We start from the raw sequence: 144,179 nt of genomic DNA, 5'->3' as shown, positions 1-144,179 counted from the left end.
TTCTTACAGAAGTTCACACATATACATGAAATGCTTTGTCTTAGAACCAAGGGGGCGTGGCTTTGTTCTGACGTGTTTTGTGTGAACTGTCTCTCAATAAAAGGTAGCAGGAGGAGGTCAGATCTGGGGGTCATTTTCGTGGTGGACACAGACGAGGCCTCCCTTGCGCAAATAATCGATCGATCGACTGTCTTGTTTTCTTCATGATGAATAAGTCTCTAGAATTAGCGGGGCTTGTGGAAACACAGACCCAACACCGCCGAGTTCATTTTAGTTTTTCTTGGACATAAATGTTAGGAAGAGATAAAAAATAATTTTTTTTCCCGCTTGTACAATGGATGAAAAGTGCACACACAAGTGGATACCCCCCCCCCCCCCACTTATATAGCCGCAATGAGCCGCTCTGCGAGCGGGCAACAGCGACGAAATAACACATTGTGTTTTTCCCCCAGAGGTGGGACCAAGTCATTGTTTTGCAAGTCTCAAGTAAGTCTCAAGTCTTTATCCTCAAGTCTCAAGTCAAGTCTCAAGTAATGTCAGGCAAGTCAGAGTCGAGTCTCAAGTCACTGGTGTAAAAGTCCAAGTAAAGTCACAAGTCTGAAATTTTGAATTTCAAGTCCTTTCGAGTCTTTAAAAAAAAAACGAAAAAAAGCATGTTGCAGTTATATGCTAAATGTAAATATTAGACCATGTAATTTTTAAATCTGTGTTTTTCTCAACACATGACAAAATAGTGAACTTAGAAAATATACACAAATTGTGAAATTGCACCTCTTTAAAATGCAGCTCAATTAAACCTAGCTCCAAGAATAATTTTCACCGACAGTTCTGAGATAAGCTGCATGTTATTCTTGGATGCGCTTGTAGGACCGGCTTTAAAATCGCATGACAAAAATATCATACATAAATAAATGATATTTTAAAAAATATATAATTTTAAAAAAAACTGCATCACCAACGTAGCCTGGAAAACATTTGCTAGTTAGATGAAGTCAGCTATCTCATCGTAGCATATTTATATGCATATTTATAATTATACACTTCTTGGAGTGAGTGCATACACTCATGAAGTTTAGTAACTTCCGGTCACTGCAACAAGCCCAGGTACAGTTTACCGACGGATGGGTGCAGGACCTTGAAATGCACCGTATAGAAAGTAAAGACCATCGTACGTATCATAAGTTTACCAGTCTCACAAATCGTCGTCATAAATACACATTCGTTAACCGTTTATTAATAGGACCTTTGAGCTCAACGGTAATTAATTAGCAGTGGAAATAATTTCTGGTAGCATCACAGAAATGTAGCAGTGACAATAATACTGTATGCTGTAATCGCACTGGACAATTAGTGATACAAAAAACCTGTTTTATCCTGTGAATAAAAGTATATGTTTTTGTCAATGTACCATAATAACAGAAGCGAAACACAATATTCTGTCAGGACAATTCACTATTTATGCACAATAAACAAAGGAGCATAGCGCGACAATTTCTGTTCAGCGCCAGACTTGCTTGTAACCTATATCACCAATTATGTTAAGAAAAATGACGCATTAACTACAACAGCAGACTGACCTTTGTGTAAATGCTTGGAGCAGACTAACCTGTGAGCTGGAGGGTTCTGGGACGTTATAATTGGTCTTTGAATGGCTGCAATCCAGTCGCATCTTTGTTACTTCGGAAACATGGCTCGAACAATTTCTCTTCAACGACGTAATCCGATAACAACCGATCTCTTTACCCGTCGGCTTCCCGTGGCTGTCATGCGACCAGCTATTGCAGTTAATAACACAACAGCTTCTTGACATTTTTGTGTTTCTTTTTATCGCTGTATAACTGATTTCAATTGAAAGCCTGCGTGCGCTAGTACCGCTTGCCACGAGTTCCCAGAATCCTTTGCGGTTCTACCCGTGAATGACGTCACATTTTCAATCTCTATATAATATGCATGTTAAATTTTATATTTGGGGTAAAATATCAAGTCTTTTCAAGTAAACCGGTTCAAGTCCAATTCAAGTCCCAAGTCATTGGTGTAAAAGTCCAAGTCAAGTCACAAGTCTTAGAACATTATTTCAAGTCAAGTCTAAAGTCATAAAATTAATGACTCGAGTCTGACTCGAGTCCAAGTCATGTGACTCGAGTCCACACCTCTGTTTTCCCCCACGGAGGACTCGTCACCACCCTCCGCCCAGGGTACACCGGGGACTGGATTACTCAGGTTCTTTTTAATCCAGTCGGGTACGTGGAAGCTACTGTTCTTAATGTTCTTTGTTTGTTTAGTTCTAAATGTTTTTGTTTATCTTAGCCTGAGACCAATTGTGGACCACTATTTCATTGAGTATAATAATTTAGTTTTGTCTGTATAGGATATCAGTCTAAGATATGAAAGATCTAATTTGTGTTTCGTATAACGTAAAGGGTTTGAATAGTCCAATTAAAAGGAAAAAGGTACTGAACCAACTGAAAAACTTTGGGTGCTCCATAGCAATGCTCCAGGAGACTCACCTCTCTGAAAAGGAACATGGGAAGTTGAGGAGGGAGTGGGTTGAACAACAATATAGCTCTACTTATCAGGATGGGAGAAAAAGAGGAGTTGAAAGAGCAGAGGCAAAAGTTGGATGATTTACTAACGTATAAGGCGGAGGGACAACTACGCTTTGTTAATCAAAAATACTACCAATACGGCAATCGGGCAAGCCAACTGCTGGCATTTCAGCTGTGTAAAGAGCAATCAAGTAGGGTTGTTCATAAAATTAAATGTCCAAACCCTGGAAAAATTGTGTGTCAACCTAAGGAAGTTGCGAAAGCATTTTCTTTGTATTATCAGGAATTGTATAAAGAAGAAAATGTCCCAAATAAATTTGAAAAGATTGAACAATTTCTTAACCCGATTAATCTTAGTCAACTGTCTCAGGAAGAAGCTGAACTAATAACAAATCCAATCACCCTTGAAGAAATAAAAAAAACAGTATTGGAAAACTGAAAAACAACAAGTCCCCCGGAGTGGATGGCCTGCCTGGGGAGTATTACAAATTTTTTGAAAAAGAGCTAACACCATTGTTATGCAAAGTTTATAATTATGCATTATTTAAAAGTGATCCCCCCCAGTCATGGTCTGAAGCTATTATTAGTGTCATTCATAAAGAAAGTAAGGACCCGACTTTATGCATGTCTTATCGCCCTATCAGCCTGCTTTGTGTTGATTTAAAAATTCTTACAGCCATTATTGCAAATAGAATTCAAAAACATATAAGAAAACTAGTGAAACCTGACCAAACAGGTTTTATTTCCCATAGGCAAGGTTCAGATAATGTTAGAAGGGCCCTCAATCTTCAGATTATGGCACAGGAAAGGGATACCTCTTCAATGTTCTTGAGCCTGGATGCGGAAAAGGCCTTTGACCGGGTAGATTGGGACTTCCTGCAACAGACTCTCAGGCATATGGGCTTTAATGAGACTTTTATCTCATGGGTCCAAACAGTATATAAAAACCCCAGGTCTCGGGTAAGGGTTAATGGTCACTGCTCTGACTTTTTCTCCCTAGGCCGTGGCACTAGACAGGGTGAAGTGTTATCACCGTCCTTATTTGCTCTTAGTATTGAACCGTTAGCTGAACTGATCAGATCCAACCCTCTCATACAAGGAATTAGAGATGAAACCAATACACAACATAAGCTGTCACTTTTCGCAGATGATATTCTGCTATTTTTAGAGAATCCGGTCACCTCTGTCCCGGCCCTTCTGAGCAACCTTAAAGATTATGGTACAGTGTCAGGTTATAAAATAAAGACAAATAAATCTGAGGCGTTAATGATTGTTGGCAACTGGCCCACACAGCTAGATCGTCTTGTATCTTTTAGACACTCCAAACAGGGCTTCAGATACTTGGGGGTAATTATTACTCCTAAAACCAATCAGCTACTTGCACTCAATTATGATCGGTTGTTCAAGGAGATTAAGGGGGACTTGGACAGATGGAACCTACTCCCACTCACTTTTATGGGGAGGACTGAATGTATAAGGATGAATATTCTTCCACGCCTATTATTCCTATTTCAGCACCTACCCATTTTGATCCCACAGTCTGCATTTAAATTATTAGCGCGCATTACATCCAAATTTATCTGGCAGAATAAACGACCAAGGGTCAGACTCAAAATGTTAATGTCTGGAAAGGAAAAAGGGGGCCTCAAGTTGCCTAACTTCAGAATGTACTACTGGGCAGCTCAATTAAAATCAATGGCTGCCTGGATTATTCGTGATTCAGAAATGCAGTGGGTATCTATGGAAGAGTATTCATTACCAGGTATCTCCCTTCGGAGTCTCCCATTTCTCAACCCCCAATCACGGAAAAAGATTAAAATAACTAACCCATGGGTCAAGCATACCGTAAAGATTTGGAACCAAGTGTTAAAAATGTTAAAAGGGAATTTGACCATGTCTCGAGCGGTTCCCATAAATGGAAATGTTGAGTTCCTTCCATCGTTGTCAGACCGGAGTTTTGAAAGGTGGGCGGAGAAAGGATTGATTACAGTCAATCAGCTGTTTGAAAAGAATACTCTTAAAAGTTTTTCCCAGCTGAGGGCTAAATATGCTTTATCCCCAGGGGACCACTATAGATACTTACAGTTGAGGGACTACATTACAAAGCATAAAGACTGGGACAATATTAGAGGAGAACCAATCGGGTTGGAAAACCATTTTATAAAACTGCTTGAAAAGTCAGGTACATTGAAAAACCAAGTGTCTTTAATCTACCAGAAGCTGCTGATTGACATGTCTGTTAATGCCTATCATATAAAACAACAATGGGAAATGGAGCTCAATATAATGTTGGATGATGTCACATGGGAGAGTGTCTGTTGTGGCTGCCATAGAGGGGTGGGTAGTCAAATGTGGAAGGAATTTGACTGGAAGGTTAAATTAAGATTTTTTAGAACTCCACTGAAAACCTTTCCATCCAAAAGTAGTGTCAGTGATAAGTGTTGGAGAGGGTGTGGGTTTGTGGGGGACCAGACGCATATTTTTTGGGACTGTGTTTACATACAACAGTACTGGATGGATGTCAAGAACATTATACAAAACATATTGTCAGTCAACCTCCCAATGGATCCCCTGATCTTTTTGTTGGATATCTTTCCTGATGGTTTCTCCTATGAGCAGCACTTTCTCCTGCATCTCCTCCTTATGACTGCAAGAAAAAAAGGTTACAATTCGCTGGCTCAAACCAGAAACACCCACGGTTGCCCAGTGGCTTCTGAAAACTAGACATGTCTATATGATGGAACGGATAACAGCTCAACTACAACTAAAAGTGCCAACCTTTGAGAGAAAATGGAGACTAATTATAAAATATCTTGAAAGGACACTCAAGCCTTAACATTGTTAACCCTTGTGTGGTGTTCGTATTTTTGTTACTCAGCCAGTGTTCATGGGTCTGGTGGACCCGCTAGAGTTTTGGCTTTCCAAATTAACACTATCAAACAATTTTATGTTAAATTACTCAACAGATGTTTACTTCATCCCAATTACAAGACATATGAACAGCAAACATGGTTAATTTTTTCCCTTTACCTTTGTTAGATCACATTTATAAATTAATGTGCTTCTCGTTTTTCTTTTATATAAAATGTTATAAATAAATCAGTTATAATCAAGTGGAGTGAGTGGAAAGACACAACACATTTACACATGAAAAAATAATTAATTGTTTAATTTTTCTTTTGAAAAAAACTGAACACGGGTCTCACAGACCCGAACACCATACAAGGGTTAAATCTGTGCTTAGGTATTGGTATGTATGTATATGTATATGTATATATATGTTTTTTCTTTTAAATTAAGTTTTCGAATAACCCCCACCATTATATGTAGCAGATTTGGTCTCAGGTCATGTTGTTGATGTGAATTGCCTTGTTATTTTTTGGCAATAAAAGTTCAAAAAAAAAAAGTGACTGCATACAAAACGACAATGAGACCCACTCAAAGAGACCACGTCTGGCCTGCACACACAAAATAGACACCAACAAGAGCTCTGACCTCCTTTCAGTGGAGAAACCAACACTCAACGCCCTCAGCGGCGGAGAAAAACCCTTTTTAACCTCCTTTGGAGAAAACTTCTTAACCCTCCTTTAAAAAAAAACAAAAAACACCTCCTTGAAAAAAAAAATAAGAAAAACTGGTGGAGAAACCAGGTAGCTTGCATCTACACGCACAGCATGTGCACTGACGTACCTGCGTTTAACCGCACGGTCACGTCAGTGCGCTCCCTAAGGCCATCTGTACTCACTGTGTTCATGTTGTTTCGTTCACGGGAAGTCTCTGGATCCCGTCAATCGCCATCCAACCTGAGGGGAGTTCAGAAGCAATCTCTCCGGCCTGGCGACAAATTTAAGCACCAGGGCTTTCATCAGGCGTCCCAGACGCTGGCTGCTAGCAGACTGCGGCAGCGTCATCTCGCTCCCCCTCGGTGGACATTGTGTTGGGCTCCGGCTTGAAGGACCAAATAAATGTTGAGTCTGTGTTTCCACAGGCCCCGCTAGTTTAGAGACTTATTCCTCATGAAGAACGAAAACAAGACAGAACATCTTCAACCGATCTTTTACTTGCTAACGAGGGAGAGCTTGGTCAGAACCAGGCGGTGGAGTTACAGTTTACACAATACAACACAAGCACCTCCCACCGTAAAACCCCCCAATGGTTCTAAGACAAGGCACTATGTGTCATGATCCTGGGTCTGTTGACCCAGCGTTTTGAGTTTTAGTTTATGTTTAATTCAGGTTTTCTAGGTTCATTTGTTACCATGACTAGGTGGTTCTAGTTCTAATTAATTCCCCCTCGCGTTTCCAACCCTTGTTAAAGTCTCCCCTGCTCTTCATGTGTTTCATGTCTGTGTCTTACGTTGTCAAGTTCTGGTTGTCATGTCTGCGTCTCATTATGTTTCCTGTTTTATTGTGAAGAGGTCTGGTGTTTCTGGGTTCATCGTGTTCAGTTTTACTCTTCCGCTGTGACGTCGTTATGTTCATGTGTCAGCTGTTTCTCCATGTGTTGCCACTTTCCTCATTATCCTCCTGTGTCTATTTAGTCCGTGTGCTTTCAGTCATTCTTTGTCAGGTCGTCTGCTCATCCATGTCTCATCTCCAGGTATCTCTGTCCGTTCACTATGCTTAAGGTTTTTCATGTTTAGTTTTAGTTCACCCAGTATAGGTTAGTGTTTAGTGTTCGCCTATGCCCTATTGTTTGTACCCTCGTTGCTAGCCTCAATAAACGGCTTGTTTTTGTTAATCCACGCCACGTTTTTGGTCTGCGTTTGAGTCCTCTTTTGCAACACATACAGTCTGCCCCAGCCAGACTGTGACACTATGTGTGTGTGTGTGTGTGTGTGTGCGTGACTTCCTGATCACAACATCCTTGGTCATAAGGGGGTAATCTCCCCCACACCTAATATATGGTTCATTTCCTGTATTGGTTCGCCATACACAACACAGTGAAGCCATAAAAGGGCAGGAAGCTGACCAAACATCAAACAGAATCTTCACATGGGATGTGTCTGTGATAAAACACTACAGCCTCCCCCACCATGGACAGGCTGGGGAGGGGAACAAAGGAATGTCTTTGATCACACAGTTTGAAACAATGTAGAAATGGTAAGCATAAAAATGACAACATATGCATACTGCATAAACATCTTTATTAATTTAAATTCTGCAGTTTTAAGACACAAAAACCTAAATCTAGACATAAGCCCCTTTCTAAAACTCAGCAACCGTGCTACATACTTCTCTGGCTTTACCTGGACAGTGCTTTCCTGCACCACCAAAGGGCTCCACAACCAATGGCTGTTTCACCCTAGCAGCACCAGTTCCTGTCCTCCTCTTCAGTTCACCTCATCATAAACTCCTCATCATGTTCTGTGTCATCATTTACTTTTGTTTGTGTTTGACATGGTTTGTGGTCTTACCACATGTGTCACAAACTGCGTCTTGGCTCCGTTAATCATTGTCATTGAGTGAGCACATGTGAGCTGTGTCACATTTATACAGCTGTATTTTGCAAATCATCCAGCAATTATTTCCCAATAATATAATTACATTCACGGTGCTCCTGTTAAACTACAAATTTACCCCAAATTACTGAAATATTCATATTTCAATGTGAGAATCAATTTTAGAACATAAATATCTGATATTGGAGGAATCGATATATCAGTATCAATGCACACACCACTATTCCTGCAGCTTACAAGGCTCCATGCACTCCGTGACCCTGATAAGGATAAGCGAAAGAGAATGGAAGGATGGATGGGTACAAGATGAGCTTACTGCACTAGGGGACCATGTGCCATAATTTAAAATGTTTAGATTAAGACGTGTTTACCTATTCTTCAGCCTCCTTTAGTAACCATATTGTAAGAAATGTAGCCTATTTGCAGATCTGAAAGCCATGGTGTCACCTGGAGGCGACTGTTGTTGTGATTTGACGCTATATAAATAAAATCAAATTGAATAAAAAACGTTTTGAGCTACATCGTGGACCTCAACATCAACGTGGCGCTCTCCATGTCACACAAGCTGGTGGCAACCTCTCCTCGAGACCTGTAAACACCAGCCAAGATCAGCAGGCCCAAGTAGGTGAGAAGCTCTGTCTCACCCATCCCTCTCATGCTCCCATCGGTTGTCGTATCAGTCGTCACTTTCATCAATATTTCTTGTCCTCGTCCTAGTCGTCCTCCACTTTCTCAGTGTTCCCATCCATATCTGCGGAGGCCCTCTGTGTTTGTGTGCTTGAGAATTACGTCTAGGATATCCCGAGAGAGGAACAGGCGGAACGTAGACTCAATGTCCGTGATCTGCGCCGCTGCGTATTTTGTGGGGCTTCCCCTTAGTGACTGACTTTGAGTTTGAAATTAGGTTTGGGACTGGGATGGGCTGGGACAGTGAACAACAATGGGATGCCATTATTGTTGCTATTGCTGCTGCTGCTACGGGGCCCTCTTGTCTTCTGTAGATGATTGAAGACCAACATATGGCCCTGTTCTTGGACATGACCACCTGTCGTAGTCTCACATTTCCTGTTGTTGTTGTGGTCTTGTATTCTTTGTCGAGGCGTCGAACAGGTGTTTGCAGTTCATTGCGTGCTTGCAGAGTGGAACACATTGCTGGTAGTGAAGTTTGTTGCAGCGTTGAACGAGTTGTTATTGGAGTTCATCACTGAGTTGACCGCGTTGCACTTGGTCTTGTTGTCAACTGCTGGCATCTTTATAGTGAAAACAGCTCTCCTTTTGTCCAGTAAGTCCTGAAGGAAACACAACAGCTCCACTACTGAACACTAAAATTACCTGCTTTTCATGGCAACACTCTTCAAAAACCGCGTGGAGGAGGCTCCAGCATTCTGAATGGCTTCAATAACCTTCGAAGGCATGCCTGCCGCATTTAAATTCCACCTTTCAGGGGCCAGGCCCAGAGAGCGACCTGGTCAGGGTGGGGATAGTGTATCTCCCCACATGCCTGAGAAGGTCCCTGCGGATAGCTCGTCCACCAGAAGCTGGCTGATTTCTGCTATTCTGTGTTTGGATGGAGCTATTAAAATCAGTGACAGCCCTGATCTCTCACTCTGATTACTCCACACATTCGCTGAACACCCTCGGAGCTAAGGATAGCCCCAATGGGATAGTTTGAAACTCGTTCGCTACGCTCTGATAATGAGATATTTCCTGTGTGGAGGATAAATGAAAATATGCGTCTGAGAGGTCAGTTGTGACAAACCAATCGCCTGAGTAAATTGAGCGGCAGAGCATTTTGTGTGTGAGCATTCTGAACGTGTACTTTCTTAAATGCTTGTTTAACACACACAGATCCAGAATAGGACGGCGCGATGTTCCGTCCTTTTTCGGGATGAGGAAATAGCGGGAGTAAAAGCCCCGCTGAGCGTCTTCGCTTGGGACCGCTCTGATTGCCTGTTTGTGTAACAGGGAGGATATTTTGTCCTCCAGGACGTTTGCTGAATCGCCACTGGCCACTGAAGTTAACACTCCGCTGAATCTCGATCGTTTTACCGCAAACTGTAGTCTAACATGGGAAACGGTTGACAAGACCGAGGGATGAACTGCGCATGTGCACCACCGCTCCAGCCGAGCTACGAGAGGGTCCCTGAAGACGGGGTAGTATGACATCACGCCTGTCTCCCGGAAGGAGTTGGGGCTGTCCCCCTCGGGAAGAGTGTGAGCTCCCCCCACTGGGGACAAAGAGAATTGCCAGTGATTTTCTTTTGTTTTTTATTATGAAACTGGGGAGACATTCTGCCCTTGGCGAACTGCCTGACTGCAGAAATGCACATTTTATTTCTTTTGTTACCCCAAAGCACAGTGAAGTGCCTGGTGACTCTGGCCAGTGCTCAGTGACACTGACAGAGTGCTTAGGGATTAGATTAGATTATTTTGTCAACCTTTGGAAAGGTTGACTTTAACCCGTTTCATCTTTAAAACTTAGGCCTGGTTTCTTCGCCCCCCTTTAGCGCATATCTTTTATGCTCACATTTAACCTGTGTCACATTTTCTGGAACAATGGTTCTCTGTGCTCTGTGCTTCTTTTTCGGGTTCTCCTTTCTCGGTTGGTTCCATTCGGTCTGGGGCCTCCAGGATTCTCGCCACCCCTGTGGTTGCTATGGTCCTGGAATCTTCTCCTGTAAAGGATAGAAAACAAAACGCCTCAATAATCTACTGTGTTCATCTATTGTTCTCTTAATTATTCAAAGTTGGTTCAAAATATCATGTTCTGGGCTCTGTCCTTTATATTAACTTTACTTAATCTTAATGTTCTTTATGTGTGTGAGCAACAGTTTTAATTTTTTAAACACACCCAGGGTAAGATATACACCATCCCCATATCAGCATAAATCTCCGCTAGAAAGCACACTCCAAAATTTTCGTCTATCAGGGTTTACGCCTCTTTTTGCTTCAAGCAGCTACATAACATGCAAAAGTTACAGTTAATGACAATTAGACAAGTTTCCGTTATCTGCAACATTTTTGTTTCAGCCGTCTCACCCCCACACGTTTCCTGTTGACTTATGGCATACTTATCTTTAACACCTTCTGCATCACTAGTTGCTAAGCAAAGACAAAACAAGATGTTTTCCACCTTTACCCTAGAAAATAGATCTATGTGATGTTTGTGTATGTAAGCCTGTTATGCATTCATTCCCTACACTTCACGCCATCCCTGCAATATATCAGTCCAGACAGTCACACTGAACCAAGCTTATGACCTTCTTAAGGCTGAGTGCTTAACAACTCTTTATGAGCACAAAGCAATGTGTGTATGGAAAATGATTATAAACGCTTATTCTACTAAAATACATCCAACCCAAGTAAGATGTTCAATCAGTTAAGCTTAAACATATAAGCAATCACTTATGCACAAGTTTTACCGTACCTACATTATCAAACACCCAACAAGTCATAAAATGATCATAAAGACCATTATTTCAAATTAAACCTAAAATCCCCCCTTTTGACACCTCTTATGTGTCACAAACTGAAAATGCTTCACCAGAGCTTAGGAAATTAAAAGAAAAAGGTTAGTCATATTATTTCTCAAAACACCTCAGTGAGGTAACATGAGTTATATCAAAAAATGTTTCCCCTTTAGCATTTGGCATTCTCCCACCCATATACTATAATACCATAATCTAACCCCAGTCAATAAAACAGAAATTTTCTCAACGCAAACATCAGCAACCCAAAATCAGCATCCCCAGAATTAAGTCTTCCACTCCTCCTGCTCATGGCAAAAGCAAATCAAAGCAAAGCATCCCCTTTCTCTTGCTGGCATGGTAAATTGTTTGTCCACATTTATTCATCCCAACCTTGGTCCAATCACATGCATTCACACGAGATATTGCTGATAGTGGAGATTCCCGTGCGAATAATCCGATTCTCCACCCTCAGCAACATGAGCTCATTCATTTGTTTTATTTTGGGTTTTTTTTTAGGAAAATAGTTCTTTATGCTTTTGGACAGGATTGGCTAGCGGCAATCCTTTTAGACAGGGACTTTCAATCTGATCAGGTCCCCACAGGTAGCCCTTTCCTCCGCCCATTGTAATCTGGAAAAGCTCACCTTATGTTTGTTCTCCCGGAAATTTTTACAGCGCTGTTCATTCACTCTTGCAGGCCTGCTTAGAACAAAAATGAGAAAAAACAGAGCTGATTATTAGCTCATCAAAGTACAAAACAAAATCACCTGCCTGGTTTTCTCTAAGTGCACTGTTACAAAAATAATGGGCCCCCTTAGACATGTCCATGTTCAATAAAACTCCCTCTATTAAAATAAGAAGAACACCCAAAGCAAACTGACCGAATCAACCCATCACTACAACAACCTCAAAAATCTTAAAAACAGAAAACTTTGCTTATTAATCTATCCATATGTTGTTGGGATTAGAACTTCAGGGCCACAAAAGTTTTTCCCTACTTTTGGCTTAACTAATACTTACATAGTCTGAAATCAGACTTAAATCACACCCTCTGTTCATTTTCCCCACATCATATTTCAATGGCCTCAGGTTCTTCAGCATCCTGACAGTCTGAGGTCAACTGACATAATTTCACCTGTCAATACACAGAAAATCTTGTCAAAAGCCGCACAACTTGCACACCATCATCACTAAATTCTAAATTTTCTTTTCTAAAAGCTACTACACACTAAGCGATTTGGACAAGATGATAAACAGACTCACATGCTCAACATGCTGTCTACTCGTCATGAGCTCTCTTGTATTTCTAAGGTTAATGCATTTTCTGTTTGTGTGTGAATTTTTGCAGTGTTTCAGACTCCTTCACAATTTTCCCACTTAACAGTCAGTTTTCTCTTTCCCAGGTTTGCTAACCCAAATTTTGATTTCCCACATTAAATAACAGTATTCCTCTGTGTTCTCACCTCCTGCTCCGTTGTCCTCTCTCACTTCAACAGTTCAGTATCGGGCAGTTCTCTCTCCGAGACAGAATCCACTCTTGGGTTCTGTCTCCTCTGTGTACACATGGCTGCCGTTAATGCACAGGTTGTTCAGGTCGCTGTTGCTCTGCTTGGAGCGGCCCATCAGTGAGAAAGGACCCAAAGACACCTTGCTGTCAGAGCTGCCGGTTTGTTTGTGTCCCAATTCGAATTTCTTCTTAACATCAGGAGAGTTGACATTGACAGTGTTAGCGGCGCTAACGGCTGCAGACAGGAAGATACTGCCAGCACCGGAAACGTGCTCGTCATCTCCGAGCATGAAGTAAGGAGAGCCTTCAAGAGAGTGAACACCAGGAAAGCAGCAGGACCAGACGGCATCCCAGGTCGTATCCTAAGAGACTGCGCATACCAGCTAGCTCCTGTGTTCACTGAGATATTCAACATCTCTTTATCTCAGTCGGTGATCCCCACATGCTTCAAAGAGTCCATGGTAAATGGTAAATGGCCTGTATTTATATAGCGCTTTACTAGTCCCTAAGAACCCCAAAGCGCTTTACATATCCAGTCATCCACCCATTCACACACTGGTGATGGCAAGCTACATTGTAGCCACAGCCACCCTGGGGCGCACTGACAGAGGCGAGGCTGCCGGACACTGGCGCCACCGGGCCCTCTGACCACCACCAGTAGGCAACGGGTGAAGTGTCTTGCCCAAGGACACAACGACCGAGACTGTCCAAGCCGGGGCTCGAACCGGCAACCTTCCGATTACGAGGCGAACTCCCAACTCTTGAGCCACGAGTCCATCATTGTTCCTGTCCCGAAGAAACCCCACCCTGCTTCTCTCAATGACTATCGCCCTGTAGCCCTCACCTCAGTAGTGATGAAGTGCTTTGAACGCCTGGTCAGAGACTTCATCATTTCTTCACTACCAGACACACTGGACCCACTACAGTTCGCTTACCGTCCAAATCGTTCCACAGACGATGCCATCTCTCATCTCCTCCACACATCACTCACTCACTTGGACACTAGAAGGGGGAATTATGTTAAAATGCTCTTCATAGACTACAGCTCTGCATTTAACACCATAATTCCCTCCACACTCACCACCAAGCTGGAGCATCTGGGACTCAGCTCATCTATGTGTCAGTGGATCTCCAACTTCCTAACTGGCAGACCACAGGCAGTAAGGATGGGCGGACATGTCCCAGCCTCCACCACTCTCAGCACTGGAGCCCCCCAGGGGTGTGTTCTGAGCCCCCTGCTGTACTCTTTGTACACATATGACTGTGTGGCCACTACCAGCTCCACCACCATCATCAAGTTTGCTGACGACACCGTCGTGGTGGGCCTGATCTCTGATAACAACGAGACGGCCTACCTGAAGGAGATTAGGAATCTGGAGAACTGGTGCCAGAGGAACAACCTCCTTCTAAACGTCAGTAAGACAAAGGAGCTGATAGTGGACTTCAGCACTAAGCAGGAGAGGAACTACCAGACCCCCGTCATCAACGAGTGCCCAGTGGAGAGAGTGGACAGCTTCAAATACCTCGGAGTTCACATCACGCAGGACCTGTCATGGTCCTGTCACATCAACACTGTGGTGAAAAAGGCCCGACAGCGTCTCTACCACCTCAGACGCTTGAGAGACTTCCAACTGCCCTCCAAGGTGCTCAGGAACTTTTACTCGTGCACCATAGAGAGCATCCTGGCGGGAAACATCTTAACCTGGTTCGGGAACAGCACCATGCAGGACAGACGAGCTCTACAGAGGGTTGTGCGGTCAGCTGAGCGCACCATCCGCTCCGAGCTCCCTGACCTGCACTCAATCTACAGCAGGCGGTGCTGGACCAAGGCCAGGAAGATCGTGAAGGACTTCAGCCATCCCAACAACAGACTGTTCTCTCTGCTGAGGTCAGGAAAGCGATTCCGCTCCCTGAAGACCAACACAGAGAGACTGAGGAGGAGCTTCTTCCCGCAGGCGATACGGTCTCTCAATCACACCACCACACAGTACTGACCCACACATATGGTTCTTACACACACACTGGACTTTCTGGACTTTGGTTTTGCACAACACTGGTCACTATATTCTTCATTTCCGGTTAATACAGTACAGTTGCTGTTATTGTGTATATATTTATTTATATTTAGATTTCTTCATACATTCTTATATAGTTCTATATTGTGTATTTTGTTGTACAGTTATTTTATTTTCAACTTTAATTTATATATTTTATCTTATTCTTCCCAGTTAAATTTACCCTTCATTCTAATTTGTGTTGTACAGTTATTTCATTTTTAACCTTAATTTATATTTTATTCCTTCCTAGTTAAATTTACCCTTTTTAATTTTTCATATTTATTTCCTATCTTATTCATAGCCTTTTCCTTTTTTGTTTTCTTTAGGTCACGAGCAGTTGTCCAAGCATTTCACTACATATCGTATTGTGTATGACTGTGTACGTGACAAATAAAAATTTGAATTTGAATTTGAATTTGAATTTGAGACCAGATGAGCGGCTGCCACTCAGAGATGAATTCTTCTCAGGTCGAGTCCTCAGTGTGGACATGGACTGTGAGATGTTACGCTGAAAGTTTGATCTTTGGGCAAAGAGCCTTTTGAGCTTAGATTTCTTTTCTCATCCAGGTTATTGCTCTTTGGAACTGCATTCCTTGTCTTCAGCCAGGAGTGAGAGCTCGCTGGTGAGGTTTAGTGACACATGGCGCTGTGAACAGTTCAGCCAGAAACTTGGCCTGAACGTTTCCAGTAATGTTAACCTATAACTTTCTTCTGACTGCTGCATGTGGAAAATTGATCCAGGTCTGCTTCCACCTACAGAAACTGAGACATTTTCATTATTATCATCAGTGCTTTTTTTTTTTTTTTTTTTTTTTTCCTTTTGCCTGTCCCATTTGGTTCTTTAGCCATCAGAATTGTTGTCTGAAGACCAACAAGGATACCCAATGGATTTACTTTGCCAAATGGATCATCGTGGCATTGCCGTATTGGTCCATTTGGTCGATCTTTGTTTTTATTATTTATTATATTTTATTTTCAGACGGGACAGACATGAGTGAGGGATAGGAAAGGGAGAAAGAAAGAGGAAGGAAAGGAAAAACAGAAGGGGAGAGGGACAGTGAGAAAGGGGGGGAGAAAAAAAATAAAAATCTCCTGGATCACCTGTTGAGAGAAGAATAGAAAACAAGCAAAAAAACAAAAAAAACAAAGCAACATACTAAACACAACACCATCGCATTAATCTAGCTAAGTGTAAACAGCAGTAAATACTAAATATTCAATGTTGTTGTGCAGCACGCAGGACAGATGTGCTTCGAAGTAGTAGCCAAGAAAGGTGTAATTTAAGTCTACGAGCAGTGAACACCCATGTGCATACCTGTGTGGATCAGCGTGCTTGTATTCCAAAGGTTTCTCCATGTAACGATCTGCTAGGGAGTGTGGGGGGGCCACAGCCCCGTCCTCCAGGGTATGAAGCATGTATGGAGGAGATCAAAACTCCAGACATCCAGAGGCCCCCAGAACACAAGAGACCATGGAAGACCAACAGAGGGGCAGCCGCGCCACTGTCCCAGTAAGAGCTGAGGAGAGTCCCAGATGAGGGCTCACTCAGCAGCCGCGGAGCAGAAGCCAGGGGGAGTTGCAGTGACGCACCCGTGTGCTCCGCCGGCCCCCAGCTGTGCCTGAGTGACCGAGCCCCAGGCCGAGAGGCCGGGGGCACCCCACCTCCGAAGTGGCCCGAGCAAGCCCCAGGCTCCAGGCCCCGATAAGCGGCCGCCAAGGAGTGAGCCGGTGTGTACCTGGACGCCCACCCCCAGACACAAAGAACCACCAACGCACCGACACCTGAGGGAGTCCGCCACCGGCAGGGGAAGTGGTGGTGGGTGGAGATAGGCCTCCAAACCTTGGAGGGCCTGAGGTGTCCCCAGAGAGGTGGTGTCTGATACCCAACCTGACATATAGACACAGACATACAGGCACACACAGACACAAACATCCATTCCCCCCCTCATGCTCTCATATGCACTCACTCCACACTCAACCAACGTGGAGACAGACATAAAGAGACGCTGTACACACGATCACACTCCCCAAGCGTACTCTACAAACCGGGTCTAGGTGCCCTTGCCCCTGGAGGGGGTAACTGCACCCAGACCCAGGTGGTGTTACCCTTTTCCCTGCGGTGGGGAGAGGCAGACCACCCCGACTCCGTAGCAGCAGGGAGGCCCCACACTCCAGACCGCAGTCGGATGGCCAACTCCTCCTAGCCCCCCCGCTCCAGCAGGCCGCAGAGAATGGGGGTGGGAGAAGACTCCAAACCTCCCTCCACCCGCTCATTGTATTGTTGATGCGTGTGTTCTAAGGTGCAATTAAAACCCAGGAGGGCATGGAGCTACCTGCCAAGGAGCAGCAGGTAAGCGCATGGTCCCTCCTGATAGCCCTCAATGTCTAAGTGTATTTAAAATTGAGAGGTGGGCAACGACGCCAGGGGTGGGGTGTACACCCTGATGGTAATATGGACTCCGTGATTGTGCCCACCCCCAAGATCCTATATGTATGTGTAATGAGAGTGTGAGTAATGTGAATGTCTAAGTTGTGGGATAAAATTGAGGCAGAGGCAGCCGGAAGGGGACAGAGGGGGGGGGGGGGGGGGGGGGGGTAGCCTCCTCTGCACCCTGGTGACATACCCCTACTCCAAGGCCCTGCATGTGTGGGTGGTTGTGGTGGAGCGGGAAGAGGGAGGCAGCTGGAGATGGGGAGGGAAGGAAGGGAGGGGCAGGTAACCCTTCCCTGGGGCCAGCTCCCCCGCTGACCCCAGTAGGCACTCCCACACTCCGCGACCCGCCAGGGAAAGGGGGCCCAGGCCCATCCAGACCGGGGCCCAGTGCAGCAGCGCCTCCCGGCCCCACAGAGCCCGGTCATCAGTGCTTAACCGACCCGCTTCTCTCTCTCCGGTCAGAAATATCAATTTATGTCATGTATGTAAGTGTAAGCGTGTCTTCATTGCATAGGTATTTTTGTAATCAGGTGTAATTCATGCCTCTTTGCACTGAGTTGTGGATTCAAACCAAGGGCGTAGATTTGGCATGGACGGAAGGGACACGTCCCCACCAATATTCAGCGATTATTGAATTTGAATTGTCCTCTACTGGAGTCCTACCTCATGTGAGTCCTACCTCAGGTTCTCCTGACCCCATTAAATCTGCCATATTGATTCCTTCATGTGTGAATGTCAAATTTGGCACATCTAAAATTTTGCTCAACCTCTGTTGCGTCAATGGGGTCATTGTGAATGCCTGTGAGTTCACATACGCAACTACACTGTGTGTGGTAAGCACTTTCAGTGGGTGTTCCCTCACTATGTGTGCTGTTTTCTGAATTATTTTTGCTACTCCTGCTGCATGTTGTGTGCATGTGGGATGCCTTGCTTCTGTTGAATTTAATCTTATGCTGACATACATAAGCACATCTCCACCGCCCCCTTTTTTCTGAAACAATACACCATTTACAACTCCATTTGTTTCTGAAACATCAAGGTAAAATGACTCATCGTAGTTAGCTGTGGCCAGATCTGTGGCTCTTGACAAATCCTGTTTTAGTGAAATGAACGCTGTCTCTGTGTCCGGCGTCCAAGGCAATTCAGCCTTAAGATTTCGAACGCCGACTTTCTTGATCAGGTCCCTTAAAGGGGCGGTTTTGCCAGCATAGTTCGGGATGAACTGCCTGCTGTAACCTGTCAAGCCAAGAAAAGAAAGCAACTCCTTCACAGTTCTTGGTTTTGGATGCGTCAGAATTTGGTCTCTGTGTGTGTTCATTAATCCCACTGATTTGTGTGCGATCACCCGGCCCAGAAATGTTACCTCTGGTCGGACCAACTGCAGTTTTTCTTTAGTTACTTTGAAGCCACACTCCGCCAATCTGTTCAACACCACGAGCGATGCTGCTGTACAGGCCGCTGCTGACGGGGCTGCAATAAGAAGATCGTCAACATACTGTGTCAGTGTACAACCCTCCGGCAGTTGACATGGCGACAGTGCATCTTTCAGCACCTGATTGAAAATGCCTGGTGAGAGTGCAAAGCCTTGTGGCAAGCGTGTGTACCTAAATTTCCGGCCTCTGTATGTGAATGAGAAAATGTCTCTGAGTGACTTGTGCACCTTCTATTAGAAGGTTTCTATATTGGCTAGAATTAAGATTATTTTTATTTTTCCAGTTCATGAGGACCGTTTTCTTGGCGATGCATAGGGCAGTAAAAACCATGTGGACTGTATTAGTTTCTGTAGTGACCTCATCCAATTTTCCCAACAAACACACTAAAGGGGAGGTTGGAATTTTACATTTCAGACACTTTGATAAGTCTTCACATATCCCGTGCCAAAACTTCTGCACTGGTGGACAGAACCAAAGAGCGTGGATGTAATTGTCTGGTGTATTGCCTTGACAGTGTGAGCAGTTGTTGGAAGATGTAAAGCCCATCTTGAACATCCGATGAGCTGTATAGTGCACTCTATGTAGTATTTTGTATTGTATTAATTGCTGTTGAAATCACCCAATTCTTTGAATCTTTGGGCTGAAGGAAGGACAATACTCGGTGTATAAATGCTCAATCATCAATCATTTATTTCCATATGTAACCCCTGGTCAGCTTCTCTTTCCAGCGCTGTGTGAATAAAACTCTCTGGACTCGAAGTGGGTAGAGCTCAGGCGTGATTTATTCCCCTGCAATAACATGGGACATGAATAACCATGGGTTTCAGCAACAGGATTCCGCCCAAACACAGCGAAAGCTTCATTGCTACTAACTATAGGCTTATGATCGTATAGTGGAACTCTTAGTTTTCCCAAATAAATAAAAACAAATATTGATTGAAAAATAAAATGGCAACAATACTTATCACGGAAAATAAAATAGAAACATTACTGCGTTGTGGTTTAGATAACAAAAGAAAAGTTAATTCACTTAAATGCACATTCATGTAAATATAAATAAACCAAAGCCAAAATTCCCTTTTACGTACAATAGTAAATGGAACAATGCTGCCATCTACTGGGCAAACTTAATAAGCAATATGTCTTAAACAGAATTAGCCTGCAGCTCAACCATATACATGTTTCAAAGTACACATACCTGCAATAACATGGGACATGAATAACCATGGGTTTCAGCAACAGGATTCCGCCCAAACTATTGAGAGAAGTTTCAAAATTATTAGACACGACAGCCTCCTCTAGCTGTTAGCCGCTAGCTCCACGTGTCCATTTTTCTTACCGTCTAATCTATTAACTGCAAAACACGGTCATAAACCTGAAATCTACTCAAATACTACCGTATGGGCAGTTCATGCAGTTAGTGCACTGTCATATTAGCTTCAATGAGGATTTTCAAATATGTTTTAAACTCATGCTCTGTGAGAGCGGACGGAGAGGAACTTACCACAGCGAAAGCTTCATTGCTACTAACGATAGGCTTAGGGGGTAGCCCGTTTACCAGTAGCAGACTTCCGCTGCGGATTTTCAAAATAAAAGTTCCAAAATAAACCCATGGTTGCGATCCCAAGTTTAACAGGAATTTAACAACAACAAAACCATATCCATTCTTTTACATCGTTACATACACCCCCCTTAAATTCTGTTAAACTCCAAACCAGTTCAAGGGAGTATCAAGGGCCAGAAACAAAAGAACTATGAATAGGGAGGTGAAGAGGGAGGTAATTTACCCCACACAAGGTGTTCCTGAAGGGGTTCCAGCGTAACACGCTGTCTCAACTTCACTGTGCCAATCTTATCAGGCACCGCCCCTCCTCGCCAACGCTCAACATTGGAAAGCATGGATAAAAACTGTCCACAGTCATCATTGGTGACATCACCTGAAATAGATACAAGCCTCCAATACTCATCCGTATTCTTCATTACATGAATCAACGACTTAATAGCGTTACTGCCAATAATCATGTCGTCACTTTGGCCTGGAATAACCAGCGTGGGGATGAGCAGCTTGAAACCATAAAGAGTCACTTCCAAATCACAAACTGCTTTAGGTTGGAACTGGTGGCCCCCAGCACCAACAACAACAATGTCATTAGCTGGTTCGAGCTTCAGATCAGGGCAGGACTGTAAAAGCCGCGTAGCAGTAGCCTCACTAATAGAGCACGACATAGAGCCACTGTCGATCATGGCTCTCAGTGAAACTCCGCCCACAGTCCCCACAGTCGTATAAAACAAACTGTCAGATTTCTTAATTCTTAATTCTTCCAAATTCTTCATTTGGAAGACAACCGTCGTACCAGGTGGCGAAGTGGAGCACAGAGATTCATACATGGATCCCAGGTCATCGCTGTCGCAAGTGGGAGAGTCACTCAGATGATCCACACTTTCCTCCCTCAAATGTGGATCAACTAGTTTTCCGACCGTCGAGGGGCAGAAGACGACAAGGATCCAGGACAGGCACGCCTGGTGTGGTCAGGTGAGTGGCACAGAAAACAGAGTTTGTGATCTCGGCAGTGCATGAAAGCTGTGTGCGACATATCATGACAGACGGAGCAGGGCTTATCATGTAGGCCCTCAATCCTGGAACGTCTGGAGTTAGGCCGTGTGGTCAAACCAGGCTGAAAGGATCTTTGCAGAAGAACCTTCTCAAGCATGCCTATGAGCCGCTCCAAAGCAGCTGAATCTGTCGACTGTGGCTGAATGTGCTTCTCTGTTGGCTGGACAGGCAACGCTGTTGATATCTGCTGCGCATTCACTGCAACTCTCTCGGCCGTCGTGCTGCTTGAGTTCAACGTTCCTCCAGAGTGGGACTCACACAGGATTTCCTGGACCTCATTGGCTGTCCATTTATCAATTGTCTTTGATCTCAAGATCATGGCAAGCTCAGGGGAGGGACAGTTTTTGATGAACATTCGGGTGACCTCAGTGCTGGGGCTACCCAATGCCTGTCCTCGTTCCTTCAGGCGCTCAACAGCAAGATCAACAGCACGGTGCAGCCTAAGCCAGTAATCGAATGCACTTTCGCCTTTCTCTGGGAGAGTGGTGTAGAAGTCTGCCAGTGGAAGAGGTGAGCACTGAGCAGAGTCAAAGTGTCTCCTCAGGATTCCAAAAATAGCCTCAGGATCACGTGTGACATCTACGACACTGTTTCTAATGCCAACCTGGACCACATCCTTAGCCTTGCCTCTCAAATGAACAAGAATCTCCTCAGCCTGTTCTTCGGGTCTCAGACTCCCCAGCTTTATAAAGGCTCTCATCAGATCCTCCCACTCTCTCACAGAAATGAGATCAGAACCATCCCCTCTGAAGCATGGTGGGTCCTTAAGCTTCCTGTGGGACACAAATTGCACCGGCGCAGCATCAACAGCAGATGTAGATGACACAGCATGGAAAGGTGTGGCCGTAGGTGCAGGTAAGGGGGTACTAGCAGACGGGCTGAGCTGGGTTAAGATACTCTGCGCTACTCTCTGACCAACCAGTTGGATCACATCCCCCATCTGACTCACAATCTCCGTGGCAATAGTATCTGGGTTAGGAGAAGGTGAACTGTTGTTCTGAGACGTGTGTGACACATGGCTAGGGGGAGGGACAACAACCCCTTCACTGGACTGGGGCCCTGGGATCCCCTGACTATCCCCCCTAACAAAACCACGCCCACTAACGTGAGTGTCATAACGCAAACGCAAAGGGGAACATAACAACCCCCTACCCCTACCAACAACATTAGGAGTACTCGATCCCTCCTCTGTGATGTCCATCACAACAACTAGAATAAAACAAAAATGCTATATATGCTCCTTTTAAAAAAAAATGTGTCAGAAAGAACAACAATGAATCACAAACGTGCAGCGCTGAAACTGGCCCACGTTGCTGAGAGGAGTCCACCGTCCAAACACTCGATTGACGGCTCACGGCACCAATGTAACCCCTGGTCAGCTTCTCTTTCCAGCGCTGTGTGAATAAAACTCTCTGGACTCGAAGTGGGTAGAGCTCAGGCGTGATTTATTCCCCTGCAATAACATGGGACATGAATAACCATGGGTTTCAGCAACAGGATTCCGCCCAAACACAGCGAAAGCTTCATTGCTACTAACTATAGGCTTATGATCGTATAGTGGAACTCTTAGTTTTCCCAAATAAATAAAAACAAATATTGATTGAAAAATAAAATGGCAACAATACTTATCACGGAAAATAAAATAGAAACATTACTGCGTTGTGGTTTAGATAACAAAAGAAAAGTTAATTCACTTAAATGCACATTCATGTAAATATAAATAAACCAAAGCCAAAATTCCCTTTTACGTACAATAGTAAATGGAACAATGCTGCCATCTACTGGGCAAACTTAATAAGCAATATGTCTTAAACAGAATTAGCCTGCAGCTCAACCATATACATGTTTCAAAGTACACATACCTGCAATAACATGGGACATGAATAACCATGGGTTTCAGCAACAGGATTCCGCCCAAACTATTGAGAGAAGTTTCAAAATTATTAGACACGACAGCCTCCTCTAGCTGTTAGCCGCTAGCTCCACGTGTCCATTTTTCTTACCGTCTAATCTATTAACTGCAAAACACGGTCATAAACCTGAAATCTACTCAAATACTACCGTATGGGCAGTTCATGCAGTTAGTGCACTGTCATATTAGCTTCAATGAGGATTTTCAAATATGTTTTAAACTCATGCTCTGTGAGAGCGGACGGAGAGGAACTTACCACAGCGAAAGCTTCATTGCTACTAACGATAGGCTTAGGGGGTAGCCCGTTTACCAGTAGCAGACTTCCGCTGCGGATTTTCAAAATAAAAGTTCCAAAATAAACCCATGGTTGCGATCCCAAGTTTAACAGGAATTTAACAACAACAAAACCATATCCATTCTTTTACATCGTTACACATACAATTCAACAGTCAGAGCATTACAACGTCCGGACGGGAGAGATGCTACCAGAGGGTCAGGCACATGTCTCAAAATGGTGACGGGTTGCTCAGCTTTTTATAGTCTCTAGTGGCCCCCAGCTAGTCGTAAAAGCCAAAACATCACATTCTTTCTCTGTTACAGCGCCTAAGTTATGACCTCGGCAGTTATTTCTCTGCTTTCTGTAAGGTGGGGGTGTGGAATGTGGTCTGTCTATCTCCCCTGTCTTAGACACAGAGTCTCCTGCTTACAACCTTCTCTTCATGATTCAACAATTAAGCATGTCAAGAATACAGTGTAACACATTCCCAGCAGATCAAGGATACAGAGTGATGCACATTTATCTAATGAACTAATATGTGAATATGTTCTGTTAACTCAAAAGTATAATGAGAACTAAACTACATACAGCTCACACACTCTATATTAAAGGGTATAATGTGATCTACAGCAGTATTCTAATTCAACTACTTTGATTACATATATAAGGTAACATATAATAACAGAATAATATCACAATTCCCCCTTTGATCTCTTTTCTTCAAAGAGATCACTTACAACATACACTCCAGCATTGCAAGGTCCAGGTCTTCTTGGTCCTGAGGCCCTCTGTCCCCCTTTAACGGGTGGACCATCTGTGGGATGACCTCTGTGTTCACGCAGTTCAGATGCAAGCAAAGTTAGATTTAAGATAAGATAGAACTTTATTAATCCCTCGGGTGGGTTCCTCTTACAACCATAACAGCAGTTACAGATGACACTCCCATCACTCCCCAATTCTCCCACAGCTTTATTTTGGTGCTCCAGTTTTCCACTCCCATTTTAATGCCCCCTTATACCTTTCAAATGTACTTAGACTAGAACCTCTGTCTAAGGAGCTTTTAACCTTTATTTTTATTGCTGCAGCTACCAGTGTCTTCCAGTTGGGTGATTCTCAGCTTCTTTCTTCGACCTCCGGGGTTAGACCACCCTTTAGTCATTGCACAGTTCTGGGGATTATTCTGCCCCGATTTCAAACAAAGATCTGTGTGTTTTGGGGTCACCGGCATGTCCCCCTTTTTGCCAAGAGCCTCTTGAACCTCGTTGGTCTGGTGTTCCTGGTTCTCGCCAACCCCTTCATGGTTATTGCTGTGTTTGTGGGATCCATCTTCTCCAGGAGCTCAAACGCCATGACACTTGACCCCAGTTGCTGTCTCGGCAGTCCCTACATCTGTCTCTGCTGTGAAGGGTCCTCACATCTCCGTGTCCCCGTCTGGTGTCTGTTCCTTTCTCTGCAAGAGAGAGAAAACCAAAACACCTCTCTCCCTAGCCTTGATAATCTAATATTGTTATCCATTGTTGTTCTAATGATTCAAATTTGGTTCAAAATATTATGTTCAGGACTTATTCTAATCATAATCTATGTGTGTGTAAAAGAAATCAAAAATTAATGAACCCTTTCTAAGTCTAACACATTATAAGCTTAAGTTTTACCATAGCTACATTATTAAACACAAAAATAAACTCATAGAAATTTTCATATCACCATTGTTTGATGTTCAAACTCAACTTCCACTTCCCCCTTTTTTGACACACTCCCATGTGTCAATTCACCGGAGCTAGACACTTAAAAGAGAAGGTTAGTGACATATCTCAGAAAGTATCTTCAATCCCGGACATTTCCCTTCTCCTTATGTAATAAAGTCTGTCATCCTTCCATGCCCTGGTAACTGGTCCATCCAGAGCTGTAACATTTTGAAATGTACATACAACAAGCCAAACCACACCTTGGTCACACCAACCCTTTTTCTGCCCCGAAGATGTCCAATGCCATCCTAGTATGGACTGTCAAAAGTGGCTTTAACGCTGACTATCCTGACAATCCATTTTATAACGTTTCCTGGTCAGATTTGCCAATCTCTGCACCAGGGTTTTAAACTTTTCGCCATTTCCATTAGTTGTTATTTTTATTTAGTTTCGACTCCAGATTTTCAATTTTTACCAGTTGTAATTAGTTTTTACCAATTCTTTGCTAGTTTAGTGTAGTTTTTATTTTCTGAAAATCCTTAGTTTCAATTTAGTTTTATTTGTGTTTTGCAAAAATTAAGTGTAACAAAATCCCAGTTCCATCATATCAGTCATGCTCTTCTGGTTATCCTTGGGTGTTGAGACTAATAACTATTAACTCTTGCCGCACCGAGTGGTCCTAATTTTGGTTGAAGTGAATTGATAACCTTTTGAAGGCGATTGTTTCACACCTTTATTTAGATGTCCCAGTCCTGTTGTCTCGGGATACATCACGCTGCCTTATCTGGGGTTAGCTGTTTTCTGGGGATGCGGGTTGAGTGGGTGAGCTCTTCAAGGAGGGGGAGTGTGCTCCCCCTGATGAGGTCTTCTAGGTAAGCTAGGTTAACCTTCTTGTGTGAGCTTTTCAAGTGCACTTTAAGGTTAGTGGGACTTTTAGTTTTATAAATGTCCCTCATGACCCCCTGATGACCCAGTATTTCATTTTTGCACACTGTAGTACACATTTTAGTTTTTGCTTGTAGCTCGCATACTCTACTTGCCACTCCTCTAAGTCCTGATGTTTCTTAGAGAGGGCAACAGTACCTTTAAAATTATATCACATGTGTGGGGGTGTGGCCTTGCCAATTGTTTTGCCCACCTTTTCAAAATGGCTGGCGTGCCCACTAGCACATTTCATGGAAAAAGGTAAGCTTGATATTTACATTTAAAATGTTTTGTTAAACTCAGATTTTTATTTTATTCTTTTTGCAAGTACCCCTCCTCGGTGGCGAGAAACTGTTGGTGTGGTCAAGTGGGTGCTCTAGAAACAAACGCTCAGGACAGAACAGTTATCAGTCATGTACTTCCTACAAATTTTGCATATGTTTTATTCCATATTGATCCTCTGAGTGTAATGGTACATTTTAATTTGAATTTATCCAAACTAAACACAATAGGTTTTCTTTCTTTACTTTGCTCTTGTTCTTTTGCAGTACCACATCCTATCAAATGTCCCTGTCAATTATATTCTAGATCTAATAACTTACTATTTCAAATGAGAACCTAAATCACGTGGACCAATGTTTATTATTCCATATCTCTATTCTGAACGTGGCAAGCCATTCATAGGTATTATTAAGGTTTTGGCGATTTTCCTCTATAAAATTTACTTGACTTTTTACAGTGGCCTGCTATGGTTAATAATAACCTATTCCAGTCATGAGTGGTATCAAAAGTCTTCTCCACTGTAGCATTTGGCATTCCCAATAATATAACATGATACCTTAATCAAAACACAGCTAATATAGCACAGTTTTCTTAATGCAAACATCAGTAACTCAAAATCAGCAACCACAGTGTTAAGTCTGCAGTTCATACTTATGTGAAGCTACAGTCTCCTCCTCCAGTCTCTCTTATCCTCCTGCTCCTGAAAAAACAAAACAAAACAAAGCGAAGCATCCACCCTTCTCTTGTCGGCTGGGTGAATTGTTTATTGGCATTTACTAATCCTAAAGTGGGTGCAGTCATTGTCTCAGTATCAAGTCAGTCAAAACTTTTAGTCGTCAGTCCATCACAGTCCATTCACATGCATACCTCCATACACATTCATACCAGATGTTGCTGATAATGGAGTCTCACGCGTAACCTATTCGAGCATCCATCACCAGCAAGATGACGTCATCATTTTAAAGGAAAACAATTCCTTGTTGTTTTTTTGGGGCCGGATTGACTCGGTGCAATCCTTTTAGACTCAGAACTTCTCAGTGTTCCCTATAAGTGAATTTCTCCCAAGCCAATTACAATCATGGAGAAACACACTTTGCAACTGTTTTTGTAAGAATATTTCATAGCGCTTTAAATCTCAATCTTTCAGGCCTGGTTTAAAGAGCTGATTGTTAAATCATAAACTCAGAAAATATCAACATATCACCATATCACCATCGGTGGATCACACCTCTCAGATTTTCTTATCTCAGTGCACTGTAACAAAAACGAAAACAGACATAACCAACAAAATACTACTAAAATAACACAAACTAGGGCCCGTTGCAGACATGTCCAAGCATAAAACTATCCCTCTCTCGCTTACGAGAAAGAACACAAGCCAAAGCTCACTGATAAAATCAAGCTAGCGCTAAGCAAAACCAAAAAATCAACCAGAAATTCACAGGAACGTTTTGCTTCCTGCCTGGACAAAATTGTGTGGGAATGAGAACCTCAGGTGCCGTAACACCTTTCGTTCCTCCTTGAATCAAATCTCAATCACAAAAAATGCCGTACTCCGACCTAAAACTTACACTATTAATTCATCATTTTCACTCTGTGCCACTGTTCCTCATCAGGGCTGTGTGAAGCACAGCAAAGAATTCAGTCAAGGCCTTGAGCCATAAACAGACATCATGCACAGACATTGTTTTCATAACCAAACCTGTTTTAGACCTTATTCCTAAAATCTACATAAATGCCCTCTGAGTGACATATAACACATTCTAAGTAATCAATGGCTCCTCATAAAAATTATACATTGGGATGTTTGTGTGCAGCATTTTGCATATCAGCATAAGCAAAGCATTCTTCATTGCATCAGCGTGTATGTGTGTGTGCATGTGGATCACTCTTCATTGCACAAGCGTGTGCATGTGTATGTGTGTGCATCACTTCTCAGTGAATCAGCATTCCAGTGTGTGTGTGTGTCATTTCTCACTCACTCAACGAGTGCACGTGTTCATGTGTGTATTTCACTTCATTCTGAATCTGTGTGTTTGGAGACGTGTGTGTGTGTGTGTGTGTGTGTGTGTGTGTGTGTTTGTTTCTCTTCATTCTGAGTCAGTGCATGTAGATGTGTGTGTTTGTGTGGGTGTTTGTGTTCATCACTTTCCTGTTCTGGTGTTCTGGGTAAACCACGGCCTGAAGCATGCCCTGGGGTCCTGCCCCCCTCCTTTTTCAGTTTGTTTGCGACCATTGCTGCTGCTCAAAATTCAGTCCGTCCTGGTTCTGACCCCAATTGGGGCAGTCCTTTCTCCAGTGTCGATGTTCACCGCAGGTGAAACCTGCATCTTCTTCTGTGTTTTTGTCCATTCTGAGGTGCCTTCTGACCTCAGTTACTCCTCCTGTCTCGGTCACGCCCTTTTTGCCGCCCGATCATCCGTGTTGGTCCATCACTGTCCTGCACAGTGTGAATGCAAAGTTATCAAGGTCAGCATTCTTTCGCTCGGCCTTACTTTTCATTCGGGCTTGGCGGGCGTCTCGTCACAGCTGAGCTCTGTCAGCTGACGCAGTCTGGGAATTTTCCCCCGTGTAGTGAAACGGGCCTTAGGTTTAGTGCTCTCCGTCTCGGCTGCATGAGATCACATTCCTGCAGGTCTGTTGACATTCTCAGGTCGTTGTTGTGGGTCCAGCTGTTGCAGCATTTGGTCAGTGTCACGTATGGGGGAGAGCAGGAGTCCAGTCAGCCTCGGCTTTCAGGGCCGGCAAAGCAGCCTGTAATTAAATATGTATAGAAAAAAACAAAAACAAAACAAAAACAAACAAAAAACAAAAACAAACGAACAGGAAAATGATGTTGTGTTGGCTGTGTTATTCAGAGGGGAGACAACGGGGCCAGGCCCTGTGTCAGCCTTCTCTCCCCCTTTTTTGTTTTTTGTCTCCCGATATAATCAACTCCTAACCCACCAAGTTGACAGGACAACACAGGTACATGTTAAAATTCTTAAGATCATGTTTAAAAGCCCAAAAAAGGAACTTTCTTTCATTCAGTAATCACTTTTATTAATCAATCAACAGAAAACATGTCACAATTTGAATCTTTTAACCACTAAATTTGTTGTGTCTTGCCTGGTTGGTTAGACCAGTGTCTTTTTTTTTAAGTTAAATTGTTGTCCTGCAACCCAGAGAGTTTATTTGTCAGTAATGTATTTATCCTTTAACAACAGATGTATGTTAAGTTTCGCTGCTGTAGCCTTGCTGGAAAATCTTCACATGTTCGTGAGTGTAAGCTGTTTCTTCATTGCGTGTGTGTGCATTTGTAGGCAGGCAGGTTAATTTTATCTTTTCTCAAACTAGGCGTTACCTTAAAAGGAGCCTTTCTCTCAGATTTCTCTGCTTGTGTGTTTTTGTTTCACGTTTTTGTTGTGATGCTCCGGACGCCTTCCCAACCTCCACAAGTCCGTTGGCCCCAATTTTATGTGTTAAAACTTCTCTTAATTTCTCCTCTAATTCTCTCCTCGCTGCTGTCTTTTTCACAGCTGCTGATTCGTGCTGGGTGTGGTTCCCATTACCTATAATTTTGCTTCGGCCGCTGTGCTTGTGGGGGCAGTTGGTCCGGGTCCGCAGCTTCCTGTATTAACACACTAAGAGATTTATTTAATTTCATTTTCATCACTGTTAAACAGATAAGCAGGCCACACGCCTACCTTGACAGCGTAAACTGTACGCCAGTCTCCCAACACATTCTTATCTCTACTCCTCAATAATTCTCCACTGCACACCTCTTACTATCTCTCCTTTTTATTTTTATTACACCACAGAGTAATACACCCAATTATGCCCGTCTATCTCTATGTGGCTCCAAATTCCCTCTTTATTTTAATTCACACTCGTCAGGGGACAGGCACACAACAATTTCAACCACTGAAACGAGGAATTCAACCTTTTTATTTCTTTACTAATCTAGACTCAACCTTTGTTCGCAAAATGTGTCTTGTTCTAGTCCGGAATAAATGTGAACCCGCGATTACGCTGCGGTCCCAGTGTTATTCCGTAGCTATGCGGGGGCCCTCACCTCCCCAAGTCACCACCTCGGCATCCGGACGCCGCCGGTCCTGGCCGCGCGTCCACGAACAGGAGGGTCGCCACTCCTAGGGCAAAATTATTTCCACAGGTACACTAGGCATCAACCTTTGATCCTAAAATGTGTCTTTGCTCTAATGTCCTCCTATTCAAACACATCAACCGTCACTGTCACTGTGTTCAGACTTCACACACACAAAAAGCACACTCAGCGCGTGCCTCACACACAGCCAGAGCGCGCCTTACACACACAGCGCGTTACACCATCAGTGAGACACACAGAGAGCGCCTCTCATCAGCAGAAATTTGCACAGAAACCTCTGAGCTCAACTATTAGATCTTCTTAAAGCACACTGCACCATAGACCAAAATACCCCTTTCTCTGCGCTTATGACCGCCACAACGGGGCAAAGTCGCATCATAAAAGTGATGCTTGCATCCCCGAAGTTATACCCGACATCATAAACCAGGTTTTGCTCTATGTACTTCTTGGCAAGTAAAATTTTACTTTGTTTTATGACCGCAGCCCTTAAAAAAAAAACTCGACTGACGCCACAAACCACCGTCAAACCTCTGTTCAATGTACTAAAACTAGCACCCACCACTACTGCACTTCACGGCCGCACCACCGGAACACGCCGTATCATAAACCAAACCTACGGACGTGTTTCGCTCTCGCGTTGCCAGCGTTCAACCGCACCGTGAAGCCAGCATCTGCTTTTCCTTAAATCAACTTCTATTTCATAGCCGGCAAGAGCCAGGACGTAACCGACACCATAAACAAACTTCAAACCTCGACTTCAATGTACTGAACTAATGGCCGCGTCTTCAGAAGAAATTCTAATGTATTATTGCTACAGAAGCCAGTATTAGACCAAATTAAATGTGGAAGGTAAAGTGGCTGCAACTAGTCCAACGTAGTATGTTATTAGTATCTCGGTAGAAGCAGTTTACTGCAACTAGTCCAACGTAGTATGTTATTAGTATCTCGGTAGAAGCAGTTTACTGCAACTAGTCCAACGTAGTATGTTATTAGTATCTCGGTAGAAGCAGTTTATTTAACACACTGGAATTCAGCCTCAACTTATGTTGTTAGTATCTTGCGCCAAAAACCAGACACCGACAAATTTACTGTGAAAATACATGTGACTCAGCGAACAGATTAATTTGGAAAGCCCAATATGCACATTTGGTATTTATAATACAACAGGCTGTGCTTACCTTTCTGTTTTAGGCCGGCCTTCTGTTCACTTTGCCCCACGATCTCACCAAAGGCCAAATCTACACCTCCTCAGCACACCAAAGATCCGGGTCACACGGCACCAAGTTGTTGAAATCACCCAATTCTTTGAATCTTTGGGCTGAAGGAAGGACAATACTCGGTGTATAAATGCTCAATCAACAATCATTTATTTCCATACAATTCAACAGTCAGAGCATTACAACGTCCGGACGGGAGAGATGCTACCAGAGGGTCAGGCACATGTCTCAAAATGGTGACGGGTTGCTCAGCTTTTTATAGTCTCCAGCTAGTCGTAAAAGCCAAAACATCACATTCTTTCTCTGTTACAGCGCCTAAGTTATGACCTCGGCAGTTGTTTCTCTGCTTTCTGTAAGGTGGGGGTGTGGAATGTGGTCTGTCTATCTCCCCTGTCTTAGACACAGAGTCTCCTGCTTACAACCTTCTCTTCATGATTCAACAATTAAGCATGTCAAGAAAACAGTGTAACACATTCCCAGCAGATCAAGGATACAGAGTGATGCACATTTATCTAATGAACTAATATGTGAATATGTTCTGTTAACTCAAAAGTATAACGAGAACTAAACTACATACAGCTCACACACTCTATATTAAAGGGTATAATATGGTCTACAGCAGTATTCTAATTCAACTACTTTGATTACATATATAAGGTAACATATAATAACAGAATAATATCACATTGCAGACTGGGATTTTTAATCAATTTAAAGGTTTTTAAGCATATCTGAGACCAGGATGATCCGTTCTTTCCCTGCCATGTTCAAGGTTCAAGGTTCAAGGTTCTTTATTTGTCACATGCATAGTTATACAAGTATAACACACAGTGAAATGTGGCCTGACACGCTCCTCGACATGTGCAAAAATTTGGGGGGGGGGGGGGTGTAGAGGAAGAACATTATAAATATATATATATAGTATATACACTGGGTGAATGTGCAGTAGTAGCAGCAAGCAGGTGAATTCTGTACATTAATATGAATAGACATCTGACTATTTTACAGGATAGACAATATAAACATATTTAAAATTAAAGGAATTGAAATGTACATTGTGCCTTGGTTTAGTGTCTGGAAGAGAGTCCTGTCTCAGTCAATTATAGATGATGTGAGAGGGCGGGTGTGTGTGTTTAGGGCACGGATGGCTTGGGGATAGAAGCTCCTCTTGAGTCTCTCTGTCCTTGCCCGGAAGATGCGGAACCTTCTACCAGATTGCAGAAGTTGGAACAGTTTGTTGCCAGGATGGGACGGGTCCTTCAGTATCTGCGCTGCTCTAGTCCGGCATCTCCTGGTGTAGGTGTCCTGAAGCGGGGGGAGAGCAATCTTGCAGCAGCGTTCTGCTGTACGGATCACTCTCTGGAGAGCTTTTTGGTCCTTCACACAGCTGTTCCCGAACCACGATGTCATGTTCTGTGTGAGGATGCTCTCCACAGCGCCTGTATAGAAAATCCTGAGGATCTTTGGAGAAACCCTGAACTTCCTCAGTTGTCATAGGTGATACAGGCGCTGCCTAGCCTTTTTGGTCTGGACCTGAATGTGGGCAGCCCATGTCAGGTCTGAGGAGATGTGGACACCAAGATACTTGAAGGACTGCACCCTCTCCACTGGAGCTCCATTGATGATAATGGGCTTGTAGTCTCTGTGCTGACCCCTTCTGAAGTCCACCACCAGCTCCTTGGTCTTGCTGACGTTCAGCTGGAGGTGGTTGTCCTGGCACCACGATGCCAGATTCTTCACTTCATCCATGTAGGCCGCCTCATCGTTGTTGGAGATGGCACCCAACACCACTGTGTCGTCAGCAAACTTCACAATGGTGTTGGAGCCGTGGGTGGCCACACAGTCTGAAGTGTAGAGGGAGTAGAGCAGTGGCAAGAGGACACATCCCTGAGGTGCTCCTGTGTTGATGGTGATGCTGTTGGAGAAGCACCTGCCCACCCTCACCACCTGAGTTCTGCCAGTGAGGAAGTCCAACACCCATGCACACAGACGGCTGTTAAGTCCCAGATCCCTGAGCTTTGTGAACAGTCTGCAGGGCACTATTGTGTTAAACGCTGAACTGTAATCAACAAACAGCATTCGCACATAGTTACCCTGTTTCTTGTCCACGTGGCTGAGTGTGGTGTGTAGGACGTGGGCGATGGCATCCTCTGTGGATCTGTTGGATCTGTAGGCGAACTGCAGCGGATCTATGTTACAGTGGTGAGTGAACGGTCTCGCCAGAACCATCAGCAGACATTAGGATGTGGTGGCTGGGTCCTCCCGGACCCCCAGCTGACGATTCAAGAGGCTGGACGGGCCCATCGGACCCTCCAGCGGAGACAGGAGGCTGAACGGGCCCCTTGGACCCTTCAGCGGAGACAGGAGGCAGAACGGGCCCCTCGGACCCTCCAGCGGAGACAGGAGGCTGAACGGGCCCCTCGGACCCTCCAGCAGAGACAGGTGGCTGAACGGGCCCCTCGGACCCTCCAGTGGAGACAGGAGGCAAAGGCCGGAGCGGTCCCTCGGACCCTCCAGCGGAGGCCAAAACAAAGCCAACAGGCATGAAGTCCTTTGGCTGACATGAGGACAAGTAGCGCTGCACCGAGCACTGACTCTGCCCAGGCAATGCTAACATGGTGCAGTTCTTAGGGGGCTGCTTAAACTTCAGGGGTCCAGAATCAGCTGGGGACTGAGACCTAGCCTCTGGGGAAGCCCTGGAGTGGCAATCTTTGCCAACGGCGGCTAAACCATGAAAAGTACCCTGAGTAGAAATTAAGTTACCTCCCTGCATGGAGTGAATGACCAAAACTGGCGACACAGGAGACTAAGCAGAGATTGGCTGCTGGGCAGCTAACTGAGCAGAGAGTGGCTACTGGGCAGCTAGCTGAGCTACTGGAGACACGGGTGAGAGTGGGAGCTGAGCTACTGGAGACACGGGTGAGAGTGGGAGCTGAGCTACTGGTGGTGGTGAAGTAGATGACTGCACGGGAGACTGAACTGAGAGCGTCTGCACTGCCACAGGGAACTGACCTGATGTCTGTAGTAACGATGGTGGTGAGAGTGGAGTTGGTGGTGGAGTTGATGACTTCACAGGGGAATGAACTAGAGGTGACTGCACAGGAGACTGAGCTAGAGGTGGTAGTGATGGTTGGGGGGAAAGTGGAGCTGGTGGTTGAGTGGATGACTGTGCTAGGGGAGACTGAACAGGAGACACTGAAGACTGAACAGGAGACACTGAAGACTGCACTGGGGACAGCAGTGACGGTTGTGGTGAGAGTGGAGTTGGTGGTTGAGTAGACGACTGAGCTAAGGTCAACTGAGGGGGAAACTGAGTGGCAGACTGAACTGAGGGAGACTGAAGTAATGGTAGGGGTGAAAATGGAGCTTGTGGAGGAGTTAACGACTGTGCTAGCGGGGACACAGGAGACGGAGCTAGTGCTTCTGGCTGGGCAGCTAAGTGAGCTTCTGGCTGGGCAGCTAAGTGAAAAAACACAGCCCCGGAATAAACAGTCCCAAAGTCAGGAAACTCTTGATTGTCCCTTTCACTCACCACAGCTGGCAACTCAGAAGTCTCGGGGTCCGGCTGTGGCGGTGGGTGTCGGTGGCGTGAACGCCGTTTTCTTCGGGAAGCTAGTGGTGCGGGGATGGAGGAAACTGGCAACGACGGAGAGGTCACGGCCCGAAAATCCTGAGAGCTCGCGAAGATGGGGATTCCCCTTGAGGATTGCCTCGATGGCGTTTATCCCAATGGACATTGTTGTAGTGTCCGAGGCGTGGGAAACTCGCTCCCACAGACTGAAGATGCGGGCCAAATCGCTTTCCCGGGAGGAGCCTGCTGAGTCCATGTATGGTTGCGTCGTACTGTCATGAACCGCTGTGTGCCAGGCAGGAGTTGGACCCAAACTGAGCACACTCACATAAGACACAGACCTTCACGATAAAACAGGAAACTCAGACACAGGGAACCAGACAAGACGCTGAACTGAACAGACAGATTCACAAACAGACGGGGTGACACCATAGACAGACAGAGATACAGACGCAGACTCAGAGGCAGACCGAAGAGAACTCAAACAATAATAATCATCATAATAATAAACTAGAAAATGATAATAATAAACTTAAAGCGCTGGGTCACAGACCCAGGACCATGACAAGCTTATTGTCCAAGAAAATGAATTTGCAGAAATTGGATCTGAAGTAGATGTTGATTTGCAGTCAGAAGATACTCACAATGATGGCCATGTGCCACTTCAAGATAATTGTGGCAGTGAAGTAGAACACCATGATACCACTGACAAAATTCAGGAAAAGCTTGCATTTTTACTTCTGCGCATGCAAGCAATATTGCATGTTTCCAATTTTAGCTACCCAGGAAATAATCAATGAGTTTTATGAAATTGGCATTTTGATGGGTGATCTAAACAGGAATACAGTGAAAAAGGTTGTAAGGGAGCACAGTGGTAACATTGATGATGACACTATAACTTTGGTAACTGATTCCTTGAACAGCCTCAGTCCACTTTGCTCCATTTCAGAGAGTGGGTGTTTAGGATCAGAACAAAAAAGGTTGTCCTATTTCAGAGAAAAAATTGGCGTAATAGACCCAATTGAATATATCTTAGATTTAGCATCAAAGAAAACCTTTGTTTATGTTCCGGTTCTAAAAACTCTGCAGGGGTTGTTAAATAAGGGGGATATTATTGACAAAGTTTTAGAAAAAGACAATACAGGATCAAAACCTGGCCAGTACAACAGCTCGTTTGATGGCTAATATTTCAAGGAGAACCCACTTCTGTCTGGGGAAGAGCAAAGCATTTCATTAGCTCTGGACATTGATGATTTTGAGGTCTGTAATCCTTTAGGAACCTCAAGAAAAAAACAAAATGAAAAGAAAGAATGAAAGAGCATGAAAGAACTTTCTGCAGCCATTAACAAACACCAGAATAAACACCCCGAGGCTGCTTTTATTGTTGCTGGCGACTTCAACCACACCAACTTAAAGACAGTCCTCCCCAGATTCCACCAACATGTCTCCTGCCACACCAGAGGAGACAAGACTTTAGACCATGTGTATTCCAACCTGGCTGGAGCCTACAAAGCCACACCCCTCCCCCACATTGGACAATCGGACCATCTCTCCCTGTTCCTCACACCTCGGTATTCACCACTCATCCAACGTGTGAAACCTGCTGTGAGGACAATTAAAGTGTGGCCAGAGGGGACAGACGCAGTGCTCCAGGACAGATTTAAAAACACAGACTGGAATATGTTCACCCACACAGACCTGGACCAGTACGCCTCATCTGTACTGGATTACATCTCCGAAACCACAGACAGTGTCACCACCCAGAAACGGATCACCATGTACCCCAACCAGAAGCCTTGGATGAACCGGGATGTTCGTCTCCTCCTGAAGGCCCGCAACACCGTCTTTAGGTCAGGAGATGCACACGCCTACAGTACAGCCAGGGCTAATCTAAAGAAGGGCATCAAAAAAGCCAAACACCATTACAAAAAGAAGGTAGAAGAACACTTCTCCAACTCCAACCCCCGACGCATGTGGCAAGGACTCCAGACCATCACAGACTACAGGACCACCAAACCCTCCCCCGCATCCTCTGATGTCTCCTTTCTCAACGAGCTCAATAACTTTTATGCTCGTTTTGAGCGAGGGAACCCCACAACCACAACCAAAGCAGACATGACGCCGGACCACCAACCTCTGACTCTCTCCCACACCGATGTAGGAGCGGTGCTGAGCAGGATCAATGTCCACAAGACCGCAGGTCCTGATGGCATCCCCGGGCGTGTTCTCAGAGCGTGTTCTGGGGAGCTTGCAGGAGTGCTCACAGACATATTCAATCTGTCCTTGGCCCACGCTGTGGTACCGGCCTGCTTCAAATCCACCTCCATCGTCCCGATACCCAAAAACTCCAACCCATCTTGCCTCAATGATTACCGCCCAGTAGCACTCACCCCCATCATCACTAAGTGCTTAGAGCGACTGGTCCTAGCACACTTCAAATCCTGTCTCCCCCCCACCCTGGACCCCCACCAATTCGCATACCGCCAGAACAGGAGCACAGAGGATGCAGTCTCCATCGCACTGCACTCTGTCCTCTCACACCTGGACAACAACAACACCTACGCCAGAATGCTGTTTATAGACTTCAGTTCAGCATTCAATACAATCCTCCCCTCACAACTCATCAGGAAACTAACAGACCTGGGCATCAGTTCCCTCATCTGCAAATGGTTACTGGACTTCCTGACCAACCGCCCCCAAAATGTCCGGCTGGATAACGACTGTTCATCTACAATCACAATGAACAACGGTGTACCACAAGGCTGTGTGATGAGCCCTTTCCTCTACTCCCTCTTCACCCACGACTGCAGACCTGCTGATGGTTCCAACACCATCATTAAGTTTGCAGATGACACCACGGTGATTAGCCTCATCAGTGACAACGATGAGGCCACCTACAGGGAGGAGGTGGATCGTCTGGCTGAGTGGTGCGACAGAAACAACCTGCTGCTTAACACCGAGAAGACCAAGGAGCTCATCATGGACTACAGGAGGAATGCTGACCCACATCCACCCATCCACATTAAGGGGACGGCTGTGGAGCGTGTGAGCAGCTTCAAGTTCCTGGGAGTCCACATCTCCGAGGATCACACCTGGACGACCAACTGCTCCAAGCTGGTCAAGAAGGCTCACCAGCGCCTCTTCTTCTTGAGGACTCTGAGGAAGAACCACCTGTCCTCAGACATCCTGGTGAACTTCTATCGTTGCACCATCGAGAGCATCCTGACCAACTGTATAACAGTCTGGTACGGGAACTGCTCTGCCTCGGACCGGAAGGCGTTGCAGAGGGTCGTGAAAACTGCCCAGCGCATCGCCGGAGCACCACTTCCTGCCATAAAAGACATCTACAGGAAGCGGTGTCTGAAAAGGGCTGGGAAAATCATCAAAGACCCCAGTCACCCATCACATGGACTCTTCACCCTCCTGCCCTCTGGGAGGCGCTACAGGAGCCTCCGGACTAAGACCACCAGGTACCGGAACAGCTTCTTCCCCACAGCTGTCAAACTCCTGAACTCTGCCTCCTGACATCTGACCCACGTTAACACATGGACTGAACATACACACACCCACAATGGACAACTGTACCCTCAAACACACAATAATAACATGGACTGAACCACCACTCACAACCACTAGCACTTTATGTAGCCTCTGTAGGAATTATATCTCACTTATCTTAACTGCACTACTGTATAGCTCTGTGAAAATAATCATTCTGTACATTTGATAATTTTTAACCCTACAACTATTTACAACTGGCATAGTTCCCATTTCTGTATAGCTGTATATCCCAGATTTCTGTAAAGTTATGTATTTCATATTCTGTATAGTTTTTCATATTTATATCCTGTTCATAGCTTGTACTCACTGCAGCCTGTACATACTTATAGTTATAGAATATTCACAACATACTTCATACCATGTACATTATAACATACCATAATAGATCCATTTCTGTAATATACTCACATATCTATATTATTGCTAATATATATTGTAATATATCTATATCACTAAAGCACTTCTGGATGGATGCAAACTGCATTTCGTTGCCCTGTACCTGTGCATGTGCAATGACAATAAAGTTGAATTCTATTCCATTCTATTCTATAAATTGTGTGCAATATACTGGGTGATAGTAAATGTACCAGTAAAATACAGGTCATCACTGTCTAGCATTTACCTTGCTCTCTTGTATAAAAGTGTAGATGTTAAGACATTTGGATATAAAAGGATTGTAGAGCCACTTCTGAGAGATCTCCAACTGCTTGAAAACCAAGGGGTTTACATCAGTAGGCTGGGAACCAGTGTTAGGGGTACAGTGTTGTATGTGTCATCTGATAATTTAGGAGCACATTCCTTTGCTGGTTTTCAGGAGTCATTTAATGTTGATAAATTTTGCCGGATTTGCTTAGCCAGTCGTAGTGATATTCAGCGTGTTCCTGTATGAAGTGGGTCATTTTAATTGAGAACAAAAGAGTCATACAATGCTAATGTTTCAAAGCTCAAAGAAAATGTGAAATTGCAAAGTGCTGATGGAGTAAAAAATGAATGTGTATTAAACAAGTTGTCTTACTTTCATTGCATTACTGGGTTTCCCCCTGACTTTTTACATGATATTTTAGAAGGTATTGTACGTTGGGAGCTCTGCTTGTGTTTGAAAACTTTGATTAGAAAGAAATACTTTACATTACATTATTTGAATACTGCCATTCAACGCTTCCCATATAAATCTTCTGACAAAACTAACAGTCCACAGAAAATTACAGAAAAAATACTTGTCTGTGGACCTATTGGGGGTAATAGCCACGAGAACTGGACTCTGTTGAGGTTGCTACCTCTGCTCATTGGTGACGTTGTACCTGAAAATAATGATGCTTGGTGTGTAATTCTGGAACTGAAAGACATTGTGGAACTTTTAGCATCCTCCACTTTTTCTGAGGAAAGCCTGTGTTACTGTATCTTGATGCTAAAATAAGTGAACACAGGAGACTTTTACAGAGCGTGTTTCCAGAACAGAAACTTAAACCTAAACACCATTTCCTGGAACAGTACCCTCATTTGATCCGCTGCTTTGGGCCACTGGTTGACTTTTGGACAATTCGTTTTGAAGCTAAACATAGCTTTTTCAAGAAAGTGGTTCGTGATGTCAATAATTTCAAAGACATTCTACTGACTTTGTCGCTTAGACACCAGCTAATGCTGGCATACCACTTGGACATGACTACCCTGTTTAAACCAAGAGTAGAAGTTAAGAGAGCATCAAATGTTTCTGTGGACATGCTAGCTTCCTCTGTCAAGCAAGTGATGGAGAAGAAATTTACAACTCTGAGAAGTGTGTCAATGGCTACAACAGCCTACATACATGGGACACAATACACCAAAGGAATGTTTGTCTCATTTGGAAGCACAAGTGGACTGACCCTAACCCCTAACCCTAAAAACTCTAATCAGAGATACGTCAAACCTAAATTTAAAAACCACACAGAAAACGAATTGGTATTGAAAACACTTTATTGAAAGCAAGCCAAAGTAACGGACACGCAAAATGACAACCTGCAAAATAGAAATACTTACCTTTCAAAATTTAAACTAAAAATCCTACTTACCTGAAAATAACAGACACGGGAAAAGAAAAACCTGTAAAAGAAATACTTACCTTGAAAATCAAAAACACTTATGGAGGTAGAGGAATGTGAGGCTGTGGACCATCGGGGTTTATGGCCCATGCATGCTCTGTTCCTCCTTCGGGAGGGACAGGTTCTTTTTCCACAACCCTAACCAGCCAGTGCCTCGCTGGTCATTGAGTCTCACTCCTAGCTAAGCTAAATCTAGCACCCATGCCCTACCCAAATCATATTCCTAACCTTCACTGTAAGAGGCATATGATATGCAACTTAAAATTAAGGCCTCTTTATTCTAAAGCTAATTGGTGGAGATATAAGGCATGATAACCGAAATTGGATAATAAAGCCCTTAATCTTACCCTTAATAAGGACCCTTGATATAAAGCTGGCCTCAAAAGCCTTTTAACCCTTTAAGACCTACCATAGAACCAAGTCCGCCAGAGCTTACTTTATATGTTTACATGCTGTAGTGTCATTTTTGGGAGCATTTCAAGTTGCTATACATCAATATAACTGTTATAGCCCATATTTTAATAATATGTATGCATTAAGTCCATAATAACTACATTAATTGCAAAAAAGTGCAATAAACTACAAAAAAATTGAAAATCGTTTTTGGTTTTTTTACATATATTTCTACTTGGAGAAATTTAAGAGGCTTATCCCTCAAAACTTTAAATACAAAAAAGTTGCAAAAAATAGTTTACAACAACAGGAAATTTATTTTGAGTGTCTTCATAGTTTTATTTTTGGAGATACACCATTTTTTATATACTGCAGGAAAAACGAAAAACAATCCTATGATGCAAATTTGCAAAGAAAACAGCATGTGCATCAAAATAAACTATTTCCAGCAGTGCAATTCGAGTTCTAAGCATCCCAGCAATTTTTCAGAAAAGCATAAAGTCAAACATGACTCATAAAAACACCAGTATAGGCTCTTAAGGCCTACAAGTAAAAAACTACATTTTCTGCGAAAATGACGTCACTTCCGGTTTCGGCAGGAAATGGTGGACATGCAATCGTTCGCGCTGACGTCTGTTTCAATGTGGGAAGTGTTATGAACAGCTGATCAGATCGGCAAAGCGTGTTTCTGGATTATTATGTTTTTGTTCCTGAAAGGGCTTTTTATGCAATTTTTGCAAAGCTTTATGTGGAAGGAAACCATGACCTAGGACAAGCTGATGGCATAAGATGTAAGTACAACTCCTCCGGTTTCATATGCAAAAAATATTATTGCGCTAGCTTATGCGGTTGCAATGCTACCGGGATTTAAAAATAGTTAGGCAAATTGGAGCGTGCCCGCTCCGACCGGCTTCAAAGGGTTAATAGCCCTGTCAGTCTGCCCCAGGGCAGCTGTGGTTACAAGTGTAGCTTGCCTTCACAGGGCTCTAGACTAACTTTTTGACATGGGCGCACCGGTACGCCTAACTTTAAAAATTTAGGCGTACCGGCACAAAAGTTAGGCGCACTCAAATTTTTCAACCGCATCGCTTAACACCGCAGTTTTACATGTGCACTTTCTTTGGGGGGGAAGTCCACACAGACAATATTAATTTCTAAATTATTAACTAACAAACTTGTGCTTAAAGTGCTTTGTCAATATTGTAGAAAATGTTAAACTTAATCGTCATCTTGGCCTCCTCTGACGACCTGTTTGCTGCTGTCTGCTGCTGAAAGGCCGTGGGGAGAGGGGACACTTGGGCAGTGCATTTACTGCAGCATATAATGTGTTTTCTGGATACACTGTGCTTTTTCAGCATTCAAATATTGATGGCACCGTGTCAGAGCACTGGCTATGAATTTCAGACAGATCAGGCCTTAACTTAACAAAAAAGTTATCAATAGTTCTTTTCATCTTTTCTTATTACCCACAGCTACATCCACTTCTCTCAGGCCTAGGCTGCTCACTAGGGCTGAGTATCATCACTGATTTCTATAATCCATTCAATTCCGGTTCTCAAAGTCCTGATTTGATTCAATTTAGCCTCAGACAGTCAGAAATATTATAATTCTGATCATTTATCAGTACTGATACACATGAGACTTCATCAGAATTGTGAAAATCACAGCAGATGCCTTTGTGTGAAAGTAACTGAGAATAAAACACAGGAAAACATGAAGGAGATTTTCCTGGTCTGGCTTTTTATAGCAGATAACCTTAAAAATATTCTGCAATTTTGCATAATTTTAAGAAATTTAAATTTCTTCAGTATTGAACAGCAGAAATTAGGCTTTCTTGTCCGAGGTCATTTAAGTGAAAAAAGAAAAAGCGCTGTAAACAACGGTAGACTGGTGGGTAATAAGCGAATGAATAATGCAGAAAACAGATTTGAGACGGGAAACTGTTCCTGAAGTACAGAGAGAGAGAGAGCTGTGCAGGAAGTGTGATTTTTATCGTGGTGGAAGCAAAACAGCAAAAGTCAGAGGGAATTCATGACGACATTGATCAAATGTGAAGCGCAGTTTGCTGCGTCTTTTGCTGCTGGCTCGGCGAATTTTGGTTGGAGAGAGACAAAACCTGCAGCTCAGAATCAGCGCAAAAAGACGTAAACATAGCGCGGACCCGAAGAATCGCTAAGCTCCGACAGCGTGTCCGTGTTCAGGCCGTCGGGTGAGAAAGCCGAGAAAGACGAAGCTGATTCTGATGTGTCAGGTCCGCTCCGTGTTTAGGTCTTTGTGTGGAATCCGTTAATGAATTGATATCGCTTTATTCAAGCGCATTTGCGACCAAATTGGTCGCACTCTAGAGCCCTGCTTCACCAGTGTATGAATGTGAAAGTGAATGAATAGTGGTATTGTAAAGCGCTTTGAGGTTCTCGAAAAGCGCTATATAAATGCAATCCATTAATATTATTATTATTATTATTAATAGCCCCTGCAGGAAATCGTAAGTAGCCTGAATGGCCGATTCCTGAGGGTGCGGGCATTCTACCTGATGGGTTATGTTGAAATGTAAAGGAAGTTCAATAATGAATACCCATAATCATGTTTAGCTCCTCACTGACTGCCAGGCAGGTCCTCAGAAGAGGGTGGGGATCCTTCCCTCCTTGTCCCTTTTCCCCTTTTTTTTAGGACCATTTTAATAAAGTTTTGATTAGAGGATTGGTTGTTTTAAAATGGCTTTTATATTTGAGAATCTACATGTTCTTTTCTCATGTGTTGTGAAATGTGTTTTTTAGCCTGTGGGGAGACAGAATGTACATGATTAACCCTTTAAAGCCGGTCGGAGCGTTCACGCTCCAATTTGCATAACAATTTTTAAATCCTGGTAGCACTGCAACCACGTAAGCTAGCGCAATAATTTTCTTTGCATATGAAACCGGAGGAGTTGTACTTACATCTTATGCCATCAGCTTGTCCTAGGTCACAGTTTCCTTCCACATATAGCTTTGCAAAAACTGCATAAAAAGCACTTGCAGCAACAAAAACATAATATTCCAGAAACACGCTTTGACGATCCGATCAGCTGTTTGTAACACTTCCTATGTCCATCAGCGCGAACTATGGCATTTCCGCCATGACCTGCCCGAAACCAGAAGTGACGTCATTTTGCTGAAATGTAGTTTTTTACCATCAGGGCCCTCTGATGTGGACATCGGGTCAGTTGGAGGTGCAGTCGAAAGATTGCAGCGGTCCCAGATCAGATGTACACACTAGAACTCTTTCCCATGTTGCTGTCTGTGTTTATTGTGCTATGGTGTGTTGATATCTGTGCATTCCTGTATTATCCTTCTATGTTACACATTTCAGTGTTTTTTTCCTCTCGCTACCTAGCCTGACCTGTCTCCCCAATGTGATGTTTGTGTATTGTATGTACGGTCAGCAAGGTCTGTCATCTCAGTTGTGGGCAAAAGACCTGCAACTGACAAATAAAGGCTATCTCATCTCATCATCTCATGAGCCTATACTTGTGTTTTTAAAAGTTGTGTTTGACTTTATGACTTTCTGTGTCGTTTCTGGGATACTTAGGACTCATAATGCACTGCTATAAATAGTTTATTTTGATGCACATGCTGTTTTTTTGTAAATTTGCAGTATAATATTTATTTTCGTTTTTCCTGCAATATATAAAAATTGGTGTATTTCAAAAATAAAACTATTAAGACACTCAAAATAAATTTCCTGTGGTAGGAAACTATTTTGTGCAACTTTTTGTATTTATAGCTTTGCGGGATAAGCCTCTTAATTTTCTCTAACTAGAAATATATGTTAAAAAAGCAAAAACGATTTTTGTAGTTTATTGCACTTTTTTTGCAATTTATGTAATTACTATGCACTTAATGCATACATATTATTAAAATCTGGGCTATAATGGTTGTATTGATGTATAGCAACTTGAAATGCTCCCAAAAATGGCACTACAGCATGTAAAAATATAATATAAGTTCTGGCAACTTGGTTCTATGGTAGGTCTTAAAGGGTTAATAAAGAAAATGGAGTGATGATCTGCTGTTTTGATGTTAAGGCACAGAGATGATGGGAAAAAGTTGGGAAAATACTTTTGTGTCGGGGAACAGATCTTATTTCCTTCACTGCATAAATTGTTCCCCCCCCCAAAAAAAATAAAGTAAAATTTAAAGATTAAAGGTCAAGGTTAAGTGATATATAAAAGGTGTTTCCCTGAATGCTATAAGCTCCCATATCAGAATTGCATGAAAATTGGTGTGGACAGAGTAAAATACCAACGGTATGCTGTCGTTTTGTGATTACTAATTGCATGTGGGTGGATATTATCATTTGATATGAAAAAGAAAATCACATTTTTCTTTTGGAGGCTGAATCTCCTCCAGAGAGTGATGGGAGACTTGTAGCATTGGGACTATTAGTATGTAGAAATACGAGTGACATTGCAGTGTGTATTTTGACCATACTTCTTTGGAGATCACAGGGGATTGTGGGGATTAAAGTAATTGGGGTGATGGACTAAAATTAACAATGCATAAGAAAGGATGTACAAGAGGAGCCAAAAGGGGAAATAGGATGGTACAGCCGATACCTAGGACCGTGCAACAAAGTTTGACATGAAATAAGTTAAGTTAAAACTCTAAATACCTAACCCCCTAACCCTACAATAAATGACCGTAAAAATAAAAACAAAGAAACAAGTTATAACTTGAAAATCTATGTTAGGCATAAAAACAAAATTAAAATTTGAAAAATGGGAAATAAACCACTAAAAAACTTCTAGAGTAATAACGAGGATAGGAGTACAATAGATGGACAATTTAATACGTATAACACTTAAAATGCCAGAAATAAAAGACTAAATATAGGCATTTATGCAAGGGGGATGAACCTAGGTTGCTGTCTCAGGGTCTCTTGGGGGCTACACAGCCATCCTGTAGCGACAATGACAGACAACAGATAATAGATGAACGTAAAACCACAAAAAGCTGAAAAACTAAATGTTTATGCAAGGGGGAGGGACCTAGGTTGCTGTCTCAGGGTCTCCTGGGGGCTACATGGCCATCCTCCAGTGACAACGAAAAAAACAGATAAGATAAATGTTTTCCAATTCTAAAACAAAACGTAAGTCACTAAATATAGGGTCCCATATGATGGGGAGTTACCAAAGAGGCTGTCTAAGGGTCTCCTGGGGGCTATACGGTTGCTTCCCAGGGAAAGAAGGAGGGGGACTGAGACGAGGAAGGGGAATGGGGGACTACGCATGACGTGTGGTGGACCGTGCATTTCCAGTGACCCTCTATCCAACCACCCAGTCGTCGGATGAGGTGGGGAGGGTTCATTGCGTTCTCTTTCACGAACTCTAACCTCCAAAGAAATGCGACTATTTGTAAAGTATATTGATTTGAAATATAATAAAAGCATATATTTTTTTTAAAAACTTAGCAATATTTTAAAAAACAACCCTAACTATAGGAAGAGCGTAAAAGCTGAAAAAGGTTGAAATTCCCTTAAAACTACTTATATTTTAACTATGATTTACCAGAAAAAGGATGACATAGCAGAAATACTACGATATGGCACAAATACTATGATTTAACAGAAATACTATGCTTTTGCACTATACAATGATTTGGCAGAAATACTATGATTTGGCACAAATACTATAATTGAGCAGAAATACTAAGATTTAGCACAAATAATAGAACATAGCACAAATACGATTATTGGGTACAAGTACTATAACATAGCAGAAATAGTATAATCTTGCAGAAATACTATGTTTTAGCAGAAATACTATAACAAAGCAGAAATACTACAACTTAGTAGTAATACTATAACATGACAGAAATACTATGATTTGACAGAAATAATATAACAGAAATACTATGATTTGGCACAAAAACTATAATTCAGCAGAAATACTAAGATTTAGCACATATACCAGAACATAGAAGAAATAATATAATTAGGTACAAGTACTATAACATAGCAGAAATACTATGAACTTGCAGAAATACTATGTTTTAGCAGAAATAATATAACAAAGCAGAAATACTATGACTTAGTAGTAATACTATAACATAACAGAAATGCTATGATTTGGCACAAATATTATGTTTTGGCACAAATTGAATTGGCTCAAATACTATGACTTAGCTTTAATACTATGCTTTGGCACAAACACTATCATTTGACATAACTCTGTTTTTTCACAAACCCTATTATTTGATACAAATACTTTAATTTGGCACAAATACTATGATTTAACTGAAATACTGTGACTTAGCAGAAATACTATGATTTGGCTCAAATACTATCTCTGTGGCAGTGGTCTTTCTGGTTCATCTTCCTTGAGAGCAGGGAGTGTGGAGCCATTTTCCTCTTTTTTTTATTTTCCTTATGTTGCACGCCGGTTTTGCCTGGGCTGGGGTGTAACATAATTGGGGGGCTCATCCATCCCTTTTTTTCGTCTCGTTTGGGTTGGCTTGGAGCGTGGGCTCGTTTGTTCTTTGTTTGTTGCCATTGTCGTCGTCGCCGGTGAGTTACTAGTGTCCTTTGTTGGCTCTGTTTTTCTGGTTGGCAGTTTTTTTTTCTTGTGTGGGGGGAAGGGTGTTTGTAGTGGGTGTGTTAGAATGGAGTTTAAATTAGAGGAGTTCACCATGAGTCCAACTAAGGGGAAGTTGGACAGGTGTAAAAAGGATGATTTGGTGCTCATTGCAAACTTTTTTGATGTGCCTGTGGCATTGAATGTGAAGAAGAAAGAGCTGAAAGAGCTCCTGTGTGTTAAACTGCATGAAAGGGGGTTGTTTGGTGAGCCAGCTCCTGCAGAGGGAGTTGAGACGGGAGCTGTTGCTGGCATTCCTGCCCCACTGAAAGATCTCCCTCCTCAAACTGGCCCTTCTGTGGAAGAGCTGCAGTTAACACTGCGCATAAAGGAGGTTGAGTTACAGAAGCACCAGTTGGAGGTGGATGCCATGCACTTAAAGTTTAGGGCTCTGGAGATAGAGAGAGGAGCCGCTTTATCTGCCAGTCCTCCTACCCCTCGGTCATCCCAGCAGTCACCATCCCCGCAGTCAGAGGACAGCTTTGATGTAAGTAGGGACATCAAATTAGTCCCAGCTTTTAGAGAGACTGAGGTAGATTCATATTTCACCGTGTTTGAGCGCATTGCAGGTGCACTACACTGGCCAAAGACTGTATGGTCTTTTTTACTCCAGTGCAAATTGGTGGGGAAAGCTCAGGATGTGTGTACAGCTCTTTCATTGGAGGACAGTTTGGATTATGAAATGGTGAAGGCTGCTGTCCTACGTGCATACGAGCTTGTCCCAGAAGTTTACAGGCAAAAATTTAGAGGTCTTAGAAAAACTGCCACCCAGACTTATGTAGAGTTTACAAGGGAAAAGAAAACTCAGTTTGATAAATGGTGTTACGCTACCAAGGTAAAAACCTTGGATGATTTGCGTGAGCTGGTGTTGTTGGAAGAGTTCAAAAGTCAACTCCCAGAAAAAATAATAACCTACTTAAATGAACAAAAGGTTACAACTCTTGCTGCTGCTGTACAGGCTGATGAGTTTGCATTGACACACAAAGGTGTGTTTTCATCTCCTGTTCACAGCACACCAAACTCAGTCAGTCCAAAAATATGGTCTCCAAAGAACACCCGCAGTATCACATCTGCAACCACTGAAAATATAGAGTGCTACTATTGACATGAGCAAGGACACCTCATTGCTGCCTGTCCCGTTCTTAAGAGAAAGGAACAGTCCAGGAAGGCTAAATCTTCCCCAATCAGCTTTCTGCAAACCAAACCTTATGCTTTAGAAGGGGTGACTGTACTTAAAACTGAAAAGGACAGGATAGATGATGAGTTCAAACCGTTCGTCTCAAAAGGTTTTGCTTCTTTGGTGGGAGGAGAGAAGAAAGTTGCTGTTAACATTCTGCGTGACACTGGGGCAAAACAGTAACTCATTTGTGAGGGTGTTTTACCTTTTTCAGCCCAATTGTATTATGGTGCCGACGTGTTAGCGTGGGGAGTTGAAATGGGGGTTATGCATGTGCCATTGCACTCTGTGTAGCTGTCGTCACAGTTTATATCAGGGGAAGTTAAACTTGGGGTGCGACCTCAGTTGCCAGTTGAGGGCATTGACATCATTCTCGGTTTAGCTGGATGCAAAGTTTTTCCTTTGCCGAAGGTAGTCGAAACACAAATAGCAGACACAAGTGCCTCTGATGTCACCGCAGCAAACTGTGATTCTTTGTTTCCTGTGTGTGCTGTGACGTGGGCACTGGCACGCAAATATGGAGAGTTTGTGGATCTTAGCGGCTCTTTCCTAAGTGATTCAGAGCCAACAAGCTTGCCACCCGACTGTGAAAGTACCCCTCTTTCAGTAGAGCCTCAGCCTGATGAGAAAGCTATGACACTCTCAGTAGATAAAAACAAGCTTATAGAAGCCCAGAAAAATAATGAAAGCTTGTCATCTTGTTGGGCTTATGTGACAGAGCCTAAGTGTGGGAAATCTGCGTCTTACCTCATTGAGGATGGGGTGCTCCACACATGAGGGAGTGTAGCAAATTGTTGTTCCACAGTCATTCTTTTCCCAGGTCTTAAGCTTAGCACATGACCACATCATGTCCGGTCACTTGGGAATCGCAAAAACATACAACTGTGTCCTCCGTTACTTCTTCTGGCCTGGTCTCAAATCTGATGTAGTAAAATTCTGCTGCTCGTGCCATACATGTCAGCTTGCCGGTAAACCAAATCAGGTGATTCCGGCAGCTCCGTTAAAACCCATCCCAGTCGTTGGGAAACCATTTGAGCATTTGATTGTGTTGGTCCTCTTCCAAAAACAAAGTCCGGAAACCAATACCTCCTCACCATGATGTGTACTGCCACCCGTTATCCTGAGGCCATTCCGTTGCGCTCATTAAAAACCAGTGGGATTGTGAAAGCACTTGTTAAGTTCTTTTCTACCTTTGGACTGCCTAAATGCATCCAGAAAGATCAGGGCACAAATTTTATGTCTAGAATTTTTGCCCAGGTCATGACAGAGCTCAGTGTTACCCATTACACTTCCAGTGCGTATCACCCGGAGAGTCAGGGTGCATTAAAAAGGTTCCACCAAACTTTGAAAAACATGCTTCACAAATTTTGCACTGAGTCAAGCCGTGAGTGGGATGAGGGGTTGTCACTACTGTTGTTCGATGTCAGGGAGACATGCCAGGAGTCTTTGGGGTTCAGTCCAGCTGATTTCGTTTTTGGCCTCTTCGCATAGGCACACTTAATTACACAAGAAGTACAAAAAAGAGGTAGTAATGAATAAATAGAACTTTATTGCACAGATTTTCACAGGATGTCATTCATTGCACAGTATTTGTCAGGTTGAATTGTTGGTGATTACTTGCAATTCAAAGCACTAACAGCTACAGTCTGATTGTCTTTGTTCTGATGCTTCTGTATCTTTGGACTGATGACAGCAGCTGGAACAGATAATGAGTGGGTTAGGGAGTTTTTTTATGATATTTCCTGCTTTACTCACACAGAGTTGTGCATCCAGAATGAGCTGCATTAGAATAAAGAGAAAAGAAATAATTATTTTTTTTACTATGAATGGCATAAAGTTACTTCAGTCACTAAATTCACAATAAATAATAAGTAAATTATAATCTCTGATACAAAAGAAACAGTAAACAGTACTAGAAGTAAATAAGGCCTCTTCTGCTCAACTACAGCTGACAGCCAGTGAGAATGAGTCGATTTTCAATTATTGACAGATTAGGCAGCTTTTATGTGATAGAACAGGTTAAATATTATGAGCTATGAATGGAAAAGACTCTTTCGCTTCTGCTTTTGAGCCCAGGTCTAGAAAATTACTTACTCCTAAGAGTAATTAAGTAATGTTCTGCTTTACTTTTAAGAAAAGGAACCAGTAATGTGTAATACTTTGGTTTTGAGTAACCAACCTGACATATTATGTGAACTTTACTCTGACTCAGTCTGAGCAGTCAGACGGCATATTTCTGGAGTGAACATATGAAGGTGTGACACACACACACACACTGATGAACCCAAGAACCTGCAGTTTAAGCAGTCGGGGATGACAGACTGTGAAGTATTTATTTATGATTGATTGCTGCAGAACAGCATTCGGGACAGATCATCTCCTTGGTAAATACCACAATTGATAGTGACCTATTACTTAGAGCTATCTTAAGTCTTTTTTTTCAAACTTTTCACTAACTACAGTCTCATATTTCAGATCGTGGCTGCTTCCCTGTAGGCCAACCTACAGGGAAACTACAAGAAGGTTTTATGTCTTCACATGTCAGCTTGTGAACTTTACTCTGACTTAGACTCAGTCTGACCAGTCAGATGGCATATTTTTGGAGTGAACACATGAAGGTGTGGCCCTGTCACACTCCCGCCTCCTTCCAGGAAGCAACTCACCTGTGTGTCCGTGTTTAGTGTCCAGGTGTGGAGTGGAGCTTGTTGTTGGTGTGTGTGTTTGAAGAAACTGTAAGTTTGCTTTGTTTCCTTCTTTAACAGTTTGTCTTTAGGAACTTTTCTGTTTGTTCAGCTCATGTTTGATTTCTTCAGACAACAAACAATGTTTTTATTTCCGGTCTCTCCATTAAAGTCAGTGTGTTATGATTAAAGACTTTACAGATAAACAACAGCAGCCGCCCTCTGGCTAGACTCTAACCCGTGAGTTTCCTGTGATTAAAATCACAAGCTGACATTTTCCTTCTGACAGCAGCGACCAGATAAATGGATGTTTGAGTTTACCTGCATACATGGTGCTAACCCGTGCACCTGTGTAAAACCTGCCTGCTCAGTAATATGGTCTCACACAGAGAAACAAAGACCAGGTTTATTTGTGAGGTGGCTGTTATGGAGTAGGCAGTTTATTTCTGTATCACTAAAAGATTTTATTTTTCTCAGTCTTCTCATTTATTGAGTTAAATGGGTTAGGGCCAGGACTCTCCTCTTCGGGTCCTTGGGGTCTCCGGGTCTGATAACAGGCACCACACCCGTAGTAGATGTGCTCAGTGTGAGGTCTTGCAGCAAGCTATCAAATACGGTGCGTTTCTCGGCTTTTAAAAAAATGCTATGCGTCACCAGGTGTTTCTTCAGATTTGAGGTGTTACCTCCTTTGCACAGTATCATCTTAAAGCACTTGTTGCAGGCTGCTGAGTTTGCATCTTTTGCTGTGAAGTACAGCCAAACTTTTGACCGCTTCGCCTTGGGCATTTTTAATCTGTAGCTCTGCTCTAAAACAACGTACATACCTGGGCCTGCCTACTATCCTTGGAAAGCTAAAATGATTGGCTAGAATGCAAAGTATATGATATCTCACGAAAAAAAAAAAAAGCACTGAAATAAAGCACTGAAATGTGCAGTGCTTTTCAGTCTGGTTACTACTGTTTATGTCAGAACCGGTTATCGGTACCCATCCCTAAACACCTGATATTGACTATTGAATGATGTGATTGTCCACAGCCTCTTTTGAGCATAAACCATCCGGAGGGGAGATGAGCGCGGGATGGTGTCCGCCTGATCTCGATTTCTCACATTCTTATAGCTTCAGGCCCCCTCCACCTAGTCATAAAACCTAAACATTCACATTCTTTCTCTCTTACGGCGCCTAAGTGACGGCCTTGGCTCCCTGTTTTATCTCCTCCTGATGAGATGGGGCAGAAAACCTCTCCGGTATGCTCTGTTCTCTTCTAACCAGACAAATAAGGCCACGACTCTCTGAAAACAGTATTTCTTATAACTCAGCAGTATAATGCTTCATAAAATAATATCATTTATTCACAATTAATCAGCAGTCTAATGTAATACAAATCAGTTTAATAACTGTAATAGTTATCACCTCTTCAGGAGAATAATGCAAACTAAAACTAAATAATGATTTCACAATCTTTAATTAGGGGTATGACGTGGCATAAGACAATATAATAATCTCAGGGTAGGTAGGCCTGGGGAGAGGGTTAGTAGTATTTTTTAATTTTGTTTAGCTCTGTGGCTATATACCTATTTTTCACTTGTTTTTTGATTTGTTCCCCTTTTATTGTTATTGTAAGCCCTAGGGTAGCTAGCCCATGTATTATTGGTTTTCTTTTTCTCTTTTTTTTTTTCCGGGGGGGGCTACCTTTGAGATTGCTTTGTTTATGGCGAGCCAATCGCTCATCTAGCCAGACGACTGTAGGAAGAAGGATTTGCATGAGGTGGTGTCATTTTAGGGGATTGGTGTCTCCACAGTCCTGCGAAAAGCTGTGCTTGAAGCCGCTCTTGTGTCTGGCTTGGTGGAGAAGGGGACTTAGACTTGCAAATATCTGCCAGCTCACCTCGGTTGCCTTAGCAAGCTCTACCATACAACAAAAACACTTTATCAATACCTTTCTTGTGTCTGATCACCAGAGAAAAAAATTACCAATAATCATCCCACAGATGTAATATTATCTACAGCTACTCTTAGTACCATTGATGTTAAGCTAGACTCTTTTTCGCCAATTGCTCTTTCTTAGTTAACTTCAATAATTACTTCCTCCAAACCATCAACGTGTCTTTTAGACCACATTCCTACAAAACTGCTCAAAGAAGATCTGCCATTAATTAATTCTTCGATATTAAATATGATCAACCTATCTCTAATAATCGGCTATGTACCACAGGCCTTCAAGGTGGCTGTAGTTAAACCTTTACTCAAAAAGCCATTTCTAGACCCAGCAGTCTTAGCTAATTATAGGCCAATCTCCAACCTTATTTTCATATCAAAAATCCTTGAAAGAGTAGTTGTCAAACAGCTAACTGATCATCTGCTAGACCTTAGTGCAGCGTTCGATATTGTTGACCATAATATCCCTAGAGCGATTAGAACATGCTGTAGGTATTACAGGTACTGTACTGCAGTGGTTTGTATCATATCTAATAGACTCCAATTTTTACATGTAAATGGAGAATCCTCTTCACACACTAAGGTCAACTATGGGTTCAGTGCTAGGACAAATTCTGTTTACATTATACATGCTTTCCTTGGGCAGCATCATTAGAAGACATAGCATACATTTACACTGCTATGCAGACAACACCCAGCTCTATCTATCCATGAAGCCAGATAACACACACCAATTAGTTAAACTGCAGGAATGTCTTAAAGACATAAAGACCTAGATGGCTGCTAACTTTCTTCTTCTTAATTCAGATAAAACTGAGGTTATTGTACTCGGCCCTGAAAATCTTAGAAATATGGTATCTAACCAGATTCTTACTCTGGATGGCATTACCTTGGCCTCCAGTAACGCTGTGAGGAACCTTGGAGTCATTTTTGACCAGGACATGTCCTTCAACGCACATATTAAACAAATATGTAAGACTGCTTTCTTCCATTTGCGCAACATCTCTAAAATTAGAAATATCCTGTCTCAGAGTGACGCTGAAAAACTAGTTCATGCATTTATTACTTCCAGGCTGGACTACTGTAATTCATTATTATCAGGAGGTCCTAAAATCCTGCTGAAAAGCCTATAGCTAATCCAAAATGCTGCAGCAAGAGTCCTTACAGGGACTAGAAAGAGAGAGCATGTTTCTCCTGTTTTGGTTTCCCTTCATTGGCTTCCTGTTAAATCCAGAATTGAATTCAAAATCCTGGGCCCTGTTTCAGGAAGCCGGTTTAGAAAACTCAGAGTGAAAAACGATACTCAGGGTTGAGTAACCCCGAACTGTCCAACTCGGAATATTCGGTTTCAGAAAGGCTGATAACAAGTAGTTCAATCAACGCGGAGTTGCTTTAACCCCAAGTGAAGCGCCCGGACGAGGATACATAAAGCCCTGATAAGCGGAGCACAGATTAAGCGAGTCACCATGGAGACGGAGGGAAAGAAGGCGCGGTCAATGTATTTTACAGCGCTTGAGGCCGAAATTCTGATGGCAGCATATGCCGATAACATGCAAATTCCGTGGAAAAAAGTAACACAGCCACAGCTGCAAAAGAAAGGAAGCATGCATGGCAAAACATAGCCGACAGAGTCAATGCGTGAGTGTTAATATAAACATTGATCTAGGGATTTCCACCCATTCAACACGTTATTTTATCATATGTTATTTTATTTGTTATTTTATACATTTTATTTTGTGATGTGATGTGAGCACAGGTGCAACCCAACAGGCCCCAAACGTTCCTGGCAGCAAGTAAAAATGAAATATAAAAATATAGTCCAAACAGGTAAAGTGTAATTGTATTATGAGCCATAGTGCTTGGTCTGTTTGTCCGATGTAAATCAATTGCAGTTAGAGGCTACATTAATTTCCTTTCTGTGAGCACTTATTGAAATTATCTGAGCACATTACAAGTACATATTTGCTTACTCTGTATGCTCAAATGTGACCCGTTATAGCCAACAGATAAAAAGCGGAGGCCCGACAAGTGGGGGTCCTCCACCACCACCACTCACAGAGGCTGAGCAGTTGGCCCTCAGCCAAAACAGTGGGCGCCCTGTGGCCGAAGGCATCTCTGCGGGGACATCCTCTGAGTCAATAACCCCGCAAGACACAAGTGCCTACATAGGGGGTAAATTCAAAATAATACATGATGTGCATACATCCTTTCTTCACAGTCACCTTTGCAGTGCGACTCATTCATTTGATAAACTCCTTACCATAATGGATTATTTTGTAGTGAAGTTATTTTCCTACTGATTTTGCCTTCCCTCAGTCTTGGTTGTCTTTGAGAGCATAATGACAATGAAGTGTAAGGTGATTGGTATGTTTGTTAATTGCCATTTGGTCCCTTGTAAGTTATAAGTGACCTGTATGAACCTCATATTCTATCAGTTGATGGTGGTGGTGTACTGCATCTGGTGCAGCCTCCTGTTGAGCCAGACCAACATGCAGTTGTGAGTAATACTCCACAGATTATATGAGTGTACAGTAGAACAGCAATGTTGTTTATTTCTTTACTGCAGGAAAATAATGAAGAAACATTGACAGCTGTTACAGAGGAGGAAGCAACAGAGACACTTTGAGGTTTACATCTTTTAATACTTTGTGTACAGGAAATACAGGCGACCAATAAAGCCAGTTGAACAAAAAATCAGTTTATTCTTCTTTCAACATGTTGAGGTGATGGGTCAAAAGAAATGATTGTGACATATGGTGTCTCTGACTGCGCTTCCATCTTGTATGTCCGTGGGAGGGTCAGGATGTTCATGGTTTGGATCACTGCTGTTTGGTTCAGAAGGACAGTGTTCTCCCCTAATTGTGGCAATGTTGTGAAGAATCACACATGCCACAATAATGTCACATGCCCTTTCTGGGGTGACCCTGAGTCTTTGCAGGCACTGGAATAGTGCCTTCCGATAGTCATTTCAATTCTGGCTCTTGTCCTGCAATTAGCCAGATTATATCGCTGCTGTGGGCCCGGTTCAGGGTCAGGGTAAGGGGTAAGCAAATAGGGTAAACATGGATACCCCCTATCACCAAGCAAGTAGCCAGTGAACTCTCCTAAGACAGAAGGATACACTTCAGTTCAAATGTCCCTGAAGCAATTGGTCTTTATATATTTTAAAGTATTTTCAACTCACCATGTCCAAATTTTGTGCTCAGTGTACATTCACGGAATATTTGTGAGTCATGGACAGAGCCTGGCCACTTGGCTTCCACATTTGTGATAATGTTGGCAGCATCACATATGATCTTCACAGTGCAGAGAACACAAATTAGCATCCATTACTATAATGAAATAATATGTTAGTTTGAAATGCTACAGGGAACTATGTACCTGTACATTAATGCTGTGGAAAGACTTCCTGTTCACATAGTCTCCTTCATTTACTAAAGGAGCAATGATTGGAATGTGAGTGCCATCTATACAGCCAATCACGCCTGGGAACCGTGAAAATAAATGTAAAATTTAAGTAGTAGTCCAAGTATCACCACATCATAAATTAAGTTTTGGTCATCCTGATACCTGCAATTTTGTGGCATCCCTCTTTGATAAATCTTGTGGGTCTATGACCGGGGAACACCACAAACGAGTACAGGAGACGTTTCAGTGCAACTGTAACATTCCTGACTGCCCGACAGACGGTAGCCTTGGAAACGTGCTCAGCGTCACCAATATTATACAGAAAGCTCCCGTTTGCAAAGAACCGAAGTGCAATACAAATAATACGTAATGAACTGAGAGCATGTCCGCGATGTGTCACATGCGTAATATATGGCCTGAGGATGTTATCCAAATAACTTAGAGATTGTGCTGAGAAACAGTAACGTTCGCACAGGAAATCATCAGGAAATGATAAAATGTCCAAACGCGCTCTGATCACTCTCTCCCGGCGGAGAGCTCTGCGGAGAATTTGGGCTTCACGATCTACTGGCTCTTCAAGGAAGTGGCACGCCATCTCTGACACTTCCTACAGTCAGGTTTCTGACAAAGAGGCGGGGACAGTCAGGGTTAGTTGTAGTAAACCTGCTAGGGGGCAGGTTAGCTTCACGGCGTGTGTCGTCATAGTGACTCACTCAGGCTTCAGCTGAACTCGCTTTGTGAAACCGAAAACCCAGAGTTTTCGTTAACTCAGGGTATACTTACTCAGTTTTTCCACTAAACCGGCTTCCTGAAACAGGGCCCTGCTCCTCACATACTGTCACAATGAGTTGTGTGTCTTTCAGTGGCTGGACCCACGTGCAGGACTCGGAGACAAAACATTACCTTAAACGGCGGCTTTATTTGTTGGTGAGACACACTTGGCGATACATAAACAACAACTTAAATTAACTAGACTGGAGATGCAAATGACTCTAACCTGAAGGCAGACGAAGACTATGCACACAACAAACGTGGAGGACGCAACAACTGGCAGGGAAAAACACAGAGCTAAAATACATACTGAGGTGATTAGGGAATGTGAAACAGGAGGGAGACACAGCTGGGAGAAATTGGGGCTAAAAAGACAGGAGGAGCAAAGCTGGACATGCTGACATAAGACACAATCCTTCAAAATAAAACAGGAAACAATACACAAGGACGGAGACTAAGAAACACGGACTTAACATGGGCAGAACTAAACATAAACCAGAATAAGCTGGAACATAGAACATCATCATCAAATAGATCAAGAAAATAACCAAAAATACAAAATCAAACTAAAACATGAAAACTCTTAGTTATGCTGCAATAGACATAGGCTGCCGGGGGATTCCCCTGATGCATTGAGTTTTTCCTTTCCAGTCACCTTTCTCACTCACTATGTATTAACAGACCTCTCTGCATTGAATCATATCTGTTATTAACCTCTGTCTCTCTTCCACAGCATATCTTTTATCCTGTCTTCCTTCTCTCACCCCAACCGGTTGCAGCAGATGGCCGCCCCTCCCTGAGCTTGGTTCTGCTGGAGGTTTCTTCCTGTTAAAAGGGAGTTTTTTCTTCCCACTGTCGTCAGAGTGATTGCTCATAGGGGGTCATATGATTGTTGGGTTTTTCTCTGTACCTATCAAGCGCCTTGAGGCGATTTTTGTTGTGATTTGGCGCTATATAAATAAAATTGAATTGAATTGAATTGTACCAGGAAGGACCTTTAGAGTCTTAAAGGCACAGCACTTCAAAAACACACAGCCGGCCCAGGGCCATAACACAGCTGTCCCGGCATTGTCTGACTGCTCTGCCACGTGTGCGTTTCTCTGTAATGGTAAGGTTTCAGCATGTTAATATGGCATAAGAGAGTCTTACTCCTGCATTCAGGGTTGTTGAGGATGTAGTTCATGTCAGATAGAGCCTGAGAAACGACACTTCGCTTTTCGCAAGACTCTGGAGACACCAATCCCATAAAAAGATGCCACCTCATGCCAATCCTTCTTCCTACAAGTGTCCAGGTGGATAAGCAATGGGTTCACTGTAAACATGGCAGTATCAATGGTAGCGATTAAAACAGAGAAAAAGAAAATCAATAACACATGGGCTAGCTACCCTAGGGCTAACAATAACAAAAAAAATGGGAACAAATAAATAAACAAGTGAAAAATAAATATATAGCCACTGAGTCAACCAATAATTACAAAATACCACTAATCCTCTCCCCAGACCTACCTACTCAAATCTCAACCAGCTTAGGTTTTGTAGTGTGCCAGGCTCGAGTTAACCCTCCATCCATTCATCCATCTTGAGGGTGGCTGTAGCTCAGGTGGCAGAGCAGGTCAGCAACTACTCAGAAGGTCGGTGGTTCGATCCCAGGCTGCCTCCTGACTGCATCCCAAATATCCTTGGGCAAGATACTAACCCCATGTTTGCCTACTGGTGGTGGTCAGAGGGCCCGGTGGCGCCAGTGTGCGGCAGCCTTGCCTCTGTCAGCAGCTGTGGCTACAATGTAGCTTGCGATCGCCAGTGTGTGAATGGGTGAATGACTGAATGTAGTGTAAAGCGCTTTGGGGTCCTTAAGGACTAGAAAAGCGCTATACAAATGCAGGCCATTTCTTCTCCTGCTTTATTCGGGGACGGGTCGCAGGGGCAACAGCTTAGGCAGAGAAGCCCAGACCGCCCTCTCCCTAGCCACCTCCTCTAGCTAGTCCGGGGAAACACCAGGGGGTTCCCAGACCAGCCGAGAGATTTAATTTCTCCAGCGTGTCCTGGGTCTGCACCGGTGCCTCCTCCTGGTGGAACATGCCCAGAACACCTCACCCAGGAGGCGCCCGAACCACCTAAACTGGCTCCTTTCAATGTGGAGAAGAGTGGCTCTACTCTGAGCCCCTCCCGGATGGTTGAAAATCTCACGATATCTCTAAGGGAAAGGCCAGCCACCCTTCCAAGGAAGCTCATTTCAGTCACTTGTATCCGCAATCTCATTCTTTCGGTCACTACCTTAGCTCTTGACCATAGGGTAAGGGTAGGGACGTAGATTGACTGGTAAATTGAGAGCTTTGCCTTCATGCTCAGCTCTCTCTTCACCACAACAGACCGGTGCACCATCCCCAGCAATCCGTCTGTCGATCTCTGGCTTCCTTCTCCCATAACTCATGAAAAAGACCCAGAGATACTTAAACTCCTCCACTTGGGGAGGAGTGTGATCCCCCTGTAACTGGAACATGACCTCCAGTCTCCCTTCTTAAAAATGGTGACCACCACCCTGGTCTGTCAGTCAAGGGGTACCGCCCCTGATCTCAACGTAACATTGCAGAGGCATGTCACCCAGGACAGCCCTACAACATCTGCCTAAGTGAACTGCGTCATTCCCCTCATTCCCAGACTCTGCTTCCTCCTCAGAAGACATGTCAGTGGGATTAAGGAGGTCCTTGAATTATTCCTTCCACCGCCCGACAATTTTCTCAGTCGAAGTCAGCAGCACTCCACCAGCACTATACACAGTACACATGGAACACCACTTTCCCCTACTGAGTCACTTGACAGTTTGCCAGAATCTCTTCGAAACAGTCTGAAAGTCTCTTTTCCATGGCCTCTTCAAAATCCTCCCACACCTGTTTTTTCTTCAGTCACTTCCCGAGTCGCATTCCGCTTGGCCTGTCAGTAAATATCAGCTGCCTCCGAAGTCCCACAGGCTAACCAAGCCCGATAGAACTCCTTCTTCAGCCTCGGAATGCTGTTGAAGCTCTGCCGGAGGTGTGCATTGAAGATCTCGTGGACTGCGGCCTCTGCTAGGCATTCCCAGAGCACCCTGACTATACGCGTGGGTGCACTGGGTCTGTTGAAAACCACGTATTACTTATGTTTGAGGGAAATTGACACGGGGCATTGCCGTCCTGGGGAAAGCAAAGCAAATATTGGATCAGAAAGCACTGCATATATTATACTGCGCTTTACTACTGCCGTATATGAGCTACTGTGTAGAGGTCAGGGGAAACACATACAAAAGTAATACACAAACAATAACTATAATACAGAAAAGGGCCATCAGATTAATAAATAATGCAGGGTACAGGGAGCATACAAATGGACTATTTTTTAAAATGCAAGCTTTTAAATTCCAAGACTTGGTTGAGTTTAAAACAGCGCAAATAATATATAAAGTAAGAAATGTAATGCTTCCAAAAGAAATCTGTAAATTGTTTATAGAAAGAGAAGGTGGGCATAACTTAAGAGGGAAATGGAATTTAAAAATAAAAAGTGTTAGAACAACTTTAAAAAGTATGTCTATCTCTATAGCAGGAGTTAAATTGTGGAACAGTCTAACACTAGAACTGAAAGAAAGTAACAACATAAACCAGTTTAAAATGAAATAACAAATACGAGAATGAAGAAAACAGGGTTAACCGAGGGCGGTAATGTTGTTCGTAATAGTGTTTTAGTTTGTTTGTCTCATAATTTGTGAATCTGCAAACGTGACCAATCAGTCCTTATTTATATAGAAGTAACTATACTGTGGTGGGGCTTGTTTATTTGTTTTGTTTATTTGTTTGTTTGTTTGTTTTGTTTTGTCTTTGCTTTACTTTTGCTTCATATGTTGTTTGTTTAATTTAACGCTAAAAGAAAATTAAATCAATGAGAGGTAAAATTTGAGGGGGTAGGGACTAATAAGTGTATACTTCTGCCTACTCCTTTTCAAACAAAAGAATGGAATGATATTTTGTAATGATTGTCAAGGCACATGTTTGAAATAAATATGAACTGAACTGAACATGGAAACAGATCTAAGTAGTTCACTATAAAGCAGTTACCTGGAACACTGGGCATCGTTACTGAAATAAAGCTGCTCTCTGCCATTTCTACAGACACGTTTGACATGATGTTTTGTAGGACTACAGTAATGAAGGGATGTGGAGGCTGAACTGGGCTCCCTGTGACACTTTTTGTAGTGAACTGCTGAAAGCTGTGTCTCAAATAGAATGGATGTTAGTCCAACACATGAGGAGACTTAACCGCTGCAGCTCTCAGTTGATGTGCATGTGAATGATTTGTATTTCCTCTGCAGGTGAAGGTAGAAAGTGTGTCTGAGCTGATGTGCATGTGAATTCCGCAGCATGAATCAGTGTGAGGACAGAGAGGAGGGAGTCCTTCCCTCCAAAACCACTATGTATGGGGAACATGAGAGCCAGACCAAAGCTCAGAGGTGAAAAGACCATCTCTAAATGTACATGACTATTCTCCATGTCACAGCTCAGCACTCACATCACTGCTCCATCATTATTCACAGGAACCAGCGAGGAACTAAATGTGAACATGAACCTGAACCCAGCTGTGTGTCCTTAAAGAGTGACCAATCTAAAATGAACATCATTGATTTTAAAGCCCAGCAGGCATGTGCTGCAGAGAGGTGAGGTGTTAGAAACATGAACTCTTTGATGTCTGTTTAGTGTCTGATATAATTGAAGTGCTTGATGTTTACTGGTCTCTAAAATGCATCTCAAAGGAAGTCACTGTGAGGAATTCCTTTATTCTATAAAACACGTCCAACATTTAAACCCCTGCTGCTCACAGTAGGACCATCAAGAGTCCTGTACAGTGTAAATGACTGTGTTTACCTATGGGTGGTGCTCTGTTCTTACACTAGTTTGGAGTTTCCTTCTCCTCATGTCCAGCCTGCAAACCAGTCTCTCTTTGGGACAATGAAGGTATTCTGAGTTTTCATCAGCTTCTGTGGCTTCAAATGAAAAAACACTTTTCTTTTTCTAACAGGAACAAAGGGAGACTTGCTGGACCTCCACCCAGCAATGTGTCCATAAAGAGTGACCAATCTCACCATCGGCCCATTGGTTTAAAAGCCCAGCCTCTGTCTGCTTTGGAGAGGTGAGCTGTGTTGGGTCTGTGTTTCCACATGCACAAGCACCTCCCCTCGTAAAACCCCAAATGGTTCTAAGACAAGGCACTATATGTGTGTATGTGTAAACACCTGTATGCATGTGCAAGAACGTGTGTGTGTGTGTGTGTGTCATGGGGGTGCATTCACACTCAATTCATGTAAGCAGTTAACCTGCTTCTCGTTGATCTCATACACAGTAAACTATATCCTGCAAGTAAACAAATAAATGTCAACAGTCAAACAAGAAGAATCAACATTCTCAAATCATATGTCACTACAATCCAACTGTATACAGACATAGGCATTCAAACAGATCAGTTGAGTTTATTGTTTGTCCATGTGGCTCTCAGCTATCTTCAAAGCTTTAGCCTGGTCAGCACCCCTCTTTATGACTCCTATCAACCCCTCAAATCTTCTCAATGTAGGCATCCTGTGGGGGTTAGAGTCAATTGGTGAATTATCTGCATTTACAACTCTTCTCCTTTCCTGTTGTCACTGCAGAAAAAGATTTTTAAAAGGAAATTAGATCAAGTTGTTTATGATCTTCTCCCCCCTTTTTGAGTCATGTCCACCCATGGCTCAAAACTTCAACCAGCTTAGATAAGTGTTCATGATGTAAATGTAAACAAAAGGCATCTCTGTTTACATCCCTTCCTCGCAGAAGGACTACTCTGCAGAGCATCAAATCTGCATGGCAAAGTGACACACTTTAGGTGATCTCCATCCTTGGGAAAAGTGGTGTCAGCTATTTCCCAGTCTCCTAGCATCTGTGCTTCATACAGAACCACAAATCCATTGCTGAACTTCCTCTGCGCTGTCACTTTTGGAGCTTGGCACACTCCCTTCATTCTTCAGGTTCTCATGTTCCAACGCTGCTGAAGATTTAAGGCAGAGCACGTCGTACAACCTAGTTGTCTTCCTTAACGTCAACATCGACTCTCTTCCACTCCTTATGGTTGTTTGCTGTGCGAAGACTCCTCTCGATGACCTTCTGGAAGCTGGACCCTGAATCCTCCCTTTGTTATGCTGCAATAGATGTAGGCTGCCGGGGGATTCCCATGATGCATTGAGTTTTTCCTTTCCAGTCACCTTTCTCACTCACTATGTATTAATAGACCTCTCTGCATTGAATCATATCTGTTATTAACCTCTGTCTCTCTTCCACAGCATGTCTTTATCCTGTCTTCCTTCTCTCACCCCAACCGGTCGCAGCAGATGGCCGCCCCTCCCTGAGCCTGGTTCTGCCGGAGGTTTCTTCCTGTTAAAAGGGAGTTTTTCCTTCCCACTGTCGCCAAAGTGCTTGCTCATAGGGGGTCATATGATTGTTGGGTTTTTCTCTGTATCTATGAAGCGCCTTGAGGCGACTTTTGTTGTGATTTGGCGCTATATAAATAAAATTGAATTGAATTGAATTGAATTGGAAGCCCAGTAGCACAGCTCTCTGCGCGATGTCTGCTGTGCTGAAGGTGATCTCTGATCCTCCTGAAGCCTCTCTCCTGGCCTCAGCTCCCATCCTGTGGACAATCCCCTCAGTCACTCCTTCTCTTCATGGCACCTCACGACACCTGCAAATTAAAAATTGACACTGCTCTCGCCACATGGCTCTCGCCATGTGTCAACTCCCACACTGAGACATGTACAAGAATGTTGCACATTCTCTCTAAAAGAAAATCTCCAGGGTCTATCCCTTGGAGCAGCTCCACTCCACCTGTAACCCTGTTTCAAAACATCAGTCAGCAGTTAAATGTCAAGCTTGCTTATCTCCCAGCTCCACCCGGAGCCTGTATCCTAGAAGACAAAGTCTTTTAAGTTAAAACAACTCACACTTCCAACCAACTGCAGCTCAGAAGTGCTCAGAAGTGGCGCTTAGAAGAGCTAGGGCCGAACTTTCTCGGACCATCAGAGAGGCGAAGCGTGCACACGCCCAGAGAATCCACAACCACTTCAAGGACAGCGGCGACACACGGCGCATATGGCAGGGCTTGCAAGCCATCACTAACTACAGGACGACATCACCTGCCTGTGACAGTGACAGCTCCCTCCCAGATGCGCTGAACAACTTCTACGCTCGGTTTGACAGGCAGAACGACGTGGCGGCTAGGAAGACCACCCCTCCTCCGAACGACCAGGTCCTGTGTCTCACTACAGCTGAGGTGAGGAAAACTCTACGCAGAGTCAACCCACGTAAAGCTGCTGGACCAGACAACATCCCAGGCAGAGTGCTCAGAGAATGTGCTGAACAGCTGGCAGATGTTCTCACCGGCATTGTCCCCGTGCCCAAGAAGTCTTCTGTGTCCTGTCTCAACGACTACCATCCTGTTGCACTTACACCCACCATCATGAAGTGCTTCGAGCGGCTCGTCATGAGACACATCAAGACCCTGCTGCCCCCCTCACTGGACCCACTGCAATTTGCGTACCGCCATAACCGCTCAACGGACGACGCCATCTCCACTGCACTCCATCTTGCCCTCACACACTTGGACAAGAAGGACTCACACGTTCGAATGCTGTACATAGATTTCAGCTCAGCATTCAACACGATCATCCCCCAACAACTGATCGGAAAGCTGAGCCTGTTGGGCCTGAACACCTCCCTCTGCAACTGGATCCTGGACTTTCTGACCGGAAGGCCTCAGTCAGTACGGATCGGGAACTGCACCTCCAGCACCACCACACTGAGCACTGGGGCCCCACAAGGCTGTGTGCTCAGTCCTCTGCTGTTCACACTGCTGACTCATGACTGTGTAGCAACACACAGTTCAAATCACATCATTAAGTTCGCTGATGACACGACCGTGGTGGGTCTCATTAGCAAGAACGACGAGTCAGCGTACAGAGAGGAAGTGCAGAGGCTAACAGACTGGTGTAAAGACAATAACCTGTCTCTGAATGTTGACAAGACAAAAGAGATGGCTGTTGACTTTAGGAGGACACGAGGCGACCACTCACCGCTGAGCATCAACGGCTCCTCTGTGGAGATCGTCGACAGCACCAAATTCCTGGGCGTCCACCTGGAGAAGGACCTCGGCTGGTCCCTCAACATCAGCTCCCTGCACAAGAAAGCCCAACAGCGTCTCTTCTTTCTGAGAAGACTGAGAAAGGCCCGGCTTCCACCACCGATCCTGACCACCTTCTATAGAGGAACTATCGAGAGCATCCTGAGCGGCTGCATCACTGTCTGGTTTGGGAACTGTGCCATATCGGACCGCAAGACCCTACAGCGGATAGTGGGAACAGCAGAGAAGATCATCGGGTTCTCTCTCCCCTCTATTGAGGACATCTACACCACACGCTGCATTCGCAAAGCCACCAGCGTTGTGGCTGAACGGACACACCCCTCTCACACACTCTTCACACTCCTGCCATCTGGAAAAAGGTACCGAAGCATTCAGGCACACACATTCAGACTGTGCAACAGCTTTTTTCCACAAGCCATCCGTCTCCTCAGCAAAAAGGGACTGGACTGATAAACACACACACGCACACACAAACAAACACACACACACACACACACACACACACACAAACATTATCACTCAGCTTAACTCAACTACCTCAAAACATTGAGACTGGACTGACTAATCAACACAAGCGCAAACACACTGACCTACACCACCAAACTATCGTACACACCAACCTGTAAATGCTCTTTTGCACGATATTATTACTGGACTTTTTGCACTAGCTTCTTTACTTCCTAATTTTTGCTGATACACTAAGGAATGTTTACTGTTCCTCCACTACCTCAACTCATCATCACAAAACTTTATTATTATGTTATGTGTTTGTCTTTTTTTGTCACACTGTCACTTTGCTGCTTTTGTTTGCACATTTGCACGTGCACTTTGTTGTCTGCTGTCTGCTAACAAAAAAAAAAGAAAAAAAGTCTTCCTTAGATAATTAGATAGTTAGTTTTTTGTTAATTTATGTTGTAATTTATGTTAGGTCAGTCTGTCTTGTCTCTGCTAGCCAGCTAACTAGGCCTCTTAGTTAGCTAGTTTAGTGTTTTCTGTTAATTTATGTTGTAAATTTTTTTTTTTTTGCCTGTCCCGTTTGGCTCTTTTGCCATCAGAATTATTGTCCAAAGGCAAAGAAAGATGCCCAACGGATTTACTTTACCAAACTGACCATCCCAGCCTTGCCATAATGGTCCATTTGATTCACCTTTTATTGTTTATTTTATTTTCACTTGCTGAATGGAAAGAAGTGGAGAAAGAAAGAGGGAAAGAGAAACAGCTGAGAAGAGGGACGGGGAGAAGGGCAAACAACAAAAACCAACAGAATGGGCAGGAAGAAAAAAAAAGAAAAAAAATGCATATATCGATCACCTGGATCACCTGTTGAGAAAGAAAAAAGAAAACAAGCAGAAGAGAACAAGAGTAATAGAATAAACAACATCACAATGATATATGGGAACATGACAGTAAATACTAAATATTAAACATTATTGTGCAGCACAGGTTGATCTGATATCCTCGTGTTGGTGTTGTTCCCAGATCATCATACTAAATGTTGTTCCAGGATCAACATTGCAAGTGACCAATCAGAATGTTGTGACGTCATACTTGTGCGACTTCGGGAAAAACCGGCGTAAAACAAAAACTGTACTTAAGCTGCGTGAAACCGCCTCTGTCCCCCGATCAACGGACCCTGACCCTAACCCTAACCGTAACCGTAACCCTTTAATAAACAGTAAGCAGAATTGATATTGTCCTTGCAACATTGGAATTTCACAAATGCACGAATGGCTTGGCGCGCAAAGGAATAACGTCACAACAATGTGATTGGTCACTTGCAATGTTGAACCTGGAACAACATTTTCATGATGGTCTGGGAACAACACCAACACGAGGATATCAGATCATCCGTGCAGCACATAAGATCAACAGAACACAGTGTGCTTTGAGGTAGAAGCCAAAAATGGTGTAGTTTGTGGGTGTGATCACCCGTGTGTACACCTGTGAGCATGGACGCGCTTGTTTTTTTTTTTAAAAGGTTCCTTCATGTAATGATCTGCTAGAGGGTGTGGGGGGGCCACAGCCCCGTCCTCCAGGGCATGAAGCAGGTATGGAGGAGATCAAAACTCCAGACATCCAGAGGCCTCCAGAACACAAGAGACCAAGGAAGACTAACAGAGGGGCAGCCGCGCCACTGTCCCAGAAAGAGCTGAGGAGAGTCCCAGATGAGGGTTCACTCAGCAGCCGCGGAGCAGAAGCCAGGGGGAGTTGCAGTGATGCACCCATGAGCTCCGCCGGCAGCCAGCTGTGCCTGAGTGACCGAGCCCCAGGCCGAGAGGCCGGGGGCACCCCACCTCCGAAGTGGCCCGAGCGAGCCCCAGGCTCCAGGCCCCGATAAGCGGCCGCCAAGGAGTGAGCCGGTGTGTACCTGGACGCCCATCCCCAGACACAAAGAACCACCAACGCACCGATGTCTGAGGGAGTCCGCCACGGGCAGGGGAAGTGGTGGTGGGCGGAGATAGGTCTCCAAACCTTGGAGGGCCTGAGATGTCCCCAGAGAGGTGGCGTCTGATACCCAACCTGACATATAGACAGAGACATACAGGCACACACAGATACAAACATCTATTCCCACCCTCATGCTCTCATATGCACTTACTCCACACTCAACCAACGTGGAGACAGACATAAAGAGACGCTGTACACACGATCACACTCCCCAAGCGTACTCTACAAACCGGGTCTAGGTGCCCTTGCCCCTGGAGGGGGGAACTGCACCCAGACCCAGGTGGTGTTACCCTTTTCCCTGCGGTGGGGAGAGGCAGACCGCCCCGACTCCGCAGCAGCAGGGAGGCCCCACACTCCAGACCGCAGTTGGACGGCCAACTCCTCCTAGCCCCCTCGCTCCAGCAGGTCGCAGAGAATGGGGGTGAGAGAAGACTCCAAACCTCCCTCCACCCGCTCATTGTAGTGTTGATGCATGTGTGTTCTAAGGTGCATTTAAAACCCAGGAGGGCATGGAGCTACCTGCCAGAGAGCAGCAGGTAAGCACATAGTCCCTCCTGCTAGCCCTCAATGTCTACGTGTATTTAAAATTGAGAGGTGGGCAACGACGCCAGGGGTGAGGTGTACACCCTGATGGTCTTTTGGAGTCCGTGTAGCGTGCCCACCCCCAAAATCCTATATGTATGTGTAATGAGAGTGTGAGTAATGTGAATGTCTAAGTTGTGGGATAAAATTGAGACAGAGGCAGCCAGAAGGGGACGGGGGGGGGGGGGGGGCAGCCTCCTCTGCACCCTGGTGACATACCCCTACTCCGAGGCCCTGCATGTGTGAGTGGTTGTGGTGGAGCGGGAAGAGGGAGGCAGCTGGAGATGGGGAGGGAAGGAAGGGAGGGGCAAGTGACCCCTCCGTGGGGCCAGCTCCCCCGCTGACCCCAGTAGGCACCCCCATACTCCGCGACCCGCCAGGGAAAGGGGGCCCAGGCCCATCCAGACCGGGGCCCAGTGCAGCAGCGCCTCCCGGCCCCACAGAGCCCGGGACAGTCCACCCAACCCCACCACAGAGAAAACTGCACCCACCCCACCATCCACTCATCTTCCAGACTACATAAGACAATAGACGCCCAGGCTGAGATCTTCCTCCTCCTCTCCTGTATCTCCCCTTCCTGCAGAGAGAGTTCCTGAAGAGAGGAAAGCTCCTGCAAGATGTGACAATCTCCCCCACCAGTTGAAGAGCCCCCCAGGTGGCTCGACGCACCGGCGGCACCCTGCGCCAGGGCTGGGCCCCCATGCACCCACCCGCCCACAACCCCGGCAACACACCAACCAGGACCCAAGCCCCCGAGGCCCGGCCAGGGCCCCAGCCCAGAGACGGAGCGCCCCCAGAACCTTACGCCCATCCCGGACCCACCCTGGGGCAGCCAGGCTACCAGGTCAGTAACCCACATCCGTCAGCACAGACCCTCCCCTAGCCCTGCTGCACGCAGCCACGAGGAAACAGTCACCTGAGAGCCAACAGAGCCCCTAACCGGACATGACCGCTACCCCGGATTGAGCCCCCCAAGGAAGATGCCTCCGAGGAACTCCCCGACGCCCTAAGCCTGTCCCTACCCCCACACCAATCACAACAGTGAAGGCGGGACCAAACTAAGACCCCCCCCACCCCCACTAGGTGATGGAGCTGATCAAAGGAGCCCAGAGCAATTGATCTGATGCGGTGGCAGAGGCTGTATCAAGACTAATGTAATCTAATAGATAATTTCTATATTGGTTAGAATTAAGATTATTTTTATTTTTCCAGTTCATGAGGACTGTTTTCTTGGCTATGCATAGGGCAGTGAAAACCACATGGGCTATATTCTTTTCTGAAGTGACATTATCTAAGCTGCCCAACAAACACACTAAGGGGGAAGTTGGAATGTTACATTTCAGACAATTTGATAAGTCTTCACATATCTCGCGCCAAAACTTCTGCACTGGTGGACAGAACCAAAGAGCGTGGATATAATTGTCCGGTGAATTGGTTTGGCAGTGTGAGGAGTTGTTGGTAGACGTAAAGCCCATCTTGAACATCCGATGACCTGTATAGTGCACTCTATGTAATATTTTTGTATTGAATTAATTGAAGACTGGGATTTCTAATTAGATGAAAGGTTTTTAAGCAAATCTGAGACCAGAAGTTTAGGTCTAAGTTAACTGATAAATCCGCTTCCCATTTTGCAATAGTAAGTGATTGTCATGATCCTGGGCCATGTTGGCCCAGTATTCTTAGTTCTCATGTGTCTTTGTATTCAGTTCCCTGTTTAGGCTCTGTTTCCTGAGTTTCCCTGTTGTGTTGTTCCCTGAGTGCTTTCCCTTTGTGACTCTCACCCCCTGTGTGCCCCTCTGTGTATTCATGAGCCCTCGTCCCCTTTCGTGTTTAAATGGTAAATGGCCTGCATTTGTATAGCGCTTTACTCAGTCCCTAAGGACCCCAAAGCGCTTTACACTACATTCAGTCATTCACCCATTCACACACACATTCACACACTGGTGACGGCAAGCTACATTGTAGCCACAGCTGCCCTGGGGCGTACTGACAGAGGCGAGGCTGCCGGATCAGCGAGGCTGATTATTATCAGTGTCACCTGTGTTCCCCATGTGCTCCCACTCCGCTCGTTAACCCTTGGTTTATTTATGTCTGCGTCTCCCTCAGTTCTGTGTCGCGTTCTCCCTCATGTTGTGTGGATCTTCCTGTGTCTTCCTGCGAGTGTTAGTTTACTTCTCCCAGTTTAGTTTTGTATTTCCTGTATTCTGCCGTGCCAGCATTAAAGCTGTGTTTCTCGAGTTCATCCCCGTGTCTGTGAGTTTTGCATTTGGGTCCTCCTCCTGCTTGCCACACAGCGACCCATGACAGTGATATTGATTCATCTGTTTTAGAAAGCATTCTGTATATTTTGGATAGTAATTTGGGGTTTTAAGAGTAAGAAATTGAACCACACTTGGTGGTGTTTGTAGTTCAACTTGACCCGGTTTAAATTTCTTTTTTACTATGGATTTAATTTGTTGATATTCTAAAAATCTTTTCTTGTTGATCCCATATTGTGTAACTAGTCCGTCAAATGAAATAAATTCTGTTCCTTCTAGTATATGTTCTAAATATTTGATTCCTTTACCACTCCAATCTGAAAAGTTTATCATATTATTCTTTTGTAATATGTCAGGGTTGTTCCAGATAGGTGTACGTTTGCATGGGATTAATGAAGACACTGTCAATTTTAGAAACTCCCACCATGCTGTCAGAGAAGAGCTGATGTTGATGCTTTTAATGCATTCATGTCGTTGGATGTTTGAGCTGATAAATGGTAGGTCTGAGATCTCTAGATTATTGCAAAGTGCTTGTTCTACATCTAGCCAAGGTTCATCTAAGAGGGTATGTTTTAGCCATCCTGAGATAAACTGAATCCTGTTGGCTAAGAAGTAGTGCTGAAAGTTAGGTAGTTCTAGTCCTCCTCTATCCTTGGTCTTTTGTAGTGTTTTTAAGCTTATACGTGGGGGTTTATTTTTCCAAAGGAATTTGGACATACAAGAATCTAGAGATCTGAACCAATCTTGTGGCGGTTTAGTTGGGATCATTGAGAATAAATAATTTATTTTTGGTAAGACCATCATTTTTATAGCGGCAACCCTTCCCATGAGTGATATGGGTAGACATTTCCACCTAGCCAGATCATCTTCTACCTTCTTTAAAAGTGGGATATGGTTTAATTTAGTTAGATCTGCAAGCTTGGGAGAAACATTAATACCTAAATATTTTATATTTCCCGATTGCAGTGGTGTAGAAGAGGAATTATGGAGGGAGCAATTAATCGGTAGGACTGTAGATTTTGACCAGTTAATTGAGTAATCTGATATTCTTGCAAAAGAGTTATGTTTATGTTGTAAATTTATGCTGCATGTAGCACCTTGGTTCCTGGAGGAACGTTGTTTCGCTTCACTGTGTACTAACTGTATATGGTTGAAGTGACAATAAAGCCAATTTGACTTGACTTGACTAATAAGGTATTCAGCATCACAGAGACAAGTATCATTGCAGGTTTATTCTAAACTCATTAAATGTTTTTAACCCTCCTTCTAATCGGTGGAGAAACCTGCTTAGACCTCCTTCGGTGGAGAAACCTGCTTAGACCTACTTAAAAAAATAAAAATAAAACAAAAAACACTGGCAGAGAAGCCAGACCTCATTAAAAAAAATTAAATAAAGAAAAACTGGTGGAGAAAAACCAAGTAGCTTATGTCTACACACACAGCTTGCACACTCACGTACCTGCGTTTAACCGCACAGCATGTAGCCACTCTCTAAGGCCTTATGTACTCACTGTTCGTGTTGTTTTCATTCACGGGAAAGTCTCTGGATCCCATCAATCGCCAGCCAACCCGAGGGGAGTTCAGATGCAAACTCCCTGGCCTGGTGACAAAGTTAAGCACCAGGTCTTTCAACAGGTTTCCCAGACGCTGGCTGCTAGCAGACTGCGGTGGCGTCATCTCCCTCTCCTCGGTGGACGTGATGTGGTGGGATCCGGCTCAAAGGACCAAATAAATGTTGGGTCTGTGTTTCCACATGCCCCGCTAGTTTAGAGACTTATTCCTCATGAAGAACACAAAACAACAGCGGTCGATCGATTTACTTGCTCAAGGGAGGCCTCGTCTGTATCTCAGGAAAGCACTTCGAATCCTACCACAAAATGACCCAGACGCCAGCCTCCGCTCGCTGCTTTTTATTGGAAAAAACAGTTACAAGTTTGCACAAGAACCTCCCCTTGTAAACCCCCCAAATGGTTCTAAGACAAGGCACTATGTGTGTGTATGTGTAAACACCTGTATGCATGTGCAAGAACGTGTGTGTGTGTGTGTGTGTGTGTGTGTGTGTGTGTGTGTGTGTGTGTGTGTGTGTGTGTGTGTGTTTTTGTGTGACCTCCTGCTGACCAAAAGGGTCATAAAAGCAGGAAGCTTACAACACAAGAAACAGATATTTCAGATAGGATGTATCTGCAATAAAACCTCCCCCAGCACAGAGTGGCTGGAGAGGTGGTCAGAGACAAAGGAACATCTTGATCCTATAGATTAAACTAAGACTTTTCAAATTTAAGAACTGTCACAACTCAGCTCATAGGAAGTGACAATCAAGAGGGAGACCACACACAGGCTTTTAAAGGCTGTAAGACATATTTAATGAAAATAAGGTAAAGCAACTTAAAGACAATTTAAAGGACATAACAGCCATAACTGAAACTTCCAAATGAACATGATGGGTGCCAGACAGAGAGAGCCAGAGCCCAAAGCCAGCGCCCTGCTGGTTCAGTCAAGGTGTCTTTACATACACTGGGACTGGCCTCTCAGGTGTGCTGCATCAATAATTGGGTCAGCTCCACCTACCTGCAAGAAACAGGTAAAAGAAAAAGCAAAACACAAGGCCAGCCCACTGGTCGTCACAGAACCACAATGACAACATTCAACAATTAGACTTAGACTCTTTGATGTCAGTTTAGTGTCTGATTTAAATGAACTGCTTAATGGTTACTGGTCTCTAAAATGCATCTCGAAGGAAGTCACTGTGAGGATTTCATTTATTTTATAAAACATGTCCAACATTTAAACCCCTGCTGCTCACAGTAAGACCATCAAGAGTCCTGTGCCGTGTAAATGACTGTTTACCTATGGGTGGTGCTCTGTTCTTACACTAGTTTGGGGTTTCCTTCTGCTCAAGCTCAACCTGCAAACCAGTCTCTCTTTGGGACGATGAAGGTATTCTGAGTATTCATCAGTTTCTGTGGCTGCAAATGAAAAACACACTTTTCTTCTTCTAACAGGAACAAAGGGAGATCTGCTGGACCTCCACCCAGCAATGTGTCCTTAAAGAGTGACCAATCTCACCATCGGCCCATTGGTTTAACAGCCCAGCCTCTGTCCGCTTTGAAGAGGTGAGATGTTAGTAACATGAACTCTTTGATGTCTGTTTAGTGTCTGATTTAATTGAACTGCTTAATGTTTACTGGTCTCTAAAATCCATCACAAAGGAAGTCACTGTGAGGATTTCATTTATTCTATAAAACATGTCCAACATTTAAACCCCTGCTGCTCACAGTAAGACCATCAAGAGTCCTGTGCCGTGTAAATGACTGTTTACCTATGGGTGGTGCTCTGTTCTTACACTAGTTTGGGGTTTCCTTCTGCTCAAGCTCAACCTGCAAACCAGTCTCTCTTTGGGACGATGAAGGTATTCTGAGTATTCATCAGTTTCTGTGGCTGCAAATGAAAAACACACTTTTCTTCTTCTAACAGGAACAAAGGGAGATCTGCTGGACCTCCACCCAGCAATGTGTCCTTAAAGAGTGACCAATCTCACCATCGGCCCATTGGTTTTAAAGCCCAGCCTCTGTCTGCTTTGGAGAGGTGAGATGTTAGTAACTTGAACTCTTTGATGTCTGTTTAGTGTCTGATTTAATTGAACTGCTTAATGGTTACTGGTCTCTAAAATGCATCACAAAGGAAGTCACTGTGAGGATTTCATTTATTCTATAAAACATGTCCAACATTTAAACCCCTGCTGCTCACAGTTTGGGATGGGTACCGGTACCAGTTCTGACATAAATGGTAGTAACCAGACCCAAAAGCAATGCACATTTCGGTGCTTTATTTCGGTGCTTTATTTCGGTGCTTTATTTCAGTGTTTTTTTTTTCCCTGAGATGTCATACACTTTGGATTCTAGCCAATCATTTTAGCTTTCCAAGGATAGTAGGCTGGCCCTGCTACGTACGTTCTTTTAGAGCAAAGCTACAGATTAAAAATGCCCAAGGCGAAGCTGTCAAAAGTCTGGCTGTACTTCACAGCAAAAGATGCAAACTCAGCAGTCTGCAACAAGTGCTTTAAGGTGATATGTCGCGCTGACCTAGTAGGTGTGGCTGTTACTCCTCTCTTCCTCCTCCTGTCCACTACCTGCTCTGTGCTGCTGCTTCTTCTTCTTCTTCTTTGCATTTAACAGCCGTTAGCAACCAACATAAAGGAGCATTACCGCCTCCTATTGTTCCGGAGTATGGGTCAGACAGTGAGTTCACAAGCTGTATCAAAAAAAAACCAACAAAAAACCCTACACTCTTTCTTAAACACCTATAGCCTTCAGAATCCCCACCAGTTCCATCACCTGTGCCCTACTACCCTCCAACGCACTCTTCAGAGTAAATTCCCCAATTCCACGCTCCTTCAATCTATTCTGCAGAACTGATGTGCTGCTGCTTGCGCGTGGCCGCTAATTAGACCTTGTGCAATCTACAACTAAGCGTGGCCTGGTGCGCGCTGCTCCACCAGGTGAGCTGAATTAGAGCAAGCAAGGGCTGACGTGCCTAGTAGACCTTAAAATGCATGCAGCAGCCATATGACCCGGGTGCGACATACTGGGAGGACAGCAAACAAAGCACAATCCACTTTCCACTGTGAGGAAGACTTTGAGCTAGACGGGCTATCGGTAAGCTCTTGGACTCATATTTGTTGCTTATATGTTTGGGAACTATAGAAGCTCAATTGTGGAAATGTATTTATGCTTTGGGAAATAGTTACTGCATTTAAGTTTAAAAAATTATATTGATATTAAAATGAATGTTTAAGTTTGAATAAATTGTTTATGTAGATAGTGTTTCCCACATATTTATGTTAATTAATATTAACAATAGTTACCCCAAATCCTTGGGTGAATCTTAAAACTAGTGTAAATATGTTTGGTTTAATTTAAGGAAAATAATTCTTTGTAAAAGAAAATCCTTGGTTAAAGTCTTTATTAAAATATTTGCAAACTCTAAAATGTATACTTTAAAAATGTAATTGTTATAAAAAGTGTAAAAATGCAAGGTAGACACATTTTGTGTATTTAAGAACCACAGTTTATTTCATCTTCATTTTTTGAAATTACTCAGCTCTGTGATTAAAAACCAATGAATGTAAAACTAACTTAAACTGGGTTAAATGATAGTTTAGACAAAAGTATTTAGCTTTAGCTATGTTAAGTGGCTTTACTGAAGTGTATATATTTTTGTTATTTCATTTGGCTTCTGTATAATGCATTTAATTTATCTGAATGATTAATGAAATGTTCTTTATTTTTTGTGTTGAAAGGTTTTTCACCTATCTACCTACCTACCTATCTACCTATCCGCTATCTAACTAGCTGGTCAAAATAAAGTGAGTGAAATTCAAAGTCTGGTCTTTTTCAAGTGTGGGCACCTCACAGACAGAGAACACTTGACAGTGAAAAACCGCCCTGGCCAGTAGAGAAACCAGCCTTGACCAGTGAAGACTCCACAAAAGCTCACCACAAAGACGGAGAACACTCCGCCTGGGGGCCTGGAGGAAATCGCAACTTGCCATTTGCCTGTCCAATCAATAACCAAGAAAGCAGCATGGCTGAGTCCAAGTCACTCGAAGAGCTGAAAATGGAGCGAACCACTGCAAAGAGGCTGTTTTCCAGACTCACAACCATATAATAAGGACCCACATGGATATGTCTGTAGAGGAGCTGCATGATTCCTTCAAGAGACTCACAGCAGAGGGCTCCAAAGTGATTGACGTGAATGAGGAGCTTGAGGCCGCCTACATCACGCAGTGTGAAGCAGAGGGCACACCGGAGCTGATGGGCCAACAGAGAGCAGACGTCGAGAAAACGGAGAAAGAATGTGAGCAGAAGTTGAAGGAGATGAAGCACCTGATCAGAGAGACACTGTGGACATCATATGGTGAAAGGGAACTGACCATTGCTCTAAAATCAGCAGAAATGGTGTGTGAGAACATCACATCCACTCAGCCTGACACACCCCTGGAGGCATATGATTTTATGCTCCACCATCTAGAAGAACTGGTGAAGAAAGCTAAGCAGGCACACCAGACATGGAACCGCTGGGCTCCACCTGCTGAGAGGCGAGATTGTGATCGCCGACTAATGGAGCTCGAAACCTGCCTTCCAAAGCTGGTGTCAGGGAAGGCAGCCCTGATCAAAGCAGAGAGAATTAAAAGAGATGCCGACCAAGCAATTGTCACAGTCCGCAATGCGGCCCCGGTTGCAGCCATAAAACTGAAAGCCACAGCTTTACCAAAGTTCACCGGCAGCCAGCGTGAGTTCTACAGATGGTGGAAGGAATGGGAGGCTCTGCAAAAGCAAGGTGAACCAACCAGGTCCATGGAAGTAAAGAAATTCCAACTTCTCGATAGCCTCGATGATAAAGTGGCCAAAGATCTGCACCTGTCCACATATACCTCGGCCGATGAGATCTTCAGAGTCCTTGAGAACCGCTATGGAAATCAAGCCACCATCGCCATTGAAATCATTGAGGAGCTTCAAGCTATCCCTCCTGTCCGTAGCAACCAGCCTAGAAGAATTATAGAGCTCATCCACTCAGCTAAAAAGGCCCTCTATGATTTGAATGAGCTGGATAAAGAAAATGCCATAAAGAACCTATTAGTAATAAAGTCTATTGAAAGCAAGCTGCCTGAGTCCCTAAAGAAAGACTAGCTTACCCACGCTGCTGATCCAAAGAATGCTGTGACTCATCAGAACCGGTTTGACAAGCTGCTCGCATACCTCCAATCTCAAGAGTCCATCTACGAGCAGTTAGACCAGCTGAGAGACATCGACCCTGCCAAGGAGAGAACAAAGTTCCCAATAAAGTACGCCCGTACCAAGTCAGTTAAATCCAGTACTGATCCAGCAGGCTGCATCATCTGTGGGGACCCGAAGCACAAGAGAAAGCTCTACATCTGCAAACGGTTTAGAACCAATGCAAAGTTACAGGAGAAAAAAGATGCAGTGCAGCAACTTGGAGCCTGCAAGAGGTGCCTCGAGATCCACAACGAACCCTGCAGAAAGACGACTTACCTGTGTGGAAATCCAGAGTGCAAAGACCAGCATCATTACCTTCTTTGTCCATTGCCACGACCCTTATCACAAAGGCCCAAGTCTGGTCCGGCGAGAGCTGAGGGGAGGAGGTACACAGAGGTTCAAGAAGAGTTCATCTCTAAACTATCGCCAGAGCTAGCACAGCGGTGTCGGGAAGCTTTCTGCAACATCTCATCACGAGCCTTCAACTCCATGGCAGCAGAGAGAGGTCTACTGGAGGAGACTGGTCTAAAAGAGTACCCTGTGATCTTGATGCTCCTTGACGTCATCGCCAATGATGGGCAGAGAATTGGGACACTAATTGATCTAGCATCTGACACAAACTACATAACCCATAAAGCTGCAAGTAAGCTCAACCTTCGCAGTGAAGACGTCATGCTTGTCACCCAGGGTATCGGAGGTATGAAGGTGTCTGTGGTAACCAAGCGCTACCTTCTCAAGATCCATGTCAACACCTCAAGAGGAACTTTAAAGCCTCACCAGTTAGTTTGCTATGGTCTTGACAAGATTGCTGAAGTGAAAAGACATGTTCCACCTCAGAACCTACAGAAGATCTTCCCTGACATCCCTCTCCAAGACCTCATCAGACCCAGAGAGATCCAGCTTCTAATCAGCCATAAAGAAGGCCAGCTGGTGCCCCAAAAGATCCGCTCAATCGGTGACCTGGTTCTCTGGGACGGTCCACTTGGCAAAACAATTGGGGGCATGCATCCAGACCTCTTTGAGGAAGTCACTTTGATGGCCCACACCTCCAAGACTCACTTCGCAAGATCAATGAGAGCTACTGCATTCAAGTACCAAGAGTTCACTAAAGACCTAGCTTCATGTCAGCATCCTAATCACCCTGAGACTCTATCCACCACAGCTACCAGCAGCAGAGACTTTCTGAAGTGGTGGAGGTGGGAAAGCATCGGAGCCGCTTGCCAGCCAAGATGTGAAGGGTGTCGTTGTGGGAACTGCCAGCCAGGGGGTAAAGAAATGACGCTCGCAGAAGAGAGGGAGATGGAGATCGTGAGGAATGGCCTGACTTATTCAACTGGAGATGACCACAGCAGTGAACCACATTGGCATGCCAAATACCCATGGGTAGAAGATCCAGCAACCTTGCCAAATAACAGGAAAGCGGTAGAAGCAACATACATCAGAACCGAGATGAAGCTATCTAAAGAACCTGAATGGAAGATGGCCTATGCTGCACAAGTTCATGAGATGGTAAACCGCAGAGCTGCAGTGAAGCTGTCCAAAGAAGTCCTGCAGAGTTGGACTGGGCCAGTATGGTATATAAGCCACCTCATCGCGCCAAATCCACACTCGGTCTCTACCCCAGTGAGGTTGGTGTGGAACGCCGCCCTTGGTGACATCCGCAAGATGTACAACTCCGTCTGGCTGGAAGATCGAGAGGTCCACTTGCACAGATTCTTGTGGCGTGACACAGAAGATGCAGGCATAGAAGACTATGCCATAACAAGAGTCAACATTGGAGACAAACCTGCTGGTTGCGTAGCCCAAGTCGCCATGAGAGAAACTGCAAACCTACCTTCATTCAGTCACTTCAAAGAAGAGAAACATGTGCTGGAAGAAGATGCTTACGTCAATGACATCCTGACATCACACAATGACCTCGACCATCTGAGACGCCTAACAGCCAACATCGAGCACATCCTGAGAGCTGGAGGACTCTACATGAAGCCTTGGGTCTACTCCAGTCAAAGTGGGAGGGAGGAGTCAAAGAAAGAGTTGCCTCGATCAGAGCCAAAGACTATGATCCTGCCGAACCAGCTGACGGAAGATGACAACAAAGCCCTTAGCCTTGGCTACACCATCAGTGATGACAAGCTTCATGTCATTGTTGCAGTGAACTTCTCAAAGAAAAGGAGGAAAATGCGCCTTGGTCAAGACCTGCTCAGAGAACAAGTCAGAGAGCAAACACCTGATCCACTCACCAGGCGAGAACTGCTAAGCCAAGTCTCCAGCCTGTATGACCCACTCGGTCTTGTGACTCCCGTCAAACAAAAGGGTGCCATTCTGGTAAGGAGAGCTTTCCAAGAAGCAAAAGTAAAGCACTGCCTCGAAGACACATGGGACGCAGCCTTGTCTGAAGGTCTCCGAGAAGACGCCATAAAGCTTCTGGAAGAGTATGCTGACCTGAAGAAACTGCATTTCACTAGAGCCCTGACTCCACCAGATCCCTGTGCAGAGCCCATTGCCATCACGTTCTCTGATGGCAGTGAACATGCATACGACACAGTGATGTACCTTCGCTGGAGCTGCAGCCATAGTGTCATTTGTGAGACTAGTAGAGTCCAAAGCCAAACTGACGCCTCTCAACCACAAAGGCGATCCTGTTAAAGCAGAGATGTGTGGCGCCGTCTTTGCTGCCCGTCTGAAGACCTACTTCCAGAGACACTGCAGAATCCAGGTCAAAAAATGGTACCACCTCGTCGACAGCCAGACCGTCTTGGGTGCAATCCAGCGTGAGAGCTACGGTTTCCAGACCTTCTTCGCAAACCGCGTTGGTGAAATCCAGAGTAGCACTGATGTCCGAGATTGGTGGTGGATTCCCGGGTCGGCAAACATTGCAGACATTCTCACCAGAGGGGCCAGTCCAAATGCCCTAACCGAGGACTCCGAGTGGCAGTCGGGTCCAAAGTTTCTCCAACTTCCTGAAGATGAGTGGCTGAAGAAATCCGCCGGAGAAGTCGCTGCCCAAGCTCAAGAAAAGGTCACAAAGCTACAGAAAAAGACTTTTGTTGCGGTCCTTACCAGACTCCACATCAAGGCAGCTCAGGACTCAGCACACGTAGAGTCGAGAAGACCACTGGCAGGAGTAGCAACCCAACAGCTAATCGACGAAAGGCAATTCAGCAACCTGAGAAGGCTGATTGGGACGGTGGCGTGGGTCTGGAGGGTTGCCAAAAAGTTCATGAGATCCAAGACCAGAGACCAAGAAAAGTGGGAGGTAGGTCCATCTTCGGGTGTCTTCACAGTCAGCGAGAGACGAGATGCTTTTCGAGACCTTTGCCTAGCAGCACAAGAGGGCGTTAACTTCCCAAGCACCACAGCAGACAGACTAGTCGTTTACAGAGACCAAACAAGTGGACTTCTAGTTTTTGGTGGCAGAATCCAGACCTTCAAAAAAGACCACAAAGCCGTTCCCCTTCTACCATTCCAAGCCTGGTTATCCACCCTCCTTGCCAGAGAAGCACATAGCGAGGGACATGATGGAGTGGCAGGAACCTTACTGCGGATGAGAATGAAGACTTGGGTTGTCAAAGGTCGTTGACCAGTGCATCATCTGCAAGAAGGCAAAGGTAAGAACCTGTAAGCAAGTAATGGGAGACTTACCTGAAGAGAGGTCAAATCCTGCTGCACCATTCGAATTCACATCTGTTGACCTGTTTGGACCCTATCATGTGAGGGATGATGTCAAGAGAAGAGTGACCATGAAAGTTTGGGGAGTTGTGTTTTGCTGTATGGCAAGCCGAGCCATTCATGTCAAACTAGTGAGCACACTATCAACAGAGAGCTTCCTGCTTGCCTACCAGAGGTTCACTTCTGTCCGAGGCCATCCTCGAAAAATCTGGTCAGATCCTGGCACAAACTTTGTCGGCGCCAAGCCTGTATTAGAAGAAATGTATGCTTACCTAAGACAACAAAACAAGGAGTTGCTTGAAGAATACTCTTCCAAAAATGAGACCACCTGGGCATGGAAGATTCTTCCCTCTGACTCAGCTCACCGAAATGGGGCCGCCGAAGCTGCTGTCAGAGTTACCAAGAGAGCCCTTCATACTCTTGGTAATGCATAGGCTCTTACCTTCAGTGAGTTTCTGACAGCGCTCCAGCTAGCTGTCAACCTTGCAAATGAGAGACCCATTGATGCCAGAATTCAGAGCTGAGAAGATCGCATTGACTACATCACGCCGAATAATCTGTTGCTTGGTCGAGCCACACAAAGTGGGGACTTCAAGACTATCGACTTCACAAATTATCCTTTCAAAAGGCTGAAGGAAATACAAACCATGGTCAACAACTTCTGGAGGTCCTGGAGCCAACTTGCTGGACCAAACCTGTTCATCCGCAGTAAGTTGCATACTGCAGAGAGAAACATTGCTGTTGGAGACATAGTTTGGGTCTGCGACCAAAATGCCCTTAGAGGGCAATTCAGACTCGCAAAAGTCATCAGCGTGAATCCTGATTCGAAAGGGATCGTTCGAGATGTGCATGTGAGGGTCTCTCCAAGTTCCAGCATTGCAATCAAGAGTCCAAAATCTGTTACCACAAGTCATGAGCTGGGCACCATTTTACATCGGGACATCCGGCGTCTTGTGGTCCTTTTACTGGTGGAAGATCAAGCAAGGGACCAGCCCACCTGAGTGCGATCTTTCCAGGCAGTGCTGAGCAAAGATCGAGTGGGAGGTGTCGCGCTGACCTAGTAGGTGTGGCTGTTACTCCTCTCTTCCTCCTCCTGTCCACTACCTGCTCTGTGCTGCTGCTCGCACGTGGCCGCTAATTAGACCTTGGTGCAATCTACAACTAAGCGCGGCCTGGTGCGCGCTGCTCCGCCAGGTGAGCTGAATTAGAGCAATCAAGGGGTTTTGTCTCACAGCAAAATGCCACAGATGCCACAAGCAATGAGGGAGCGTGCAATTGGCATGCTGACAGCAGGAATGTCAACCAGATCTGTCGCCCGTGCATTGAATATTCATTTCACAAACATAAGCCGTCTCCACAGGCGTTTCAGAGAATATGGCAGCACATCCAACCGGCCTCACAACCGCAGACCTCGTGTAACCACACCAGCCCAGGACCTCCACATCCAGCAGGTTCACCTCCAAGATTGTCTGAGACCAGCCACCCAGACAGCTGCTGGAACAATTGGTTTGCACAACCAAACAATTTCTGCACAAACTGTCAGAAACCATCTCAGGGACGCTCAACTGCATGTCCGTCACAGCCATTGAAGTGGAGTGGACCAACATTCCACAGGCCACAATTGACAATCTGATAGACTCCATGCGACGATGTGTTGCACTGCATGAGGCAAATGGTGGTCACACCAGATACTGACCGGTTCTGGGTCCCCAGACCCCCAATAGCGCAAAAAACTCCACATTCCAGGGTGGCCTTTTGTTGTGGGCAGTCTGAGGTACACCTGTGCACTACTCATGATGTCAGATCAGCATCCTGATGTGGCACACCTGTGAGGTGGGATGGATTATCTCAATATGGCAGATGTGCCCACTACCACACATTTGGACTGATTTGTGACCACTGTTTGGGAGGGATGGTTATATTGTGTATCTGGAATGAATTTTAGGTCTCTACGTCCATCCCATGGGGAATGGGAGCAAAAACAAAAGTGTTGCGTTTATATTTTTGTTCAGTGTATGTTTGGTTTAATTTAAGGAAAATAATTCTTTGTAAAAGAAAATACTTTTTTAAAGTCTCTATTAAAATATTTGAAACTCTAAAATGTATACTTTAAAAATGTAATTGTTATAAAAAGTGTAAAAATGCAAGGTAGACACATTTTGTGTATTTAAGAACCACAGTTTATTTCATCTTCATTTTTTGAAATTACTCAGCTCTGTGATTAAAAACCAATGAATGTAAAACTAACTTAAACTGGGTTAAATGATAGTTTAGATAAAAGTATTTAGCTTTAGCTATGTTAACGAACTGCATTTCGTTGCCCTGTACCTGTGCATGTGCAATGACAATAAAGTTGAATTCTATTCTATTCTATTCTATTCTATTCTATTCTATTAAGTGGCTTTACTGAAGTGTATATATTTTTGTTATTTCATTTGTCTTCTGTATAATGCATTTAATTTATTTGAATGATTAATGAAATGTTCTTTATTTTTTGTGTTGAAAGGTTTTTCACCTATCTATCTACCTACCTACCTATCTACCTATCCGCTATCTAACTAGCTGGTCAAAATAAAGTGAGTGAAATTCAAAGTCTGGTCTTTTTCAAGTGTGGGCACCTCACAGACAGAGAACACTTGACAGCTAAACATGAGAGGTTTTTCGACAAAGTTTGTGTTTTTTTTCTGTTGTTGAAGCACTGCTTCCAGCCAAGAGTGATACTACATATGCCCTATTGCTGCAGAAAAGGCTAACATTGTTATCTTTTTAGAAAAAAAAAGAAGCTAAACATGAGAGGTTTTTGGACAAAGTTTGTATTTTCCATTCTTTAAGTACCGGTTTGAGCACCATTTAAGCAATAACACCGTTTCAAAAGTACTGGGTTGGCAACAGTATCGGATAAAAACCAAAACGATACCCATCCATACTCACAGTAGGACCATCAAGAGTCCTTTACAGTGTAAATGACAGTGTTTACCTCTGCGTGGTGCTCTGTTCTTACACTAGTTTGGGGCTTCCTTCTGCTCATGTTCAGCCTGCAAACCAGTTTCTCTTTGGGACGATGAAGGTATTCTGAGTAGTCTTCAGCTTCTGTGGCAGGAAATGAAAAACACACTTTTCTTCTTCTAACAGGATCTATGGGAGACCTGCTGAACCTCCACCCAGCACTGTGTTCTTAAAGAGTGAACGATCTTACCATTGGCCCATTGGTTTTAAAGCCCAGCATCTGTCTGCTGTGGGGAGGTGAGCTGTTAGAAACATGAACTCTTTGATGTCGGTTTAGTGTCTGATTTAAATGAACTGCTTAATGTTTATTGGTCTCTAAAATGCATCTCAAAGGAAGTCACTGTGAGGATTTCATTTATTCTATAAAACATGTCCAACATTTAAACCCCTGCTGCTCACAGTAAGACCATCAAGAGTCCTGTACAGTGTAAATGACAGTGTTTACCTATGGGTGGTGCTCTGTTCTTGCACTAGTTTGGAGTTTCATTCTTCTCATGCTCAACCGACAAACCAGTTTCTCTTTGGGATGATGAAAGTATTCGGAGTCTTCATCTGTTTCTGTGGCTGCAAATGAAAAACACACTTTTCTTCTTCTAACAGGAACAAAGGGAGATCTGCTGGACCTCCACCCAGCAATGTGTCCTTAAAGAGTGACCAATCTCACCATTGGTCCATTGGTTTTAAAGCCCAGCATCTGTCTGCTGTGGGGAGGTGAGCTGTTAGAAACATGAACTCTTTGATGTCAGTTTAGTGTCTGATTTAAATGAACTGCTTAATGTTTATTGGTCTCTAAAATGCATCTCAAAGGAAGTCACTGTGAGGATTTCATTTATTCTATAAAACATGTCCAACATTTAAACCCCTGCTGCTCACAGTAAGACCATCAAGAGTCCTGTACAGTGTAAATGACAGTGTTTACCTATGGGTGGTGCTCTGTTCTTGCACTAGTTTGGAGTTTCATTCTTCTCATGCTCAACCGGCAAACCAGTTTCTCTTTGGGACGATGAAGGTATTCGGAGTCTTCATCAGTTTCTGTGGCTGCAAATGAAAAACACACTTTTCTTCTTCTAACAGGAACAAAGGGAGATCTGCTGGACCTCCACCCAGCAATGTGTCCTTAAAGAGTGACCAATCTCGCCTTCGGCCCATTAGTTTTAAAGCCCAGCCTCTGTCTGCTTTGGAGAGGTGAGCTGTTAACATGAACTCTTTAATTTAACTGATGGATGTTGTTGGATATAAATTGCAGTGCAAACACATCATTCTCTCAAACACTGTTTAATAGTCTTTGATCAGTAGTTGGTGATCAGTGGTAATGAGAATTTGCATATTAATGATCAAGGAAATGACCTCTCAGCCCGTTTTTCAGTTCGCTGGTTTCAGTTATCGCTCAAATATACTATTTATAAGGTTGGGGAAACCTGGAATCAGCTGAGACTGAAGAATTTACTTAGATGAGCGACGAAACATTCATCCCACTGAAAACATGCAGATGAACAGAATGAACCTTTATCAACCATGTCCAGCAATTTAGCTGGACATGTGCTGCAGCGATTGTGAATTGGAGACTGCAGCTGCTGAGGGTACACTACTGCTGAACCTTTGGATGGCCAACATAACGTCTCTTCTGATGTATTCAGCTAAATCGCTGGACATGCTGGTGGGCACGTAGCAAAGCAGCTTATGGCGGTGAGAAGTAACCATCAGGGGAGAGCAGAAAAAACCCTGACCTACCGGCACACATTATCGCCGGTGGTTTTTGTAAAACCTTTATTTTGGTTTTTCCGTTGACTGGTGCAATAAATTTGCATGTTAGTTAAATATTTAGTTTCCTATAACATATAGATTTAACATTTAACATTTAGATTTAAATATAATATTTAGATTTAATATTTAGGTTTAGATCTAAATATAATATTTAGATTTTAACATTTAGATTTAGGGATCGACTGTACGATATAAAGTGCCTCGAGGTGACTGTTGTTGTGATTTGGTGCTACATAAATAAAACTGAATTGAATTGAATTGATATCTGAACTTCTACTACGTTTTCAAACAGTTTTTTTAAAAAAAATTTTTATTTGACGGTCATCTAAGAGAAGCTATTGTTTCATTGTGCATCTTCAAACTGCAAATTAGTTTGGGTCTGAACAAAAACATATTGAACATGCTAAAAAAAAGATGGCCAAAAATATTTACATTGTGAGTAAGGTTAGATATATATTAGATTACAAAACAATGCGAATAGTATATTTTTCATTATTTTTACCCTTTTTGAGTTATTCTGTTGGACGCTCACCCGAGGCAAAGAACAAAGAAGCGCCGAGGCAAACGTGCTGGTGTTCGGAAGAGACTGAGGCAGCAGGCGCACCGCTGCCCAGTATCCTGCTAGTTAACATTCAATCGTTGAAGAACAAACTAGACGATCTGAAGACAAGAGGCACCTTCCAATGAGACATGAGGGACTGCAACATTCTGTGCTTCACTGAGACGTGGCTGACCCCCACCGTGCCGGATCGGGCCGTAACTCCATTGGAGTCATTCTCTGTGCTCCGTGCGGACAGAATGGCAGAGTCAAACAAAACCAAACATGGAGGAGTGTGTCTCATGGTAAACAGAAATTGTTTTGATTGTGATAGTACATGGTGAGGCCAACAACAATGGACAGGCATCTCTACTCTTTCCAGCGGCTGCTCTCCACATCTGGAATACCTGAGCGTATAACGTGTCGCCCTTTTTACCTGCCCCGTAAGTTCACCTTGGTAATCGCCACAGTGGTCTTTATCCCACCCCAAGCGGACACATGTATGGCTCTGTCTTAGCTACATGATGTGCTGAATGTGTTTCAAAACAAGAACCCGGCGCAGCCTTCATTGTAGCAGGAGACTTTAATAAAACAAACCTCGGACATGTGTGCTGAACTTTTGTCAACATGGCATGTGTCCGACGAGGGGAGATCACTGCTACACGGCATACAAGCAGGGCTACAAGGCTGTTTCACACCCGGCTTTTGGGAAGTCTGATCACAATGCCATCTTCCTCATCCCTCAGTATAAACAAAACATGCGGAGGGGTGAAGTAACCATGAGGAAGGTGAAATGCTGGCCTGCTCAGTCAGAAGCTATGCTACAGGATGGGCTCAACAACGTAGACTGGGACATGTTCAGAGCACGTGCAGTCGACATTAATGAGTTTACAGATGTAGCAGTAAGCTTTATTTCCATGCTGGTGGAGGAGATCATCCCAACTGTGAGAGTCATGACGTTCCTGAACCAGAAGCCATGGGTGGACAGATCGATCCGTGCTGCAGTGAACGCCAGGACTGCCTCCTACAATGCGGATCTCGCCACTGGCGAAGTGCGCGTACAAAGTTGCTTCATACGGCGTGCGGCTCAGGGTGAGGGATGCCAAACGCCGGTATCGGGAGTGTGTGGAGTCTTGCTTCCACCAGGGCGACACATGGAGCATGTGGCATGGACTACGCACAATCACAGATTATAAAGCCAGGGACACTTCGCCGATCACCGCCAACTCTGCTTTCATCAACGTAGCTGAACGACTTCTACACCAGCTTCGAGGTAAGCCAGGTGGCTAATGCTAATAACTGCCTGACAACTGAGGATGGTGACGTCATCAGAGAGGGACTGGCGAGCAGCATCGCACAGCACAACATCTGGCAGGACCAGATGGCATCACCGGCCATCTGCTGCAGTGCTGTGCCGACCAGCTAGCACGTGTGTTCATTTGATTTTCAACAAGTCCCTGGATAAGTCTGTGGTCCCCACATGTTTCAAGAGATCCACCATCATCCCTGTGCCCTGTTGCCTGAATGGCTACTGGCCAGTTGCACTGACCTCTCGGAGGTAGTGAACATTTTCGAGAGGCTGTTGAAAAACATCATCTCTATATCCATCCCAAACACCACAGATCCAGTCCAGTTTGCCTACAGACCCAACAGATCCATGGTGGACGCCATCACCCATGTCCTGCACACCACCCTTAGCCATGTGGACAAGGAACAGGGTGACTATGTGAGAGTGCTGTTTGTTGATTACAGTTCAGCATTTAACACAATAGTGCCCAGCAGAGTGTTTAGAAAGCTGCGGGATCTGAGACTCAACAGCCGTCTGTGTGCATGGGTGTTGGACTTCCTCACTGGCAGAACTCAGGTAGTGAGGGTACGTAGGTGCATCTCCGACAACATCACCATCAACATGGAAGCGCCACAGAGATTTGTCCTCTTGCCACTGCTCTACTCCCTCTACACTTCAGACTGCATGGCCACCCATGGCTTCGACACCATTGGGAAGTTTGCTTACAAAACAGTGGTGTTGGGCGCCATCTCTAACAATGATGACGTGGCCTACATGGATGAAGTGAAGAATCTGGCATTGTGGTGCCAGGAAAACCACCTCCAGCTGAACATTGGCAAGACCAAGGAGCTGGTGGTGGACTTCAGAAGGAGTAAGCAAAGAGACTAAAACCCATTATCATCAATGGAGCTACAGTGGGGAGGGTAGAGTACTTCAAGTATATGGGTATCCACATCTCCTCAGATCTGACATGGTCTGCCCACATTCAGATCCAGTCCAAAAAGGCTAGGCAGAGCCTGTACCACCTACAACAACTGAGGAAGTTCAGGGTCTCTCCAGTGATCCTCAGGACTTTCTATACAGGTGGCAGAAGGTTCTGCACCATCTGGACAAGAACAGAGAGACTCAAGAGGAGGTTCTACCCTCAGGCCATCCGTGAGTTAAATCAATCCATCCTCCCACCCCACACCCCCCACCATCAACCCCAACGGACTGAGACAGGACTCACATATTCCCATTTCATGCCTCATCATTCTGACTCCATTGTCGCACAAGTCACTTTAACACCCCACTCACACAATGTACATTCTCAAATTTGGAACTGTAAATTTCCAGATTGTTTTATGCTTTTTAACTTAATGTATAAAATTCATACACATATTACACATAATGTCCTCTTTGTATATATCTACTTACCATTTATGTTTTTCTTGTATAGTTACTATACTGGAAATTTCTTTATTTTTATGTATTGATCACATATTTTAATTACATCACCTTAGTATAGCAAAATCACTCCTGACGCCTCTTTGTATACATACATGTGGAATGTTCTCACAAGTGGGCCTCAGGTTTCATTACACCTCACAGAGGGTGCATTGTAGACTTGAAGATCTCCAGAACATCCTGCTCTTAGGGAGGTGATGGGTGGTCGTAACTTTTCTTAGAGTGGGAGAGGAGCAAGGATGAGCTGGATTGAAGGTATAGAGATATATGATGTGCTGTGGAATGTTCTTTGTTTGAGAGTGTTCTGGTAAGGTATAAAATGGTTCAGGGCAGTGTCCATCCTCAGAAAATAGTTTGGTGTTTGCTCTGAACATTTTCTCCACTGCAGTCTTTTCTTTTTTTTAATAAACCTCACTTGAAAGCTACCTTCACCTGGTTGTTGCAGTTTATTCAAGATTTTCCACAAAATTACGTATGTGACAAATAAAAGGATCTTGAATCTTGAATATTAAAAAAATAAAACATTACCTCTTAAGTTACAAAGATTATTTGTATTGTGTTCAGAAAATGGGGAGAGTAGAAGGAATTTTTAATTTAAGCATCAGTTTGCTCGGACCACACAAAGGCAAATGTGTCCAACAATCATCGGCATAAGAGTGTGGAATTCTCTCCATGATAATCTTAAGGGTTGCACAAATGTTTTTCAATTTAAAATGTGCTATAAGAATAAAATGATAAACAAATATGAAGAAGCTGAAAATAACACAAGTTAAGTGTAGAAAAAATTATCCTATAGTTTGATATTTAGTGGCATTGTTCATTGTTGAGTATATTGTTTTATTTGTTTTGTTTTGCTGTGTACAGAATAGTGCCAGAGTGTATTTTGGTTGTAAGTGCCTACTTGTATTATAGATAGGGGACAGGTGTTAATAAGAATTTATTGTTCTTCCTGTCTCTTTTCATGCATAGAAACCGTGTTACTTTTGAAAGGAAGGTTTGCTTATAGGAAAAGAATTACTGCTGTACCATGTGTGAAAAAACATAAAATATGAAAACGAAATGAAACACAGGCAATCTTAATCAGTCACCAAGAAATGAAAGAGGCAAAAGCAGGCAATGAGAGCTAACTTCAATGAGATGGAATGGATGTAAGACATACAGGAGAGGAAAAGAAAAGGTTGGTGTGGATGGAATCTGGAAATTTAAAACGTATAAGTCCTGGCGTGTTTAATCAGATGATGTAAAGTTTTTCTTCATATTCTGAAATGTCCTACAAAACACACTGAGGTGTAACTTTGTGTTCCTTAAAGGTTGCATTAAAATCCTCTGCAGGTTAGTGCAGGACAAACACGTTAGTTTGTTGTACTATGATGGATTTAAAGTAATGAATATGTTGGCATGTTGTACAGCAGCTGTAGCGAGTTAAATTACATGAAGCAGAAATTAAAATGAATTTAAGCTGATGGATCCAGTGACAGCCTCTGAAAATAAGTAACAGCCTTTCATAGAGTGCTGCTAATTGGCACTCAAGCCACTCTATACTAAACTACACAGACATGATATATAATAACAGTAATGACTTCACATTAATTAGACATAATTATTTTTTTGCCTGTCCTGTCGGCACTGTAGCAATCAGAATTATTGTCTGAAGTCCAAGGAAAATGCCCAAAGATTAATTTTACCAAGTCGATCATTGTAGCTTTACCATACTGATCCGCTTGATTGTCATTGGCATAGCAGAAAACTTCTTGATGTGTTCTGTGCTTGTATTCACTTGTTTCTACAAATTTCTGATTGTTTCTCAAGTAGCTCATCACCCAATCCAGCCAATCTGATGCCATACCTTACCAATCAAATCTAAACAGTCAAAATATTTCTGACTGGTTTGAAGAAATTCTTGATGGTTCCTCCACAGAGTGGACCAGCAGAGCTCAGAGGTTCCCAATGATCAGTCTGCCCAGCACCATCAAACACACCTGGACTCCATATTTAAGGTCTGTATATGTACAACAACTACTTTTATTCTAATCAGTTCACAGTCATCTCCATGCTGCTCTTTGTAAACGAGTGGCTTGTCAGTGTGTGCAACATAGATCTGCTGTTTGGCTCAATGATTTCCGCCTGATTGAGTCATTCATAAAGTATTCCATTCCAGCTGCTGGAGGATAACATCATCACTTTTGTGAAGAACGAGCTGAAAAAGATCCAGAAGGTTCTGTGTCCACATAACTCCCAGTGCTTGGAGTTTCAGAGTGAGGATGATGAGCAGAAGAGCAGCAGAGAGGCATTTGAGAAGATCACCCTGAACTTCCTGAGGAAAATGAAGCAGGAGGAGCTGGCTGACTGTCTGCAGAGAAGTAAGAGCCCAGACGTCAAATCCCTTAAAGCTTTCAATCTGGCCCCTACAATATTACTGAATTATGGAATAGCCTAGTGAGGCGGAACTCATATCTCTCATTTAACATTTCCTTTAGTGTTTCGCTTGCTTGTTTGATCTATAATTGTTTTTTTTAACATTTTATTTTTATTGGTAGGTTTTTTTTTCACAAAACATTAGGTAAGATTGATCTATCTCCTTCCATTTAGCCAAACACATTGCATCACACCATCCAATCATCACTCATAACTGTGAAGCCCTATAATAGTCCTCAAGATATGGCAGAGCAAATCCACCCTTGTGTTTTTGCAGTTGTAATGTCAGCTGACATTTTATTCTTGGTTTCTATTTGGCCCAAATAAAGCCTGTACAGATATGGCAATCAAAATGTCCAGAGGGCCCAGAAACACAGCTCCAAAGGCCTTAAGTAATTCTCTGCTGATTGACAATTACCTGGATTCTGTGTGCAGCATCCAATCAGAACAGAGGAGGTGGAGCCTAGCCAAAACATAAGGAGTTAGTTGAGAGAAGAAAACCAGCATCCTCCTGGAGGATGTAACAGTGGGACAGAAGAGCACAGGGTTAACACTGGGAAACCAAATGACAAACCCTAAGAATTAGAACTCAGGAAGTATTATAGAACTAGGGAGCTAGAAATACTAGGACAGAAGCCAAAACACAAACAGTCGTAATCCATGATAAAATCAAAAGTACAAGTAGAAAACTCAAAAAACTGGGTCACTGACCCAGGACCATGACAGTCAGACAACAAGATGGTCACTCCTGTACAATTGTTTTTTTACATGTGAGGAATAACACACATTTTTAAACCCCATTTTACACAGTTTTTTGTGCTCAGTGACAGAAAGATGTGTTTCTTGCCAGAAAATTATATCTTGTTTTTTTTATAGTTTCATTTTAGCAAGAGCTTTGTTTCTTTTAATGGGGTTATGTAAACCATTAACTTTAAGTGTAACTACCTTATATCGTTGTGTTTTCTCCATCCATCAATCCATCCATTTGTTTCCGCTTATCCTTCTCAGCGTTGCGGGGGGCGCTGGAGCCTATCCCAGCTGTCATAGGGCGAGAGGCGGGGTACAACCTGGGCAGTGCAGCCTTAAAGTACGCAGCCTTAACGGTCCACAAGGGCCGCATACTCAAAGACCGCTAAAGCCACAAGTGCGAGGCTTGTGAAATGGGACGATCTAGCCTCCATTGCATGGCACAGGTTGCCTAGCAACCATGATACTAATGGAAACGTTTCATAAAGTATTATTTGACAGAAATGAAGGAGAAAACCTTTTGTTCATGTGTTTGTTTGTTTCTACATGAGCTTTGATTTGATAAGTATCTGAGGCTGAGACCACGGGACTGTGAAATCATGATTATTGGGCTTCCTGTCATGATCAGGCTGTGTGGCAGGCAGGAAATAGGACCCAAGCGCAAATTCACTGGAGACAGGACTGAACTCAAAATGGCAGCTTTTATTGCTGAACACAAAAACTCTACAAAATCTAAACTGGGAAGACTCTAACAAAACACACAGGGAACTACAGGTAGAAACACACAGCATGAGGGAGAACGCAACACCGAACTGAGGGAGACGCAGACATAAATACACAGAGGGTTAAGGAGGGAAGTGGGAACACACGGGGAACAGGTGACACTGACAATCATAAGAAGACACGGCCGGAGTAAATGCAACACTGACGGGAGACTGTCAAAGTAAAATGGATGGACATTATGGACAATGCCAGGCATCCTCTGCACACGGCCATTAACAACCAGAAGAGTCTGTTCAGTGACAGGTTGCTTCTCCCAAAGACAAGAACTAACAGACTTAAAAACTCCTTTGTCCCACACGCCATCAGACTGTTTAACTCCTCTCTGGAGGGGAGAGGGAGGGGAAACAGGAGGACAAAGGAGGGGGGAACAACTAAGCTGTAGTGCCTCTTCACCTCACTGTGCAATACCTTTTGTGCAATACTTTTGTAAATAGTCAACAGTGCAATAGACCTCAACACTTGAAATGTGCAATTCACTTGTATTTTTATCTTTTATTCCTATTTATTCTATTTATCCCCTTCGTATATTTTATTTATATATGTGTGTGTGTGTGTGTGTGTGTGTATATATATATATATAGATAGATAGATAGATATATATAGATATATATAGATAGATAGATATATATAGATATATATAGATATATAGATATATATAATATTCTGTAACTCTGAAACTTCTGTCGGTGCTGTGCTTTTTGGAAATCGAATTTCCCAGAGGAACCCACCCGAGGGATTAATAAAGTTCTATCTAATCTAATCTAATCTAATCTAAAACAGGAAGTACACAGAGGTTCAGACAGGAGGAGAGAGAGCACGGGGAGAACACAGACATAACAGGCTGGGGAAAACATGGAATAAAACATGAGGGGAGACGAGGGCTCACAGATACATAGAGGGGCACACAGGGTATAAAAGTCACAAGGGGAAATCAATTAAGGAACAAAATACAAAAAGACATGAATACTAAGACTGCTGGGCCAACATGGCCCAGGATCATGACACTTCCTTTCTGTAATGAACAGTCATTTTAAGATTAGCTAGTAAATAACAATTACCTAATGTTGTTCATGAGACTAAAGTCATCTTACTTTGGTAATGTAACTATAATATGGCCAATATTAAAGTTATTATATCAATCATTATTAGTTATTTCAGCAGTGAATGAACTCTGTTTCAAATACTGAACTTCAGTAAAGATTCAAACTGCATTTATTTATATTTCCTGTCACCTTAAATCTTCACTCAAAGACACGTTTCTTTGACACTGTATATATGAATGTATTACATATAAGAGACAAATATTGTTCTTTTAATATGTTGGCATTACTAAATTTCTCTCAGTGCTTACTTTAAATATCCATGAAATCATCACATTCTCTGTAAGATTAAGGTCAACTATTGAATCGCGTATATTTTATAAGTAAAGGCTTTAAAACCAAGTTAGTAATAACCAAGATGGCGCCGCGGATGGTCGCCCTGGTGCCCTGGTGCTTCAGTGCGTTACTTTTGTTTTGTTTTTGTGCATTTCTTCTGTGTCTGGGCACTCCTCTGGATATTCGTACACCAGAGAAGAGCTCCTTAACTACAGGACTACAACGCCTGTGGATTTATTTCCAATATTTGTCGCATCTGCGGCAGATTTACTGCTGACTCTGACCAGGAAAGCGAGACGCCGAAAGAGAGGGAAGCGAGCCGGCGCACTCGTGCGTTTGAGGAGACGCGGACTGCGAACCGCTCTTCCTGGGATCTTCCTTTCCAATGTACGATCACTCAGGAATAAGACAGACGAACTGGCCCTGATGAGAAGCATGAACAGAGACTTTGCCTCCTCCTGTGTGTTATGTTTTACGGAGACGTGGCTCTGTGAGGACATCCCGGAGAGCGCGCTCAAGCTGGAGGGCTTTCATCTGCTGCGCGCTGACCGGCAGGCCTCTCTCTCTGGTAAGACCAAAGGTGGAGGTGTCTGCTTCTACATTAATAGTGGCTGGTGCACAGATGTAACAGTGATTGCTCAGCACTGCTCTTCCTCTCTGGAATACCTTTTCATTCACTGCAAACCGTTTTATTCTCCGCGGGAGTTTGCTTCATTCATCCTGGCCGCTGTTTACATCCCGCCAGATGCGGATGCGCAGGCAGCTCAGTGCGCACTCGCGGAGCAGATTCTCCACACGGAGCGGACATACCCGGACTCTCTCATCATTGCTCTTGGGGACTTTAACAAAGCCAATCTGAGCCATGAGCTTCCCAAATACAAGCAGTATATTAAATGCCCGACCAGAGAGGAGAGGACATTAGACCACTGTTACAGTACGATCAGCGGGGCCTATCGTGCGGTGCCCCGCGCTTCACTCGGACTTTCTGACCACGTCATGATCCACCTAATCCCCGCGTACAGACAGAGGCTGAAGCTCTCCAAACCTGTCGTGAGGACTAAAAAACTGTGGAGCAACGAGGCTGTGGAGGAGCTTCGCACGTGTTTGGAGTCTACAGACTGGGACACAATGAAGGATGCTTCTAACAGCTTGGACGAGTTTACGGACACTGTCACCTCCTATATCTACTTCTGTGAGGACAGCATTGTGCCATCACGCACCAGGGTGAGTTATAACAATGACAAACGCTGGTTTACTCCTAAACTCAAAAAGCTGTGGCTGGAAAAGAGAAAGGCGTTCAGAAGCGGAGACAGGGACTGCTACAGAGAGGCCAAGTACAGGTTCACTAAAGAAGTGGACATTGCTAAACATCAGCACTCTGAGAAGATGCAGCAGCAGATCTCAGAGAATGACTCGGCCTCTGTGTGGAAAGGTTTTAGGAATATCACCAACTACAAGCCTAAAACCCCCCACTCCACTGATGACTTGCTCTTAGCCAACACCCTTAACGACTTCTACTGTCGTTTTGACGAGCCATCAGGCAGCCTTCACACCTCCAACGGCCCCAACAATAGAGACACTTTGGACACTCATTCCCCCACCTCTCCCCCCTCCATAGAGCCATCACCACCTTCAATCACTTCACCTGCAACACCCCCCTCCTCACCCCACACAAAAGAGGATTTCACACCATCTCCTCCCACCACAACTCTTCATATTCATGAAGCAGATGTGAGGAAGCAGTTTAAGAGTCTGAATGCTCGAAAAGCTCCCGGCCCAGACGGTGTGTCTCCTGCCACCCTCAGACACTGTGCAAACGAGCTGGCCCCAGTGTTTTCTGGCATTTTCAACTCCTCACTGCAGGCATGCCATGTGCCTGCCTGCTTCAAGTCCTCCACCATAATCCCTGTCCCCAAGAAACCTAGGATCACTGGACTAAATGACTACAGACCCGTGGCTCTGACATCTGTGGTCATGAAGTCATTTGAGTGCCTAGTTCTCTCCCATCTCAAGACCCTCACGGCCCCCCTCCTGGACCCCCTGCAGTTTGCATACAGAGCCAACAGGTCTGTAGATGACGCCATCAACATGGCCCTACACTTCATCCTGCAGCATCTGGACTCCCCAGGAACCTACGCCAGGATCCTGTTTGTGGACTTCAGCTCTGCCTTCAACACCATCCTTCCAGACCATCTCCGAGGCAAGCTTTCCCAGATGAATGTGCCTGATCCCATCTGCCGGTGGATCACTGACTTCCTGACGGACAGGAAGCAGCATGTGAGGCTGGGAAAGAATGTCTCGGACTCCCGGACCATCAGCACCGGCTCCCCTCAGGGCTGTGTTCTTTCTCCTCTGCTCTTCTCCCTGTACACCAACTGCTGCACCTCCACCCACCAGTCTGTCAAGCTAATCAAGTTTGCAGATGACACCACCGTTATCGGACTCATCTCGGACGGGGATGAGTCTGCCTACAGGAGGGAGGTTGAACGTCTGGTGTCCTGGTGCAGCCACAACAACCTGGTGCTGAATGCCCAGAAGACAGTGGAGATTATTGTGGACTTCAGGAAGCACACAGCTCCACTCCCCCCCATCATCCTGACTGACACCCCCATCACCTCTGTGGACTCGTTCCGCTTCCTGGGTACCACCATCACCCAGGACCTGAAGTGGGAGCCCACCATCACCTCCGTCATTAAGAAAGCCCAGCAGAGGATGTACTTCCTGAGGCAGCTGAAGAAATTCAACCTGCCAACACGGACGATGATGCAATTCTACACTGCAATCATCGAGTCCATCCTCACCTCCTCCATCACTGTGTGGTACGCTGGAGCCACTATCAGGGACAAACAGAGACTGCAGCGTGTTGTGCGCTCTGCTGAGAAGGTGATTGGCTGCAGACTCCCATCTCTGCAGGACCTGTACACCTCCAGGACACTGCGGCGTGCAGCTCGGATCTCAGCTGACCCTTCTCACCCTGGACACAGTCTGTTTGACCTGCTCCCCTCAGGCAGGAGGCTCCGGTCCATTCGCACCAGAACCTCTCGCCACAAGAACAGTTTCTTCCCCTCTGCTGTCGGACACATGAACAATAACCATATGACTGTTCCCACCACTAACACATGACCCTACGCTGTGTTCACTGCATCATTCCATGTTTGGCACTGATCACCACCTGCACTCATGTATATATCATGTATATATCATGTATCCACTTAGCACTTTTAATTCTTATTCTTATTTTTATATTTTTATGACAGTATGTTTGCACTGAAGCACCGCAGCAATTTCCTAATGTTGTAAACCTGCTCAACATCTGGCAATAAAACCCTTTCTGATTCTGATTCTGATTCTGACATAATGTCACATAACTTTGCCGACATGTGGCCAACAGTAATGTTTTAATGTGCTTCGCTATTAAACATTTGCACATAAATAAGTGACATAATATTCAGTACTTACTTTTGAAAGTTTACTCTTCGGGCGCCCCTCTTCTGCTGTTTTTTCCCAGCAAAATTATCCACACTGTTATGGTTCAAAAATATTGGAGATGGACACCAGAGGAAAAACCCACAATAACAACACTGGTCCGGTCGGGTTGAGTCAAACGATGATTTAATGATCACACACGTGGGAGATGGACACTGTATGCAGACAGTCTCAGATCTCATCTCAAAAAACACATTTCCATAGTTTTATGAAATCAGGGTATTAGAACGCCCCCTCATGCGTAGTGACAGGTGTAATACAATCAATGTTGACAATTTTATTTAACACAAAGAATAACATTGTCTCCTTCCCGAGGGCAGACGCTAACTGCCCCCCTTCTCCTGGAACCGTCTGTACCCTGCTGAGACACAACATGGCAACTACAAGGACTCTTTCATTTATTAAGACCATCAGTGTGTATTGCTCTAAATCAAGTATATAATATTAAATGAATATTGCTGGATCAGCTACTTCTACTTAAAACATATTAAAACATGACTAAGCACAAAATCACCAAGAATGACATCTTATAAGTGCTGTGTAAGCGCGTGCGGCCTTCCAAGCTCAAAGCCTTTGCCCTCCATAGATCAGCCAGACTCGCACTGGCTGTAGCTTTTAACCTTTAATTACCTTGAGCACAACTCTAGAATGAGCAACAAACTGCAATGTGTATGGAATGATCATGGTTACATCTGCAATGGAAAATCATGTTATTATTCTGGTACCCGTAAGAAAAGATCAAACTAAAGTTATCACCATCACTGTAATACAAAGAATAATGTAAGATCAAAAACTTCAATTTATGCTTAATGCAAAGCTGGTTATATACTTCTAATGAACTAATAATGGCATATTAAAATATTAAATGATAATGAGAAAAACATCCCCTCCTTATTCTACAATTCCCTCTGTTGACCTCTGGAGAATCCAGAGGTCACAAACAGTTGTGTCCCTCCTTGGCCTACACATTCAGCTCCACATGCATCATTGGCATCATGGACATTGGAGTAATGACTCCAGGGTCCACTGCCTTCACAGACATACTTTTGAACATTCGTCTGGCACAAGGGATGAGACAACAACAAATAACCATAATACCCACCACAATAGACAAAGCAAACATGACCGAAGCGATGACCCCCTTCCACCGTCCGAACACTGAGGTCAGCCAGCCTTCTAACGGATTACCAACACCGGAGTGATCATGCATAGTTTCAGAAAGGCTCTTTAGGCCCTCCAGAGCCTTGGTTACCGACCCATCTGGAGCAGTATTGTTTGGAATAAAGGTGCAACACTGGTCGGCAAACATAGCACACACGCCCCCCTTTTCCGCTAACAACATGTCAAGGGCCATTCTATTCTGCACTCCCATTAACGAGGTCGGACCCACCTGCTCCGCTAGCCCCTCCAATCCGTCTCTGGTCAGGTTAGAGAGCCTCAGTACATTGTAATGAACATAATTAATCCTATCTACATTCTTGTTTGGAGTCACTGGAAAGAAAGCAGAAATTATTGGAATATTTTCAAACCCGGCTGCTATTTGGTCAACAAGTTTAAACTCATTTGGAACCCCCCTGGGCACTCCAATGTAGTCGATCCAGGTGGGGGAATTCATTCTAGGGTCATAAGCATTTGTGTTTTGTATTCCTCTCTTTCTCAAAATGTGTCTTTTGCGCCTGGCTGCCAAAGTGCGCGTATTGTGTGAGGGAATTGATTTTACCTTATTTCCGATTAGCATAAGTGGCGCTCCTAGTCTCACCATCGCGCACGTCCCCACGCTCCCAAGAGGAACACGTACCAGTAGAGTCCTGTGCCCGCAATAGTAATACAGCCCGCTCCTAGCCCAAGTCCCAATTAGGGTGGCTGCATCACTCACATTGTTGGTGGTCCTCCCAATCTGGGTGACCGAACACCAACTGGGGTCAATTTCCCCCAACCGATATTTAACTTTATCTGTGGTAAACTTAAAGCACGTATAATTATCTTTCCGGGGCATAAACGGCCCTACTTGCGTGAGCTTGCCAATAGGGGGAAATAGACTGGACAACACAGTGCAGTTCCCCGTATTCACAGCTCCTCTAGTTATTTGCAACATACAATTATAGCCCCACTGATCCTCTGGATGCAGAGGTGCAGGCTCTATAAATAAACGCGGCCTTGCTGAAGCGCAGGCTACACAATTAGCCACTTTTTGTTCTCTAGCATTTTGGGCTATCCAGTCCAGCCAGATGTTACTGTCACTGAACCCGGTAGCGCGTTCAATCAAATCCTGAGGTTTCAGGGTGGTGTAGTCCACCGACACTACTCGCCTCTCTCTTGGTTCGTGCTCCTCTGGTGTAGCTTCCGATGACCCGCTCCCCTCCTGCCCTGTAAAAGATGCAACAGAGCTGGTGGGAGTAGAAATCACACGAATTGTTATGTCTTCTCTACCTGACGGTACGCGATTAGTTTTTTCTAGGAAATTAACTTTAATTAACCCTTTTGGATCAACCCCCGCTATTTCCACCCCCAAAATTAAATACATAGATTGTTTGCGATCCCAATTCCCCAATGATAAAGTTAACGCGTTTCCAGAGGGGCTAAAATCCCTCTGTAGTTTAAGCCCGTTTTCTAATCCTGATTCTAACGGTTCCCAATTTTGCCCAGTGTAACCCCTTACCTGGTCCCAATTACGGCACCAGCTGTCATATGGACGATTTCCCCTCTCACAGTGCGTACTCACTGAATAATCCCAACAGACCCACACATTGTATCCCCTCCAAGCACTGCCGACGTCCCTGCAATTAACAACATCACACAGATCAAACGTAAAGGAAGTTGTGGAGCCAATCACATAATCTAATTCTAAACCACCATATGTGCTGAGACACTCATCCTTTTTACCAGAGACCTCGCGCTTCACTCTTGCCCGCAACCTTAAATCACTATGGACCACGCGTGATGTCCTTGGTGTATCAAACAACGCCGGACTGGCATGGCCTCCGTGCTCAGACTGGTTTCCCGGGTCGGTCTGCAACAAACAAATCAAAAAACAAATAGCCATGATTAGCAACATAGTTAACATCAAACTCATAATAATTTTAAACATTGTGATGGCTTTTGAGACTCTTCTTTCATCACCAGTGTCTAATTGTTGTGATGGCATGGTGGTATGTGAATGTTATGGTGTAGTAAAAAGTTCAAAGCCCTTTGTCAGAGCCTCTCTCTTGTTTTAGGTGTTCAGTGTGGTACCGCTCCTTTTCGTTGGCGCGGCGATCTCCTCCTTGGCTGCTCTTCTTTCTTCGACCTTCCAGGTAGACTACCGGTCGGTCCGTTGCACAGGTGTGAGGGATTATTGTGCCGCTCAATTTCACCTGCGTCGAGTTGAGATTGATCCTTCCTCACCAAGCCCTCGTGCGCAGCTGCGCACTGCGTCCAGTGATACCAGGTGTCGCCTTTCCCCTTCAGTTGGACCGCTGTCGCCGTCCGAGCCGATACCTCATATGGACCAGTCCAGCGGGGCTCCTTCCACTTTCGTTTGATGACTCTCAGCCACACTGTTTTCGCGTCCGGGACCTCTCCTTCTCCTGTGGGCCCTTTACAAGCCGCCTGTTTCGTGAAACTGGACACTAGCGCCTTTAGCTCGTTCCAGTAGTCTGCGTGGGACCGGTTCCCCTTTTTGTCCCGTTCACCCGAGCCCACCGTCCAAGGTGCCGGAAACTGTCTCCCGGTTTGCAGCTCGTATGGTGTAAAACCTGTGGATTGATTAACAGAACATCTTATGGTCATCAACGCAACCGGCAGGGCTGCGACCCAATTTAGCCCTGTTTGCGCGCAGATTTTTGCCAATTTGTTTTTCAAATTTAGGTTCATTCTTTCTACTTTCCCCTGAGACTGAGGATGATAGACCGTTCCAAATTTATGCTGGACGCCCAACATTTTTTCTACTTTTTCCAAATCTTGATTTTTAAAATGGGTTCCATTATCTGATCTAATTCTTTTCGGGAACCCATGACGGGGAATGTAATAATTGATTAAACACTTAATGACAGTCTTAGCATCCTCCTTTTTTGTAGCCCAGGCCTCTGGCCAGCCGGTCAAAGCGTCAACACACACTAACAAATATCTTACACCGCCCGGCCCGGAATCAATCATATCAGTGAAATCAATAACAATCTCCTCTCCCGGCCTCTCAGGGGGCCGAAACTTACCCACTTCCGGTTTTACTGCTGGCTTAGGATTGTGTGCCCCACAGATTAAGCACATCCTGGCCTTCTCCCTTATCATTCCTCGCAGCTCAGGATGCCACCAATGACACAAATTTCTTTCCATCTGGGCTCTCCCCACGTGGGCAAGTCCGTGGGCTTCATCCACCTTCTGTTCTGCCATTTTGGCTGTCAGCACGGGGCGCCCGTCTGGCCCCCTCCACAAATGTCCATCCTGCCAGGCTCCTTTGTTTTTCCACACCCCCTTTTCCTCTGGGGATGCCTCCTCCTGGGCCCGTTTAACTTCCTCAATCAGGTCAACAGGTATCTCTTCTTCTGATGTTACCTGTATCATTTGTCTCTGTCCTTTGTAGCCTGCGGCCTCCTTTGCGGCTTCGTCTGCTCTCTGGTTTCCTTTTTCCACCATACTGGTTCCTTGGGAGTGAGCTTTGCATTTTATAATGCTCACCTCCTCTGGGTCAGCCAAGGCCTTTTCCAGTTCCTCCATTTCATGTTTGTGGGAAATAGGTGCATTGGTTGCTGTTCTGAATCCTGCTCTTTTCCACTGAGGCAGCTCCACATGCGCTGCTCCAAACGCATATGCCGAATCGGTGTAGATGTTCACTCTCCTGTTCTTGGCTAGTCTCAAAGCTCGAGCTAAGGCTATCACTTCAGCTCTCTGGGCCGACTGCTTTCCCTCAATCCTTCCTGACTCTCTGACCTGATAATCTCCTTCTACTCTGCAGACCACCGCATACCCTGCTTTCAGTCCTCCTTCGTCTCGGTGGCAACATCCATCGGTGAACCAGTCCTCAGCTCCCGGTATGGGTTCGGCCTTCAGGTCTTCTCTAATCTTTTCCTCGATCTGTGCTCTTTTGGCGCAGTCATGTGGTTCCCCTACACCCATTAAATCTGCCATGTTAATTCCTTCATGTGTGAATGTCAAATTTGGGGCCTCTAAGACTTTGCTCAGTCTCTGTTGTGCCCGTGGTGACATACAAAATGCTTGTGAATTTACGTATGCCACTATGCTATGTGTAGTGAGTATTTTTAGTGGGTGTTCTCTCACTACATGTGCTGTTTTTTGGATAATTCTAGCGACCCCTGCTGCATATTGTGTACATGTAGGATGCTTTGCTTCTGTTGGATGTAGTTTTACACTAACATACATGAGCACTTCTCTACCCCCCCCTTTTTTCTGAAACAACACTCCATTTACAATTGAGTTTGTTTCAGAAACATCTAAATAGAATGGCTCATCATAATTGGGTGTGGCTAAATCTGAGGCCCTTGACAAATCCTGTTTTACCCTAATAAATGCGGCTTCAGCTTCAGGCGTCCAAGGCAACTCAGCCTTAAAGTTTCGAACACCAACTTGCTTCATTAGGCCCCTTAAAGGGGCAGTTTTTCCTGCATAATCCGGAATGAACTGCCTGCTGTAACCTGTTAAACCAAGAAAAGAAAGCATTTCTCTCACAGTTCGCGGTTTTGGGTGTGTCAAAATTTGGTCTCTGTGTGTGTTCATCAAACCCACTGATTTGTGTGCGATTACCCGGCCCAAAAAGGTCACTTCAGGGCGAACTAACTGCAGCTTGTCTTTACTTACTTTAAAGCCACATTCCGCCAACCTATTTAACACAACGAACGATGCCGCTGAACAATCCGCTGCTGACGGGGCTGCAATGAGAAGATCATCAACATATTGTATTAATGCACAATCATTAGGCAAATTACATGACGACAGGGCTTCTTTAAGCACCTGATTGAAAATGCCTGGAGAAAGTGCAAAGCCTTGCGGCAAACGTGTGTATCTGAGTTGTTGGCCTCTGTATGTGAATGAAAAAATGTCTCTGAGTGACTCATGCAGAGGAAGACAAAAGAATGCATTTGCCAGGTCAATGCACGTGAACCACTTTTGGTCACATGTGATAGCTGATAAAGCTGTGTACGGATTTGGTACCGGTGCAGTAGTAGAGAGCAATATTTCATTAATGGCTCTCAAATCATGTGCCATACGGTATTTTCCTGTTCCATGTTTCTCCACTGGTAGAATTGGTGTGTTCCACAGTGAGTGAGGGGGCTCTAACACCCCGGCCCTTAGCAGGCCTTCTATTGTTTCTGTAATTCCTGCCTCTGCTTCAGGTTTATGTTTATACTGTGGTCTATTGATTGGTGTGTGTGACTTGAGCTGGAACAAGACAGGAGGACACTTAGCTAGGCCAACATCCGTGGGCCCTTTTGACCATAGACTGTCAGGCAGATTCGACAGTCCAGCAACTGCGTGAGGATGATCTACACACTCCTCACCATGTGTTTTTGAAATTTCTTTATGTTCCAAGATCACTGTATCCTCACAGGCACAAGTTATGCGATAGGTTTTACAATTTGGAGCATAAGATAAGTTAGGAATTTGGGTTCTTTGCCACCCTGTGTCGTCCAGTGCTCGCCTGACCATTGGACCTAGATCACCTGCACCATGACCTTGGTGGACCGCCAATGTAATGTGAGGGGTTGAATTTTCTTCCACATTGTACCAAGGCAGTTGTTCATCAGTTAATTTCACAGCCGCGGCTACCCCTTCTAGTCCGATGTAGATGTCATGTGTTTGCACATTCCACGTCTGACCTTCAAGATCAGATTGAAATAATTCACGATAGGTGTCGTCATTCTCTTTATCATAAAACAGGGTAACGTGGTAAGGGTCGCGCGGAGGGGAGTAAACTGCCAAGCTCATTATCCAGGGTCTCCACAGCTGAAATTGCCTCAGAACATCCTCTTTCACTAGTCTCCCCCTGTAGATGTTGACTTTTGCTCTTTCACAGTCTTGGAGCAGATATTGAGTCTTTGAACTTGTTCCCAGGCACGGAAAATGCTGGCCCCCTGGCAGAGTCACAGATAATCCATCTGCTGAGCATGTGATTGTGGCGCCCAACTTCACGAGCAGGTCCCTGCCCATAAGATTTACTGGCGCTTGCGATGACACCACATAGTTGTGTTTCAAAGTCTGCTTGCCCAGCTTTGTCAAAGCTGGGTCAGTCACTGGCAGAGTTGTCGGGATCCCGGAAAAACCCACCACATTCACTGTGTGGCAGGACAACGTTGCACTGTCTGGTGCTGCTCTCAAGGTTGAATATGTTGCTCCAGTGTCTACTAAGAAGGGCAATTCTGTCCCTTCTATAGTCATTAACAGCATGGGATCTGCCACCACCATACTGTTTGGTCCCTCCGGGTCCCTTCAGTACTGGTCCTCCCTCCAGTCAGCCACTGGATACTGCGCGGCTGGTGCTGCACTCGGGTTTGGGGCCTGATATGCTCCCCTAGAGCCATCTCTTGCTCTCGGAGCTCCACGTGCCTGGGATTGGTAGCCTCTTCTTTGATTGTTCTGACGACGTTCTGGGCAATTTCTGCTCCAATGACCCTCTGCTCCACACCTCCAACAGACATTCCAAGGCACACTGCTGAGATTCCCCGTGTCACGAGCTCTTTGTACTCCCCCCGCTGAGCCACCACGCCCTCTGTACGATCCACCGGTTCCCCAATTCCCTGTGGGTTGGTTCTGCCTTGGTGCATTGGCGGGCCATCCGTCATTAGTGCAGGGACCCGGGCCACTATCTGGCCATTCAGGCCCAGGACCAGGCTGGGTCGCAACTATCATAATTTTTTCTGTTTTTTCTTTTTCCTCTTTTTTCTTTTCGCTGGCTTTGTTTCTGGCCTCCACCAACTGTAGTTTGAGTAGAGACGCTTGTGCCTCCTCCAACTCTTTTTTCTGCTTGTTCGCCCTGTCCTGCTCCAGCTGCAAACGATGTGAGACGTGTCTTTCCCACTGCACCGAATCTGCTACGGCAAAATCTGGGTTTTTCTGTAGATCTTCTGTGACCTGGTTTGGCAGCCCTGCCAGCACCGCTGAGCGAAACCATGCCCGATGCTCACCTTCTCTACCCGGATGGGTACCTGTTTCTAACAACCACTGATCTCTGGCTTTTTCTAAAAACTCTCTAGGTGTGTTTTGGGGGTCCCAAATTATTTTAGGTATGGCTCCTGTATTAGGGGTTGGGTACTTTTCACGGACTGCGTCAGACAAAGCACATTGCACTTCATGGTAAGGCAAATCATTTGCATGGTGAGTTGTGCGAGCTATAGCCTCTACATCTGCTAGCCCACCACCGAGCATACACCGCGCAGAAATGGCGCGAAAATCGCCAATCGCAAGCTCCTCTCCTTCTGTTAGTCTGCCTAATTCACGCAACCACCTTGCTCCTCCCCCAGTTATAGGTGGAAGCTGTTTAACCAATGCCTCCAAATCTCTTACTTTGTATGCGCGGTACACTGGTTCATTTTTTGCACCAGCCACTAAAGGCAAATTATAATGAGTACCCGCAGCTTTTTCTGCTTTGGTCACAGTTTTACACTGTCCCAATTTTCCCTTGCCTTTTGAACTCTTAAAAATAGGCCTTCTCTGTCCCTGCTCTTTTTTCACCTGTCTTGACCTAAGATTCCTGGCTATACTTGGTTCTGACGCGACTCCTCCTCTGTCGTTATCTTCATCATCTTCTTCCTCCTCTGTGGTAGATGAATCTTTGTCGCTCTCCTCTTCTGCCATGCTTTTGGTCATTTTGTCCTTTACGATCTTCAGTGTATTTAATACTTCCAATAGCCCTTGCGGGGCTTCCAGCATTCGTCCGAATACTTCTCCTGCCCATGTGTCTGACTTGGCCATTGCTTTGGAGTGTTTTGACCTGGTTTGGGCCTGCTCTTCTCTTGCTGGTGTTGGCAGTCCGATGAAAGCCGGTTGTGCCATCCTTTCCACCGGTGAAATCATTTCCTCGTTTGTTGGGGTCCAATCCGCTTCTCCAGTCTGGTCTGGCAGGCTTTCTCTTGATGCTTCGGCTTTTGGCCTGTCTCCTCCTTCATGTGAACAAGAAGGCAAAGGCAAGCCTTCCTCTGCGGCTGATGTTATCTCTTTCCCTTCCCCATTCAGGGACTGACATTTAACTGTCATAGGCCCTTCATTATGAAACACCCGTGGTGCTCTGGTGTATTCAACATCAGCTACTCCTCCCACAACCACTGCCGTCTGTCCATCGGGGCCTTGAACTTGTCCTCCTCTGAGGGTCATTACAGGCATGACATATTGTCGTCCTACGGCATTAGATGTTAATGTGGCCCAAGGAAGAATCTCTGCTGTGTGATACTTGTTAGCATCTCCTGGTTTTGGAATCCAGTTCTTCATTTGGTTTTCCAGCTTCTTATTTTGGTCTTTCAGTTGTTTCAAAGCCTCCATTATGCTTTCCATATCTTCTGTTTCAGGTGTGTCATCCTCCTCCATCCAGGAAGATGCTCCATTCCACAAGAACATCCACTTGCAACACTTTGCATGAGTTTGCTGTAGTTTCTTGATTTGTTGTTTAATCTTCCAGTTAATTGAACGTTTCTCTGCCTCGGCTTGTAGTTGTTCCAATTGCTGCTCACATCTCTCTCCTTCTATTTTGAGCACAAGACTTAGGGCTATTTTGTCATCCAGCCCTCTCTGTTGGGAAGCAATAAGCTTGTTTAGCTCAGCTTCCATTGCTTTGCCTTCCTTCTCAGCTAACTTTGTTGATCCAGGGGAAGCTAAGCGAATAGCTTTTTTTAACTGTTGCTGCTGCTCCTTTAGAGGCTTATAGCCTCTGTGCCCAGTAGGTGTCGTGTTCGGGCCGTCAGCCATTATCCTAAAACACAAGCTTACCTCCCTTTTTTGTGACGTTTTACGGCTCCTCCTTCTGGATCACTCCGCAATGTCTGCCTGTTAGCTTTCAGAAATACTTTCGCTCCTCCCAGGGTCACTGTCTCCTTGTGATCTGCTTGGTAAGACACACAGCCAACGCAGTGTGTCAAGACTTAACCAAGCCTCTTTCATTATTCACTTTTAATAACTACTTTTCACTCTGTAACATAAATGTTATAAACTCATACACACTGCATGTTAACTTTGGGGCACAAAACAATAACACAGCTCAAATGCATTCACACAGCCTTAAATTTTTCACAGAAAATTGCTCCAAAGCAATATCATGTTTGCTCACAAACTAACAAATTCACTGTGTTGTTTACCGAGCGAGGGAGCAATGGACCAATTAATTCCAAACTCCTCAATAATTAGCTGTATAGCTCGCTCTACTTCAATGCCAAACCATAGTACTGTGATTAGCTTTATTCAAATCAAATCTATGTTTCAAAGCCTTTCAAACGCACACCCACACACACAATTTCAACCACGCACTCTCAAGCACAGATTTGTCTCCTTTAAATCTACTAATCGCTTGGAGACATCTCCACAGATAATTATATTATTTCCCAAGCAAGCATATCAAAATCAAAACCGTCTAGTACCGACTCTATCATAGCCTGAGCAAAGTGGGCGGCCTCTGTGGGCTCCCAATTTGGATCATTTTCATGCTCAGTCATCTCCTTTAAGCCTTGAAATAAAAATAGGCAACGTTGTATATAGGCATTTAGCTCATGCAGCTCAATCACGGACCACACTGTCATCTCATAAGGTGAAACACCTTCCTCAGTCACTATGTGACATTTACAGGTCACCTCCAATTGACCGTCTTCCTCTGCTATTTGTATGTTACAGGTTGTAAAATAAAGCACAGGCATGTTTGCTTATTCTATTTAAACAACAATTTAACAGTATTAAATGGGACTGTTTAGTGCATGGGACACAATATAATCATTTATTGTTGAAGGGACAAATGTCAAAGGGGTTCTAACAGGTCCACTTTATTGCGTGCTCATAGATTATTGTTATCTGGGTCACTCACCCAATGTGCTTTATTGTTTGAAATTATTAATTATGTCACGCTTATTAGTGGCTCATATTTATTTAAGGCCTATGTTTGAACTTGACAACAAAGGCAGAGCATCATTTCATCCTTTCAGGGTGAAACACTCCACTTTCTCTGTGTCATGGCAGCTCAGAAAACTTCATGAACTTTACTTATTTAAAGATATGGCTTAAAATCAGTTGTGTTATCAGTATAAAATATTTAAGATTTAATTAAATTGTTTTCAATTGACTTACAGCAGCTTACTCTGACCTAGGAACACTCTCTTATGCTCCTCAAAAACTGAAGTTACTCAGTCTTAAATGCTTTTTACATTACATAAATCAACTGTGATTAACAAATAACCTTCTAGTGATTCCCACTTGGTTTAAAACATTCAAAAGCCTTCTAGGGACCTATTCTGATCATAACCTATGTGTTTGTAAGCTTGTTTGCATTTAACCCTCTGCACTCAAGGCATTTACTACACTTTATCAATCCGGACAGTCACGCCGAATGAAGCTTCTGACCTTCAAAGGCCGAGTGCCAACTCATTATAAGCACATTTGCAAGGTGTGTCTGAAAATTATTTAAACCACTCTTTTTAAATCAAAAACTATTTACATTGTTATAACATCAAAACCAGCAGCATATTTACAAACTTTCAGCAATAAAAAGCCTTCTGCTTATAAGGCTCACACACACTCTGGGCAGGAAGTGAAAAGCTCCGTTCTCCTCCCAGCCACACGCTCATTTGCATGTTCACACCGTCTAAAAATAGCTCTCAGCGCTGCAGCTGCGCTCTCATCACACACAGGGTCACACAAAGCTCAGACAAAACTCTATTTTATATCACAAAGACGTCTTATATTTACAACCACTGACAGACATGACAAATTCAGCACCTAACAAATTTCGACAAATTTAAATTAACGGGTCCAACCGAAGAAAGCTTCACTTTTTTGTAGTCAATCAAACAGTATCTGTTACTTCTGGGAACAGTTTCTGACCTAACTTCTAAATCCCTAACTCAATTTAACTTTGTCCAAACAAGCACATGACACCGTTTCAAACGATGAGGAGTCTCGGTAACTCCTAGCTTATTTCGGGATGCCCTGTACCCCACAGTTAAACCAAAACTGAACTACCCCTGTTCGCCGACAGGTCAAGACCGCGCGTCCACGGCCAGGAGGGGGCGTAACCCCCGGGCTATGTGCTTCTTAGCAGACTTCTGGGCTGCCGTCCTATAATAATTTTAACCTAACCGATTTTGTAAAATTTTACCATAACGGGTCCTACCGAAGAAAGATAACTTTTTTACGACCAATTAAACAGTCTCTGTTACTTCTGGGAACAGTTTCTGTCCTAATTTGTAAAACTATTAAACAGTATCTGTTACTTCTGGAACAGTTTCTGACCTAATTTCCCTACCAAACTACCTGAGCCTTCAGCTCAATATCCAGGGACTCAAACCCAACATTATTACTTTCATATTTCTTCAACTTCATTAAATACTCTTAAACAACTTTAACTGCATAACACACGGTGATTCTCATCAAAATCAAAACAGACACTCACCAGCAACGTCAGTGAGCAAACTTTTAATTTAATGCAGCCCAATTTGGCACAATTTGGGAATCAACTCAACAGGCAGTGCCTTACCTTTAGAAGCACCCGCGGAGCTCACTCACATCAGATCCCTGGTCCGTGCCTGTCCGCTCGACAACCTCAGACCGTCCACACCTCGCACGTCCACCCCAATACCACAGGACGAGCCCCCAAAATGTTATGGTTCAAAAATATTGGAGATGGACACCAGAGGAAAAACCCACAATAACAACACTGGTCCGGTCGGGTTGAGTCAAACGATGATTTAATGATCACACACGTGGGAGATGGACACTGTATGCAGACAGTCTCAGATCTCATCTCAAAAAACACATTTCCATAGTTTTATGAAATCAGGGTATTAGAACGCCCCCTCATGCGTAGTGACAGGTGTAATACAATCAATGTTGACAATTTTATTTAACACAAAGAATAACATTGTCTCCTTCCCGAGGGCAGACGCTAACTGCCCCCCTTCTCCTGGAACCGTCTGTACCCTGCTGAGACACAACATGGCAACTACAAGGACTCTTTCATTTATTAAGACCATCAGTGTGTATTGCTCTAAATCAAGTATATAATATTAAATGAATATTGCTGGATCAGCTACTTCTACTTAAAACATATTAAAACATGACTAAGCACAAAATCACCAAGAATGACATCTTATAAGTGCTGTGTAAGCGCGTGCGGCCTTCCAAGCTCAAAGCCTTTGCCCTCCATAGATCAGCCAGACTCGCGCTGGCTGTAGCTTTTAACCTTTAATTACCTTGAGCACAACTCTAGAATAAGCAACAAACTGCAATGTGTATGGAATGATCATGGTTACATCTGCAATGGAAAATCATGTTATTATTCTGGTACCCGTAAGAAAAGATCAAACTAAAGTTATCACCATCACTGTAATACAAAGAATAATGTAAGATCAAAAACTTCAATTTATGCTTAATGCAAAGCTGGTTATATACTTCTAATGAACTAATAATGGCATATTAAAATATTAAATGATAATGAGAAAAACATCCCCTCCTTATTCTACAACACCCACCGCCGCGCTAAGTATTCTGGGATATGTTGGGCCACATAATCGGCCTCAAAATACAGCCTTTAAGGCTGCAGACCCTGAATTGGGATACAGCCACAGAGACAGACAACCATTCGTGCTCACATTCACTCCCGCACTCACACCTATGGGCAATTTGGATTAATCAATTAACCTATCCCTACAAACTGCATGTCTTTGGACGGTGGGAGGAAGTCGGAGTACCCGGAGGGAACCCACACAAACACGCAAACTCCACACAGAAACACCACGGCCTGATGGTGGAATTGAACTCATGACCTTTTTGCGCCAACAGTGCTAACCACCATGCCACTGTGCTGCCTTGTTGTCTTATCTCCATCATCAAAAGGAAATACACAATACCTGTAAAACTCTAGGTGCTCTGACAAGAAAATGTTTCTGCAGAACAAAGGAACAACATACCTAAACACATAACATATAACATATAATGTGATGTAATGACTTCCAATTATGAAGTGTATGTCCAACTTCAAAACAAAAAGGAGAGTCCCTAGAGTCCCAGGGAGCCCCTTGTAGTGCTGCTTGGTAATCTCCGCCAATCATAGCAGCGCTCTTGGAGAAAGCCATTAACATCCTATAACTGTGGTCAAACCTATTACTGTTATTTTACAACAGAAAAATTGCAGTCTTAGGTTGGTAAAAAAAGATTAAGTGTTACTATCCATATTAGCCGTTCTTCCTGGGTCCGCTCGCTTTCAGCAGTATTTCTTTTTTGGTCCCCGCAGAGCGGCGCACCAAGTCCTTGGGCGATCGTGGCTCAAGAGTTGGCAGTTCGTCTTGTAATTAGAAGGTTGCTGGTTTGAGCCCTGGCTCGGACAGTCTCGGCCGTTGTGTCCTTGGACAAGACATTTCAGCCATTGTCTACTGGTGGTGGTCAGAGGGCCCGGTGGCGCCAGTGTCCGGCCCCAGGTCATCTGTAGCTACAACGTAGCTTGCCATCACCAATGTGTGAATGAATGGGTGAATGGCTGAATGTAGTGTAAAGCGCTTTGGAGTCCTTAGGGACTAAGTAAAGCGCTATGCAAGTACAGGCCATTTATATTCCTAAAAATTAATCACAATAGACCTGGGGTGGGAGCCTGGTGATGGCTTGGGGCCGAATGAGCAGTGGCACTGCTGTACACCCAGATTAGTGTCCAAAAGGGACAGTTCATTATTTATAAAATTCTCCATGAATTCGAGCATGTTGTCCCCTTCTTCACCCTCTGGTATCCCGTGAACACATATGTTATTCCTGCGAGAGTGGGATTCCAAGTCGGACAGACTTGTCTGAAGGTCCTCTTTTAACTGGAGAATATGGCCAAGCAAATCTTAAAGACCGACTGTGACCTTTGCCACCTCGGTTACTCTCTGCTCGATCTCCTCGATCCTGCTTGTTACCTCTTTCATGCCCATGACAATTTCGTCGAGCCGTTGCCCCACTTCTTTCCTAAACTCTGACATTTCTGTTTTCACAAGTCCAGTGTTTTCCGTTATTTATCTTTTCAAAGTAGCCTCGACTTCTTTCAGCTCAGCGAGAATGTTAGCTTCAATTGCCTCCATAGCTCCGTGTAGCTTTAGCTTGCTAGCACCGTCAAATTCTTTTGGTGAAAAAACTCCTTCCTCCGCACTATCTTGCCAAATTCCTCTTGTCTTTCTCTTGTTACCTCCTGGCATACTATTATGAATATTCTTAGTTGTGTTATAACATTTCAATTTTCAAGGGGTAACCAGACCGCCCGGGAGCTGAAAGTCCTGATCTATAATTGTTTTTAACAAATGTCTGTGCTTGGACATTGTAATGGTAAATGGCCTGTATTTGTATAGCGCTTTTCTAGTCCATAGGACCCCAAAGCGCTTTACACTACATTCAGTCATTCACCCATTCACACACACATTCACACACTGGCGATTGGCAAGCTACATTGTAGCCACAGCTGCCCTGGGGCGCACTGACAGAGGCGAGGCTGCCGGACACAGGCGCCACCGGGCCCTCTGACCACCACCAGTAGGCAAACATGGGGTTAGTATTGTGACTGTAACTACAGCAGTCCAACAAACAATGGGCACACATTATACTGATGTATTCAGAAGTTTATTTTTCTCTCTCTCATATTTTCTTCAGACACCGTGAAAACGGAAGAAACACAAGTTTTCAATGTAAATGTCTCTGGTCTTATCAAAGTCTCTCATTGTCAGGGTCCTGGGTCTCCTGACCCAGTGTTTTAGTTCATTGTGATTTTTGTATTATTGTACTTGGTGTGAGTTTCTATGGTTTCTAGTTTCGATCCCTTGCCCTTCATGTTTCTCTATGTCCCCTCTGTTCTGTGTAAGTCTGTGTCTGCATGTTTGAGTTCCCCTCTGTGTCTCTCGGTTCTTAGAGTCCTCTTCCTTATGGTTTATGTCTCTGTTTTTCTTAGTTGCTGTCTCCACTGTGTCAAGTTCGCGTCTCTGTGTGATCCTTCCTGTTTTACTTTGTAGGTCCGTGTCTTATGTGAATGTGTCCTGCTTTGCTTGTCTCGTCAGTTCTAATTTCCCCCAGCTGTTCCCTCCTTCTGTGTCTCATTCTCCTCGTTACTTCCCAGTGTATTTAGTCCCTGTGTTTCTCTGAGTCAGTGTTGCGTCGTACCCTCAATAAGCTGTGTGTGTTTTGCCTCCGTGTTGCCAGTGTTTTGTTTCCAGTTCCAGTTCAGTGTTTTGTGCTTCAGTGTTTTAGTCCACCAGCGTTTTTGTTTGTCTTTTGGTGAGTTTAGTTAGTAAGAGGGTTTCCAGCAATAAAGCTGCGCTTTAAGTTGAACTTCTGTGTCTGAGTCCTGCATTTTGGATCCACCACTCCTGCTTGCCCGCCTGCCACACAGCCAACCATGACACTCATGTTAGTCCATAAACAGTCTTGAGCTAGAAGAACAGGGAAAATGCAATATAATGGATATTAATGAAAATGTCCTCTTATTGCCAATACAGGGAGTGCAGAATTATTAGGCAAATGTGTATTTTGTCCACATCATCCTCTTCATGCATGTTGTCTTACTCCAAGTTGTATAGGCTCAAAAGCCTACTACCAATTAAGCATATTAGGTGATGTGCATCTCTGTAATGAGAAGGGGTGTGGTCTAATGACATCAACACCCTATATCAGGTGTGCATAATTATTAGGCAACTTCCTTTCCTTTGGCAAAATGGGTCAAAAGAAGGACTTGACAGGCTCAGAAAAGTCAAAAATAGTGAGATATCTTGCAGCAGTCTCAAAATTGCAAAGCTTCTGAAGTGTGATCATCGAACAATCAAGCGTTTCATTCAAAATAGTCAACAGGGTCGCAAGAAGTGTGTGGAAAAACCAAGGCGCAAAATAACTGCCCATGAACTGAGAAAAGTCAAGCGTGCAGCTGCCAAGATGCTACTTGCCACCAGTTTGGCCATATTTCAGAGCTGCAACATCACTGGAGTGCCCAAAAGCACAAGGTGTGCAATACTCAGAGACATGGCCAAGGTAAGAAAGGCTGAAAGACGACCACCGCTGAACAAGACACACAAGCTGAAATGTCAAGACTGGGCCAAGAAATATCTCAAGACTGGTTTTTCTAAGGTTTTATGGACTGATGAAATGAGAGTGAGTCTTGATGGGCCAGATGGATGGGCCCGTGGCTGGATTGGTAAAGGGCAGAGAGCTCCAGTCCGACTCAGATGCCAGCAAGGTGGAGGTGGAGTACTGGTTTGGGCTAGTATCATCAAAGATGAGCTTGTGGGGCCTTTTCGGGTTGAGGATGGAGTCAAGCTCAACTCCCAGTCCTACTGCCAGTTTCTGGAAGACACCTTCTTCAAGCAGTGGTACAGGAAGAAGTCTGCATCCTTCAAGAAACACATGATTTTCATGCAGGACAAGTTTCACTTGTAAAAATAAATAATTGAAATGGGTATATATTTGTTTTTTGTTAAATTGCCTAATAATTATGCACAGTAATAGTCACCTGCACACACAGATATCCCCCTAAAATAGCTAAAACTAAAGACAAACTAAAAACTACTTCCAAAAACATTCAGCTTTGATATTAATGAGTTTTTTGGGTTCATTGAGAACATGGTTGTTGTTCAATAATAAAATTATTCCTCAAAAATACAACTTGCCTAATAATTCTGCACTCCCTGTATAAAATATGTATACAACATTATATACATAAAAACCATTACCGTGTGCACCTCATGGACCACATGTAGAATAACATTACTGTTGTAGCTGTAGCCACATCTGTAGCTCTATATCCATGATAGTTCTGACCACCGATGCCATGGTTGTGCTCTCAGCTAAACTCTGGTCATGTGAGCACTACAAACTCTACCTCAAACAAACTTTACAGCACTTTTAACAAATCATTATTTTGTAAACACATATTTTATTCAAGTTTTTAATCAATACCACCCTTTTTATTATCTTATCCAATAAATATTAACTCTTTCCAACAAATAAATGCACTAAATTAAACATGAATCTTTCACAGACACATATGAAACAAACACCTTTATTAAACTGTCTCTGGGACAATTACAGCAACAAATCATGAAATATATGTCACGCCCCACTGTGTTCATGTCACGCTTTGGAGAGGAATGCGTGACATGAACATCCATGCAAAAGTTCCATATTGAGATTTCAGAGCATCAATTGTTCTCTGACGACCCTCAACCTCCATCCATCCATCCATTCGCTACCGCTTATCCCTTTCAGGGTCGCGGGGGGTGCTGGAGCCAATCCCAGCTGTCATAGGGCGAGGGGCGGGGTACACCCTGGACAGGTTGCCAGTCTGTCGCAAGGCTAACACACAAGGACAGACAACCACTCACTCGCACATTCACACCTAGTGGCAATTTGGATTATCCAATTAACCTATCCCCACAAACTGCATGTCTTTGGACGGTGGGAGGAAGCCGGAGTACCCGGAGGGAACCCACGCAAACACGGGGAGAACATGCAAACTCCACACAGAAAGACCCCGGCCTGATGGTGGAATTGAACGCAGGACCTTCTTGCTGTGCGGCAACAGTGTTAACCACCGTGCCGACCCTCAACCTGTTTAACCCCAATGAGTCTCATGCAAGAGGCAGAGGGTTAGCGTGTGGTTTCACAGTCGATGACGCCAGGTCTGATGTTCAAATATAGAAATATATCGCATTCACAGAATTATCAAAATCACAGCTGAAACCTCCCATAACCATTTCTCTAAGCACAGCTAAAACAACAAAAAATTAAAGCCCAAGTCTGCAAAAAGAGGGATATTTAGATTTCCTGTTCACCAGGCGGCGCATACATGGACAATGTCTCTTCTGGAATTTCTCTGCTGAAAGCACAGATCAGTCCACAAACTACATCACTGTATCTGTCAAGGCAATTTCCCTCTAACGACCTGCTGCAGTACAGGTAATGTCAATTTGTTAACACTGACAAAGGCTAAGGAATGATGCATACTGGGAAGGAAAATTTGTATAATCAAATAATAATGTTTTATGAGAGCATCTCTCCCCCAGGGTCTGGTGACAGAAATTCTGGCCCTTGGAAAAAAGTACCTGCTATAGTCTTTTAATCTGCTGTTTCAAGAGGTCAAACTGCATAAATTCACATAGTTATTGTTTAAATGATTGAAATGGTCATTTGCACTTAATAACTTCATCTTTTCATGTTTTTGGTTCTCAATTCTTTAGGTGCTTTCAGTAGAGTTTGTAAAATGGAACTGAAAGATAAGCTGAAGAAGAAGTTCCAGTGTGTGTTTGAGGGGATTGCTAAAGCAGGAAACCCAGCCATTCTGAATCAGATCTACACAGAGCTCTACATCACAGAGGGAGGGAATGCAGAGGTCAATGATGAACATGAGGTCAGACAGATTGAAACAGCATCCAGAAAACCAGACAGGCCAGAAACAACAATCAGACAAGAAGACATCTTAAAAGGCTCACCTGGAAGACATGAACCAATCAGAACAGTGCTGACAAATGGAGTGGCTGGTATTGGAAAAACAGTCTTAACACAGAAATACACCCTGGACTGGGCTGAAGGCAAAATCAACCAGGACATCCAGTTCATATTTCCATTCACTTTCAGAGAGCTGAATGTGTTGAAAGAGGAAAAGTTCAGCTTGGTGGAACTTGTTCGTCACTTCTTTACTGAAACCAAAGAAGCAGGAATCTGCAGCTTTGAAGACTTCCAGGTTGTGTTCATCTTTGATGGTCTGGATGAGTGTCGACTTCCTCTGGACTTCCACAAAACTACAATCCTAACTGACCCTAGAATGTCCACCTCAGTGGATGTGCTGCTGATAAACCTAATTAGGGGGGAACTGCTTCCCTCTGCTCGCCTCTGGATAACCACACGACCTGCAGCAGCCAATCAGATCCCTCCACAATATGTTGACATGGTGACAGAGGTCAGAGGGTTCACTGACCCACAGAAGGAGGAGTACTTCAGGAAGAGATTCAGAGATGAGGAGCAGGCCAGCAGGATTGTCTCCCACATTAAGACATCACAAAGCCTTCACATCATGTGCCACATACCAGTCTTCTGCTGGATCACTGCCACAGTTCTGGAGGATGTGCTGAAAACCAGAGATGTAGGACAGCTACCCAAGACCCTGACTGAGATGTACATCCACTTCCTGGTGGCTCAGGCCAAGATGAAGAAAGTCAAATATGATGGAGGAGCTGAGACAGATCCACACTGGAGTCCAGAGAGCAGGAAGATGATTGAGTCTCTGGGAAAACTGGCTTTTGACCAGCTGCAGAAAGGAAACCTGATCTTCTATGAATCAGACCTGACAGAGTGTGGCATCAATATCAGAGCAGCCTCAGTGTACTCAGGAGTGTTCACACAGATCTTTAAAGAGGAGAGAGGACTGTACCAGGACAAGGTGTTCTGCTTCATCCATCTGAGTGTTCAGGAGTTTCTGGCTGCTCTTCATGTCCATCTGACCTTCATCAACTCTGGACTCAATCTGCTGGAAGAACAACAAACAATGTCCATATGGTCTAAATTATTTGATGAACCAAAACTCCACTCACTTCACCAGAGTGCTGTGAACAAGGCCTTACAGAGTCCAAATGGACACCTGGACTTGTTCCTCCGCTTCCTCCTGGGTCTTTCACTGCAGACCAATCAGACTCTCCTACGAGGTCTGCTGACAGAGACAAGAAGTAGCTCACAGACCAATCAGGAAACAGTCCAGTACATCAAGGAGAATCTCAGTGAAAATCTGTCTGCAGAGAAAAGCATCAATCTGTTCCACTGTCTGAATGAACTGAATGATCGTTCTCTAGTGGAGGAGATCCAACAGTTCCTGAATTCAGGACATCTCTCTACAGATGAATTGTCTCCTGCTCAGTGGTCAGCTCTGGTCTTCCTCTTACTGTCATCAAAAAAAGATCTGGATGTGTTTGACCTGAAGAAATATTCTTCTTCCGAGGACGGTCTTCTGAGGCTGCTGCCAGTGGTCAAAGCTTCCAAAAAAGCTCTGTAAGTAAATATATTCTCATACATTTAGTTTTAAAATGTTAATCAAAGGCGTCATTTTTTTCTATCACAGATCCATGTCCTAAAACCCTAAACTTACACAGTTGTATAGTATAAAAGAAAAAAGTAGACATTTCGACCACAATATTTTAACTTGAATGAACTTTTGATACAGCCTCAAAATACTTAAAGTGGTTAAATTGTTTTGATCTAACAATCCACATCAAATATAATGAATGTGTCCACAAGAACATTTAATAATGGATTTATCTTCCCTCCTTCCACTTTAAAACAGTGATTGTTCCAGAAACAACAAGGTTCAGCTTATCCACTCTCAACTCTAAAAGCAGAACATTAAAAATATTCTAATCTAAATTATAATTCAAGGGTATGTTTATGTAATCTAGATTTTTTTTGATTAAATATTTAAATAAAAAATAGAAAAACACAAAACTAAAATATTTATAGACAATTCAATTATTATTTACTCATTATGTTTATTTTTGATATTTTCTGACAACAGCTCATATTGGAGTTCATCTGTGTTTATGTGTAAAAATGTATGTACATTCATGTGTGCATGCATGGAGATCTGAGGTTGCTTGGCAGAGTGCACCTCTTCGCAGAATCACATGTGTGTGCAAACATTTCTGTGTTTGGATTTTTGGGAATTTGGTTCCTTTGATTTTTTTGGTTGATCTCGGTATGTAGCCTTGGGAAGGTCCACCTGAATCAGGGGTGTCCAGGCTGCTGGAAACAGTGCGTTGATTAATACTTTATTGATATATTGATAATTTTGTTGTAAAATTGCTTAAATATCAATAATTTAGTAATTTGGGGTATTATTCTTTTGTTTATGATTAACAGGAACACAGTGGAAAGTAACTAGACTGAAAGTAACTGCATTATTGAGATCTTCTAAATGATTAGTAGGAACTACTTCTTCCACCTCTCACAATAATATGTGAGATACACCTGTAAAAATTCTTCACAGCTCACGTGTGCTTGCTCACTCAGGTGATGATCATAAGTGAGTCATGTGTAAAGATATTTCAGCTCCTCAAACTGCCAAAATGCTAGTTGTGGGAAATGTGGCAAGGGTAAAAACCTTGTTCAACACAAATAAAAGTAAATCTTAAAACAGAGTATGATGTTGGCATCATATTTTGTTATGTCCATGCTCAAGCTGAAAGAAATGTTTTAATCAGTATTGGAGTAGTATCACCGATACCAGCCTGAATTTTACTTTGTATTTGATCAGAAAGGAAATCAGTGATATGACATTACTAACTCTCCAAAAGTTGATTCTGTTCATCTGGACGTAGCGTTTTGTGGGAGAAACTTTTCGTCACTCATCCAAGTGACTTCTTCAGTCTCAGCTGACTGCAGGTTTCCCCAATCTTATAAACAGTACTTTTGCATAATGACTGAAACTAGCACGACTGAAGGAACAATGGGCTGGGAGGTCAGTTCCTTCATCATAATTATGCATATTCTCATGACCATTGTTCCACAACAGCCCACTGATCAATAGCCATGAGTACCATTCACAGAGTTGGGGAATGGCTGCAATCTCAGCATTGTAACATGGCAAAAGATGTACCCTTAGGCCCCCTCCTCAATTCAGAGATGGTCTGACCCTTTTCATGTAAATGGCCTCCTTGACTTCGTGCTCAAACCAGCGTTTCTCCCTGTCCAGGATGTGAACATCCTCATCAAGATGCGTGCATCCAGTGTCCACTAGCCTATAGGTGTAAATAGATTGCAGAGTCCTGGCCTGACGAGGTAGCTCTTCTGTGTTGTGCCATCCGCTTCAACAGAGGTTGTTTGGTTTTCCCGATGTATAAATCCTGGCAATCCTCCTGGCACTTAACAGCGTACAACATGTTACTCTTTTTGTTTCAAAATGACGATGTGCGCTTAACATTTTTATTACAGGCTGTCCCGCTCCAGTCTAAACAACAGTGTTACCCAAGCATTCAATTGTCACGTTGCATAGCATACTCAGAGGTTATTGTCTGCTGCAAAACATCTTTTCTCAGCTCCAGCGAGGCTGCGACCTTGCCCTACTCCTTTCAAGTAAATTTCCACTGGCAGATGGGTCCCTGTTATCAGCTTCTGCAGACAAGAGTGGGCGAGAGTCTCCAACATTTTTATCACTAATGGACACATAGTCTAATGCCTTTATTATGAGGGCCATGCCCTCTATAGCATTCTGCACTATATGGTCATATGAAAGTTTGATTAATATAAAGCAGAGCATTGAGGCACTTCAGATAATTTAATTTTCACATTTCACAAGGTGGAATGAAGACACGGTTAGAAAAGCAAACACACTTGGTCGACACATTACTAACAGCAACTTCAGTACCACACTATTTTAATAAAATGAGGAGAAGTGCACCAAGATTCAGTATAAGATATAGAGCTATATTTAACTGTTAGGTTGGAAACTAAAAATCTGTAATTGAAAATTTGAAGGACAGGTGATCTTAAAAATCTCTGCATTGTAGTTTCATTCAAGCCTCGATCTATGATTACTGTTTTTTTGCATCATCAATACTATAGTTAGAAAAGTCACAAATATTAGCGTATGTATGTATTGTTGGGTAAAAAACTAAAAGAACAGGATCTACCAGCGTCTCATTGATTTTTGATGAAATATGCTTCTTATTCATATGTTTTTTTGTCTATAGTGAATGCATGCTTTCTAAAACGCTTTCAGTTCTTTTATTGATCGTATCTCCATAACCCCTTTATTTCAGACTGAGTAATTGTAAACTGTCAGACAGAAGCTGTCAAGCTCTGTCCTCAGTTCTCAGCTCCCAGTCATCTTGTCTGGCAGAGCTGGACCTGAGTAACACCGACCTGCAGTATCCAGGAGTGAAGTCTCTGTCTGCTGGGATGAAGAGTCCATACTGCAAACTGGAAACACTGAGGTCGGCTTAAGCGATATCAATATTTTTCATCGGTTCATGTCAATCAATCAAGTTAACTTAAAAAAAAGAAATAAACTGGGCTTTTGTGTGTATATTTTTTGAATAAATTCAATCCCAGTCACAGTAAACTGCCATATTTGTCTTTTGTAATATAAGGCAATAAGGATTCCGGCATGTCCTGAAACAGTGTTTAAATATTGTAAATGTAACAGCTCCTCATGTCACCATGAAAATATGTCCTGTTGATGTCCTTTTTCAGACTGAGTGGCTGTAACCTGTCGGAGAAGAGCTGTGAAACATTGTCCTTAGTGCTGAGCTCCCAGCCCTGTAGTCTGAGAGAGTTGGACCTGGATAACAACAACCTGCACGGTTTCGGACTGAAGCTTCTATTAGCTGCAGTGGACAATCCACAGTGTACACTGGGAATTCTCAGGTCAGGATTCAGTCTTTTCTGACGATGACTATTTAAAGCCTGAATGAAATCGATAAATGGCTTACTCATGTAAAACTGACATGATTTGTCAAATCACCTTATATCTAACCCAAAGGTCCTGTATTTTACTACTTAGATAACTATTACTAGGGTGAAGAGTTTCAGACCAAAGTATAAATTAGATTTTTTCCCCCCTGAATTACGTGTATACAACCCGGTTTGGAAGTTTAGCAGTATCAGTGAATGTAACTTTAAATGAAATTGCTGCCCCTGTTTAGGTATTATCTGATACTGGTCCCAAACTGGTACTTTTGAAATGGTGCCGGTGCTTAAACACTGCTCGAACCGGTGCTTAAAGAATGGAGAAAACAAACTTTGTCCAAAGACGTTTTATGTTTTTTTTTTTTAGCAGTCATCTTTTTCTGCAAAATGATAACCAAGTTAGCATTTTCTATTTATAAAACATTTAATCCAATTCTAGCACAAGCAGGCTCAGGGAGAGGCGGCCATCTCCTTTCCAGGCACCTTTCTCGCTCAGTATGTGTTAATAGACCTCTCTACATTGAATCATATCTGTTATTAACCTCTGTCTCTCTTCCACAGCATGTCTTCCATCCTGTTTTCCTTCTCTCATTCCTTCTTCCTGTTAAAAGGGAGTTTTTCCTTCCCACTGTCGCCAAAGTGCTTGCTCATAGGGGGTCATATGATTGATGGGTTTTTCTCTGTATCTACTGTACAATATAAAGTGCCTTGAGGTGACTTTTGTTGTGATTTGGTGCTATATAAATAAAATTGAATTGAATTGAATTGATAGGAACAGACCAGAGATTTAACATGACCGTCCAAAGTCAGAGCTGAGTCAATAGTAACACCAAGGTTCCTGATAGAAGGTTTGGCAAATGTACCAATGTCTCATTTAGTTGAAGAAAGTTTCCAGCCATCCAACCTCTAATGGAGTCTATGCACATATGCAAAATCTGTCACTTTGAAACATCTTGGGGCTTAAAGGAGATATATAACTGAATATCATCTGCATAGCAGTGATACAAAATGTCCTTAAAAGTGCTCAATAAGTGCTGCAGACGAAGTAAATACAACAAAAACAATAAAGACCCCAAAACTGAACCTTGTGGCACACCATAGGCAAGAAAAGTAGAAAAGGAACTGTACTTAGAGGTAGCCACAGAAAATTATTGTTCATGCATACAACATTCAAACCAGTCCAAAGAAGCCCCCTATATACCCATCCAGTTCCTCAGCCTTTCTAGCTGAATATGATGGTCCACAGTATCAAAGGCGGAGGTCAGGTCCAACAGCAGCAAAACGGAGCATTCTCCTTACATCTCATTAAAATGTCTTTGGAGACGCTAAGAAGTACAGTTTCAGGAGAGTGAGCTCTACGAAAGCCAGATTGTAATTTATCCAGTCCATGCTTTATTAGTGTAGAACAGCTGCAAGCTGCTCAGCTCCAACCTCTTCTAAAATCTTAACAATGAATGATAATTTTGAAATTCGTTTGTAGCTACTGAGAAGAAAAGCATTCATACAATAAACAGGGACCTGACCAGAAATCAGTAAGCTATTGATAATTGTAAGCACACAGGGACCGATAGACTGAAAGACATTTTTAAACAAAGATCCAGGTAAAATATCAAATGAGCAGGAAGATGCTTTCATGGAATTAACTTCTGAGCCCACATGGTGAGGACATAAAGGGGAAACACACTGTCTGACAGACTACCTCAACTTTTGTGTGGACACGGTCGCCCCTGCTAAGACGGTACAGTCTTATCCTAATAACAAGCTGTGGGTAACACAGGAAGTCAAAGCTGTCCTCAACATGAAGAAGAAGGCTTTCAGGAGCAAAGTGAAGGAGGAGATGAAAGCAGCACAGCTGGAGGTGAAACGCTGCCCAAGGGAAGAAAACGACACCTACAGGAGGAAGGTGGAGCAGAAGTTGGAGAGGAACAATGTGAGGAAGGTCTGGAATGGTGTGAAACCATCACAGGCCACAACACCAAAAAGAGCAAAGTGCGGGTGGCTGTGGAGAAGGCAAACAAACTCAACTACTTCTTCGACAGGTTTGACCAGCCCACAACCCCTCCAGCCTCACCTTTACTACAGAGCCCTCTCCCCACTCTCCTACCTCCCCCGCTTACCCCACCTTCCTGACACCATAACACCCCCCTCCTCCAACCCCTCTCTCAACAGCAGGACATCTCCTCCCCCCCTCCTTCCAATCATCTCCCAGTGTCACAGTGGATCAGGTCAATAGACAACTGAGGAAGCTTCACCCCAGAAAGGCAGAAGGCCCAGACAAGGTGTGTCCGAGGATGCTAAAGGCGTGTGCTGATAAACATGGGGAGCAGCTACAACGAGTCTTCAATCTCAGTCTGCGACTGGGGAGAGTGCCCACCTTATGGAAGACATCCTGCATCATCCCGATCCCCAAAAGGAACCGGCCCAATGAGCTGAATGACGACTCTAGAGCGGCTCTTCCTCAACCTCCTCCAACCACAGGTACAACATGTCCAGGACCCACTACAGTTTGCATACAAGGCAGATGTCAGATTGGAGGATTCCATCCTGTACCTCCTACATAGAGCCCATTACACCTGCACAAGGGAAAAGGCACGGTCAGGATCCTGTTTCTTGACTTTTCCAGTGCCTATAATACCATCTGAAGGACATCATGTCTGACACTGTGGTCAGCAGCACAGGAGAACCACAGGGAACTGTGCTGTCCCCTCTTCACCCTGTACACCTCTGACTTCTGCTACAACTCTGAATTATGCCATATTCAGAAGTTTGCAGATGACACAGCCATCATGGGGTGTATCTGGGATGATCAGGAAGAGGAGTACAGAAGTCTGGTGAGGAAGTTTGTCACATGGAGTCACACAAACCACCTGCAACTCAACACCTCAAAGACCAAGGAACTGGTTGTGGACTTCGGGAGGTCCAGAGCAGGTCCACTGCCAGTTCAGATAGAGGGGGAGGAGGTGGAGGTGGTCAACAAGTACAAGTACCTCGGGCTGTGGGTGAACAACAAACTGGACTGGTCATGCAACACAGAGCACCTGTATAAAAAAGCCCAAAGCCGACTGTACTTCATCAGGAGGCTGAGGTCTTTTAACATCTGCAGGAAGCTCTTTAGGATGTTTTACCAGTCAGTGGTTGCTGGAGTACTTTTCTATGCTGTGGTGTGCTGGGGGAGCAGCACAGCAAAGGACTCCTCCAGGATGGAAAAACTGATCAGGAAGGCTGGCTCTGTGGTCGGCATGAAGCTGGACACTCTGGTGACAGTGGAAGAGAAAAGGACACTTAAAAAATTGCTGGACATTATGGGCAATGCTGGGCATCCTCTGCACACGGCTATAAACAACCAGAGGAGTCTGTTCAGTGACAGGTTGCTTCTCCCAGAGACAAGAACCAACAGACTTAAAAACTCCTTTGTCCCACATGCCATCAAACTGTTTAACTCCTCTCTGGAGGGGAGAGGGAGGGGAAACAGGAAGACAAAGGAGGGGGAAACAACTAAGCTATAGTGCCAACTAAGCTGTAGTGCCTCTTCACTTCACTGTGCAATAGTTTTTGTGCAATAACTTTTGTTAATAGTCAACGTTGCAATAGACTACAATAGTTGAAATGTGCAATTCCCTTGTATTCTTATTCCTATTTATTCTATTAATCCCTTCCATATATTTTATTTATATATGTCTCTGTATTTATATATATATATATATATATATATATATATATATATATATATATATATATATACACCAAGGGCTCAGAGAAGAGCTCGAGAGGATGTGGAGGGTGAAGGTAACGGTGGTCCCCGTGGTAATCGGAGCACTAGGTGCGGTGACTCCCAAGCTAGGCGAGTGGCTCCAGCAGATCCCGGGAATAACATCGGAGATCTCTGTCCAGAAGAGCGCAGTCCTGGGAACAGCTAAGATACTGCCCAGGACCCTCAAGCTCCCAGGCCTCTGGTAGAGGACCCGAGCTTGAAGGATAAACCGCCCGCAGGGGCGTGCTGGGTGGTGTTTTTATATATATATATATATATATATATATATATATATATATATGTAGAAGTCATTATTAACAGAAGCGGGCCGATTTAGGGGATGTAGAAACAAAGGGTTTGATCCGCGACGCTCATAAATTCCACTCGCCGCGCGGATGGAAGGCCAAACAACCGGAAAGTCTGAATGAACACTCCTGAGGTAGCGCCGTCTCATAGATCCAGGCACAGCTACTTCCCACTTCCAGAATAGTCTGTGTTTCACCTGGACATGTGCTCTTTTTCCTCTCCTCCTCTGTGATTTGTGTGGACACAGAAAGGCGCCACTGATGACACCTAACGAAGATCCAGACACCGGTGTCAGCAGTGGAAGATGGAAAATACCGCAGGAGGATGAGGCATCTTGACTTAGGATCGGCAGCCAACACATTAGTTACAAAAAGCCAAGGCAAAAAGGCCAAGAAAAAAGGCACAGGGAAACTATTGACGGCAGCAGCAAAGCCAAACACAGGCGCCATCATAAAGGAACCAAAAGGTCACAGTCATCTGTCATATTTCATTCAATACAGTGGTGTACTGACAGATACAGGATCAGTCCAAATCATCAGCAGTTTGATCCACGTATTAAAGTATATTTGTGAAAATGTTGGACTGTTCCTTTAAAAGTCTAACAGTATGTGTATTAGAGCCATGTAATGTCCATGTGTGCATGCTGAAAGAGACTTTGCTGGTCTGATCCCTCTCCTCGTTTCAGGATGGAGCCTGCTGGAGTCCGATGGTTGAGACCAGGTCTGAGGAAGTGTAAGTGTTTTTAATGTGATTTATGAAAACAAAGCAGCACACATTCAACCATCTTCATCATGTCAGGAGTCATCATCAAAGTGTCAATCAATGAACAGATGATGGCTCAATAACTGCAGCTGGATTGTGTTTGTTCTCTCCATCAGATTCCTGTCAACTCACAATTGACACAAACACAGTCCACACAAACATCCAACTGTCTGTCAACAACTGGAAGGTGACACATGTAAGGGAGTTTCAGTCATATCCTGATCATCCAGACAGATTTGTTGTTTATCCTCAGCTGCTGTGTAGAAATGCTCTGACTGGTCGCTGTTACTGGGAGGTCGAGTGGAGAGGAGGCGTTCACATATCAGTGAGTTACAGAAGCATCAGAAGGAAAGGGCACAGTGATGACTGTTGGTTTGGATGTAATGATCAGTCCTGGAGTCTGTTCTGCTGTAATTTTCATGGTTATTCTGTCTGGCACAATAACAGAGAAATCTTGATCTCCTCCTCCTCTGTCTCCTCCTCCGTCTCTAGCAGAGTAGCAGTGTATGTGGATTATCCTGCTGGCACTCTGTCTTTCTTCAGAGTCTGCTCTGACACTCTGATCCACCTCCACACCTTCAACACCACATTCACTCAAACTCTTTATCCTGGATTTATGATCTGGTCTTGTGGTTCCTTAGTGAGTCTGTGCTGAGTGGAGTGTAAAGAGTGTCCTCCTGTTAGAGAAACACTCTGACTGTTGAACAGATAGTTCAGTCTGTACATGTCTGTCTCTTTCACTCAGAAACATGTTTTCAGATTCATGGATTCAATCATTTGATGTTTTAAAGTGTTCTAAATGATTCCTTGTAAAACCATTATTCCAGGATCCACATTGTTTTTCTGACTTTTTCCACTCAAAGCTTCACAGTGAATATCAGTATGTTGTGTGTCTCTGAAGCTCAGTTCACAACCAGCTCCTCTGCATTTCCAACAATTCTGAGCTCATTAAAATTAATCCAAATGTTTGATTTCTCTTTCTTAATGGGATGTTTCCAAACTCTCCATATGCTCTTACTGTTTCACTCAAGTAAGAGTGAAACATTTGAAAATGTTTCAGCCATATAAGCTGAAGTACTGGTTCACTTTTGCTAATGTCATTATAACCATAAAATGATTGTACTGAGTTACCATTATGTGTATTGATATATAATAAATAACAACAGCTGCATTAACCATTTGAAACTAGTCTTGTCTTTTTCAGGTACTTTGTGAACAGGAATGTGCTGCAGAATGTTGTAACCAGTTGGTTATGTTATTATAGTATTGTTAGAAACATGTAAATATGTGTGTATAGCAGTGAACATGTTGCGTATCACTTTAGTTTGTATGAAACATGAAAACTGTCAGCTGATTCAGCTGCACAATAATTCAGTGTGATGCACATTTAGACTACCTAGAAAAAGCTAGTCAGAAAACACTGTCTGTTGTGATGAGCACAAAGGTATTCAGCTGTTTTGGGGCTTCATTTTCTGCAAGCCTGGTGTCTCCTGTGCCTAGAATCAGCAGGTAACCACATTGAGCATCTAGTCATGCTTCACTGGCAGGCTTCTGGACTGTTCCAGAGAAACTATCAGGGTCACTTCTCGATGCATGCTCAATCATCCAGGTAAGTAAACCTCCAAACGTTTATTGTGTTCATCTGGATGTAGTGTTTTGTGGGAGAAACATTTCGTCACTCATCCAAATGACTTCTTCAGTCTCAGCTGACGGCAGGTTTCCCCTATCTTATAAACAGTACATGGGGTTAGGATTTGTGAAAGAGAACACAGTGAACCCTCCCCACCTCGTCCGACGGTTCCCTGAGATGCACTCTCCACCGTGGGACAGGATGGTGGAACCCCTGCCCCAGTTCAAAAAATTTCCCATCTTGGGTTTATGCGCATCTACTGAGCTCTTCGCGACGTTTCGGCGTTCCTTCGCTTTCTTCAGGCCGAGCTCAGTGTGTCTGTGTTGTGTGCCGTCTTGGCTTTTATACTGTTGCTTTGCTCCTCCCACTTCTTTGGTTCTTTCTTTTTCTTTTTATGTGACTTACTTGTCTTTTCACTTTGCTTTCTGTGTTTCCTTTTTTCTTTGATTTGTTTTCATCTTGTTCTACTGTGTTTCTCTTTGCCTTTAGGGGGGGTTTTGAGTAAAGAGCAGCCCCGGCTACGCCGGAACCTGAATGCACGGGCCATCACTGGGACTGGTGTTGGTGCCCCCTGTTCAAAAAATTACCCTAAGCGGGTGTAATGCACTGTGGTGGGCCAATCGCGACGTTTCGGCTTAATTTAGCCTTCTTCAGGCTGGCCCACCCGCTCTTGTGTTCAGTTTTGCCACTCTGGGCCTTTTATACTCTGCTTTTTCATTTCTGTTTTTCTTAACTAGGGTTAGGGTTTGGAAAAGGAAACAGGGTCCCGGCATTTGCTGGTCCCCTGTTAGTGCACTCTCACTCGACTGGAGTGGGCATTGATGCCCCCTGATCAAAAAATTACCCATCTTGGGTTATAGTGGCCAACTGCTTGTGCTATTGAGCCCATCGCGACGTTTCGGCGTTACTTCGCCTTCATCAGGCTGGGCTCAATGATGTAGGGACTGTCTTGTCCTCTATTTAAATGTTTCCTTGAACTTAGTTTTTCTTTGTGACTTTCTTGTCTTCTATTTCTCTGTTTCTTCTTACTTAGGTTTTTTCTGTACTTTCTTAGCTTTTTCTGTGCTATTTTCTGTTTTTCTCAACCCTACTTGGGGAGTTCTATTTTTCTGTTTGTCTCAACCCTACTTGGGGAGCATATGCTTTCTTCTTAGCTTTCTCTATACTTTTTTCTTAGTTAGGGTTAGGTGTTGAGTAAGGAACAGGCCACCAGCAGGTTAGGGTTAGGGTGTTGAAAAAAGATCAGGGAACCAGCAATCGCCGGGTTAGGGTTAGGTATTAGGAGATTGTGTCTTTGTTGTCTCCACTTGGAGCTAGGTTGCACGGTCCTAGCGGTTGACTGGACCCTCAATCTCCTTGTGATCTTATAGTGTTGCATAAGTGCTTGTCCTCTCCAATATATAATCCCTGTTGATTATGCTTATCCAGGGAAATGGCTAAAAGTGCTCAGGTCTTGATAAAAAATAGGCTAAATTAAAAACTAACATGTGAACAGACCCTCCCACACCTCCATAGGGGAAATCTCACCCATTTGTATAAAAAATTAATTTAATTTTTGGAATTAGTAAATATAATAATAATACATGCAGCTGTTATGAAAACCAGCAAACACAATCAATTATTTTTCAAAACTTTTATTTACATATCCTGTTAGTACATTTTTTGGAGGCTAAGGAAGATCTGCTGACATATCAGTATATTTCTTGATCCCCTTGTTTGGGTTGGATCTACTAGAAAACATAAATAATTACTAAAACAAAAATAATAATACCTAAAAAACCGAAAAGCACAACCTATTCCCCCTCTCACAATGTTAAAATTTGCATAAATAAGCTAAAAATAACATTTACCCAGGGAATTATAATAAAAACCGAGGCCATTCCACTGACCGCCAGGCTATCCAAAGTGGATTTAAAAGACCAGCTCAATGAAGCTGACAAATACTAAAAACCCACAGGATGACATTTATATTAAAATTCTCTTCATCCTGGGTGGTCCTAAGGTCAACTAATTTTTCATCCTTAAAAGTATCCAGCCCGCTCCCAAGTGCATCCATTTTAACTAATCTATGCCTCCACATGATTATGTGATATGATTTTTTTCATTGGCAGCAGTGTTACTTTAAACTACGCCGCCTCAAATCAAGCCTCACTTTTTACTGATATATTAAAATGAATGGGGATCTGTGCAGTCACATGAAGTATTTACTCCTATGTGGACCGCATTGGCCCAATTTGGGACATTTCTCATCATCTCCCCAATGTACTGCCTGTTTCGGCTGTAGCTATATATCCTGTCATGTGGAGTGGATGTCCCTGTCGAGCCAGGCCAGATAAAAAGAAAAAAGTTAAAAGAGACCAATAGGACCAATAAAAATCACTTCAATAAAGCGATCTATTTAAAACACAATCCACTTAATCCCACCCTCGTTATTTTCCTTCCCTCCCTCCTCCCCAAACCATAAAAATTAAAACAACACCTGACCATATTCAAACTATGTGTTATATGTTAGCAGCCCACTTGGTTTAAAATTCCTATTAGAACGTCAAAACATATGTCCCTGTCTCCCCCAGGCCTCACCTCCCCTCCCAGACCAGCCTTTGAGCCTTCTCCTAAAACCCTCATCATTCTGGATTCCAAGATTAAAAAGTCTTACCGGGGAACTCACCTGCCTTTACATCTGCGGTTAGGCTTTCCACTGGATCTTGTTAGAATAGTCTTTATTTGCTGTTCCAGGGCCTGTGAGCAGGGTGGTGTACTTTTTAAGTGTCTCTGAACCAAGTCTCTTCTTACTGTTGCTCCTTCACACAGTCTCGTTTTTGTGGAGGTCGTAGTTGACTATGGTTCATACACACGCTGCAAACTCTTTATGCCATACAGAATATATTACAGGTAAAAAAACATTGGAGTTCCCCTCTTAAAATCCAGAAAATTAAAAGGGTTAAAAGAATAAAAATCTCTCCTCCTCTCCCCCAGAGGTTAATCTTAAAAACCGGGAGGGCTAATTCTGCTTCATCCCACTAAAAAACCTTTAAGAAATATGAGTAGGGAGGGCTAGATTTGCTTATTCCCAACTCTATATTAAAACTCTCAGTCGGGAGGGCTAACTTGCTTATTCCCGCTGATTTGCGTTTAAAAAGGTTTAAATAAAAGTGGGAAGCGTAAGTTCCTCACTCCCTGGTTCAATTATCCAATTTAGCCTTCAATGGGAGAACAAAGTGCGTTTCACTCCCACTAAAAACTAAGGCTAAAAAAGGCTATTAAGATCTCAATCACCTTGTTCTGGGGGAGGTAAAAATCCTTGCTCATGCCGGTCTGAGAGGCATCCCTTACGTTTCGCGATACTCTCGCTTCTTCAGAGGGAACAGCGCAAGTGAGGCCAGGAGAGACAAAACAACAGTTTAAATGATTCTCTGAGGGACGCCCACCTGTGTGGGCCCTCCTCAGGATAGGTCGCACCGGGTCACATGATCGTGTTCCTCCCATGGTGCATTCACAATCACTTTCTTAATCATGTACGTTCCATTATCCACAGGCTATAAAATACATTTCAAAACACATAAGAAAAGGACAGATGTAAATTCTAAAAAATAAAATAAAAGCTGTTTAAAACAATATATCCTCAATTAAAACCTTTATTAGGATCAAGTTAAAAGGAGGAGGAGGAGGGAAGGAATTCCACCCTCTTCTGAGGACCTGCCTGGCAGCCAGTGAGAGGCTTACATGATTGTTCATAACATTTAAGCATAGCCCATCTTAAAATTAAGGTTAGGGCTCCCACCCTCACGGGTTATGTTTAGGGCAACTGATCCTGGGTCAGGGTTCATATCTCGGCCCTCTCATGGTTAAGGTCAGGGCCTTATGTCCAGGTCAGGTTATCAGAATCTGATTTCCACACATCAAGGGTTTACATTGTAGCTCATATCATTTCAATCATGTCCTTATATAGGACCAAGGCCAGGAAGATCGTGAAGGACCTCAGCCATCCCAACAACAGACTGTTCTCTCTGTTGAGGTCAGGAAAGCGATTCCGCTCCCTGAAGACCAACACAGAGAGACTGAGGAGGAGCTTCTTCCCGCAGGCGATACGGTCTCTCAATCACACCACCACACAGTACTGACCCACACATACAGTTCTTACACACACACTGGACTTTCTGGACTTTGGTTTTGCACAACACTGGTCACTATATTCTTCATTTCCGGTTAATACTTGTACAGCTGCTGTTATTGTGTATATATTTATTTATATTTAGATTTCTTCATACATTCTTATATAGTTCTATATTGTGTATTGTGTATTTTGTTGTACAGTTATTTTATTTTCAACTTTAATTTATATATTTATCTTTATCTTATTCTTCCCAGTTAAATTTACCCTTCATTCTAATTTGTGTTGTACAGTTATTTCATTTTTAACCTTAATTTATATTCTATTCCTTCCTAGTTAAATTTACCCTTTTTAATTTTTCATATTTATTTCCTATCTTATTCATAGCCTTTTCCTTTTTTGTTTTCTTTAGGTCACGAGCAGTTGTCCAAGCATTTCACTACATATCGTACTGTGTATGACTGTGTACGTGACAAATAAAATTTGAATTTGAATTTGATTTGAATTTGGATAGCCTGTATCCATCAAAGTCCAAGGTCCACAAAGCACTTTCTCAATTTAAGTTCATTCCACACTTTATTTCAGATCAACGTCCGGAGGGGTCCAGCATAACAAACCACTGGCACAGGCTGGTTAGGTATTAGGAGATTGTGTCTTTGTTGTCTCCACTTGGAGCTAGGTTGCACGGTCCTAGCGGTTGACTGGACCCTCAATCTCCTTGTGATCTTATAGTGTTGCATAAGTGCTTGTCCTCTCCAATATATAATCCCTGTTGATTATGCTTATCCAGGGAAATGGCTAAAAGTGCTCAGGTCTTGATAAAAAATAGGCTAAATTAAAAACTAACATGTGAACAGACCCTCCCACACCTCCATAGGGGAAATCTCACCCATTTGTATAAAAAATTAATTTAATTTTTGGAATTAGTAAATATAATAATAATACATGCAGCTAGGGTTAGGGGGGGGGGTTAGGGTAGGGTTAGGTGTTAGAAAAGAAACAGGCCACCAGCAAGCTGGTAGCCTGAGGTGCACGGGCCATCGATGGGGCTGGGTGGTGATACCCCTGCCCTGTTTCAAAAAATTACCCATCTTGGGTGTATGCGCATTGTACATCATTGGGCCCTCGCGACGTTTCGGCATATCTGTGCCTTCTTCAGGCTGGCCCAATGTGTGTTCTCTTGTGTGTCTGTTTGACTTCTGTCTTGTCTGTGCCTCTCTTGGCTTTTATACTCTTTCTTGGCTCCTCCCACTCTTGGGTTTCCAACTTGTGTTTCTTACTTGTTTTTCTTTCTGTTTTTCTCTTTATGTGACTTTCTTGTCTTACTATTTTTCTTACTGTTTTTTTCTTTACGTGACTTTCTTGTCTTACGTTTCTTACTGCTTTTCTTACTGTTTTTCTCTTTACGTGACTTCCTTGTCTTACTTGTTTTTCTTTCTGTTTTTCTCTTTACGTGACTTTCTTGTCTTACGTTTCTTGCTGCTTTTCTTACTGTTTTTCTCTTTACGTGACTTCCTTGTCTTACTTGTTTTTCTATCTGTTTTTCTCTTTACGTGACTTTCTTGTCTTACGTTTCTTACTGCTTTTCTTACTGTTTTTCTCTTTTCGTGACTTCCTTGTCTTACTATACTTATGTTTTCTCTTACTTTTCATCTCTTTATCTTTGTTTCTTACTTTTCTTTCTCTGTTTCTTTTACGTGACTTTCTCTTTGTCTACTTTTCTTCATTTATTATTATTTTTCATGGCACCCCCTGCTGTTTTGACATCCCGTCCTTTGATCTTTATTCATGTTTATGATTTTGGCACCCCCTTCCTTTTATGTCCTTTCCTTGTTTCCTACTCGGTTTTTTACGTGACTCTTTGTCTTTGTGTTCTAGGTTTTTCTGTTTTTTAGGGGACCCCCCTGGTTAGGGTTAGGGTCTTGGGTTTGGGCAGGGGCATCCCCAACCCCACGAGGCACTGGCTGGTTAGGTGTTAGAAAAGAAACAGGCCACCAGCAAGCTGGTAGCCTGAGGTGCACGGGCCATCGATGGGGCTGGGTGGTGATACCCCTGCCCTGTTTAGGGTTAGGGTAGGGGAATTGATTCCTCCTACGAGGGTAGAAGGAAGGTGCACGGGCCATCCCACGGGAGAACCCCCGATCCCTGTCTGGGTTCTCAAGGAAGGGACGTTGGCGTCGCCTTCCGTAGCGGACTACTTGCCACTCGTCCGCCATGACGAGTTGTTTCTTAATTTACTATTGTAAATATAAATGAAATAAAACAAACTTGTTTTTAAACAACTAAAAGAGAGCCCAAAGGCTTCAAAAACCCTTAAAATAAAACACTGTAAATTCGGTTCCAAACAACTAAAAGAGAGCCCAAAGGCTTAAAAATCCCTTAAACTAAAATACCGTAAATTCGGTCCCAAACAACGAAAAGAGAGCCCGAAGGCTTAAAATTCCCTTAAAAGAAAACCGTGTATTCGGTTGTTTAGTATAAACAAAAATAAAAAATTCTGCAAACAACTAAAAGAGAGCACCGGGGCTTGAAAATCCCTAAAAACAAAAAAACCGTGTTTTCCGGTTGAAAAAACCAAACGTGCCTCAGGCAACGTTTCGACCCTAAAAGGTCTTCCTCAGGCCTGTGAGGCACGAAAGAAAATAAAACCAACAAAAATCCAAGCGCTCAAAACAATGGCTGGCTGCTGGAGATGTGCACTGTTTGGCCGTCGAAAGCAGAATGAGCTCTCTCTCCTGCCTGCGCTCCTTTTATATCCTCTGGTCTGTTGTGCGATTTAAACCGTTCGTTTTAAATGTTTTTCCAGTTTCCCTGTGTCCTTTTAAAATTAGGGCTTGACATTACACTAAAATGAATTACACAACATGAATTGAAATTATACCCTATTTAAATTAACTTATTTATTTATTTATTTATTAGCGTGAGTGCCTTTTTAATATTTGAGTGTATAATTGTATATTTATACTTTGACAGTACAATAATGAATTTACTGCCATTAATCCAACCCCTTTTCAGAAGAATAAAATATTTAAATATTCCCACCTGATATTAGGGTTGGACATAAAACCAATTGGGGTTATTAGGGGAAGGGGAAAGGTTAGGGTTAGGGAAAGGGAACATGGGTGGGGTTAGGGTTAGGGGAAGGGAAGGGGTTGGGGTTAGGGAAAGGTAGTGGGGTAGGGGGGGGGGTTAGGGTTAGGGAGAGGAAAAGTGTTCCGGCCCCCGAAGGGACGCGGAGGTGCACGGTCCTTCCCTTGGGTTAGGGTTAGGGGGTTAGGGTTAGGGTTAGGGTTTGGGGAAAGAAAGGGGTCCCAGGCAGAAGTCTGGGTCCCCTGGTGCACGCTCACTCGACTGGAGTGGGCATTGATGCCCCCTGATCAAAAAATTACCCATCTTGGGTTATAGTTGCTAGCTGCTTGCGTTATTGAGCCCGTCGCGACGTTTCGGCGTTGTTTCGCCTTCATCAGGCTGGGCTCAATGATGTAGGGACTGTCTTGTCCTCTATTTATATGTTTCCCTTAACTTAGTTTTTCTCTGTGACTTTCTTGTCTTCTATTTCTCTGTTTCTTCTTACTTAGGCTTTTTTCTGCACTTTCTTAGCTTTTTCTGTACTTTTTTCTGTTTTTCTCAACCCTGCTTGGGGAGTTCTATTTTTCTGTTTGTCTCAACCCTACTTGGGGAGCTTTTCTTTTATGTGCTTTCTTCTTAGCTTTCTCTGTACTTTTTTCTTAGTTTTTCTCTATTTTTCCTCTCTGTGTACCCTTTGTGACTCTCTTGTCATCTATTTCCATTTTTCCTTTTGTTCTCTTGTTTTTACATCATTCATGGCACCCCCTATTCCTTAGTCCACTCTTTCTTTCATCTTTATATTTCTGGCACCCCCATCCTTAGTAACCACTCTATTTAGGCTTCTTTTTCTGTTTTTCTGTTTTTCCATTTTTTAGGCTTTTTTCTGTTTTTCTGGGGGGTGGGGGGGAGGGAGGGGGGATAGGTTAGGATTAGGGTAGGAGATGTGGGTAGGGGCATCACCCACTCCACCGGGACCTGGCTGGTAAGGGTTTGGGGAAAGAAAGGGGTCCCAGGCAGAAGTCTGGGTCCCCTGGTGCACGCTCACTCGACTGGAGTGGGCATTGATGCCCCCTGATCAAAAAATTACCCATCTTGGGTTATAGTTGCTAGCTGCTTGCGTTATTGAGCCCGTCGCGACGTTTCGGCGTTGTTTCGCCTTCATCAGGCTGGGCTCAATGATGTAGGGACTGTCTTGTCCTCTATTTATATGTTTCCCTTAACTTAGTTTTTCTCTGTGACTTTCTTGTCTTCTATTTCTCTGTTTCTTCTTACTTAGGCTTTTTTCTGCACTTTCTTAGCTTTTTCTGTACTTTTTTCTGTTTTTCTCAACCCTGCTTGGGGAGTTCTATTTTTCTGTTTGTCTCAACCCTACTTGGGGAGCTTTTCTTTTATGTGCTTTCTTCTTAGCTTTCTCTGTACTTTTTTCTTAGTTTTTCTCTATTTTTCCTCTCTGTGTACCCTTTGTGACTCTCTTGTCATCTATTTCCATTTTTCCTTTTGTTCTCTTGTTTTTACATCATTCATGGCACCCCCTATTCCTTAGTCCACTCTTTCTTTCATCTTTATATTTCTGGCACCCCCATCCTTAGTAACCACTCTATTTAGGCTTCTTTTTCTGTTTTTCTGTTTTTCCATTTTTTAGGCTTTTTTCTGTTTTAGGGGTTAGGGTTAGGGTTAGGGGTTAGGGTTAGGGGTTAGGGTTAGGGTTAGGGGGTTAGGGTTAGGGGGTTAGGGTTAGGGTTAGGGTTAGGTTAAGGGGATTTAGCCAGAGCTTGACGGAATAAAATGGAATAACTGGGAAAGTAAGTGTCGTAGAGGGATGAAAGTGGTGTCTACGTGGGGTGTTTCTGCCGCTCCGCACGCGCTGGTGAAGACCCCATGTCGATAGCACCAACGGTTCTGGACTTGGTGTAAATGGGTCCAAATTTGACGGAATAAAAAGGTCAAGGTGGCAGATAGGAGTGTCCGATCGGGCCGATTCCACCACCACTGTACTCAGCAGGCCCTGCCGGGTCGTTAGACACGCAGCATGGCAGGGATCGGTGACATAACATGTAGCAGTTTCCCTTCACAGAAGCATCTGCAGCAGGTGGGTGGAGGAGGAGGCAGCAGAACCAGGCCTTTGGAGCACTGTGTCATCTCCTGGTCCTGATGCTTTGAATCTCCCTCTCTGTCTGTCTGTCTGTCTGTCTGTCACACACACACACACACACAGAAGCTGGTCAAGTGCTGTGCAACTGGGATTGCACCTGTCGTCCACAGGAGGGCGCCTAGCTGGGAAGTCCAGTACATTCCATATTAAAGTTGTTGCAAGTGCATTTTTTGTGTAAAAGACAGACACACACACACACACACACACACACACACACACACAGTAAGGTCTGAAGTGCAAAATTTGAATTACATTCCTTTGTATCGCTCCCTCTCTCTCTCTCTCTCTGTCAACACACACACACACACACACACACACACACACACAGTAAGGTCTGAAGTGCAAAATTTGAATTACATTCCTTTGTATCTCTCCCTCTCTCTCTCTCTCTCTCTCTCTCTCTCTCTCTCTGTCTCTCTCTCTCTCTGTCAACACACACACACACACACACTCACACACACCAAAGCACACAGACAGAAGCTGGTCACAACTGCTGTGCAACTGGGATTGAACCAGGGGGGCTCCCTCTGCTGGCTCAATGCGGTACAAAGTGTCAGAAGCTGTTAGATATCTGCTTTTGACAATCAATTGCACCTGTCATCCACAGGAGGGCGCCTAGCTGGGAAGTCCAGTACATTCCATATTAAAGTTGTTGCAAGTGCATTTTTTGTGTAAAAGACAGACACACACACACACACACACACACACACACACACACACACACACTGTAAGGTCTGAAGTGCAAAATTTGAATTACATTCCTTTGTATCTCTCCCTCTCTCTCTCTCTCTCTCTCTGTCTCTCTCTCTCTCTCTCTCTCTCTCTGTCAACACACACACACACACACACACACACACACACACACACACACACTGTAAGGTCTGAAGTGCAAAATTTGAATTACATTCCTTTGTATCTCTCCCTCTCTCTCTCTCTCTCTCTCTCTCTGTCTCTCTCTCTCTCTCTCTGTCAACACACACACACACACACACACACACACACACACACACGCACACACACACGCTCAATGGAGTATAAAATAAAGACCGGGGCAGTTCTCTCACTGGAGTCTCTTAGAGTGGAGGCTGCCCTTGCTAGCAAGAAGTTCTGTGTGTTTCTCTTCTCTGAGTCTTTACTGAAGAAGTGTTTTATAACATTTTCCTTAACAACTGACATGTGTTTTTTGTGTAAAAGAGAGAGAGACACACACACACACACACACACACACACACACACTCACACTCAGCGGCTCAGAGATGAGGGAAAAACAACAGAAATCAGGATAGATTTTAATGTCAGGAGATGCCCTGTGATGCTGGGGCCATTGTGTAAGATTGGAATGTGTACCAGTGGCTGGTGGGTGGTCCTTGAAGGTCCCGGGAGGAGGCGGCGAGGAGGCAGCGGGTGGCTGGGCTTGAGCTGTGGATCAGGGACGTCATTAATTCTGCCTGGTGCTGCGTGTGCCCTGTGCAGCTTGGATGTCTGCCGCTGACGCTCTGTGGTTCCTGTTCTGCTGATCTCCTGGTCCACACACGGCTTCAGGGTGCACTGTACAAGGGAAGAAGAAATGCATCATTGGTTACCAAAATAAAACAGTGTCTTTCTGCCTGTGTCATTCTGTTTGGTTTCTTTGAGCGTTTGTTTCTTAAATACACAGCAAGTGTCACTCTCTCTCTCTCTCTCTCTCTCTCTGTCACACACACACACACACACACACACACACCAAAGCACACACACCAAAGCGCGCACACACACACACACACACACACACACAGACACAGACACTGTGAGGTTTGCAGTGCAAAATTTGAATTTTAGTGCATGGTGATTTGTCTCCCTCCAGTGGCCCACGGCAGGTATGATGAGGCTTAAATGATAGGTTATGGGGAAAAAGCCAGGAGAGGATGGGACAAAAGTGGAATAACTGAAAAAGTAAGAGGTGTAGAGGGCTGATGTTGGTGTCTAGGTGGGGGTTTTGGTGGGTGCCGGACGCTGTGGCGAAGAGGCCACGCCGATGGCTTCTTCGGTTCTGGAGATATGGCGAATCGGACCAAAAAGGATGGGACAAAACGGTCCCAGTCGGAGAAAGGAAGGTGCAGAGGGCCTGGGTCCACCACCACTGTACTCAGCAGGCCCTGCCGGGTCGTTCGACACGCAGCATGGCAGGGATCGGTGACATAACATGTAGCAGTTTCCCTTCACAGAAGCGTCTGCAGCAGGTGGGTGGAGGAGGAGGCAGCAGAACCAGGCCTTTGGAGCACTGTGTCATCTCCTGGTCCTGATGCTTTGAATCTCCCTCTCTGTCTGTCTGTCTGTCTGTCTGTCTGTCACACACACACACACACACACACACACACAGAAGCTGGTCAAGTGCTGTGCAACTGGGATTGCACCTGTCGTCCACAGGAGGGCGCCTAGCTGGGAAGTCCAGTACATTCCATATTAAAGTTGTTGCAAGTGCATTTTTTGTGTAAAAGACAGACACACACACACACACACACACACACACACACACAGTAAGGTCTGAAGTGCAAAATTTGAATTACATTCCTTTGTATCTCTCCCTCTCTCTCTCTCTCTCTGTCAACACACACACACACACACACACACACAGTAAGGTCTGAAGTGCAAAATTTGAATTACATTCCTTTGTATCTCTCCCTCTCTCTCTCTCTCTCTCTCTCTCTCTCTCTCTGTCTCTCTCTCTCTCTGTCAACACACACACACACACACTCACACACACCAAAGCACACAGACAGAAGCTGGTCACAACTGCTGTGCAACTGGGATTGAACCAGGGGGGCTCCCTCTGCTGGCTCAATGCGGTACAAAGTGTCAGAAGCTGTTAGATATCTGCTTTTGACAATCAATTGCACCTGTCATCCACAGGAGGGCGCCTAGCTGGGAAGTCCAGTACATTCCATATTAAAGTTGTTGCAAGTGCATTTTTTGTGTAAAAGACAGACACACACACACACACACACACACACACACACACACACACACACACACACACACTGTAAGGTCTGAAGTGCAAAATTTGAATTACATTCCTTTGTATCTCTCCCTCTCTCTCTCTCTCTCTCTCTGTCTCTCTCTCTCTCTCTCTCTCTCTCTGTCAACAGGGTTAGGGGGTTAGGGTTAGGGGTTAGGGTAGGGGAATTGATTCCTCCTACGAGGGTAGAAGGAAGGTGCACGGGCCATCCCACGGGAGAACCCCCGATCCCTGTCTGGGTTCTCAAGGAAGGGACGTTGGCGTCGCCTTCCGTAGCGGACGACTTGCCACTCGTCCGCCATGACAAGTGGTTTTTAATTTACTGTTTTAAATATAAATGAAATAAAACAAACTTGTTTTTAAACAACTAAAAGAGAGCCCAAGGCTTCAAAATCCCTTAAAATAAAACACCGTAAATTCGGTTCCAAACAACTAAAAGAGAGCCCAAAGGCTTAAAAATCCCTTAAACTAAAATACCGTAAATTCGGTCCCAAACAACGAAAAGAGAGCCCGAAGGCTTAAAAATCCCTTAAAAGAAAACCGTGTATTCGGTTGTTTAGTATAAACAAAAATAAAAAATTCTGCAAACAACTAAAAGAGAGCACCGGGGCTTGAAAATCCCTAAAAACAAAAAAACCCGTGTTTTCCGGTTGAAAAAAATCAAACGTGCCTCAGGCAACGTTTCGACCCTAAAAGGTCTTCCTCAGGCCTGTGAGGCACGAAAGAAAATAAAACCAACAAAAATCCAAGCGCTCAAAACAATGGCTGGCTGCTGGAGATGTGCACTGTTTGGCCGTCGAAAGCAGAATGAGCTCTCTCTCCTGCCTGCGCTCCTTTTATATCCTCTGGTCTGTTGTGCGATTTAAACCGTTCGTTTTAAATGTTTTTCCAGTTTCCCTGTGTCCTTTTAAAAGTAGGGCTTGACATTACACTAAAATGAATTACACAACATGAATTGAAATGATACACTATTTAAATTAACTTATTTATTTATTTATTTATTTATTAGCGTGAGTGCCTTTTTAATATTTGAGTGTATAATTGTATATTTATACTTTGACAGTACAATAATGAATTTACCGTCATTAATCCAACCCCTTTTCAGAAGAGTAAAATATTTAAATATTCCCACCTGATATTAGGGTTGGACATAAAGCCAATTGGGGTTATTAGGGGAAGGGGAAAGGTTAGGGTTAGGGAAAGGGAACATGGGTGGGGTTAGGGTTAGGGGAAGGGAAGGGGTTGGGGTTAGGGAAAGGTAGTGGGAGGGGATAGGAGGTAAAGGGGAAGAGGGGGAGTGGTTAGGGTTAGGAAAAGGATCCGGATTGGGGATAAGGGGATGGGATAATAGAAATTTGGACCAGACCAGGGCACATTTCAATTAGGGTTGGACAAAGAACTGGGATCCGGAGTTGGGTCAAATTGGAAATTAAACTAAATTTGCATATTTAGGCCAGATGGGTCTTTAGTACCTAATAAATAAATCCAGTACTTTTCCTTCTTTTTACGTTCCCAATCCGTCCAGCTTACATTCCGTTGCAGGCCAGCCATTCTCATCGCTTCTTCGCCATGAATTAAAAAATGTTGAACCAAAAGAGTGTCCGTTGACTTCTTTCTCTTCACATTGTATCGATGTTGCATCATACGTGTGGACAATGTGTTCTTGGTTTCTCCAACATACTGAACACCACACTTTGAACAAAAGATAACATATATACAATTTTTTGAGTCGGTGCTGAACCCTTGCTCAACCCGAAAAACTTTCTTATCAGCGCTCTTAACAAACTTAAGCCTGACAAATTGGGATTCCAATAGCTGTGGTTTCCGCACGGTTAGAGAGGGTAACCTGGCTTTAACCAAATAATCCCGCAAGTTCTTATTCCGTCTATAGGCTGAGATAACCTTAGATGACGGAAGAAATTGCTGGACATCCGGAACCGTATCGAAATTAGTCT

At 43.8% G+C, this 144,179-nt stretch overlaps 3 protein-coding genes and 1 long non-coding RNA gene across 10 annotated transcripts; 1 reads left to right on the top strand and 3 right to left on the bottom strand.

Moving 5' to 3' along the window:
• Positions 1 to 19,671: 19,671 nt before the first annotated feature.
• Positions 19,672 to 24,033, bottom strand: LOC147321347 (uncharacterized). Its single transcript, XR_015130929.1, has 2 exons — positions 22,808 to 24,033; positions 19,672 to 20,162 (listed from the first exon to the last, which is right to left on the bottom strand). It is a non-coding gene; the product is annotated as an uncharacterized LOC147321347 (long non-coding RNA).
• Positions 24,034 to 51,591: 27,558 nt separating this feature from the next.
• On the top strand, positions 51,592 to 129,438 carry LOC147321344 (NLR family CARD domain-containing protein 3-like). Of its 7 annotated transcripts, none has more exons than XM_086305266.1 (17): positions 51,946 to 52,045; positions 62,449 to 62,586; positions 62,671 to 62,790; positions 63,153 to 63,263; positions 74,587 to 74,697; positions 75,059 to 75,169; positions 85,162 to 85,272; positions 85,636 to 85,746; positions 86,110 to 86,220; positions 91,990 to 92,068; positions 92,230 to 92,431; positions 118,237 to 120,037; positions 122,800 to 122,973; positions 123,233 to 123,406; positions 128,191 to 128,237; positions 128,384 to 128,463; positions 128,760 to 129,438. In XM_086305266.1, exons 2-17 carry the CDS (start codon positions 62,498 to 62,500, stop codon positions 128,820 to 128,822), a joined length of 3,495 nt encoding a protein of 1,164 aa, XP_086161392.1. In that variant the 5' UTR covers positions 51,946 to 52,045; positions 62,449 to 62,497; the 3' UTR covers positions 128,823 to 129,438. The 7 variants fall into 7 exon arrangements, with proteins under 7 accessions (XP_086161388.1, XP_086161392.1, XP_086161390.1 ...); XM_086305264.1 differs by having other exon boundaries at positions 128,384 to 128,592; positions 128,763 to 129,438; XM_086305262.1 differs by lacking the exon at positions 51,946 to 52,045 and adding an exon at positions 51,592 to 51,697 and having other exon boundaries at positions 128,384 to 129,438.
• On the bottom strand, positions 101,830 to 103,834 carry LOC147321346 (uncharacterized). Its single transcript, XM_086305269.1, has 2 exons — positions 103,069 to 103,834; positions 101,830 to 102,612 (listed from the first exon to the last, which is right to left on the bottom strand). The coding sequence occupies exons 1-2, from the start codon at positions 103,568 to 103,570 to the stop codon at positions 102,098 to 102,100; spliced, it is 1,017 nt and encodes a 338-aa protein (XP_086161395.1). The 5' UTR covers positions 103,571 to 103,834; the 3' UTR covers positions 101,830 to 102,097.
• LOC147321345 (uncharacterized) lies at positions 106,215 to 108,766 on the bottom strand. The gene has a single exon (XM_086305268.1). The coding sequence runs from the start codon at positions 108,764 to 108,766 to the stop codon at positions 106,298 to 106,300; it is 2,469 nt and encodes an 822-aa protein (XP_086161394.1). The 3' UTR covers positions 106,215 to 106,297.
• Positions 129,439 to 144,179: the final 14,741 nt, after the last annotated feature.

This window comes from Aulonocara sp. 'chitande type north' Nkhata Bay, linkage group LG9 (genome assembly GCF_057382095.1).
Source record: "Aulonocara sp. 'chitande type north' Nkhata Bay isolate Kocher_YH1m ecotype deep benthic linkage group LG9, A_spYH_male_GT1.1, whole genome shotgun sequence".
Taxonomy (NCBI): Eukaryota; Metazoa; Chordata; class Actinopteri; order Cichliformes; family Cichlidae; genus Aulonocara; species Aulonocara sp. 'chitande type north' Nkhata Bay.
The sequence above is the reverse complement of the archived record's forward strand: the minus strand, read 5'-3'. Positions and strand labels throughout refer to the sequence as shown.

Bases quoted from the DNA above. Each gene is read 5' to 3' on its own strand.
- LOC147321346 (XM_086305269.1), bottom strand. From the start codon at position 103,570: ATGGAGGAACTGGAAAAGGCCTTGGCTGACCCAGAGGAGGTGAGCATT. The intron at 102,613-103,068 runs GTAAGTTTCGGC...ATCAATCCACAG, and splicing joins AGCAGTAAAACCGGAAGTGG to GTTTTACACCATACGAGCTG.
- LOC147321344 (XM_086305262.1), top strand. From the start codon at position 62,498: ATGAATCAGTGTGAGGACAGAGAGGAGGGAGTCCTTCCCTCCAAAACC. The intron at 74,698-75,058 runs GTGAGATGTTAG...TTCTTCTAACAG, and splicing joins CCTCTGTCCGCTTTGAAGAG to GAACAAAGGGAGATCTGCTG. The intron at 85,747-86,109 runs GTGAGCTGTTAG...TTCTTCTAACAG, and splicing joins CATCTGTCTGCTGTGGGGAG to GAACAAAGGGAGATCTGCTG.
- LOC147321345 (XM_086305268.1), bottom strand. From the start codon at position 108,766: ATGGCTGACGGCCCGAACACGACACCTACTGGGCACAGAGGCTATAAG.